This window comes from Siphateles boraxobius, unplaced genomic scaffold (genome assembly GCF_051911475.1).
Source record: "Siphateles boraxobius isolate OS27281-9 unplaced genomic scaffold, OSU_SipBor_1 66, whole genome shotgun sequence".
NCBI classification, from domain to species: Eukaryota; Metazoa; Chordata; class Actinopteri; order Cypriniformes; family Leuciscidae; genus Siphateles; species Siphateles boraxobius.
In genome coordinates this window covers 30,429,726-30,566,298 of record NW_027509193.1, presented here as the reverse complement: position 1 = coordinate 30,566,298, position 136,573 = coordinate 30,429,726, and the positions used below count along the sequence as shown (strand labels likewise).

The window sequence follows — 136,573 nt, the reverse complement described above, 5'->3', positions numbered from 1 at the left end:
AATAGAATACACAGTTCTGTTGACTGTGTATGCATTGTGTTTACCATGTATGATGTCTTGTATAGCTTGTCTGCTTTAAGGAAAAAGACTGAAAATTGTGGATGGAAGGGAGGGGCAATGGATGGCAGACAGAGTATAAGAAAAGAAAGAGAGAGAAAGGAGGACAACAAAGGCATGGAGTGAAAAAACAAGCTTCAATGATGTAAATCAGACACCAGGGATTCATTAGTCAGATTGCAATGCAACTCAAGCCATGAGATAGTGAAACATTTTACACTGGGCTTTTTTTTATTACTCCCCACCTCTCCTTCATTTTTTTCTCCTGCTAGGGTTCTGTTCTTATCAGTGATCCTGTCGAGGGTCAGAGCTTCAATGTGTAACCTCTGTTTTCAGTCAAACAGACAACCAAACCAGCGGCATAGTTTAATTTCAACATTGAGAGGACAGGTCCATCTGGACATTTAACATTATGGCTTAAGGACGAGAGAAGCTTGCCTAGGGGAGAGTGGGGTAATCTTAGGCAATTTTTACAAATGGTGTCTTCTATACAAGAAAAAACAGAGATAAACTGAATAGGTAAAGGTTTCTGTTCATAAAAAATATGACTCAGAGAACTTTTTTATCATAGGAACGTTGTGAGTATACCAGATGTGTCTTATCCAAATTCAGACATAAAGTCAGAACATTTTTCTTCTGAATTCTTCAAGAATGTTGCAATCATGGATCGAGATGATGTATGTGCTGCATGAACTGAATAAGGGCGCCTACACTCTAGAGAAAGCTCTTTGATCGATATGAGTGCGCAAGATTCATTTAGAGAGGTTTGACAGAGCTAATCTGTGTCAGTTTAAAATAATTTGAATGGATTTCTGAAAGCACAACTGGGCCTTGCCCTGTCATGAAAAGTTAATGCAAATTATTTTTAATGCTGATTAAAGAAAAAAAAAAAAAAGGTTGTTAGCGATTTCCGATTCTTATCGATTCCAGTTTCGATTCCAGTAAGGTAAAAATAAAATGACGTCAAACATTTAGATATCAAACATTTATTCTGTGTCTTTCTTAAGGACCTTATGCCTATGGTTTTAACAAAAATACCATAGCAGAAACAACTAGACTAACTAATTTAAATTTCAAACATTATTAAAGACAAGTAAACAGTCAGTAATAAAATAAGAAAAAATAAACAAATTAGCCGTAGCACAAATAAATTAAACCGAAAAAAGTTCAGGTACAGAAATTGAAATTAAATGTAAAATAACACTGCGTAGTTTTCTATTTATAAACAAAATATAGTTTAAACTATTAAAGTTTTGAATGATTTCATTTTTTTTAAATTAACATTAATGACATACAGCAACGGGTTTATTGGGCTGCTGTCACTTTAAGAGCTATTGCATAGTTTAAATAAACTGATACACATGGGTTTTCTTTCACAACTATTCACATTCACTTAAAACAAAACCAACTGTGTTTATATGGATATTTTTACATCATTATGTGTATATTTGTCCATTCAAGTGCAAGAAGACATGAAAGAGAACTCAATTCAGTATTCACTCACTATATGAGGCTCTTTTTGCGAGCTTTGGACGTATGCGCAGCACAGAAAACTGAGTTTTCTTTTGAGTCTTATGTGCTTGAATGGTTTAAAATCAAATTAAAATATGAATTCCGGAATGGTTAAGCGGAATCGAAATGCGCATGTCTTATCGAAACCCTGGTTCTTGGAAATTAAGAAACCGGTTCTTGCAACCCACCCCTACCTATGACCCAAACACAAAAAGAAACAGCAAAAGCAGAGAGCGTGTGTGTATACAGTACATATGTGAAAGATGGCATCTTGAGGTCTTAACAGTAGAGCACATTCTCCCTGAAGAGTACATCTGAAAGCTTCCAAACATACAAAGCTTTCTTGCAGCTCCGACACACTGAAAAGGCTTCACGGCAACAAATAACGCCAGCGCAAATGGTTTATTGGCAATTGTTTGCTTCGAGGCGTATTGTTGTGAGCTACAAAGGCTTGAAAGAAGCTAGAGAAGCAGAAATAAAAATGGGAGGCATCTGTTAGCCACAGATGAGTGAAAGATTGAGGTCGTCCTCCTCCAGATCCTCATTAAGTATTGAGGCTCCAAATCAGAGTCTGCAAACCCTGCCGTTTCGCGCAGTGTCAAATGTCTGATCGCTATCTCCAGCTGCAGGCTGAGGATCCGAGCACAGGGACCTGTGCAGCTCAGAAGCCCAGTGTTTCTGTCAGACTGGAGCACAGACAAATAGTGACTGAACAATCACCGACAACTCCAGCACAGACTTACGTGCAATTTCGTTTCATTTTATACATCGAAATTCACCCCTCAAGGCAGTTCATCCTGGAGGGATTCTGTGGAGGCACTCATGCTTGTTGTGATTTTGACAAACGAATGAAATATTCCTTAAAAGCCGCCAGTACCGATCTTACCGTACGTTACTGCATTATCAAGATCTTCATCATGAGCATTGTGTGGTTTGCCCTTCGAGTTCTGTGGGGCTTGCCATTTTTATGGCATATGGCAGATAATGTATTTCGCAGAAATTGAATGACACTGCTCTGTGCTGCTGCTTTATAGATTAATTAAAATTTCATATTCACAGATTTTATCACCATATTGGTGTGTTAAATAGCAGATATGAATTATCAGTTCAGTTCCATCTAAGCTTTTTATGAGAAGGCTGTTAGGCTGTGTGCTAGTGATGTTCTGGTCATGAATGAATCGTTCTTCTCCCATGGACTCGTAAGTCTTTCAATACAGTGTAACACACTGTCCTTAAAGACTGAATATAGCAAACCTGAGATTGAACAAATAGCCTTGGAAATAGCCAGCTGTGAAGGAGCATATGTATTGGACAAGCTCACTTGAGAACAAGGACCTTTACTGAATGAGTTGGTGATTTAACCCGTAATGAATGATTAAGTGGATTGGCATGTTGTTCATTCAGTTCAACATGTCAGCCTTGTTCACAACAATGGAGTAATGCGTAAGAAGCACTTAAAATAAAATAAATAAAATAAAATAATAAAAAATAAATAAAATAAAAAAGAGCCATGAATCAGATGCATCAGGCTCAATTTGTGAAAGAATGGTTGGGAGGGAGCATGTAGAACCTTTTGATGAAAATAAATGTCGTATTGTTATTTCCATGAAGAGGTGCATACATTTTGGGTCAAGATCTTGTATTGTCAATGCAAGAGTCCAGCTCTCTGTAAAGTCTCCTCAGGCACAGCCCAAAGACTTTAAGTGAATTTAAGTTACGGACTCATGTACCAATTCATGTGTGAAAATTATTCTTCATGTTCCCTCCCAACCATTCTTTCACAATTTGAGCCTGATGAATCATTGTCATCCTGGAATATGGTCATGATGTGTCTTCCTATACATGGTTATTTAACAAATTAAAAGCTACACTCTCCATCAATTAGGCTTAGAAGAACTGATGCCAAACATATAACATGATAGAAACATAATAATCATGCCTTAATGATCCAGTCATAGATTGTCAAGCATTGTCCTATTTAAATCCAAACATTTTTTGGGCCGGGCAGTGTATATACAAAATATTATATAAATATGTCTATACATAAATTATATGTAATTTACATTTATATATATATATATATATATACATATTACACAAAATATATTACACATTTTTTTATAGATAGATAACTTATAGCGACGTGTTATGGCAACAATGCCTCAGACTGTCTGAGAGCAGAAAAAAATAAACAGTTAACAACATTTGAGTGATTCGTTATAAAATTGTGCATTAAATATGTAAACACAGAAGCTCAAACAGACCTCATTGGTTCTTACTTGCATGTTTGAGTTTCTTATTTTCTTTCTTTCTATTTTCTTTCAATGGGGGTTGGCAAACCAACTTGAAGGACCATTTTCCATGACCTACTGCACAACATCTGCATGACAGCTGATGTAAAATAAAGGATCGGGCTTAGGATGATCATTTAAAAAAAAAAAAATTCAGCCCCATATTCCGTTCCTCGAGATTGGCTTTGGACATCGCTAATTCAAAACAAACTTAGTGAAAGACAATTGGTCCATGCTGGCCAGAATGTTTATTTATTCAGCATGGCTTTAAAAAAAAGAATTAAGAAAAAGGAAGCCGGCAAAACTGGAGTCCATCACGAAAAATTCTGTGCATCTTCTCCACAATATCTCAGAGCAACCTTATTCCATCAGCATATTCCATAAAGCACTGTTCTGCCTGTAGCCTTCAGATGGTACAATGCCTCATTCTCTCTATAATGCCTTGTGTCATAGTTCATTGTTGCGCACTCAAACACATGTATTACTGTAATACAAACTGCAGGGAGGACTGAATGCTCTACAGTTCAGAACAATACCAACACCCCCATTTCATTCATTCTGCCTGCTTAGGGTCATTATCGTTCATGCGCATACCGTGCAAATACCACACTCTGACTGTCAATATTTTGACTCCCACGGAAATGAAATCATTTCTTTAATTACATTGGTTTTCAGCAGTAAATGAAACACATAGTCTAACCTCAGAGAAATGCAGCCACTCACTGAGGAGATTTGCTTCCACTCTCACACACACTCGCGCCTCTCATTACATGCCACGCGCAGAGAGAGAACTGGTGCACGCTGGCAGGTGTGCTACGTTCCACTCTGCCTCCAAGGAACTAGCATATTTAATTAACCTCCCAGCTGGCCTTCTACCTCTCCCAACACACACACACACACATACACACACACACACACACACACACACACACAGCAGACATATGCTCCTTAATTACTATGCACATTTCCGTGACTGCTAAGAAAACAGTAGATTGTAGAGTAGATAGCGACAAATACTCAACACGCAGTTCAATATGCATGCATGAATTAATATGCATACCAGCTTCCAAGGTAAGAAACCAAGGTGTGCGCATTATGCCTCCCGTTCTATAAAGTTTGCTATGTAAATGGCACGGTGCTCACTTGCATACTAATAAGATAAATTGAACATAGAACACCGGAAGGCCTAACGTTTTTATATTTTCTATCTGTATCCCAGACCTTTTTTCATCCTCACAAGATGTTATTGATGATCCCCATTTCTATTTGTGAAAAACTAGGTCTTCTGCAGTAGGCTTGCTTCGCCTGCACACAGGTTAGCCTAATTAAATGCTGTTATAAAATATGGATGTTCGCCTTATAGTTATGCTCCTTCTGTTTCATATGGTAATGCGATTAAAGTGAATGAGAAGAGGGGAAAAGTCATCAATAAGAAAACAGGGGGCTTTTACGAGCGGAAATCAGCAGGAGTAGAGGCTGTGTAGAGCTGGAATTTGCCTTTTAAAGCTTCTCCCTGAACCATCATGCACTCGAAGCAGTTAAAGCCAGCAGACAGTGCTGAGTTTTCATGAACGCCTGCAGCATCTGCCCTCACATTTACATTAATATCTGCCACGCTTCCCTCCAACTGACATTTACCTGTTATTCTTCAATCATTTTAGGACAGTTCTTAGTAGTTGGGGCCAAACTAGTTATCATGGGCCATTTGTGATTAAAGATCAAATACCATTCTGTCTAAAAGACAAAAATTAGCACTGAAATGTAGCAAGGAATGGGTTCTTTTTAAATAAAATGCTTCACAAATAAGCCTGAAAAGAACTACTGAGTCTGAATTGAGATGCAATCACACACTGTTACCAGTATTGTTGCAGCCCCAAAAGGCAGTGGCAAAACCAGTGGGTCCCCGTCACCAACCATGAAGCAGGTCCCACTTAAAAGCAGTGACATCATGAATTACAGTTTATTGCTGAATAACAATGACGCTGATTCAATCATCTTTAAATTGGCATGAAAGAATTTGCGATATTCTTTTCTTCCTTATTGATCTGAGTAAAATGGCTTCTTTAACAAGAATTCTTATCGATTGATTTTGTCATTAGGGAATTGATTGGATGGTTGTGGTTTGCTATGGCAGTGATGTCATGCGAGTGACATGTTGCCCCACCCTCACGGCAGTAAACACACGTAGTTGCAAAGTTACTTAGAGTTAGTAGAATGTCTAAAGTGGACCATCGAAATAAAGTGTTACCTAAAGTTTTTGAGGGGTTGCACCACATGATTTTTTGGGCAATGAAATAATCCCCAAAAAATAAATCGTTCTCTCTTTAGCTTTCTGGATGTTTAAAAAATAAATCTGGCAGGCTATAAACGTTGCTGTTGTCAATCAGCATGCATATTGTTGTCTGCCGGTTGGGCACGAGGAGATAAAGATGGATTTAATGGCAAAGCAAAATTGTGTAAGACTTGTTTTCAGTCTTTTTTTAGGTCTGTTTCTCTCACCCCACTGGCAATTTGTTTTCGGTCGGTGCCGTTAAACTATGTAGCCAAAAGGAGGTTTGCCGTATGCCATAGCCTGATCCCACAGGAATAGAAAAACAACAACAGGAGCTTCCTCATTCTGTCCATTTTTCACAGCCTTCTTAAAGCAGCCTTCTTAAAGCCGCTGATTGACCCGGGTTATACATGGATTAATGTATACATTGACATCAGTTATACATGGATTAATGTTGATTAACACAAACACTGGGGGAGAGATCAAACTTATTTAGTTAGACATTAAATACATTCAAAAACTTCTCAAGGGCCAAATTAATAAAAACGAGTAGCAATAATGATGTTCTCTGCAACCGAACGAACAATGCTTAATTTCGGTTTCTCGTCTCGGAAGAGAGCGAATCCAAAACATATTGGCACCAAATTGTTTGTTCTGCTGCCAATAACGCTGATTTGAATTTTAACATTAGTCAGAGGACATGGGCAGAGAGGGAACGGGGCAGCGAGCGAGAAAGAGAGGGACGGTGGAACAGGGGCTGGTGAGTACAATCAGTCACAGACTCTAAAATGAGAGTCATTTGTCTCAGTCTGAGAGGCACTCATTCAATTATTCCCTAACTCTTTACTCTGGTGGGAACAGAGACATGCAGTCAGGAGTATTGATTCATTTATTTTTACACCAGATCATTAAACAGCAATACACAAGCAAAATAAGATTGAATTAAGGCTTCTCACTTCCACTGTATCAGCAGCCAAATTTAAGGTAGTGCTTATCGGCCGGTCACAAACTCCCTCGCTCTCTTTCTCACTCGGCGCACGCCTCCTCACGCTGTGAGGGATAGCAGTAAATCGTTAGTTGTGAGACCACCATAAATTGCTGACTCGCGTAAAGAAATGGTGCCCAATTACACAGCAGGAGTACATGCCACTCCACTTCTAATTGAACTGCTATTTGAGCTTTTTAAAGATTCTTGGTCCATCTTAAAAAGTGTACAAAGCAAGCCGCGCAAACTGAGCCGAGAGGCGAGAAAGGAGCTTACCGACAAGTAGCTTTTACAGCCCAAATTAAGTTCTTGCTCATGTTGGCAGCAGCTCAGGCGCCCCGCAATGTTTGCTTTCTGTTTGTGCCCTTGCTTTACTTACAAAACCTTTCCATCAAAGTCTCCGCAGCTAAGAGCTCCCCAATTGTATATGATATGCGGCCAGTGAGCCGTGTGCTTCAAGTATAATTACTCAGTTCAGCAACGGCATAGGAAACAAACCCAATTTGCCAGAAAATGGAGTTTCTTTATGGAGGATCAAGATGGACGTCCAAATGGAGGGTAATAGAGCAGATGGGCTATGATGGGATTTGAAGTGTAGCAACGACGACAACAACAACAACAACAGGAGGTAGAACACCAGGTTTGTAAAGCAAGTGTAACGGGAACAGACCGATGCAGGAGTGGTTTTCTGTAAGCAACTAAACCAGTTATATTCATATCAAACATTATACATTTTGCTGCTGTAATTTGTTTGTAGAGGGTTTTCTGACAGGTCTGATTTTTAATATAACAGCTAGTGTGTGTTGTTAACAAAAGGTTTTCAAATCTTTTGATTCCAAGGGCCTGCTAAATACACTCAAATTCAAATGTGAACAAATCTTTAGTGGTACAGTGGCTTGATAGTGGGGCAGTACTCTCAAAGGTACATCTATCTACCCCTAAAAGTTGCATATTAGTATATTGCGCTGTTTTCTCCGAGGAGGCAAGGGAGGCAGTGTCTCCTCAAAAAAACTGGGTGAGAAAATAATCGATATTACAAAAAAACAAACATGGGGGGGGTATAATAATAAATAATTTGCAAACTAGCTATAGTTATTCATAGTTTATATATTGTATTCTCTACATTGTTAATATAGCATTAGGCTATTTACAAATAGTGATTTCTTTATTCGTTGTCATTGTAATTAATATAATTATTATTGTTTAATTAGCTCTAGAATTAGATAATGCTTTTATGCTTTAAAAAGATCCATTTATGCTGCAGAAAACATTTCCAAAATTAAATAATTTTCTTTCAAATTGCCATTGTTCTAAATTTCAAGCAAATTATTAAAAAATTATCTATATATTTGTTACTATTACAAAAAAAATCGAGAAAATATATTTTCAGTATTAAGATGAGAGCAAATCTTTTTTTAAACACCGCTAGACATATAAATCTGAATAGAACCATTTTCAGTTCAGCTCAATAGCACTTTTAACAATATATACTGTTCCAAAGCAGGTTTTTGCAGAGCTGCTTACAAAAGCTGCTTACAATATTGCCTTACAATCCTCAGTGAGCAAGATAAAGGCGACAGTGGGTGAGGAAAAACTCAACAAAAGCACAAACCATTCATGTATAAATGTAGATGTGAATTCAAATAATGGACAGAGGAACACTTGCAAATATAGATTTTTTTTTTTCACAAAAGTATATCCAGATGTACTTTTGTGGAAGAACAAAAAACAGTGTTTCAAAAATTAAACAGTGGTTATATCAAATTTGTTGATGCTTTTATAAATTTACAGTTTACACATTTTCAGCAGAAAACTTAATACCTTGTAACCCCCAAAAAACCAATGCATTATAGAAACTAAATTAAATGAGAAAATATAAAAGACGTTCAAATGTTAGAGAATAAGAACAACAATGAAATTATCCATCTTCTCAGCAGGCACAATTTCATCAGTCTTGCTATTTCATGCTACATAATAAATGGGAAAATTTGGGCAGTCTTGTGTAAGTCGACTGGCACACAGAGATACAGAGACATTACTATAATTTAAAATGGATTTTATGTTACAAAACCTTAATATAAAACTCATTTCTGTCTGCAGTCTGGAGTAGTTTGTCTGCAGAGACAATATTTGCCGAAAGATAACACACACTAAAAGCCTGCTGTGGAGAACAGGGTTATAATTCACATCGCAGCAGACATGCTCTCTATTCTTGCCTGCCGAGAGGTTCCACCCGTTGTTACTCCTCTGTTAGAGCTTCATTTATAGGCTCTTCTGCTCAGACCTGCCTGTTCACGCCTACTAACACAGCACCTTCTAAGGAGGTAAACTACAGGAACTTAAAGTACAACGTAAAGTACAGGACACTACAGGTGTCTAATCGATGAGTAGTGAATGTTTTTTTTCAGGGTGGGTAAGAGCATGATAATTGCAGACATGTGGAAAAAATAAACAGCACTACAGAAATTACTGCTCACTGTTGTAAAGGGCACAAACAATCTCACGCCTCCAAAAATCTGGATTCAGTCTGCATTTTTTGTGTGTTTTTGAAATGAGGATTTTCTTTTGTGTGGTGGTGATATAATTGTATCTGCTGGTCAATAACTATGCTAGTCAAATAAAGTCATATTTCTTTATATAGTGCTTTATACAATGTAGATTGGAATATACTGGAATATAACCATATTAATTTAGCTAAATTAATCAATTATGAAATTAGTTTTCAGCTGTAAAGCAGCTCTACAGAAGCCAAGAGTGAAAATTTTGAGCTCAATTTATGTCTGTAAGTTCTTGACTTGACATGATCAAGTTGGTTCATTAAACTGTTCCTATTATGTTTTTTTTCTAATATTCCCTTTCATGTAGTGTATAATATAGGTGTTTGTGAATGTGAATGTAAATATTGTCTCCCAAAAGAAAGAATCGATTGTTCTAATCCCACTGCTTGACGGTTCTGTCTCACAAGAAAATCCATTTGCATAATGCCCACCTATGTTGTACGTTGTCCACCCGCAAACAACTTGACCAGCCCTTAAACATCATTTTACTGACGACTGCTTCTCAAATCTCTGAGTTCAACGCGGAATTCACAAAACAATTGCTCTTGAAAGATGGGTAAGTACCCTGTTTATTTAGACCAGCTTGCTCCTCAGAACCTGCAAGTATGAATAATTATTGATGTATACATTTTCTACAGAGTGTTCAAAATACATAGTTTTGTGTTTTATATTGTGCAAGTTTCCGGCTAACCGGCTAACTCACGTTATTACGGTCTTACTGAAATACTTCTGCTAATCAGCTGTTTACCACAATTACCTAAAACTGTGTCTATTAATGCAGATTGTCTGTTGTTCTAACTACTTTGAGTAACGATAAAGGATGGAGCAAGATTTGTTTTACAAACGTATATTACATCAGTCATTCATGCTAGTGCTGCTGAGCGAACATATGCACCGTTATTGATACAGTTAATACAGTTCCCGCATGTCCACTACAATAAATTAGATATATACACATCGGTTTGTTGATGGACATACTCTTGTTAATGCTGATGGTGAGGAATGACAGTACTTCAAACTGAGAAGTGCATCACTGAGAAGCGTCCTGCTCAATTCGTCCTTGCGATGGATGTTCGGGTTGAATAACTAGGTCTTCCATTGTTTCATCATCAGACTCGTGCTCGGATATGATAATAAAATTGTTACAGTGATGCATTGTTACTGTCTTTACATTTCAATCGCTGAGCTGTCACTCGGACCACGTTGGTTCAACAATATAGTTAATGACGGCACACAGGTGGTGCAGCAATAATCCGATCTAGATTGACTTAATGTCAGATTATTGCTGTAAATAACGAACATGGCATCTTAAGTCTGCTTCGCTATTTTTGTTCTCCATTGTTTTGCTTTATTTCCAGATGTTTTATTCAATCAAGTTCCCTCTTGCATCACCCCAGGGTTCCCTCTGCACTCTGCAAAAGCAGCTTTAATCAAAGACTTTATATACAGAAAGACGGTGCACACGTATTACTATGGCCCTGTCCCAAATGGCACACTTCATATGCACTTTCGAACTTGTGATTCGGACTTGCGCAGGCTGCAGCCATTGTCCATGAGACCATAGGGTGTCTCATTTGTCATTTGAGGTTTAAGAAGGGTATCGTGAGCACCCCCTTTGTGGCCGATATCCGCACTGAAGTGAGCTCCGCAGCAGACTTCTTACCGATAGTCAAAACGACATCGCGTCACAAAAGTGCAGACTCGTAGGAAGACTGCGAATGTTTAGGGTGCCATTTGGGACAGGGCCAATGGGAGAAAGTGCAACATGCAATATAGCGGATTAAGCTGAATGATTCTAAATAAAAGAACCAATCGCCAATAGTAGTCATCACGGTACTTTGGCAAACAATTTTGGAGAATTTGATATTTCCCTATTCAAAGAGAAAGGAGCTGCAATTGCATGACCGAGAGGCATTTCAAAGATGGCCTCCGGGTGAAATTACTTGTGGGACTTTGCTTTAATTCTTTTGGCAAACTAAAAGACATAGATTGGAATTTGTTTATATTTGGAAGGAAAGATATAGTATGTACTGCATGCTGCTTAGGTTTTTTGCTCAAGAGCATGATCTATCTAAGTCTACATACTAACAAGAAAAGCTTCTAACCACAGGTACAGACCTGTAGTTCCAACCCCACAAATTTGCGAACTGTTTGTGACTGCTCGTTGGAGCTTTGGTTTCGGGAAACACTGAATCGTTGAACTATACTGATAATGATGGAACTTGAAACCGTAGTTGGCTAACGATGCTTTTGGAAAACGCACCCCAGAATGACTTCACTGCTCAAGTGTGAAAATTACACTTTTTCCAGTATAAATTCTCTAACCAGAAAATCGAAGTTGGTCTTTCCAAAGGGGGGAAAGCCATGGGAACTTCAGCTGACTGTTTCCCATTCACATAAAATAGTGCAAATTCAGCTACTTTGGAGAGCTCCTTTCACACCTGCAAAACCAGCTTTATTGTTCCATTCAGTGGCCAGAAATTTAATATAGAAGAGAATGAACAGACATTTTCATAAAATAGTTCGTAATTTCCTGACCTCTCTGCAATATTCTTTCCTCTCTCAGTCCCAAGGGTAGGAGAAGAGATTGAACAGCAGATTTCAATCATACTGTGTGTGTGTGTGTGTGTGTGTGTGTGTGTGTGTGTGTGTGTGTGTGTGTGTGTGTGTGTGTGTGTGTGTGTGTGTGTGTGTGTGTGTGTGTGTGTGTGTGTGTGCGTGCGAGCGTGCGTGCGTGCGTGCGTGCGTGTGTGTGTGTGTGTGTGTGTGAAGGCAATGAATGAGATGGGTAAGGAGATAGTGGAAGTGCAGTACAGGGTCCTCGGGGTAACATGCTGTGCTGGCAATACAGACTTTTGATAATAAATGAGGAAATTGATGAAATAAGATTTTAATATAAATGCCAGAGCTGACAGATTGGTGATATGGGTGAATTCAACCACAGCATTTAATCCACAAAAGAAATTTTAAAGAACTGTTTTGTGTATTTATCAATGCAGTGATTATTTACAGCAGATTTCCACAATGACAACCTCAGCAATGATCTTAGTTTGACAAAGACCATTTTGAGGAAAGAGATTTTTCAGAATGGAATGTTGAAGTTTTCAAATAATAAAAAAGGTCCATAAAAGTTTCATGCACTATACAGTATTTTAACTTTAAGATATTTCCTTTGAGTTTGTCCCTATAGATACAGTAAGCAGTTTATTGAAAAAACGCTGAAACCAGATCATTGACTAAGTGAATGCCTTTATATGCGCAACAATGCACCAATATCAAAAACAATACAAATCTGTTTTAAGTGTTTACATGCAAATCAATAAACAAGCATGGGGAAAAATGGTGTTTACATGATTTTTCTCCGGTAGTGAGATCAAAAATGTATAATCATTTTGTGACATTTTCCTGTTATACAGTCAGACATAAACACACTAAATAAGCTAGAAGAACAGCAGTAAATATGCTTTCATTCAGAGCGAAATAGAGGTCATGGGGGAAAATCTGTGTGTTGATCAGTTTTTGCTTAAGCTTAAGCTCAGTTTTTGCTTAAACCCAGCAGCCATATCAAGCTGTAGCCCAAGACTGCTTGCCCACTCAGCGCCGCCGCTCCCACCACGCGTATCACGCGCTGTGTGTAGGGCACCAAGTGCTGAGGGGGCACCAAAACTAGCCTAATGAAAAAATCAATCATATCATCATAGTCATAATAATTATAATGCCGATATTATTTCAGTATAGAAATATTACTAGGCACTTTTTAGGGATGTTCATAACAAAACAGGTGGAACAAGAGTATTTAATTGCTCTAGAAAGTAACGATGGTGCCGCCGCCGCCTCAGTGGTCCGTTGGATTGTACGTTAAAAAGCATTTAAAGTGGCAAAAAAAAAAAAAAAAAAAAAAAAAATCGGGGCGGGGGGCGGTATGGATATCAAAAAGGAATTATGCTTAGGGCACCAAAATGGCTAGCAGCGATACTGTGCCCACTGAAGCTGAGGGCTGAGCCTGGTCAGTACCTGGATGGGAGACCTTCTGAGAAAACCAGGTTGCTGCTGGAAGAGGTGTTATTAAGGCCAGCATGGGGTGCTCACCCTGTGGTCTGTGTGGGTCCTAATGCCCCAATATAGTGCCGGGGACACTATACTGTCAAAGAGCACTGTAACGACTGAGACAAATCAGACACAATTATTTGGTATATTTACCAAACAATCTTTAAAACTCACTCTGGGATCTGTGGTCCAATCCCCCAGTGAGGGCAAGAAGGTCTTAGTAACCATGACTACGATCAGATAAGTTGTTTTTATTGCTGTTAAGAATTTGGTCAGGGCCCCTGCCATTAGAACCTGCAGAAAACATACTTCCCTGCATTTATTTATTGATAAACGGATCTATAAATGAGCAGGCATCCCAGAACATTTTTGTGAATTATTTACTGTCTTGTATTTTATGTATTATGTATTTGATACTACGGTATGTATTTTATTATACAACCAACGGTCATTGTAACATTACCTGTACCATGTTTGGTCTCGATAAATTGGTACTTCGGTCAAAAAGGTCGAAATGACTGTGTACATGATAAGTCGATAACAACAACATATTAGTATTACAAGAATCTTTCATAGTTTCTTCATCAGCAACCAATCCAGCTGCTCATGCAAATGAGCACGCTTGAAACAAAAGATCCAGAAATCAAATTCTCGACCTTGGAAACTCAACCTTTCTTATTGGTTGAGCCAACCCTGAAAGGTGTGACTTTTGTCAAGCTTTAAATGGCGTGTTCACAAGCCCTCCCATCTCTTGCTACTGCTTCTCAACTGCTGGTTGATGTCTGTGGGGACCCCCACCGGGGCCAATGGGTGGGAGGTTGTGACCACAGTACTGTACAGTAAGAAAGACATTTCCCTTCCCCGGAAATGAATATTTCTTAGAATTAATAAAAAATTAACGCTGAGTGTCCACGGGACAAACAGGTGGGTTGAAGTAAAAATTCATTTTACTACATTAAGTTAATTATATTAACTGATCCAAATATTCATAATCAATTATAACCAGTTATTATTGATTATTAATATTTCATAGAGCCGATTTGCTACAGCACCGTCCTTCGGATGAGACGTTAAACCGAGGTCCTCTCTGTGGTCATTAAAAATGTCCTTCGAAAAAGAGTAGGGGTGTAACCCCGGCATCCTGGCCATATTTGCCCCGTGGCCTCTATCCATCATGGCCTCCTAATCATCCCCATATACTGATTGGCTTCATCACTGTCTCCTCTCCACCAGTAAGCTGGTATGTGGTGGGCGTTCTGGCACACTATGGCTGCCGTCACAACAACCAGGTGATGCTGTACATTGGTGGTGGTTGAGGAGATTCCCCCTTCCATGTAAAGTGCTTTTGAGTACCTAGAAAGGCGCTATGTAACAAATTATTATTATTAAAGTTGTTAACATGACCTTGCACATTGTCAAATTATTAAGCATAATCAGTAAGTCTGTGCATGTAATCACACTCTGTGAGAGAATCGAATTCATCTGATTCATTAACGTATCATTCAGAGCAGTTTTGTGAACTGGATCAACCAGAATAACAACATTAAGTGATTCAAATTGGACATTGTTACTTCTTTTTCTTTTCAGTGAATAGTGACTTACAGGGTTAGTTCACACATTTACTCACCGTCATGTCGTTCGAAACCCATAAGACATTCGTTCCTCTTTGAAACACAAATGACATGCAACAAGCATGTATGAGCATCAGTTTACCATGTTTGATTTGCAACATGTGTGTTGATAAAATGTCCATATGTGAATAAAAGCCTAAATGAAATCTGTTCATCATATAAAGCGATCATTTCTCTTCAGAAGACTTGGATTGAACCGATCGATCCATATGGATTACTTTTACAATGTATTTATGAACTTTTAGCAGTCAAAGTTTTAAGGGAAATTGACTTTTTTTAAGATGTTATTAAAAACATTATCATTTGTTTTTCAAAGTTGAACTAAAGTCTTATGAAGTAAATGAAGGTGAGTAAATAACAGAATTGCATTTTTGGTTGAACAGTCCATTTCAAATTTAAATAGTTACTGTTCCTCACAAACAGGTATCCTCTTTGAATTTTAAAACCTCCAGTCCTAATTTATTGTAATTGCATGGAACAGAAAGACCACAGATTCTTCAGACTTTCTTATTTGTGTTCCATGGAAATAAATAAAGTAAATTTTTTGGGGGAATGACAGGAAAGTGAGTAATTGATGACAGAATTGATTGTTCCCTAAATACGGTTACAAGAACCAACACAAAACATCTCTTCTTTGGTGTCACTAAATAGACAGCAGGAATATATAATCTTGACACATTCAGAGAACACATCAATAGATAGTTTCATAAGAAAAAGTAATTTCCTTACTCAGTAAAATTTCAATCTTCTGAAGCACCATCAATACTCCCTATGCTGTAGTGCTGAAACTCTTCAAATGATAGACATTGCGAGCATAAACATGCAGCATGACGAAAGAGAAGGAACATGTGCCAAACAATCATCCACAAACATGAAAATCCAACAGGCATTGAATCTTAAATGAGCCTAAACACACAGTCTGCACTATGCATTTACCACAGACATGTGACGGGAAGCCCAATAGCTTTGATGAGAACAAAACGACTGTATCTCCAGGAGGACGGCAAGCCTTTTCTGCTCATATGAATGGTTTTTGAAACACAACTGCAGGGGAAAAAAGCAAAATACTAACAAAATTAGGCTTACAGTATTTTTCGTACCCTTTGGTAAACTGTTTTCAAGTATAAAGTGTCTGGAGAATCCAAGTTAAAGAATGGTACAGAAGAAACGCCAGTCCTCATATGTGTGAAAGACCTTGATTAATAGCGATAATTTGGATGATTGTTTGTCTGTGTTTGTTGGTTTGTGTGTTTAAGAATGTGGGTGCCTTTCCATCTCGACTCTCTGCCCCCCCTCCGCTCAATATGTGATGGACCTCATTGGAAAGGCAAGCTGACAGCCATGTTTAATTTCCCTGCAATAACAGAAAATTTAACTCTCCAGGAGGACTGCGGAGCGAGAGAGCTTTTCATCACACGCACTATAATGTTATAATACCAACACGCATACAAACACCATACACCTGCGTTTCCGTCTCGTAGTGTGACAAACGCACTCTGAAGCTCGCTAGCAAAAGAAATCGAGACAGAAGAGGACAAAAACAGCATTAGCCTACTGAGCCTGGGAAAACATGGACATAAGGGAGGCGTAATCACTGAAATGTGTCAGAGGTGACCTTCCCCCACCTAAAAGAGCAGCAAAAAAAAAAAAAAGAAGAAGCCGGGAGTGATTATTTTGTGGAACAGAGATAAAACCATTAGGCCATGGAGATGAGCCTGAGCTTTGTGTGTTCAACGTCCAGCATACGTGTGTCGAAAGGGGTCATCGCTGATCCCAGGTCTGTAATGAGGCTAAAAACATCACCTACGAAGTGTAGCTAATGATGCACTCGCACTGATCCGACTTCCGCTGCTAATCGCGTTTCAGGCAGCCGAGCGCAGCGCCTGATCCTCGCTCGCCTCCAAACAACATCAGCAGTAAAGGAGGGAAAAGATTAAAAAAAATACCCCCACCAACTATTTTCTGAAACTCCGAGCCGAGATGAAAGTGTTCAGGCTGTTGATGCAAATGCTAGGATGATGAATATTTATACATATTTAGATGCAACAGAGCATGTAGGGGAACACCGTAGTCGTGCGCCTCCCTCAACCTCCTGAAGCTGAGGGCCATTTCATACGTCAAAAAAACGATGCCGTTTTCAAAAAACACAGTTCAGTCTGCTGTCGGAGAGTCATGGGAGTCGTGTATTTATTTAAACTTGTATCAATAGAGCTTTTCAGGAACAGTCCTAGATGGAGAAACACAGGGTTCCTGAATAAAAAACAAAAATTACTTCCTTTTTTTTTGGTACAAGGAGGACATTTTCCACTAAGAAAAGCTGCTGTAGAACGGGGCAAAATTATAATCAGCTTCCTCCTGAGCACCACAGCAAACACAAAGATACATAATCCTGCTGTTAATTGTGAAATTTGGGAGCTGAGAGGGGAACCCAACACTGACATAATGATAGAGCCATTTCGCACCGGCTGTTTAATAAGATAGGGCAGAGCTGACTCAGACCTCCTGTTTCAGTTCAGAAATGGACTATGAGTAATGGGTGGAATACTTGCTGAGATCTGTAAAAATAGTCAAAGCATAAATGTCACCCAGGCCTGTGTGAGCTTCATCTTTTAGTTCAGTTGCTCTGGTACTCAACCTTGGCTAATTCAGGAACCAAGCTGGCTAATTTCTTTTGTTTGTGAGAGACACGTTTTTGAAACGCTCTCTGAACGTGAACTGAATATTCCCTCTCTGCTCTCAATGTTCTGCACATTTGTAACAACATTTTGCACGACCTACTAAGCCAATTATTTGGCCTTAGCTACTGAATATGCTTACTTCGTAAATATACACACTGCTGGATTATTTTTTTCTAATGAAATGTAGGGTCATTATTGGGGTTATTTTTAAGTGGTTTTTGTGTTTTGAGATTTTGTGTCATAGCAGCGGCGTTACTACAACCCAGTTGATTAGTTACAGAATGCAGATTAATTTTTGAGCAGTAAAATAAAGGTTTGTGTATGTTTTATTTTATCTTTAAAGTCATTACTGTGCTGTAAATCATTTTATTTTATGCAACGCAATAAACAGGGATGAGATGTCATTCAGCTAAACACGTCACAACGGCCCTTTGGTGAGATGGAAACACCTGATGGCTTGCATAAAATATGAAATTAAATCCCTCTCGGTAGAAATCGCCCCTTTTTCACTACTAAAGGGGCAGGGGCAGGATGTGGAGCTGGTGATGGGTAGGAACCCATGCCACTTTTTACCTTTGTCACCATTGGCTTTGGCTTGCTTAGTTGGGGACACTTAATATACAACAATATTATTGATTGTTTTGTATTGTATTGTATTGTATTGTATTGTATTGTATTGTATTGTATTGTATTGTATTGTATTGTATTGTACTGCATTGTATTGTATTGTATTGTATTGTATTGTATTGTACTGCCTGCACTGACAATTATATGAGAACTGAACTGAGCATTATGTAAATAAAGGTGACTTGACTTAACTTTTCTGTGACGTGTAGTTGCTAATAAAAATAATGTGTCCAAACTCAAAGGACACGGAACAATGAGCAAACGCACTCAGAATATTTTAGAGGATTTGAGTTAATCTGGAAGTACTTACACTGGAAATACTTACACATGTACTTATTTGATTTAAACCAAGCATGTTAAAAATAGTATTTCACTACATGGTCCATTAACTTAAAGTTAAAATAATTAAAAATGCAATATGATAATACTTTAAGCATCTAAAATCAATTCAATATATTTTTAAAAGCTATAAAAACCATAAATGTTTTGTCCCAGGCCCAATAAATTTGAACAAATCCCATTCCATTGAACAAAAATAGCTTACAGCACCTTTAATCTATAGTTCTGCTCAGTAAAGTAGATAAGATCTGGGCAGTTTTCCATCTTAAAACACGCACAACTCCCAAGCAGAAGTCCATCCACTAACGTCCCTACTTAGAATCGCTACAGGGCACACAGGCGTTCCCAGACGAGTGTGAGATTGCCTTATCCGGATGAGTGATGGCATCCGAGACTATATGAAGCCTGGTGCATGTCCTTCTTTTTTTGCCCCCACAGCCGGCAGCTACAGTGATGTGAATAAGTTAGGACACCCATGCTAAAGTTGCCTAAAAAGAGGAATAAAAAAATCATCTTTTGGAAATTGATCTGAATGCTTTAATTAAAAAAATGAGGATAAATCCGACCTTTAAAGACACCAATTTTCTTTGTAAATGAATAAAGTATCATAAATAAATAAATGTTCTTCCTTAAAATACAGGGTGCATAAGTCAGGACACCCCTATGTTAAATTCCCATAGAGCCAGGCAGATTTTTATTTTTTAAGGCCAGTTATTTCATGGATCCAGGATAATATGCATTCTGATAAAGTTCCCTTGGCCTTTGGAATTAAAAAAGCCCCACATCATCACACACCCTTCACCATATCTGGAGATTGGCATGGTTTTATTCCAGTTAGCCTAATAGCTAGTTTGATTTGCATTGAAAGATGATCTTATGGAAAGTACCCCATGCCAATCTCTAGGTATGATGAAGGGAATGTGATGATGTGGGGATATTTTAATTCCAAAGGCCATGGGAACTTTATCAGGATGCATATTATCCTGGATCCATGAAATAACTGGCCTTTAAAAATACAAATCGGCCTGGCTCTGGGAATTTAACATAGGGGTGTCCTGACTTATGCACCCTGTATTTTAAGGAAGAACATTTATTTATTTATGATACATATTCATTCACAAAGAAAATTGGTGTCCTTAAAGATTGGATTTTTCCTCATTTTTCTAATTAAAGCATTAAGATCAATTTCCAAAAGATTATTTTTTATTCCTCTTTTTAGGCAACTTTAGCATGGGTGTCCTAACTTATTCACATCACTGTACATCTGCACGTGGCAATTTTATCACTGCTTCAACCTTCATAAAGCTTGTGTGGAAAAAAGACTTGTCTGGTGATAGTAAAAACATGTTTTGGAAAGTTGCGAAATTGTTTGGGGACTGTATGATCTAAAAGATTGATGCCATCCCTTGCTCTTATTTTGGCTGCGCCTGCTCTTGTTGCTTTCCTTGGCAGAGAGGGATATGTTTACTGCTGCAACAAGAGGAACGGCACGTGATCATTCAAGATGAACAAGCTGTGCGTGGACACTTGACACACACACACACACATTAATTTTCCAGGCTTTGTGTTTTTGTGGACCCAGATAGGAGAAGCATTCTTTTCTAAATATTCTAAAATAAATTTAGCCTTTTTGTTGCAACAAAAAACTTGAATGGTTTTAAGGGTCAGAAATGCACGATTTTAAATCCACAGCACTCAAACAGCAGGTCAAGCCAAGGTCACATGATCTAGAGTGGGCCAATTAAAGAGCTGTGAACATCAAATCTCTGCTGCTGAGAGAGAATTTCTCCTGAGACGGACTATAGCCTGCGGTCATAAATACCCAGACTGGATTAGGGCCTCAGAATGACGTCTGATATTTGATTTCTTCACTAGAGAGCTTCGTTTGATTGACCGACACTGTAAGAGTCAGACGCCTGCAGGCATATGAGTGAAAAAAAAAAACTATTCGCACACACATGCACAGGTGAACCTAGAATAAATTCATTCCCACATCATTTCACCCCAAAATCAAACATGTTCTTGACAGATTTTGTGGGATTTACCAGTACCCACATTCTGTTAAGACCGACTCAACAATTTCCAAGCATCGAAAGGCGTTTTAATTTCTTTTTCAATTCATTGCCAAAAAAACTGCCCAACCAATATTCACTGCTTTAATGTAAAACTTGGTGGTGCTCATGAATAGACTATTTCCCGAAGCGCCACCTACTGTCAGACTCAAACCGCATGTGAAAATTGAACCAAATTTCCATGTCGAACATTTGTTGTAAACAGTCTTTTAAAATCATGAAATCAAAATTAACTATGCAGTTTCAATGGAATATAGCAGTGTTTATTTTAAATAAAAAAACATGCGTCATAAACTTAAAGTGGTAACATTCTCTCCTTCTTGCTATGACTGAACTACAGGTAATTCATAATAAGGTCAACGGTTAGGATTTGGTTCAGGGTTAGTTACTTGTAATTCTGCATAATTTACTATTACTACAGCAAGCATGTGTAATAACGTGTAACTACGTCACCTTAAAATAAAGTGTTACCGAGACATTTTCCTCATGCACAGTATGAGTTGTAGTCTAACATGTTTTTTCGCCCTCTTTTGATTGACAGGATATTAGCGACCCTGATCATCGGCTGTTTTTTAACAATTGGACGATAGCCAATTGTTAAAATAATTGCTTTTGTTGGCCGACACCGATACAAAGGTGCATCCCTAGGTAAAACCGCATCACATCAAGTGGTAGATTTACTAAACAGGACAAATAGGCGTAAGAGCGCAATTGTAAAACAGCGCCGATGGGAGTGGAAAGCTTGAACTACTGACGATGCGAAAATGAAAGAACAAGAGACCATCAGATCATTTCCATAATGACCAACACAATCTACCAGGTAGCGTCTGGTTTAAGACGAGTTTTTTTGGGGTGGTAAATAAAGGTGCAAATACCAGTAAATTGACTAGCGCAAACCTTAGTAAATTCATTTAAATACTCTCCTCCCATAAATTTGCGCCTGAAAGGGAAACTCCTACAAATGCATATTCAATAAAGGTCAGCCGCAAAAATAACTGTCCACGCCTTTTCAGCGCTAATTTTTCATTGCGTGTCTTTAGTAAATCCTAACAGTAGATGTTTAACGCCAAAAAAGGGTTTGCGCTGGCGCAAGCTGTTAGTAAATTTGGCCCCAAGTCTATAACCTTTACAAAATGAACATAAAACTGTATGCCTGTGTCTATTATCATTAATATTTTATAAAATATTAATAATATAGGCAGTTGTTATTAGAATTATATTATTATTATTAATACATAAAAGGTGAACATTATTATGTTATGATAATAATAATGTTGTTTTCATCTTCTGTTGTCACTGTTAAAATGTTTCTAAAAATAAGTGTTTATATGTTATTCTATTCACATATTTTATATCTATTTAGTTTTTTCTTCTCATTTAAATTGTTTTGAGAAAGCGCACTGGCTAACACATTCTCACACACAAACCGCCGCCTGATGCACTGTCTTCATTTAGCACTTGCCAGTGAATAAGGAAGGCTCTGGTGCCTAAAAGATGAAATATTCTCTTGTGCAGCCTAAATGTCATTGGTGCAATGCAGGGAGCTCCAGGGCTCTAAAGAGGGGCTGAGAGAGTAAGAAAACAAGTAAACGGCAAGAAAGAGAAGATGGGTAAAGGTGATAAATGATGAAACTCCTGGGTTTATCCCTGACACCACACTGATACACAGACTACAGCTTTCCTGAGACGACACAAATGAGGCTAGATGCATTTAGTCACAAGTAGTTCTATTCTGGTCATCCAATTACGAGTGCATTAGTTTGTGAGTGCGCATGTTATGAATCTACTTTTTGATTTTTCCTGGAACTCCTTGTGCTACAAGGATCTACTCCAACAAATTCTCATTAGCAAAACAACAGAAATCTGTTAACAACTGGCAGAATTAGCACTGGGCTGGAGAGGATCTAACATATGTTTGAGGCGAGCTTTTCCAGAGCTTTTCCGCCTTTGGAGAGCCAGCTGCTGCTGCAAGGGCTTATGGGTAATAGCCGACAAGCCAAAAGAAGAGTTTTTGTGCGCGATGGAGGAAAAAGATTGACATTATCTGAAACCAGGACAGGCATATGAGAAATAACAAGTCCCTCCAGCCCCTCCTGTCTGTGGTCATGATATCAGAGCTGATGATTCCATGCTTGGCTTCCGTCAAGTGCTTCTCCACCAGGTGCTGACATTTCATCTGAATGAATTAGTCTATGCTTTCCACAACACAAATTTAATTCCTAGATAGAGCGAGTATGAAAACAGGTCTTGACCCAAAATGTGTGTGCCTCACTATACTGTATGGTGGCTAACTGACTAAAATAGCTGAACATTTTTCAGTGGAATGACAGTAGCTCAAAACAGTGTATTTTCCCCATAACTAACGAAGTTTTCCAATGAACAACAGAAATACTAAATTACTGTTTGTCACATTGTACTGCGCACACAGCTTTACAATGAGCGAGCAAGGCGACAATAGTTTGACAAGTTTCAAACTGGTTCAAAGAAAGAATCACCAATTCATTGGAGTCCCAGTGCAGCATTTTCTTCATCTTTTTGTATGGAAATATCCAATTAGATGCCGCAGATCATCGCTGTTTGATTCATTTAAATTAGGGCTTTATGTTTGTTTGTTTGTTTGTTTGTTTGTTTTATTAGTTGAAGTTAATGTAAATACCTTTGCAAAAACATTAAATTGTATCTTATATCTAATTAGATATCCCCCATTATTGTAGTTAGCCACTTTTTCTTAGTAGCGTGTAACTACTTCAAAAGGGATCTTGACTGAAGCTGAGCACTATGGAAGATGTTTTTGGTGAAAAGGCAACACAATTCCATTACTATTAAAGGGGTGGTATAATGCCCTTTTCACAAGATGTAAAATAAGTATTTGATGTCCCCAGAGTGTTTATGTGAAGTTTTAGCTCAAAATACCCCCACAGATATATTTGTACAGCATGTTAAAATTTTCACTTTTTGAGGGTGAGCAAAAACGCACCATTTTTGTGTGTGTCCCTTTAAATGCAAATGAGCTACTGCTCCCGGCACAAAGGGCGGAGCTTCAAGAGCTTGTGTCCTTTTACCTCTCACCGACATGCACTGAAAATTTCAAAAACTTTTAGCATTTTATGTTCAAACGGGAGTCAGACAATGATGGAGAGACTCAAGAAGTGACAACATGTAGAATGCAACAGGATATTTCTGAATGATTAGTTAATTTATGTAGCTTATGTGTAGTTATCTTCTAGTCATTGATTAGCATATTCTGTCATGATAATCTATAAATCATGTTCCCGGGGGTGGGGTTTATGTATATTTTAGGGTTAGTGATGTCACTAACCCAGGAAGAATCTTGTGTAGTCCCTACCAGCCGTTTGTCCTTAAAAAGCAATTTCTTTATAAGAAAATATATCCCTTTGCTTTGAACTTTGAGCGCAGTAACTTTGCAGATGTTGTTTATGCTCACACAGCAACATTACACACTAACTAAAGTTAGAAAAGTGAAATCTTAATCAATCACCCCTTTAAGTGAATACATAAAAATCAGCTGTCAAGTGGTTTTTGCTTTACCCAATACACTGGTAAGACTACAATAATAATTTATATTTTGAGCAACCAGGGAAATTTTTATATTTATGTCATGTCCATAAACAATGGGAAATACAAGTCTGGCTACTAGGGCGTCAGATATATTACTTCCTCAGCCTTTCTTCTTACTATCAGTAGCTAGTCAAATCTGCTCTGATATACCATGTGTTTACCTCAAACCATCAGATTTATCCTCATTGAAGAGCAGTGTCGAAGTGGCATTGTCCGAAAATAAACTTAAAGCTGCGTCGTAGTTTTTCTGTGTATATTAGATATATATATATATATATATATATATATATATATATATATATATATATATATATATTCTAAATATATTAGAAATTAAATTTCGTGCTCAGTTACACCTGCTGCAAAGTTTTTTTGGTGTTCAACCATGGGTGATTTAAATTGGGAAAAGGCAAATACTACTATTTATAAATACTGTATTAATAATAAAATAAAAGAAGTATCATTTAAAATTTTACATCAAATTTATCCTGTTAAAGATACGTTAAGAAGATTTAAAATAAAAATAGAAGAGTCTTGTCTTGTGTTTTTTGCCAATCTAATAAGGAGATTATTTTTCATTTATTTTATCACTGTATATACACAAAAAAAAATTTGGTCTGATTTGGAAGAATATATAATCACAAAATTAAATGTAAACATCAGATTCAATATTTTTGATGTCATGTTATACTTTGATTTATGTGGTTTGCCCAAAAAAATAATTTTTGTTATTCAACTGTTTATTATCCTCTGAAAATACCATTCACAAATGTAAATGGTCTAATTCACAACCTTGTTTTAAGGCATTTCATCTGGACTTTAAATCATATTACAAAACAATAGAAAACATGCAAAATATGAAGGCTATAAGAACATTTCATCTCCTGAAGGAACTGCATAATTTTTAATCTTTCCCTTCTATAATTATATTAATTATTATGTTATTATCCTCTGGTCTGTACACTGTACATTTAATTTTTGTTGAGCAGATTACAGTATCTGTAGTGTTCTCTGTACCTATTGTCCTGTGTATTGTTCATAATAAAGTTCTTTAAAAAAAGACAGGGGAATACAAATAAGGAGATTAAAACAAAAACACTGGATGGATTTTTATCATTATATGATGGTTGTGTACAGGTTGTAAAAGTGCATGTACCATTATATGACCCCTTTAAAATATGAACAAACAGCTATCAGGAAGGAGGTTCTTCCAGTCACATTAAAAGAATATTAGTTTAAAGTTATCTGGTCTTTTATAATGTTCTCAAAATGTTAACATAAAAACATTTTGTTCTGAAACGTTGGATGTTCATCTATCATTTTATTTTATATGTTAGGCTACTACTAGTTTCAGAATATTCAACATTCAATGGAAATGTTCCCTTAATGTTCCCCTGTGGTGAAAATCAAGCTTTTAATGTTGTTTATGTTGAATTTGGTATTTTTAATATGCTTTAAGACAAACCATGTACAAATTCATAAGTCAACACCATTGACGGGGGCAGTCATGGCCTAATGGTAACAGAGTTAGACTGGTGACCCAAAGGGTTGCTGGTTGGATTCCAGTACCGGCAGGAATATGACTGAGGTGTCCTTGAGCAAGGCACCTAACCCCCAATCGCTCCCCGGGCGCCACTCAAGGCTGCCCGCTGCTCCGGGTGTGTGTATCCACGTTTGCAGTGTGTGTGTGTTCACTGCTCACTACTCTGCTCCTAATGTGTGTGCACTTACTTGGATGGGTTAAATGCAGAGGTCAAATTCCAAGTATGGGTTACCATACTTGGCCATCACGTGTCACTTTCACTTTCACTTTCACTTTCACTTTCATTGTTGAACTTAGAACTGCAGTGAACTAAAGTCAGTCTCAAAAACGCTGTTTGAAATCAAAATCACGTCAAAAACTACCGTGTAACCAATCAAATCAACGTGTGATCGTCAACGAGTGGATCTCTGAGCTGGTGTGAGTGAGTGGAGGCGGGGCTCATTTACATATTCACAGAACTGCATATACTAAATGAGGCAAGGGTGTAGTTACGGTACATTCAAGCTATTTTAAAGCATGAATAATTTTTTCAAGGAAAAAACATTTAAATATGTCATTTTGGTGATCAAAGATGAGTTTTAAGGGATACAATTATTGACTACAGGGGGACTTTAACATTTGCATAACCATGAAAAACCTCTAAAAAAACAGAGAACATTAATTTTCATAACTTAAAGGGTAGGGTAGGCATTTTTTTATATAAACACTTTTTGTACCAGTTATACTGGTAACAATAAAGACCTTTTTTGTACATTTAAGCTATTCATATCAGATTCATTCATATTCCAAGTTCGAAACAAAGAGGGAAGTCATAGTGTACCCAACAGCAAGGTTAGGCATCTCTCAATTGCTTGCTTTTGGCATAGCTACATGGACTTCTGCAAAACTATCATTAGTATATCCACCGCTGTGCATGAGGGCATCAGAACAGACCATTTGAGCCTTATAAATAGTGCAGTAGGTCAGTGCGGCTCTATCTATTATTTTTATGAAAGAAGCAGCGAGGACTAACGAGGCTGCAGGGTTAGAATAGACTCAGGAGTGAAGCTCCAGCGCTGTCAGGCCTTATTTTTTTATAAAGCTCATCTCAAATCCTGTGAGTAGTTCTACACATCATAAAAACAGGGATTATATTAATTTTCTGTCAGCCTTGGTAAAGTCTTTGCACATCAGAGATTGATTTTTGGTACTTTCACGCACGGTGTAGTCAAATAAGCTTCTGTGAAATTTTTAAAAGAGTAAGATGCATTCGTCAGTTTTCAGCTAGATTCTCTTTCTCTGCTGAGGTAAGTTGAGGAAGAACTGACCAGAATAGAACTGTCAACCATCTTCACAGAAAGAAACATTGATTTAGATGTGTTGGTTTGACAGGCACCGAAAACACAAACAAACAGTACAAATGGGGAGTGAATCACACTGCCTTGACTATACAGGCTAAAAGAAAAACACAAACAGAAACCAGTCTACATGAACCTTCTGCCAGACAAACACACAACAAGAACTATGATGAAAAAAATGTTATGGGAATTTGAAATAATGTTAAGATTTGGATAGGTCTCAATTGTGAGAAATAAACTTACTGTGTAATATAAAGTGGAAATAACAAAAGATTTAAAAAAAAACATATACAGTATAATTATAAGAAATGCACGTGCAACTGTGAAATTGTCACGTGTATGTTCTGTTTTGGTTTATCCTGTTTCCTTTGTTCTCATTTCCCCGACCACTTGTTTGTTTCTATGGTTATTTAGTTCCCATATGGAAGTAAAATAATGCCAAATGTTTTTGCAAAAAAATAGCCTGTTGAATTGCACTACTTGAAAAAAAATATGCATGCATTAACCATGCTTGCATTTTAATGCATTGTATTTTTAGGGCTTGCATTGTTATGGGCTCAAATTCAGCATGGTTGAATATGTAAGCTGTGAATATTTCAATTCAAAACATTTCAAACACATTTTCATTATTAAAAATTCAATAATCCATATTCACCTTTCATATTTCACTTCCAAAATATTCAAACGGGCAATTTTCGGTCCATTTTATTTCACTTTTTAAAATTCGCTTCCACAAATTCAGTGGTTCAAAATCGACAGTAAATTCAACGTGAACGTGGACATCCAGGAACTGCAGGAAAAGCAGTAGATTACCGAGCATAATCTCCATCTGCTGTTAGTCGACCTCACCAGCAGGGGGTGCAAAAGCGTGTGATGTTGACGAAGACCAGAGCAACAGTTAGAGCAAGCCATGCATTTAATTCATAAAAACTAATTTACAGCAATGTAAGTGTATTTGTGATTATTATGACAGCTGTTTTATGTTAAATTCAGTGTCTTTAGGGTTACTTTTCCTGTGTAGCCTACATGCATCTTTCTCTACCGTGAACGAGATTATAATGTTATTCCCCCAATGCGGATGTACTCAATGTTACAATGTTACAAAATTACCCTGTTTGTATTCAGTATTAGCCTTGAGATCTCCTTAGTTCTTTGTCCTGTATCGTTAATGGAAGAGTGGTTGTGTTTCTCCTTGAACTTCTATGTGTTTGTTTTCTTTTATAATAAAGTGTTTCTTTGGATTCTTCTTCGTCATGCGTTTTGTATGCAGCCACTGCGTGACAGAAATATAAAGTCACATTATACAATATAGTCGTAATTGTACTTGCAATTATGCAAGTACTGTGAGAAATCACAAAGTGAGATATAAAGTCCCATTTACAAAAGATGAACATTTGTAATTAAGAAATAATTGTGCAGCTAAAATAAATAAAGTTGAAATTATAAGAGATTAAGTCATGATTATCTTTTTATATCTTTACTCCGAAGAAATGGTGTCCATGTGCATGGTTTTACGATACTGTAATATCTGAAAATGATACAAAAACATGGCTGATTTTGTCCAAGAAATGGGTAAGATTAGTATGACGCTGCTGTATGTTGATGGAAATTAATTTGGACATATTTGTGCTGGTGCCTTCACTCAGTAAGCATCTCTGAAACGCATCAAAGGGGCTTTTGGCTTGGTATCATCATGAAATTGCAATTTCAGAGCTTTATCAGTTGTTGTGACACTATTCAGAAAAAAAACCTCCATGGCTTCAGTAACATTGCCATGCAGCAGTGGGAGAAGCGACCACAATAATGAGCTTATTTCAAGTCACAGCCTGCCACAGATTGATCCGATTAACAGTCATATCAAGGCATATGGTTAAACAGTTTTGTGCATGTCATACCATATGACAAATTAGTCACACTATATAGTATGTCATTGGAACTTATGTCAAATAACTACAATGAAAAAGTAACTACAATCCACATAATTATGTCTTTTCTAGTAAGATTTTCCACCCACCTTGTTTTTTTCCCTCAATATAAAGCATTTCCCTGTAGAATTTCCCTCCTACAAATGTAAAAGGGCATACACATTATCTCTCAGAAGAATCACAGCAATTAAATTTAATATCTTTCTTCATGAGACAAATACACTAAGGCTGTCAAGCGCAAAGAAAACAAGACAGTACAGGGTCAGAATTAACAGACATTCTTATAGGACAAATAAAGCAATTAGTCTGGAACCATTAATACAAGCAACCCACACAACAATTTTCACTCAGAAATTCACTCACTGAAATCATATTTTCAAATGTACTCCAATAATCTTTGTTTTAGTTTCTTCAAAAAAATCATCTTTATAGTGCAGTCACAGAAAATATTAAAGTACTGTATTATATTGTTAGACTTTAAGGTGTCCTCGTCAGTGTAACAATGCATTTAAGTACCAAGTCATATAGGGTTAGTTGCATGTAATTATGCATAATTTACTGTTATTACTACTGTAAGGAAATGGAAGCTTGTTTCCACCACAGAATAAAAGATTTTAAAAGATAATTGCGACTTTTAATCTCACAATTCTGACTTTATAACCTCGACTTTATATCACCCAATTCTTTCCTTGATAAAACGTCAGAATTGTGAGATGTAAACTCGCAACTTTGAGAAAAAAGTCAGACTTGTGAGATAAAAAGTCGCAATTACATGTTGTATTTTGTTGTAGAAGCCAGCTTCCATAGTAACATATGTAACAAAGACACTAAAATAAGTGTTACCGATTATATTATATTACTCAAGCAAACGGTTACTGATGGTTTCTAGGCAAGCGGATTCATTGATAAATGGCATTTGAATAATTCATAACGGTGAAAATGTAAATGTCTTGCAGCTGTTTGCCTCCCTGCTTAACATCAGCTACATACTGCAGTCTTGCAAATTCTAAAGAGACACAATCTGGGGCGTTAGAAACACACCCTCGGACAAGAGTGACTAATCTAACAAGCGGAGTCATACACTGTTGTGCTTATTAAAGCATCTCAACCGTGACGGGGTCAGAATGCATTTTCTTCTGTTTTACTACACTAATGGCAACATCCACAAATACCTAACAGCTGCACACATCAACACAGCACAGATTTTGCATCATGGAGCATGAATAAGGAGGCTGTTCCCTTCTCTTCTCTGAAATACACAGGCCCTTCTGGGTTTGGAGTGGCCCATGACCCATCAGGCCAGCGCTCAGAGGGGCCATCCATCACTGGGCCACGGCTGCAGCCTGGGGATAGATTTGCACTCCCCCTGCTGACTCATCCATCAGCGCTGGCTCCCCTGCATACGCAAGCAACCTGGAGAGGCCCAGCAAGGCCGGCCAATGTCACACGCTTCCAAAACTGCCAAATGCCTTGAGATAAGCTCAATGAAACCAACGACCTAAGGCTGCTTTACTGTTTTACACTAACAGGAGTTAAGAAAATATTCTTATATATTTACTGGATTTATTGTATGGCAGAACAGATGGAATTGACCTGAAAATGACCTGGACAAATCTGTTAGTATTCATTTCTGCACTGCACCAGTTATAGTCGCAATGAAATCCAAATGGACAATTGTAGTTTTTATGGAATATTGCAGTATGTAATATGTGACCATGGATCACAAAACCAGTCGTAAGTCGCACGGGTATATTTTTAGCAATTGCCAACAATAGGCCTACAATGTAGGCTATGGGTCAAAATTATCGATTTTTCTTTTATGCCAAAATCATTAGTATATTCAGTAAAGATCATGTTCCATGAAGATATTTTGTAAATTACCTACCGTAAATATGTATAAAATATATTTTTGTGAATGGATGCAGAAAAATCGCGCCAAAAAAAAGTCAGAAAACACGTCTACAAACTTCACTCGCTGCTTTCCGCTTTTTGGGAATTACCCACTCAAGTTTGGTATCTATGTCAAGCTTAGATTTCCCCCTATCGGGTTCATAACTCTCCACAACGTCATTAGAGCAGTAAGCCAATAGAGAGCGTTAAAACAAACCCTTCTCGTGTAAAAAAAACTGTTTTCTTCTAAGCAACGGTCTGCTACAGCGCCTCTCATTGGCTGGCGACTTCTTCGCGTACATAGTGTACACAATCCGCAATGGTTACGGTGCAAGTCTATGGGTGCAAGGCATGGATTCTGAGATAGCGCGTTTGCTCAATTTCAACTTTAATGACAGCAATAATTTAACGAACATAGTAAATGATTTTTTCGCAAATGATTGGGAAGATGATACAGAATGTCCAGAGACTGGCTTGGCAAAGGAGGATGACCTGAAATACGACGAATTCGATCAATGTGTGGAACAGTTTTGTAACCACACACACACACACGCATACTCATACACACAAACAGACGTACACACACAGACACACGCACACACACACACAGACAAACAAACACATACGGGCATGTACATATTCATACACACAAACAGACACGCGCACACACACACACACACACACACACACACTTGCATTTAGTGGTGGGGAACTCATAATGGTGTAAATTTCATTTATTCCCTTTCATTAGTAATGCGTTGCTAAGGACTTCATTTGGAGAACTTTAAAGGCGATTTTCTCAATATTTAGATTTTTTGCCCCATCAGATTCCAGATTTTCAAAAGGTTGTATCTCGGCCAAATATTGTCATATCCTAACAAACCATAGATCAATGGAAAGCTCATTTATTCAGCTTCCATGTGATGTATAAATCCCAATTTAAAGAAAATGACCCATAAGTCTGGTTTTGTGGTCCAGGGTCACATATAAATTATTTATCCATGCACATCATAGTTTTTTTATAATTCATGTGCCCTCTTCATCTTAAATCAAAATAACGTCCCCTCCCTCTCTTCTCTGATGATGTGTTTACTGGCACGGGGGCAGGACAACCTGTCACTCACATGACATCACTGCAATGGCAAATTACAACCATCCAATCAGTTCCTCATGGAGAAAATTAAGTCTCGCCCAACATGCTTTCTTGTTCGAGAAGCAGATTTAATCAGACATCACAATAGCAAAGAAAAACTATCGCAACTTCCGTTATATGTTCTATTTAAACATGAACCTCATTAAATTTAGTTTGATTTATAGTTTTAAAAGAAGATAAAGATGATTAAAGATAAAATATTTTTTTAAATGAACAGTATACTGGTTATTGGATATTTAATTGCGAATTCTAATTTCTTTTTACAGTTAAATTGCCTTTGCTGCTATCTAACGCTCACTTAAAGTTAATCTTTAAAAACAGTAATAATTTGTATTTGTACAACACTGTTAAATATAATCTTTAACACATATCAAAATGAATATTCATATTTTATACTGTACAATCATAATGTGGTGATGCCTAAATTAGCATATTTCAAATGATTTATGTTAATTTTGAGTGTTATATTCCTAATTTCTTTAGTATCTGTAATATATCTGGCATAACATAATTATCAGCTATTTGGTATCGGCCAGAATGTAATCAGCCTACTTTTTTCCCCTTTTTTGCTTGACCGATGAATTTATCATGTTTTAAGTATGTTTAGATATTTAAACTGACTGTAAAACAAGATAACAAGACGTTCTGATAAAGAGACATATTTTTGCAGACCTCTCTTTAATATGTTACTGTACTGTTTCTGAAGCATGACAGGAACTATCAGTAGCTCCAAGAGGCAACAAGAAGCAATCTCTGATGCAATCGGCCTGAAAGATGATGCCGAGGAAGCAGAGAGCACAATTTGCATGTGGCTTAACTCAAAACTAGCACATAGCAGTTTAATGAAGGAACGGTATCGCAAGGTTAATGACGACGCAAACCCATTATCATAGAGCTGCTCTAAACTGCCTGCCATGGTGACAAAAGGTCTAAGAGTGTGGGTGTGTGTGTGTGTGTGTGTGTGTTCATAATGTTGGCATGACAATGTGTCCTCAAGTGTCAACAGAGCGGATGAGAAAAGTATACAGTTGTCACTGTCGGATGACACCTGTATACACACTTTGACTGACAGCAAGAGGCCAGCACCGCTAGCAATTAAAAACTTTAATTAATCAGAGCTATTTAAAGATGCCCATTCATCCCCCTCGGCAGGCGCACAGACATGAACGAAAGATAAACGGCAAAGCCCCCTTCCCCCTCCCCCCTTCCCCCTTCCCCCTTCCCCTTCTTCCTATTTTCCTCTCTTTCATATCTGCCCCTCTCTCTCTCATGCCTCCATACAGTGAAATAAATCAGGTCTGCATGACCAGCTCGACACAAAAACAGCAGTGTGAGATTTTAACTATAATAATAGTAACTATATTAATCTTTAACAGCTTATCTGGATCACTATCCATTTCCTAAACATTTGTGCTACAGACATGAACTATACATAAAATGGTGCATGTTGTTGAGGAGAGTTATGATGTTAGTTTCACAAGAGCTCCAACATACAATATGATTTTTGCCTGGTGGATGATAAAACCCTATAGATTACTGTAGGGATCTGATATATATATAGAGAGAACAGAATTTCAAAGAAACCGTGGATGGGCTTTTTTGGCCACCTAGCAACCATACAGAACACCCTAGCAACCATACAGCAAGCAGAACTCAAATTTTGAATAACTGGAGTATTGCAGTTATCCATGTATATGTCTTGTAGAGCTGATTTTTAGCAGCCAACATGCACTTGATCTTTTGGAACTGATGTTTTGTCACAAAGCACTGGTTTTGATTGAGAGGTCTCTTTAGATTGAGATTTGATTGAGAATGTCTTGATTGAGAGGGGTTCAGCTTACATGAAAGCACTTCTGGGGTCAAACACAGTATGTGGGTGGTTCATCACTTACTGGCTGTCATGACTCTCAAATGGGACGTATGTGACTGATGCGCTCAAAGGCTGATTTGTGCTGCCCTGTGCGTGGCATGACTCGCAGAGTCGTCTTTTATCTCTGCTCCCTTTAAACGGGGACTTCATGATGAAACTAGTTTTTAATCTTTAATCGGCATTGTTAGGCAGCAAATTAATTGCTTGTTTTGTCGCAACAGTCGGTAATGAAAAGGGGAGTGATATCGACACAAACATGCAAACACTGGCACTGAAGAGACAGATGCATAAAGAACACTGTGAAAGGTCAGACATTAACCCAAACAAATAAACTGATATTAACTAATCCATTAATTATATTTTGCATGCAAGCACGTGATACATAAAAAGCCTCACTGATACTTTCAAACTGACCAAAATGCAAGGTTAAAGCTCAACATTTCTAGATAGATAGATAGATAGATAAACAAAGCATTTACAATAGCTGCTTTGGTTGAACTGCAGTACTGAAGAATAATGTTTGTATAGTGCTTTTCATAAGTGCCTTATACTCTAGTTAGGAGACTAATGTTGTGTGAAAAGAACATTCAAGTGCTCTCTCGGATGTTCAGATGGGCAATTCCATCCCTGAAAATATCCAGACACTGCGATATGAACACAAAGCAGAAATTGGTCCTTTGATAAGCTGTAAACAAATCACTCGCACATATATACAGTCACTGTATGACAATACAAGCAGAAGTGCAGCCACGATTGTGACATCGAATAACATTAAACAGTTACACATAAAGAGCATACATGGACACACACACACACACACACACACTTACACACCTCAACGCCACCAGCAGCTCACTCAGTGATTCACAAATGCTGACAAGGAAATGGACAAAAAATGTAAAGTGCCGAAACAATTTGTCATTCTCCCTTGGGAACGACCTCCGTCATGATCATATTTCTGCTGTTTAGTATATGTCATGTTAAATCAATATTTTGAGAGCTCATGTGCCATGTTTTATTGAAGTTCAAATCATTAGTCGTTTATAGATTATACACCAGAGTAATACATGAAACCTCCAGACTAGACGTATCAAAATTATACAGCAAAAAACATCATTAATCATTCCATTAACAGAATGCAGGTATTGCTTCCAAACAGATTTGGTTGTTATTCAATCTAAGTGTAAGTCATTCCTGCTGCATGAGACATTCAATAAACACAAACCTTGAGGCTATATATAGTTTACAGCACAAAAAAAACGTAGTTGCAAAACTTACAAATATCATTACACTGTGGCATTTTACTCTTCCTGACATGAACAAATTATTTTCTTAATAAGGAACTCAGTTTTGTTCATATTTATTAATTAATTAATTCACTCCTGATATATATTTTGAATTAGGTATTTTTCTTACACCATTTGGTAAAATGCATTTGGAACGCGCAAGTCTTACTTGATGTTTCTGGATTTAAACTTAAAACAAGATAAAAGTACTGATTAAGAAAATTATTTTTTGCAGTGTGTGTGTGAAGTGCCTTGACGAATGATAAGAAAATGAAATCAGTTGTTGTATGTCTATATGCGGAGTACAGAATAATCAAGAATAGTGGAGCTGATGTTTTATGCATTTCCTTTTATAAAGTGCTGGTCTTGCTCTCACCAGTGAAAGAGTGATGGTTCCAGCGATGGGGCGGCTTATCTTTGTGAAGAGCCTGTGCCCCACAAAGCCCTTGCATACCAGGGATCTATCAGTTTCAGCCAGGTTAGCACAGTGTTATGGTAAAACTGACCTTTAATGTGTTTTCGAGAGCAATGTCAAAGCATACAAATGAGGTAGTACACCGCCTGAGAGGCAAACAAAAGAGACACAATAAAAGCACAGCACAACACAATAAAACACAAAGAAATTAAAATATCATGTCGAGCTGTGAAAATTGATGCTTTAAGAGAATTGCAATTAAAAACCACTGCATATATGAAAAACTCAGGCCATTGGTTGACCCAATGTTACGGTGTCGTTTTGTGTGCGTTTGTTTGACTCAGGTGGCATTTACACGACACTATTTTCATATAAAAATACTTTTTCTAATAGGCCTACTTTTTATGCGTTTTGTCAGTTCATTTACATGACAGAGGTGTTTGGGGGGCCTGAAAACGCTAACTTTTTAAAAAATGGGATGCAAAGTGAAAGTTTTTGGAAACGATACCATTATCGTCTCCGTGTTAACTACAAAAATGCGAATTTGTGAAAACTGTGACATCATGCGCATGCGTATTACGTGTTCAGTCAATTGGCGCATAGTTTTTTTCCTTATATTTTATATATTTATATATAGTTATATATATATAGGCCTGTCGCGATAGTCAATAAATCAATTAATCACATGATAAAAAAAATTAGCTTGATCATTTTTTCTGGCCGAAATAGTTCCCATTTGCATGCTTGTTTGTTTTCCTCGTCTCTCTCTCTCTCTCTCTCTCTCTCTCTCTCTACCAAAGAGGCTGGATGACAACTCTCCGTGAACCCTCTTGTCAGTTGCATGAGGCTTGTTCGACTTGAACCGGCGCTGCAAAGACCGATCGGTTGATGACATCAAATACCGCGAGAGCGATTCAAAAGCATAAGGAGCCGTCTGCTCTCTAATCGCTCTCGCGGTACTTTGATGTCATAAACCGATCGGACTTTGCAGCGCCGGTTCAAGTCGAACAAGCCTATTGTCTTTTGTTTGGGGAGGCGGCACTTGTCAGTCACATGTCAGGGTTTCCCATACGTTCATTTATTTGTGTCGGCCCGCCACAATATCAACGCTGATCGCCACACATTGATATTTATTTATTGTTTTTGGTATTTATTCAAGTGCATTTTTTGTTAACAGAGACTGAGAGTCCATTGCTTTTGTTGTTTTTGGTTATTTTGTTCATTTATTGCGGATATTAAATTTTTTTCCGTTTTCAGTGTTAAATAGTCTTTAGAAATAAAAGTTTATTGATTTTTTAAAAGGAGTACCTGCATTATTATGCCATTATAATTTTTTTAGATGATTATCAATATTATCGTTTATCGCAATAATTTCTTGGAAAATTTATCGTTCAGCAAAATTTGTTATCGTGACAGGCCTATATATTGTATATATATATATCCTTAAATATATCAAAATTACGACATATGCTTTCAATGAAAAATGCGGAACAGTTAGTTCATGCGTTCACGACCTCAAGGCTAGATTATTATGATGCTATTAGGGGTGGTTGCCCTGCATGCATAATAAACAAACTACAGCTGGTCCAAAACACAGAAGCTAGAGTTCTGTCCAGAACCAGGAAGTATGACCATATTAGCTTGGTTCTGTCAACACTGCATTGTTGCACTATTAAACATCGTATAAATCCTATTTAAAATATTGCTGATTACTTACAAAGCACTAAATAGTTTAGCTCCCAGTACTTGAACGAGCTCTTAACGCATTATAGTCCTTTGCATCTATAGCGATCTCAAAATTCTGGCCAGTTGATAATACCTAGAATATCAAAACCTTTTCTTATTTAGCACCTAAACTTTGGAACAGTCTTCCCAACATTGTCCGGGAAGCAGACACAGTCGGTCTGTTTAGTTTATCCAGATCAGATGGTGGACTTGCGCCTAGAAACGACCACAACGCATCCCTGAAGTCTCAGCAGAGCTTGTGTCAACTAGACTCTCCCCTCTGAAGGCCTCATCAACATGACAGCCATCGGCACTGATCCTCAACAAACTCGTATCCATACCGACTCCGATCTTCAACAAGATGGAAATGGATAATATTCTTTAATGTTCCAATCCAGTCTGACCTGTAATGCTGCCTGAATCATAATCATACACTGTTCGTTCGTTGGCCAGAGGAGTACTGCCTAAGGAGAACCCTAATCGATCTGCCTGCATTGTCACCATTATATGAGAACTGAACTGAGCTGGACGATGACATCATGGTTTTCTCCAGAGTGGCTATATATATATAAATGAACTAAATTAAAAACTTTTTTATGTGACGCCATTTTCTTCTGGAAACAAACTTTGTTGCATTTTCCTGTTATCTCTGTAAAGTTGCTTTGAAACAATCTGCATTGTAAGAGGTGCTATATAAATAAAGGTGACTTGACTTGACTTACAAAGTGACATCGCCAACTACTGGCCTGGCATGAATAATACAGCTTTTCTAATCATTTTCGTGAATTCGTTTTAATGGGGATCGTTTTGACAATGTTGACTTCTGCACGCGAAAAACGCAAAAGAAAAACTTTTTTACGAATTTAGTACATCATTGTTGTGTAAACGTAGCCTACCATAAAATAGTCAAGAGGTGTGTTCAACTTGAAGTGGCGCTGCGCAGACCGATCAGTTGATCCAAATCCAATTCGTAGTGGACACGTTATTATTCCCCACAATCCAGTTCAGCGCAAACTACACCCAAAGCCGTTTTTAAAAGATTTTATTACTGATGTCAATTACCGTGCTGATTCCCTACACAACGCTCCAACAAATACCCTAATCTTAACATTGTTTGGGAAAACGCATCCACTAGATATTGGATTAAATCCAGTACATCATTGCAAAACAGTGGCTAGTTACATGTTTGACACCAGCAGCAGCTAATGGCAGCCAATAAAATAACTCTCTAATGTGAGTGCTTTAAAAGCCAGTGAAATCTGAATATTTGTTATTATGTAAGCAGTAAGGTACTAGAGGCCATGCTGTAAGCAATTGTGTATACAGTCAAGGCTGAAAGGCAACCCCTTTAGCCACGACACGCCTCAAGTAGCTTATTGGTTTTATTAAACAGTTACCATACAATACAAATATTAAAGCCGAAAATATGTGTATTCATATAGTGCTGGGTAGATTACTCATAAATTGTAGTCAGTGACTGATTCCAAATTACATGACACAATTGTAGTTAGTATTGCCCTAACTTATTAACTGAAAATCTCAGGAGGTACTTCAAGTAAATACATTAGGTTAAAGAGGTTGAGCTGACGAAAAAAATTGGGAATCGGTGCATTACATGTAAATATGAAATGATGAGAATTTATACAATTTAATGTGTATGAAAGACAAAAGCCTTCAAAAGTTATAGTAATAGGCCTACATGGTTAAATGACTCACTCTGTGATAATTCAAATAATAATTAATGTGTTAGTCAGGAGCTGATTAGATATGTTGCAATGTTAACACTTGTTAAAAGTGAAATGATTTCTGTAAATCCAGTGATCAAATGCCATGTGGGTCTCAGTTTTCATTGATAGTCACGTGACTAGTGGTTGGTCGTAGTGTGCACTTCCACAAAACTGGAAGACCTTCTGAACATAAGCTGTAGGCTTTTTTATAAAGGAAATTTTAAAATATAACAAACAAGTAGAATCAACAAACGATTTATGATGTATTGCCATTGTGAGAATAACATGTAGGCTAATCATGAAATCAATAGAAAAGTAACTGTAGTCTGATTAAAAGTAGGCTATTTTAAAATGAAATATAATCTAATTATGAGTAGGCCTACTTAATTTTTGGAATCTACCAGCACTGTTACTTTGCCCCCTCACAAACCAGGGCCACACGGTGCACAAGCTCTGTTTCTACAATTTATTAAATTAACCAATTAAACTAAAGTAGCCACAGATACACCGTCTCTAACATAAAAGTTAAAATCCAATTTTTAGAACAACATTAATTAATATTAATCCGGTAATTAATTAACGAATTTACCGCACCAAAAACCGAGACCATTACTGAAGATTCGCCGGCGCCACCATTGACCATTGGTTGCTGTCACTTGACTTCCAGTTACATGTGATTGGTTGCTGCTACGTTGGACAATACTGATTGGCTGGCACGAGGTGGCAGGTCCCTCCTAATTTGGCAGGGCTTCCGGCTGTCAATGGCAGCTACTTCCTGCTGCAAGCTGACGATTTTTTCGCTGAACCCCTGGGAAGCTAAGCTATTTCATAGACAGTAAAATAAATTTATTTCACTTCAGCTGTGGTAAAGTATGCAAACACAGCACGAGCGTCACTACGGGAAGCAAAAAGTGTCTGACTTCATGTCTACCTTTTCAGCTCCTCCACGCCTGTTTATGTTGCTAGGATGAGATCTATTTGCTGAAACGGAATTGACCAATCAGCATCAAGGACTAGAATCCGTTGCTATTTTGTATAAAACTTTACAAAATGTATATAACCATCATAGGCCAATTGTAATTCATTACATATTTCTTTAATAAAAGATCTGATTCTGCTGATTAGTTTGCTTAGTAGCAAACTTGAAGCTTGTTCTTGTTGCAACTCACAGAAAAGAAGAATTTTTTTGGGTCAGTATTTGTCCCTCATCAGCACAGCAATCTATTTCATTAATAAATGCGTGAAATGTCAATAAAAATACTACTGCATAATTACAGATCAGTTTAATGCTTCATTATGAAATCCATGCATGTAAAGTACATTTGTTAAGCAGTAAGCATGTGTCTGTTTATAGCAATGAAAGGGAAAATACTATGGTAGTCAGCCAACCTATTAATTAAGTTGTACCAAACAATTTTTTATATGTCAGAAAAGTAACAAAAGCGTATTTATTGAATAGGGCAGCCATTATCTTCCTTCTCAATACTTCAAAGTGGAGACAAATTCCACTTAAGTATGTGTTCTGACATAACGCAAGAGGAACGGCCCAGATAATTGGGTTAATTGCAAAAAGCATGCAATTAGCTGTAATTGAAGTAACCACTGTTGTATTCGAGTACTGACACACTGCTGAGAAATAGCTATCGTTGATCTATAACAATGTCTTCTAAAAACTGGAAGCAAGCAAGTTTTTGGTGCACATAAGGATAAAAAAGTACCTCATTTGTAAAATGAAATACTCTGCTGTATCTTTAATGCCGTGGGCCTAATTTCAATCATAAAGTGATTTCCCCTCCCCCAATTTCAATTATTTTACTTTAATAAAAGGTTAGATTTTTTTTTAAATATATATATATCATCATATTTATTTAAATATCAAAAGGATAAACAATGCAGATTTGTGTTTTTTTTACAGCCATCTTTGATCATATTTACCAAGGGAGCAAATAATTCTGACTAGCACTGTATAAAGGTTAAACAAATGTCATGTTTTAGGCAGGCAATGAGATGTAATTTCTAAAAAAACATCCTCAGGGCTATGGACATGAGGAAATAAAGAAATGGAGAAACAGGTATGTTCCCTGGTTTGTGTATCTGTCCCAAATAGCACACAAAAACAGAATGTTTCTGTCTCAAACAGCAGACTATGTTCAAAATAGTATTCCAAAGGTGCTCGGATATTTCAGGTGGATTTTTGAAGTCTGCATCCAGGTATGCTTTTTTTAGGTATTACCCACAATCCCCTGTGCAACAGAAGTGTTGGTAAGGTGATGATGACTGCAAAGCAAAGGCTGCCACACAAAATGTTTCAACCTAAAATAAATAATTAATTTAATTCAAGTAGTTCGCTTATATGCTAACATAAACAGTGTATTACATTGAAAGTTCCAAATACTGGGCACTTCTTCTGAGTTCCATTGAAGTCAGAATTTGTTACTTCTTGGAATAGTGCACAGGGGCCGGTTGCATAAACCGCTAAGAATTTTTTTTTCCCTTTTAGACAGTTCAAAACTTTTTTTGAGTCAGTTACGTAAAAACGTCTAATTTGATACCGAAAAGAAAGAAATTCTGTCACCATTTACTCACCCTCAAGTTGTTCCAAACCTATATGAGTTTCTTTCTTCTGCTGAACACAAAAGAAGATATTTAGAAAAATTCTTGGTAACCAGACAGTTGATGGACCCTTTGACTTCTATAATAGGAAAAATAATACGATGGAAGTCAACGGTTACCGTCAACTGTCTGGTTTCCAACGATTTTTCAAAAAATATATTTTTGGGTGAACTATCACTTTAAGACACTGTATATGTTTATATAACCATACAACCAATGTTTATATAACTGGGCCAGAGCACCACTTAGCCTAAAGTTTTAGGCTGCACAGTAAATTACAAACACCCTATTTTAAACAAATAAAATACCTAAATTAGGTAATGGTCTTACATTAGCTACATGATTACATAACCTAGAGACAGATGTAGAAGCTGTTGTTTTTTCCTCTTGATAATTGCCTACACCTACAAAACAAACACTAGATTTTCCTGTCAGATGTCAAAGATATCAGTATCCCACATCTGCCCTGAATGGGCTCAACTGTAGTTTTGGGGTAAAACCATAAATTTTCATATCAGAGATGGCTATTTTTAACAATATAACGCTGATACAGCCATATGCGAAAAACACACCTAATCCATAAATTCAAATAAAATGTATATTTAAATAACTGAGGTTAAGATCACAGCATTTTGGGGAATTCGGAGCTAGCTCGTTGTAGGGTAGACTGTGTACAGTTAGACACCTTAAAAGAGAAGTCCGGTCAATTTTAACATTGAGCTCATTTTTTGGAAATTTGGAGTGCTGTCAGTAGGCTACAGAGAACAACGACAAAAGTCGGTGTTGCCTACACCGTGTTATCCTCTTTATAAAAGTTGCACCCTGTTGACTTAAATGGAGCACGTTTTAAACCTGCTTTTAGCCTCTTAACATCATTGATGTGTCATTACAAGTGCACAGCCATGTGAGTGATTTTATTCAGAGTGAACACGGTGAATCTGACTGCAGTAGATGTGAAAGATATGAATAAAAGTGATGTTAATTCAGCCAGCTCGCATACCTGTATTTACTTCCTGTTTTCGGTCAAGTCCACAGTAGTCGAGTGTTGAGTGCGCGCATGCGATCATTGGTAACTAAGCAATGGTAATTTACCAATGATCGCGCGCGCGCGCGTTTGACATTCGACAATTATTATTCTGTCATAATTAGCTCAATGTTATTTTTTTACGAGTTTAATTTCGCATTATAATTACTTTAATCTCGAGAATGTTTTATTTTTTTATTATTGCATGGCCCTATAATCCTCTTACCTTATAATTATTTCGATAGATATCGAAAAAAAATAAATTCTAAGGTAAGACGTTCACTTCACCATGCACACTCCACAATGAATAGCTTATTATCCTTATGTGTTGTGACTGTTAAACGTAACTGGTATCATCACAAATTCATTCTGTGCCCTAAAAACTTGCATATTTCATTGTGTCATGCAAGGTCATTGCAAAATCTAGAGAAATGTGCCAGGTGGCCACCGGGGTAAGTTGAGACACACGTGTATAACTGTACCCCGCGATACAGTTCTATAACGAAACACGCTGTTTAGTTGTTCAGTGTTACGATAACAGGTTAAACGTCGTAATTAGCCAGCATATAGGACGCAAATGAAAATACAATTTGATGTGATATTTAAACTGTGTATTATTATGAATATAATAAATATATTTTTCATGTTTTATACATTTTAACCAGTGCTAATTAATTTAAATGGATGAATAAACAAACACATTGCCCAATTGTTATTTTCTTTATTTGTCTTTATTTATTATATTTGCAATGAACGGTTAGTTACCTTCACATCATTAGAAATGGGTGTCTCAACTGCACCACATATGGGCACATCTGAGACAAGGTTGAGACAAAAAGCACCTTATTTTTATTAGATAATATATATTGGAAAATATAAACTATGGGTATTATTGATTGATAATATCTTCGTCTACAAGCTAATGAAATGTCATGTGGAAATTCACTTCTTTTCAGTATCTATTTTTGTGTGAAAAATCAAAACGCAAAAAGTGCCTCAACTGTAGGCCTACTTGAGTAGCCTACTCAGTCTACCCTACATTTGTTTAGATTTGGCGCCATCTAGACCAGCACTGATACTGAACAAGATGAAGAAGCAGCAGGGATTCTTATATGATTCCGAAATCATTTTTATGAAACGCAAAATTCCCTCTCAATTCAGTAAATACATATACGAACACATCCAGGCCTTTTATATGCTGCTTCATCAAAGGCATTTTGGGCATTTGCATTGTTTTTGTTGATGCATTGTTTTTGTTAATGCAAGTATATTTTCTTTAATGTTTTGTGATTATATTCATAAAACGTTTAAGATTTTTAGTAATTTAATTGGAAGTAGCCTATTGCAAGTCGTTTACGTATGTGTTGCAAACCTACAGTTTGCGAAAAGGAGCTGGAGAAAGCATGATGAGTCCTTTAGCCACAGCTTATAATAATCAAAGCCGAGTCCGTGACTACTAACAGACACTGAATGCTTATAACGGTCTCAATGTAGGCTACAGCGAGTTGTCAAATAGCCTCTATAGATATCTGAGCACGGTTTGCTATCATATTTGGCAGCTATTCAGATTTGCACGTCTATCAAAAGATCCCTCTTGGCGTTTGTCAGTCATTTCCAACTACCTTAACTAATTTTAGTTGGACTTAAAGACGTGCCTGTTGTTGGGGGGGTTGTTTTGTTTTTTGGTATGTACATGGACAACAGTAGGCCTATTTCAAATCTGCAAACGTATGAGCGAAACTACGGTCCAGTTTCGATTTATTGTGCAACACTGCCACCAGTTGGAAACCTTCAATAAAACAATGAGCCACGAGAGGTCGTGATTATTTTACCAGTTAAAGATTTATTCTTTTGCACGACGTGAAATGGCTTTGTTAAATAATTACGTTTAATAATAAAGGCTAATTATCAATAAATAGATACAGTATGTATTAATTGTTATGATCAGAATAGAACAGGCCTAACCCTAGCCGCAAAATGCATAACTTTGTTGTTTACGGTTGCCACAATTGTGCGTAGCCTATAGGCCCTATTACCGGTTTTATGACTTGATTTATAAGTCAAATAAATAATACTGAGGGACATTTGATTATAATAATAAAAATTTCCAAAAAATAATTCACGACTCGAAGATAATTTTCTCCGTGTTTTACGACTAAAAACTGATCTGCTCTTTTTTCAATAGAAAATGTAAAACTTGTCTAAAGTTTTTATTTTTTTTATTTTTAGTATTTGTGTTTTTGTAATGATTTACTTTATGTAATATGATAATATAACTATTATCTTTAGGCACTTTATCCCAGTCTTGTTGGATTATTAATGTGATCATTAAGGACTCAGATCATCTAATTTGATTTCAGAAATTACCCATGTCAGCTCAAAGATTGTCACTCTCATCATTTACTCACCATCATGTTGTTTCAAACCTGTAGGGGTTTGGAACAAAAAAGTCTGTTGAACAAAAAATAAGAGATTTTGAAGAATGTCAATAACCAAATAGTTGATGGACCCCATTGACTTCCATAGTATTTAAGTCAATGGGGTTTACACAACTGGTTACCCATGTTCTTCAAAATTCTTGAAAAAAATCTTTTATTTATGTTCAGCAGAAGAGATAAACTCATACAGGTTTGGAACAACTTGAGGGTGAGTAGGCCTAAATGATGTTTATGTGAACTATCCCTTTAACAGGCTGCAATCTCCTATTACCAGCAGGCGGCACTTGTAAGCTATGAAAAACAATGGTATTATGATCATGTGGCCTCAATATGTGAAATCAATTTTTACTAATTGCAGCTAAAATCAAGAACTCATCTCAAAAGCAATATGGCTTGCTTAAAAATCCCTTTCAATTGAGAATTGCACCCAAAAACAAAACAAAACATCATGTCAATTGGGAAATGTGCTTGACATTTATAAAGACAATAAAATAAGTGTATTTTGAGTATGGTACACACACAAAGTTGAAGGCACCTTGACTTAGACAAACACTAACAGTTCTGCCTTGGATTCAATCAAAGACAAACAAAACAAATATTGAAATGAGACTTTAACCCTTGAATTTAGAACTCTATTCTTGACAATACAATCTTTATTCATCAAGAATAAAAAAAAACTAATAAGACAATAGTGGTGTTGTGATGCCTAAAATATATAAATAAACTAAATTTGCTTTTGATGCCTAAAATAGCTAGTACACTGTGCGTTGTTGATGATCATTGTCTGATCTATCTAATAGCAAATGTGTGCAGTTACCTCTTATATAAATGTGATTTACTGTTTATTTAATATACAAACACTTATTTATATACTCAATAAATTATATTATTTTATTGCAACAAACTATTTATTGTACTACATATCTTTAGATTTGAGAACTGTGGCTTTTCTCTGCAGATTATGAGACTTTGATTGTCATAATTTTGTACTGCTGCTGAGTACATCAACTGTTTGTTTATGGAGAGAGAAAAAAATGAGCCACTTTATATTACTTGGGCGCTCAGTATTTTCTATACACAGAAACGTTAGGTCTTATCGACTCGTAGATGTGACATTCATGTTACTGCACACTTACTGAAGCATATGCAACACTCACTGCTGTAAAATATCATTTTTGGACACTCAGATCTTTAAAGCAAATACTTCAAGTTAAAAACGTTGCATTTGAGCTGGACTTCTGCCTGCAGAGATAGTTACGCTTTCCGCTCCAGGTGCCAAATCACATCATCAAGGTGCAGATGGAAGATCTTCATGGAGGACAAGTTGAGTGGATCATGGCCAGACAAAATATCTCAGCACTGCTGATAGACTGCTTTTAAAAGTCACCATCAGACAGAGTCACCACAGGAACTGATGTGTCTGTTGAGCAATAGCTGCGAGTACATGGCACACTCCTGCATTGTTGTCCATGCAAAAAAAGGAGAAAAATCATTCCAACCTTCTCTACCTCATTCACTCACATAATACAAGCCGTGTTGGGACATAATGAGTGTTAATCTGAAGCTACTCATAGTGTTTGTTATAGTGCATCTCTGCTGCAGCGGGTGGAAAGGGGACGAGGTCATTTGTTAAGCGTGATGGTAGCATAAGAAGTCGGGATGTAGCCCTCGTCCCCGTTGTTCCGGCGCACCCGCGTCCACCCATCGCCCTTGTCCTCCTCCACTACGGACAGCACCTCTCCTTCCTGCATGGATATAGTTCCATCGCTGGAGCCTGTTGACAGATGGATGATGGTGGAGGTGAGTGTCAGAGGACAAGTGGTGGATATGATATTCACCAATGCTTGTGCGAAGCCATTTAATCCTACCTGGGAAATTGTAGAGCGCTGTGCATTGTCCAATAGGTGCGGCGAGTTCCTCTTCCTCAAAGTCGTCATCAAACTCGGTGTAGATGGCATGAGAAGGGTCCGTGTCATCTGAGAGAGCTCCAGGACTAAAAAGAGCACAGATTCAAATAATTGTTTAAATAAAAGACTGCTGGCATATTCCCATTTATTGATATCTCTGTGTATCCACATTACTAAGTAATTTGAGTAAAACAAGAGAAGTGAAGCTACAAGAACTCAATGCCTTATTACAAACATTTAAGAGGATATAATTATGAGGAATAAAATGCTCCTTAATAATTTGGGAAGAGCTTGCTCTACTATGAAAACATACTATTACTGTCAAAACACATCATTTCTTTCTTAGTGCCCAGATGACTGGGGTGTAAAAACGACTCACTCTGTAATAAAGCAAAATTATGACTTCAACATCACAAAGTAATAATAATAATAATAATAATAATAATAATAATAATAACAACAAGAGAGCGAGAAAGAAACTAAAGAAAAAAAAGTACTAACATTTCATTTTTTTAATGTAATATCAAAAGAATAACCCAATTAATCATGCCCCTGATGCATAAAATTACATCATAATACCAAAATATAAAAATTATTGCAGACTGGATACAAGATCCACTATACAATATATTGACTTCTAAAGCTTGTCTTTTCCAATTGTGTTATATCTTTATTATTTAGGGAATTTTTCTTTAGTTAATTTTTTTTTTTTTAATTAATACAGTGAAATCATGTCCAACATATTGCTACCACATTGCACTCTTGTGTGCTGTTGTCAAGTCAAGGACACAAATGATAATGAGTTGATTAAACATATAATGGAAGAAAGCAGAAGGATAACAACAGGAATTTATAGGAAACATGTTGATAACACTGGTCAGTGTTTTAACAAATTGTCTGCTTTAGAGACAAAAATGTGCTATTTATTATATAATTTGATGTGCTAAATTAAAATATGACAATTAAAACAACTGGCTACTGTTTTTTTTTTTTTTTACACCTCTGTGTATTTTGTAGATAGTACCCGTCACCTGTCCTGTTTATGTAACCCTTTAAAAATCCCCAAAGGGTTATATAAATCAAATTTATTATGAAACAAAATGTAAAAAAAAAAAAGATGAACACAGATTAGTCCTAATCAGTGTCTACTCTGCTCTTCTTGGCTTGCCTCTTGTATTCATTAAATAGAGCATCTCTTTGTCACTGTCCAGCAATTGTCTGCCAGCATTGATGGGCTCCATTACAAGTTATCTGCCATGTTCACACAGATACGAGGCATCTCTGCTCACTTTGGCTAACAGAAATGTGCACCTTTGCAAAATCAAACACTGACACATAAGCGAGCAAGGCACTGTATGACAGGGGTGCAGCCTTGCATAGAGTTTAGCTTCAATTGTAATAAAACAGGTGTGTTTTATCCAGCTCATAGTCCTTCAGGCTTATTTGAACTACAGAATTGCGTATTGAAACTAAACTCTGTAGGGATGTGGACCTTCAGGAATTGAGTTCTGTACGTCTGCTGTATGATTGCAAGAGCTGACATAGGGCAATTTGTTCAGCGGAGTGATCTTTATGATTTCATCATCCATGAATTCTAGGAATAACAGCTGTGTCTGAAATCGGGGCCTTAAATGGGGCACTATTTGAGGGGAAAGCCATATGTATTGGTGTACACACATACACACCGCAATGACGAGTACACAACCGATGTACACTCAATGGCTAGAGAATACCCATAATGCACTGTGAGAGATTCGTGCGCCGAATGAATTACATCTTCTGATCAGAAGATGGCACCTGCAGATAAATCATCCATCCATTTTCCAAAACGCTAGTCCAATGTGGCTACAGCGTAATATCACACAGGTGTAAATTAATGTTTAATTGATTACCAAATTGTTTAATTATGGTTTATAAATAGTTGTTTCCATGACAGAGTTGACGTTTCATCTTACTATTGGAGCTGCCAGTTTGCTAAGTTTTAAATAATTATTAAACAGCAATCACAAACTATTCAAAAGCGACAGCCTTTCCGGCGCACTAAGTGTCCGAATTTACAAACTCATTTTCATTCACTCCTTCAAGTAAATTATATTAGTGGACTAATGTAGGGAATAGTGAATGAGAGTTTAGGGGGCGATTTCATATCATGTATGACACAATACCAGCTTCAGGTGGCGTCATTTATTGTTTTGCCTATAAAGCAAGTACTGTCCGAACTCAGTCATATTCATAGATCCAGTCAAAGATGTATTTTAGTCATTTCTGGTTTAAAATGAGATCCCTTCCCTTTATTACTCACTTACCCTCTGCCATTCCCAAGTCAAGGTCGTATATACTAACCCAATAGCATATCTTGAAAACTAGAGCCAATCAACAATTTTAAGCATTGTTTTCGTTCTCAGTGACCCAGAATTAATTAAGTTTGACTACATTAATTTCAAGAGCATTTTGGTTGTAGACCATTTTAATATTCCAATAGCTGTTAAGCAAAAGAAAGAAAAAAAAACTTTTCAGAAGCATTAAAGTGATACTTTACCCAAAACTGAAAACTCTGTCATCACTTATTCACCCTCAAGTTGTTCCAACCTGCATGGGTTTCTTTCTTCTGTTCAACACAAAAGAAGATAATTTAAAGAATGTATTTAACCTGACAGTTGATGGCCCCATTGACTTCCATAGTAGGAAAAAATTATACTATGGAAGTCAATGGGGTCCATCAACTGTTTGATTACCAACATTCTTCAAAATATCTTCTTTTGTGTTGAGCAGAAGAAACAAACCCATACCGGTTGGAACAACTTGAGGGTGAATAAGTGATGATAGAGTTTTCATTTTTGGGTGAAGTATCACTTTAAAGGGTCATCGGATGCCCATTTTCCACAATTTGGTATGATTCTTTTCTTTCATGTAAAGTTTGTAACATACTCAGGTTAAAATTCCTCAATGGTTGTGCAAAACAACACCCATTTCGGTGCATGTCCCTTTAAATGGTAATGAGCAACTGCTCACCCCACCCCTCTCCTACATGGGGGGTGTCGACACAGACACTTAAAGTGCTGCCTTGGTGGACGGTGGACAGCATACAAATGGCTGAGGGCGGAAATATGCTAATACGGGACAGTCCATCAGAGGTCGTGGGTGGAGCATGACCAATATGACATCATATTGCTCAGAAAATCCAAACGGCTTGATTATTGAGAGTGTTTAGGCTTTTTGAGTATTTAAAAAAAAAAAAAAAAAAAAAGGGAGTGAATGGATTTTTTTTATTGTATGGTGATTGTGTCCAATGACACATTTATATGCAAACACCATATAAAAGTGCATTTTGCATCCGATGACCTCTTTAATCCGAATACACACCATAATCAGAAATAAAATAATCTTGTTGAAATAAAACTGACCTGCTGGGGTTGTGAGCACCATTGTTGTTCAGAGAGTGAGTGGAGTATCGTATCGAGTCTCCCCGGCCCCCTGCTTCTGCAAGCCAGGACTACAACAAACCAAGACGTGAGTGTGCTGAGAGAGTCTTTATGCGGATAAAGATTTACAGACAGCATTAAAACTGAAACCTCATATTTGTTGAGATCTCCTCGCAGTCTTTCCATGTTTTGTGCCGTCTGAGTGATCTGAGGTGCCAAACTGGCAGGATCTCCCATCTGAGGGTTTTTTTCATATACATCTTTCATTTTACCCAGAGCCTCACTGCAGAGAGATATAAATATATTTATTTAAGATAGAAAGAGACTGATCGTAAAAGACAAAAAACAAACAGACACGGTTACTCGTGGCACTCAACACCACTGATTCCTCAGAGACCTGAAGAGCTTAGTAAACAAAGCCCAGACCCCGGTAACCCTGAGGATTCAGCTGTGGCCGGTTGCCATAGAGATGGTTGTCGGAGAGGCGACTCACGTCTGATCCATTTCCTTCTGCAGCTCCTTGCTGATGTCATCGATCTTCTGCTGCAAGCGTTTCCTGCGCTGCTCAGGAGGAAGATGGGTGAAGCCCTCCGTGTCCACAGGCTGAGGAGAGATGGATCGGGGGAGATAGTGTCACTCACAGAGATTCACGTCAACACACAACCCCACCAACACCACAAGATAAGCCGTGAAAGACGTGAACCAGAGACCCAACAGTAAGAGTTCAGGTTTGCAGTAGCAAAAGATGTAATGTAGCAATTCATCACAAGGGTAATTACACCGCCTGTTACAATTGTTCCACTACATGCTGTATGCTTTGACGAGATTTTGGCAACACATTTTTCATTTATGTCAAGAAAGACATGCTTAAATGGGTGTTAAGCAGTTTTACTCAAAAGAATGTTCTGGGTTAAATAAAACTAGCTTTTTGAACAGAATGTGTGACATGCTGTCGACTATTCTGTAAAGGAATAGTGACCGGAGGGGTTTAAAGGCAGAGTTGTGAAGCTAATATTTATTTTAACACAGTTACATGAAATATATTTAGCAGGGCTGTCAAGCGATTACATTTTTTTAAACGAATGAATCACACAATGTGGCATTAATTAATCGCTAATTAATCGTACGTCAAATTTGGCTGAGAAATTACCCCCATAAGATAATTTAAAGTCAGAATTGTGTTAAATAGCACAATATCAAATAGACATTACAAAAAGTAGCTTTAGAAAAATTATTTTATTTGATTGAACAGAATTTATTAGACAAACGTTTAGGCTTCAACGGCCACGAGCGTGAGTAAATGATAACAGGATTTTAATTTTCAGGTGAACTATACCTTTGATGGGGTTTTTATTAAAATGTTAACTGAAATATTTTTTTAATGAAATGATACCCTATGTAAGAAACTAAAACTGCCTGTAGCTGGCAGTAAATGTCTAAATGAGCAAGTCATTGATTCATTCAAACAGCTGATTCATTCAGGAATTAAGCAAGTGGCTTAATGCACTTGAAAGTTTGGGCTTTTTACGCATACACTATATGCATACAGTGCATGACGTAGATTTTATCATCAGTATATATACACACACACACGTGTATGTGCAAAGCTAGATTTTTCTAACCTGCACATACGTGCATCTTGACTTTTTGGGGGATTAATTAGGCTTGCTGTTTCACGGTCAAAAAAGAAACAGATGAGACAGAATACAATAACAGCAACTTTAGTTTTAACAAGTACACAAGACGGTCATAGCCTTTGGAGATAGAAGTTACAGTCAAATAGCACAGACACTGGACAAGGACGAAACTTTCTGTTGTGCATGTGTAGAGCGCCTGTGCTAGACATATTTTAAAGTTGGATATTACTTAGAGCAGACGGGTTTAATAGCAGCACTAGTCTAATGTTAGTTGAATGAAGTTGAATGTAATGGCTACACTATCAAAAAACACGACAGTATCATATTTTTAGATTTTATTCACAGTGCAGTAGACTTGCCCCATAGACCTCCTCCAAAAGTGTATTGCCGTTTTCAATTGTTTTTACAAACCCGAGGGAGAGATGATGTCAATAGGGTATAGATCTAATTTAACCAGGAATATTCCTTTGAGCAACCCCTCTATGCATTTAAACCACGTGCATAGATTTATCAATGCAACTTTAAAACATGTCCAATATATTACACCATAACAGCCTGGCTTAAGCATCAATGCATAGATTATGTGTTTATATGTATTTGTGTTGCAGTGTCTCACCCTGGAATGGCTTGTCACGGTTTAAGAGCCATGATATAGAGTGTACTGTGATTAAGCCCAGGGGCTTCTGTGCCTTTTACTGAGAATGGCCATCTCTACAATAGTGAATGATAAAAAAATCTGTAGATGTAGAGGTGGTCATATGTGAAAATCCTCAGAAGCAGAAAAAAAATCCAATAAAGACAGAGGAAGTGAAATATACATGTATACGGTAAGTACGGCCCATACCATTTTAAGCTTCTCTGGAGCAAACTAAGAAAGAGAGAAATAAACAGACAGTGCTTTATAAGCTGGCATCACACTAGTCATTTTTTTTCTTCTGATTCTTAGTCTCTCATGCTGGTCACTTCACTTTTGTCTAGTTCTGCATCTTACAAAAAAGCAGCTCTGAACGCAGTGAGAAACGCTGATTTCAGATCTTAAGCTTTTGCGTGACCTGCTTCTTGTAGGAACCCTGAAGTATCATGCAATATCATGAAACATGATTGTATTAGCACAGCCCTAATAAATGTGCATAACCAATAAGCTCTGATTCAACAACTGACATGCTTCTGCACTGCTCAAATCTCATCCAAACAGCATAAAATTGCTGACCATTGTCGACCGTGATAGTGTAAACATGCATTTTTGGCATTCGCCCTGAACTTACATGGGCAACAAAATAGGAAAGAAAAGGCATTTTATTTAAATTTACATTTATTCATTTAGCTGACGCTTTTATCCAAAGCGACTTACAATTGCTATATTTCAGAGGTCGCACGCCTCTGGAGCAACTAGGGGTTAAGTGTCTTACTAAGGGACACATTGGTGTCTCGCAGTGGATTCGAACCCGGGTCTCTCACACCAAAGGCATGTGTCTTATCCACTGGGCCATCACCACCCAATAACTTTTATTTAAATTAAGTCACGTTTTCACATAAGCTGACAAGTTATGCTGGAAAAAAAGCTCCAGAGGGACAAACACACAATCACACTCACTCAAAGGACAAAGTTACTCTGTGAAGTGCATTCTAATTCAGTCTTTGCACTGTTCTTATTTCAGCAAGCTTCATGTTGATTTGATGCCAATATGGGATGTTGAAAATGGGAATGAGAAAGAAATATCCGAGGCAGTCGTATTATTTGCCACCAAACTTTCATTCTTAAATCACTGAGCGTGAAAGTCTCACTGCCAGAAGAGGTGAGATTACAGCCACAGCATTCGGTAGGTGACATCTCCTACTGTTATCAGTTCTTTCGAGTTGGCTAGTTGTGATGTCAGCCTTATCTACAACTCAGTAGGTGTTATAAGAGGAGTTATACTAGAAGAGTGTGGTAGGAATAGGTGAAAAGTTGGTGCTGTTGTGGTTGAAGATGAGTGGTGAAAGAGCTGTGATTTCTACTTCAATTCATGTGCATGTGACCACTACTCAGACCCAGATCAATCTAGTGCTGCTGAACGCCTTAAAAAGAAGTGGCAAAAACAGCAGCACACAGGTGTAGCAAAGTTGCTTGATCCCTGACCGGTCACACTCACCGTTCTCTTGAGGGTCCGGAAGGAAGAGATTCGGGGTTTGACTGTCTTATTGATTTCCTTCAAACAGTACGACAGGGGGTCCCGGCCAAACTTTGGGGAAGGGGGTCCGTTAGCGGGCGAGGGGGTGGGGGGTGTGGAGAAAGGACTGAGCGAGGACGAGGGAAGCTGGGACAGACACCAGGCACAAACCCAGAGGACAGGACGGCAGGAGAGGGACAGGGAGAAGGGTAAAAACAAACAAAAAACACATATGACAAGGGAAAATAAAGAGACACCATCAAACACCTCAAAGCAACATCAAAACAGCAACGAGGACAACACTGGACCAACCTTAGCAAGAGCCAAGAGAAGCAAGACAAAGAAAACCCAAACCCACAACAGCCCCAAATCCAAAAGCCCCAGCAAAGCAATCAGCCAGATGAAGAAGCAAACAATGGCTCCACCAGAAAACAATCAAGTCTTGGCTTGTTCAATGAATAATGTGGACTTCAAGAGATGCAGAAATAATTGTAAGGACATGCATGAATGGCACCACAATTTAAGGTCATGTTGTAGATTACACAACTATGGTCTATACAAATTTTGCTTAATGTTGATGAAAAACAGTTATGAAGCTTTCTAAAAAATTGAGGTGACTGGACTACCCATCATTATCCAAACATCGTTTTTTTATGTGGCAGCACGAAAACAGACAAAAAAAACCAAGGCGTAAATTACACGCCTACAGTGAATCCACTGCTTTTTGTTTTTTCATTTGTTAAAAAGGTTCTGGTCATTGTCAGAAAAAAAATGCAGAAATTACGCCAAAATGTCCAATTCATTCCAACCAAAATCCCTTGAGAGCACATCACATTGAATTCATGACAGCCAAATGTATACGTTTTCCAGAAGAATTTGCACTGTAGGCAGCATAAAAATAGTCAATGTAAATAATCTACAAAGCTATTACCGTTTTACATCCCACTATGGATGTAATGAGTGGAGCCACTTTTTGCCCAATCAACATTCAGAGGTTTATGTTGGATTCCATAGCAACAAAATGGCCTAAAAATGAAAGGAGCCCTGATAATTCAGTGAATAAGCTGTGCACACTTGCTCTTTTCAAAAGTGAGCTGCCTACAAAGACAACCTCACAGTTAAATCTACAGCTCAGAGTTGATTCCAAAAGAAGCTGACAATAGCTAAAATACTAATTACTCTAATAAGCACAAAAAGTATTTGAAGCGCACAAGAAGCTCAATTAATGCTCATCAAAAAAAATTAAAAATACACAAATATTGGATAAAATCATGCATTAATTAGATGGAACTATTTTGAAAAAAATATATACATTGCAATCTGGGATTATTGTTGTAAGATAAATGTGATGCTAGTAAGACATCGTATATTGCGGCATAATTATAAATATCTTTCCCATTAGGAGGGCCTATAATCCTTTTCTAAGTTTTATAGATGAGCAGGTCACAAAGTGGAGCAGAGCAAATAAGTTTCACCCTGATACAAGAATCTTTTTAAAGTTTTAAAACCTACAATTGCATCAAACAATCCTCTATAAGTTATATGGCTAAACGAATGACAGCTTGGTGCTAAAAATAAGTAATTCCCCTTAAATTGGTTTTAGCTTCTCGACATTGCGACTGTCTCAGCCGGAAAGCAAACATGCACGGCGAGCAAAAAGTAAAGCGTCGAGGGTAAAAACGACTAAGGGTAAAGGAAGAGGGAAGTAGATTTGAGGTGCAACTTTTGTAGAACACGACGAAAACTCCATGGTATTTGCTTACACGCAAGGAAAAGAATGTATCTGCACAATGATTAGGACTAAAATTAAACAAGAAGCTCAGAAAGGGTGGCAGAGGAAGCGCCGAGGGTCATGTGAAGAACGCCAAGCATTGAACAAGCAGGAAATTAGATTATTGGAGGAGCAGGAAATTATATTATTAATGTGGTGAAAAAGTGTTCTTAGAAAACACTTCAGACCTATATAGGCCACAGGGACAAACAAAAAGATCCATTGAATCCTATGCAGAGCTCTGAATCATCACATGACTGAAAAGGGAATGTTTTTAATGCTTCGCCTCCAACCCTCATTTTAAGACGATTTTTCTCCTTAACAACTTAACCAGATGCAACCAAGCATCTTTCCTGATGGTAAACGGTGCACAAAGGTGTCATTGTGATGGGACTGAAGGATATTTTATACAGCATATAATAGCAGTAGTGTGTGTGTGTGTTGAGGCCCATAGCAAAGACAGCAGTGTCCCAAAGAAAAGCACAGACACAGCAGAATGAGCGCTAGGTCACACGCTGACCTAAACAACAGAGCTGGGGGCTTTTCAATCCCCATTTACAGCCAGACAGCCATGCAAAGGGTGTTTACTGGAAAACCGTCTGTGTTGGGTGCATCAGAGAGATTGAGAGCTGGGGTAAGGAAGGGTGACGGATGATTTAAACATCATGCATCTTACAGCTGTGGCAGGGAGACGAAGGGTGCAAGAGACCACAGCTTTGGCTCAAACACCTTTTCTAGTCTGACCTTCCAAAGAACTGAAACAATGTTTTTTCCACAAATCATCTCAAGCTAACCCTTTGTTACTTTTCAGACTTTGATTCTCCTCTGTCATATCAAGGGCAGGAGTGTCCAATTCTCCTCCTGGAAGGCCACCTTCCTGTAGATTTGAGCTCTAACCTTAATGAGACTTGAATCAAGGTCTTATGCTTGTGGTCCTACAGGAGTGGGATTGGACTTCTCTTCAGGAATTGGTACTGTAGAAACCTGCTGGAAAACCTAGCAAAAAATAGATCTACGGTACTGGTGGCTGGGTTCAAAGTTGCCTCTAGCTGGTCAAATTTGGTCAAGCTTCATTTAGATCAGGAGTGTCCAATTCTGCTCCTGAAGGGGCCACCTTCCGGCAGAGTTTAGCTCCAACCCAAATTAAACACATCTGAACCAGCAAATCAAGCTCTTCAGTAACACAAGGAACTTCCAGGCAGCTTCTTGTGCAAGATTATGGCCCTCCAGGAGCAGGATTGGACACCAATCCTGGGAAGATGGTTCCCAGGTTAGATGGTTGATCAGTAGACTATCAGCAGTTGGAGCTGTTAGACCAGTATGGACAAGCTGGTGGGATCTGGTTGAGATGGTTAACTAAGCTTTGGACATTTTTGGCTGGTATGACTAGGTTTTTCCAGCAGTGAACTTTCCATCTCAACAAAGAACACAGAAATTTCATCAGAAGGAACTCTGGTTTCATGGAGTGGTGAAGCCTACCTTGCTCTTCTTATTAAACAACCGGAACGTTTTATTCTTGTTCTTGCCCAACAGCTCTAGGGGACCTTTAGGAGTGCCAAGGCTGCTGTCCGAGGAGGCCCGGTTGATGCCCTGACTGTAGTCCTCAAACTCCAGATCTCCTGGTCTCTCGAAGCCAGACTTATGTTGCTCTATAAGAACCACAGAGTCCTGAATAACACAGAGACGTGTTAGCTACCCTATGTGTCGGTTTGCAGAGTGTTGACTTCTTAAATTGTTTGGCTTATTTGTGTCAAATCCCTCTCCTGGAGGGCTAATGTCCTGCTGAGTTTAGCTCCAACCTGACCAATCACACTAGTAATCCTGAAGACTTTGATTAGCTAGTTCAGGTATGTTTAATTAGAACTGGAGCTAAACTCTGCAGGATTGTGGCCCTCCAGGAGTAGGATTGGACACCCTTGGTTTAATGAAAGAAAATGAAACTGTTTTTCTCAGAAACGCAACTCGACTTACGTTCCTCTCATTTACATTCGTGCCAGCTCTGGTAATACCCTCCAGACACTTTGCTATAATGGGCATGACTTGACGCTCTGTGTCTGAAAACTGGATGTAGCCCTGCGCCATCTTTTTGATTCTCCGTTCATCCATGTCCTGCAGATTCTATATAGAAAAAAACATGCATATAGACATCCGTATAAACTCTGCAAGACTGCTTGGGATCATTCCCATTGTAAGTTGACAGGAACAGATGCGTCTCTACATGTTAGGACCGAGGCGGGTGCTTCTTACATTGAAAATAAGGGGCATGTCCGTGAAGTAGAACTGATTCTGTTCTTTGTTGTACTTTTGTAGTTGTGCAGCATAGTCGTTTTTACACTCTTCTGCTATGTGTGTTCGCATGTGTGCCTGCTGTTTGGCCTATGGTTAGATAAAAAAAGTGCAATCAGACACCTGTACATAAAGAGGAACAAGGAAACAACAATAATGCATTTGGATATAATGGAAATGAGATGGCAGGATGTGAAGATGTGCATACAAAGGTGTGGCAACACCTGTGAAACCTTTTGGGGAAACGAATACCTTCTCCACGTCAGCTTTGGTAGCATTTAGGTCTTGATCAGTTTTCTCTGCATTATGAGTAGCCTTTTCTGCTTCTCTCCACTCCCTTTCAAATCGTTTTTTACTCTACCAAAAAAAAGGAGAAAGAATCAAAGCTACTGTATCCCTGTTGGTTACTACTTACACAATGCTCTTATTTTCAGCCATTAAAGGGATAATTTACCCAAAAGTTAACATTGTGTCATCACCAAACCTATATATCTTTCTTTGTTCCTCTGACATTTTACTACAGGCTATTACACACAAAAAAACAAGGCATTTAGCATCACCAAAAGCAACCCTTCTATGAGTATTCATGCGGCATATTTGAATATACATTTAAAAGTCCCTGTGAAGGGGCTTGAGTGTGGTTTTATCGAAATATCCTTATGGTAAGCATATTTACACTGCCAGAATAGCTGTTTAATTCCTATATAGAGCACTATGTGCCATTCACCATGTGCCGAGTAAGTGTGTGAACAAGTGATTGATTTCAGGCAGTTGTATCATCCTTTTATCATGTAGGGGGTGGGAAGCTTCAGATTTTAGACAGCATTTGATTGGACAGACAATATGGTAAGTTCCTGAAGTGCATTGTTGAATTTTGAATGCATACATCTTCTAAATGTGAATTTTGCCATAGTTTTGGAGCACCCTCTCTTATTGATAACCTGTTATTGAAATCATTTTTGGTATATTTGTAGCTTGACAGCATCTATCCCGACTCACTTTTACTTCATGGATAATATCAGCATTAATATTCTATCGAACATCTCCCTTTGTTTTCCAATGCGGAAAGAAAGTCATACTGGTTTGGAACAAGATGATTTCTATGTGTAAGAAGGCGGAGCCTCAGTGCCACACCCACCTAGTACGTAATCGCCATGAACCAACGGCAGCACGAAGGTGTTTACCAGCTGGAGTGAACTTTTCTGGAAAGATCGCTTTGGCAAGTCGTTTCGAACTCCCAAAACGAACTCCAAACGAACTTCGTTTTGGAGTGATTTTGATCGAAATGACGTCACATCAGGGCTGCTTTTCCCAAAAGCATCGTAAGCCTAAGTTGATCCTAGAGACCATTTGTGGCAATTGTTCTACGATCAACTTAGGATGCTTTTGGGAAACGCACCCCTGTTCGTTCTTGGATTTCGTATATTGGGACCTTAACAGTTTTTCCCGACCACCCCTGTGTAAACGATTACAACATTGAAAAACAATAATAGTTTTAGAGAGATAAAAATTTTTATAAAAACATCTAAAACAACTTTTTTTCTTTAAAATAATGTGCACGGAAGAATAGTGTGTAACTATGCACATTTATTAATTAATAGTCAATTGTGAATTTATGTTATCATTAATGAAGTCTGAAATAGCTGCCCGTTGTTAGCTAAATGAAATAGCTAAATTACCCTGCATATCAAAATACTTGAATGTGTTTCTGTTTACATTCCTTACCCTTACCTGAACAAACACAATGGCCACAGAAACAAACAGTAAACAATCACTTTCCGTCCCCCTACAAAAGAGCTCTCTCCACACAGTCAGTGCTTACGTCACAAAGAGACATGACGCAAGCCTCTGACAGGGCGCAAGAGCCAGTCAGATCTGACTGTTCAATGCTACGCTCAAAGACACCGGCCACCACAACTGGGTCTCCATCATAACCTGTCACAGAGAGAAACTTACATTGTCGAGCTGCTTGTAGGTGCCCTCCAGAGACTGTTGTGCTTTCTTGGCATCTGACAGATGCTGTTCATTATAGACAGAAAGAGAGAGATAGAGAGAGATAGAGAGAGAGAGAGAAAGAGATAGAGAGAGAGAGAGAAAGAGATAGAGAGATAGAGAGAGAAAGAGAGAGAGAGAGAGAGAGAGAGAGAGAGAGAGAGAGAGAGAGAGAGAAAACATGGTCATTGTTCTTTGGGCTTTCTGGCATAACATCAAACTTTAAAGAAAAACTTCTGAAGAACAATTTGAGTGCTTGCTTGTACAAAACTGAAATCCATGATTTATATATGGATATTTTTCTTACACGAACGCTTCGCTTCAGAAGGCCTTTATTGTTGTTTTAAGCTTTTAATGTTGTTTATATGTCTATGTGCTGTTTTTAATATACTTTAACAAAAAACATAAGCAAATTCACAAGTCAACATCATTGTTGAGTATTTTCTCCTTAAAACTCCAGTGAACTAAAGTCAGTCTCAAAAATGCAGTTTGAAATCACTGGTGTTTCTGATGTCACAAACTACCTTGTAACCAATCACGTCAATGTGTGTTCATCAATGAGCGGATCTCTGAGCTGGTGTGAGTGAGTGGAGGCGGGGCTAATTTCACATATTCATAGAATCGCTTATACTAAATGAGGCAAGATAGTTACATTCAAGCTATATTTTAAGGCATGAAGAACTTTTTTTCTAGGAAAAAACTTTTATATGTGTCAATTTAGCGATCAAAACCGACTTTTAAGGGATAAGCTAATTGACTTCAGGCCAGGGGGACTATAAAACATTACTCCACCAGAGTTCAGCTTCACTTGAGAGAAGATGATGTATGCCGGAGTTCACTAATCATTCGGTCCGCTTAAACCCCACCCCTTTCTTACTATTCAAATCAGACTCCATCCAATCAACAGCTGATGAACCTCCTTCTACAGGCGTCAATGTGATTTTTTTACCACCCGTTATATTGTCTGCCAGGCAAAAATATGATCGCTTAGGGGCCGTTTTTTCCACTGCGCTACTTTTCCATTGTTTTTCAATGTAAACACACGCTAGACGAACGCCTTTAACCGCTTCGCTCGCATCTTTTACAGCAACTCCAGCATGACACGGTATTCTAAAAATGCAGCGCTCAAGTTAAAATGTTCAACTTCTTAAAAAAAAATGTTTTTTAACGGCAAAAACGCATTCTGTGTGAACCTGCCCTTAGAAAGGAAATAGCACACCTCTCTCAAGCAAAGAATATTTACCTCACATATCTGAGGTATCATTCTTGTCTATATCAACAACATGTTGGGTTGAGTTAAATACTCATGTTTAGTCATTTGTTTAAATGTCTGACCAAGCATGAGCAATGGTAGTGATTTGTGCCTTAGGAAGCACAAACAATAAAACAGTGTCCCGACAAAATTCCAAGCGACAAACAAGAGGAGACAGCTGAGGTTATATGGTGAGCATCAACTGTTGTTTATGAAGATCATCAAAAGTGTGGCACAAATCAAAAAGAGCCTTCCTCCCCAATAGACTATGTTTCTAAACAAGTTCTCCACTGCCTCTTCTTTCTACCCACAATCCCCCTCTCTGTGTCCTTCCCAGCCCTCTGTCCCACAGCATGCTTTATTTTAAGCATGGCCCAGTTTCTCCGACTGCCTCTCATGCTCTCTCACCATCTTGCGTTCCTGTTTGAGATCCTGGAGGTACTTTGTGAGTTCGATGCATATATTGATCATCATGTTCTCAGCGATCAGCTCCCTCTGGCCCGCATAGTCATTCATCTCATTCAGGACGTCCAGAAAGGCCTGGTGATTGGAGAACCTAACGAAAAGTGATACGAATGAGATACAATGCAAGAGATCTCCATGGCCTTCTTTTGCTCAAATCAAACCTCATTAGGGGTTGCAAGCAAGTTTTACTCTATGCGTACAAAATCTGTATAAAAAAATAACCAATAATTTAATAGCCCACTTTCACAATCCAATCAAACCCGGGTGTTTTACTTGTAAATGCGCAACATTGCAGAGGTTCAATGTGTTGCGAATGTTGTTTCATCACCTGTGGCTGATTCAAATAGTGCCTGATTTCCATGAGTGACTTCATTAGTTTAGCTTTCCAGAGGGAGCAAACGTAAAGTCATTTACACGTGTATGCGCTTGTTTGTTGAACTCATGTGCTTTTGTTTGGAGTCGGCAACGGCCCCACAGGTCCTGTTGCTCAGTCACCGTGGCAACATCAGACATAGCTCAGCGTACCACAGTGAACTGATTATCGTGACTGGGGATTTGTCAGCTTTATTCTCTGATTGCACATTGTTCAGGTTGGATAGTTTAATTGTCATCACAATTGTGAGGGAAATAAGCTTTTGAAACTTGCAAAATTACCTGCATTCCTGCTCTTCTTTGCTGCCTCGTTTAGGACTGTATTTCTTGGTTAAATTCCTAGAAACCAGAAAAAAATTCACTGGATCAACAACATCTTAATAATGTCATTTGCAAGTGCTCAAGTTTCAAATAGCAAAAGATTGCATAACATGCCACGCTGGAGATCGAAAACTGCAGAGGTGCTGCGGGAGCAGGTGGCCGTGAAGCATTTGCATGGGACATTGTGTGCAGAACATTTGTCCTTTCCAAAACACAGACATCAGAGTATTTTGAGGTATGTCATAGGGAACTTTCTTTACTCATTTTCTTACCATAACAATAATCAGGCAGAAAGGGAATTTCCAGATCTATATCTGCTGTCTATATCAGGGGTTTTCAAACTTTTAAATGGAAAGGAGCCCAAACAATCCCCTTGTGATAATAATATAAGTGAGTGATATGATATGATAATATATGGTGATATATGATAATATATGGTATGATATGTGATAATATATGATATGATATATTATATGATATATACTTTATGATATATGATATGAATTATAAATATATGATATAATATACAGTATCATGATATGATATAATGTAATATCAAAACAAACTGAAGCATTTAAAGATTATATCAGTTTAAATATTCAATTAGTTTTTATTATATTATATTGTATTATGCATGCGATTTTTTTTTTTTTAATATAATTTTTTGGTAAATGTCCTTCATTTAGTGACTTCTGAATTAACTGCTTGTTTTCAAACATATCATTTAATATCCCCAAGTTACAACAAGGGTCAAATCAAATAGAAATACCACATTAAAGTTAAAAAGTACCAGCTGCATGATGTAACCACTTTTTGTTGGCACGTACACTGTACAGGTCTGGTATAAAGAATAGTTTTGTTTAGGTGGCCAAAATGTTCGCCAATAGAAAATTTTTTTGCTCAGCAAGAAACAAAAATGAGAGGGAACATTGCAGATAACTAGAACTATATTTGCGTCCACACAACAGCGGACAATATTGTTCTGTTTATTATAAGCATGTTCTGCACTTTAATTGTCTGCCGCTTTAAATGCTTGTGCTCATTACAGCAGGATGGATTGTGATTGGCTCCATGTTTTTGTCAATGTTTTTACCATACATCAGCTGGAAAAAATGATGTAAAATTATTGTTATAGTTGTGGTGTGTACCGCTATTCTTTTAAATTTAGAATGATTTGAAAAAAAAACATCTTTATCGTTAACATTATAATTTTTTGTCTTTGGTGTGAATGGGCTATTATGCTGGAGCAGGATTTTGGACCAATGAAATTTCACTGTGGACGGGACAACGGAAAAACGTTTGCAGATATATAATGGTCAATGACACTACTTTTTGTCTGTCTCTATTAATTTATCCAAAAATTTATTGAAAACAGCATTCATACATACAATGTCTTGACTACACCTCTTCTATGGTATTTATTAGACTATGAATCAACATGCACCAAATGCTAAGTTTTCTATATATTGTAATCATTATGTAATTATGCAATAATGCATTACTTGTAATAATTACTCTGTAATTATTACTGTAAACAGATCACTCTAAATCGTAATGTAGACAATTAGACTGATTTAAAACAATACATATTGTGAAAAGTGTGCTATACAAATAAATGTGACTTGAAAATGTAATTTTTTGGGGGGTGTTAAAATGTCATTGTGATGCAACTGTTTGATTGAAGAGAAAAGCTTATGAAGTAATTTTAATTTAAAAAATAATAAAAAATAAAAATAAAATGAAAATCATGTGGTCCGATAGACAAAGTAAAGTGATGCATGTAAAGTGTACGTGATGTGTGAGCATGTGTCAAGATCGATAAAATAAGCAATTTTGTAATGTGAAGGTTATTTCAGATTGTAGACTGTTGTAGACTGTATTCTTTCTGAACTAACGTTGTTACTTAGGATATATGTACTTTAAGGTCACCTCACATTACAGTCCTTAAAGTTTTACTTTCATTTGAAAATGTTTTTTTTGAAATCTTTAAAAAAAGCCAGCATAAATGCAAATAACAAATCTTTAAAGGATTTTTCAATTTCTTTTAAGTCATTGGCCCCTTGGTCCTGCCATTTGTCACGGTCAGTAAGGACAGAAGCCCAGACGTACATCAAACACTGTGGCGTGTTTCAGTTTCGATTGACCGAGCAGAGCACGATTGTTTAATCCCAAAGAGCTGGACTACAAACTGAAAGCAATGAAATGTGTCAAATAAGGAAGGCCATCGTAATCAAAACCAGGGTGCATTTGTTTCCTTCCTTTGCATACGAGAAGCCGAGACAGGAACGCTGCTAAGCAGCGTTCCACACTTTCACTCTATCCCTCCATATCCCCTCGGTCACATGCTTGTCTGCTCCCACTTCCCCTCTTCTCTCAGAGCGGGAGGGAGGTAGGACAACAGTCTGGCAGAGAGCAAGGAAGTGTCAAGGCATAGTCATGAATGAGAAGGGGAGCAGGCGCGGATATGCTTATCCTCTGGGCCGAGGCCAACGCTACAGCTCAGAGGTGCCAACAAGTTCAGCTCTGCCCTGTTCAGTCATGGGGCCCTGAATATTTCACAATCAGCCCCAGGTCTGGATAAACATTCACAAGCATGCATACACATGTACACACTCAAACAGGCTAACAGGATAGCCTAGATATTAAGATCTCTTACCGTAGTTGCTTGGCATAATTCTGTTCAATCTCTGTTCGCTCCTTCACAAACTTCACGTATTTCTCCACCAAGTCCAACCCAGATTGTGTATGCTTATCAAGGATGTCATATTGGTCCTGTAATACAAAATAAAGACCAGGCTCTTAAATAAACATGTCAAAAAAAATGTTACTTATTTTGATTTGTCAGAAACTGGTCCAGATCAGATTTGATTGTGGTGGTCTGACATCATTCCTTATTCAGGTAGCTGTTGCACCTCCCACAATGGCTACAATTTATGATATTATTAAAGGGAAGCATAACACTTTCTTCATACTGATTATTTTCACCATGCCATACAATGTGTATATATGTATATATATATATATACTGTATATATATAAAGTGTCTGACAGAAACTTACAGATAAAAATGGTGTTAAAAAAATCCACAATTAACCTTTTTTTCCCTAACATTACAATTAACAGATGCTATCTTCATCTTCTATGATAAACAAAGCAAGTATCACTTTCTTGTGTCAGCCAAACACAATCGGAGTTATATTAAATAATATCCTGGCTCTTCCCAGCATTATAATGGGAGTGAATGGTCCCTGAGATTTTGAAGCCCAAAAAAGCACATCCATCCATAATAAAAGTAATCCATACGTCTCCAGGGGGTTAATAAAGGGCTCCGAGGAGGGCCGTTACCGGAGGCCAGTGAATATAGTTTATAAAGTTATGTATATAGATATTTTTCTTATAAAAAGACAAGGTCTTTATTAACCCCCTGGATATGGATTACTTTTATGATGGATGGATACACTTTTTTGGGCTTAAAAATCTCAGGGACCATTCACTCCCATAATAATGCTTGGATGAGCCGGGATATTATTTAATGTAACTCCGATTGGGTTTAGCTGAAAGAAGAAGGTCATATACACCTAGGATGGCTTGAGGGCAAGTATATTTTTGGGTGAACTACCCCTTTAAGGATGAATCAGAAATTGTAGCTTTTGGGTTCATAACGTCTCGCTGAACTTTTTTAAAGCAACATGATTTTAGGTTTAACTTTTTATGAAATTTATAAGGGGAAGTTTCTCATCATTTGTAATGTTTTTCCTTCTCTGGTTATTATAAATCCTGTGAAATGATTTTTTTAAAGTACAAATGATTATTTCATGCATAGTCTCTCATCTAATATGAGCCAGTAAGAGCTGCATGCATAATAATTGTCAGATTATATAATATATGCTGCAGCTTTATGCAAACTTGTCCAAATGGATACAATCATGAAGATGGAAAGGTATTCATAAGTTCATAATTCCAAACATCAGCTGAAAACCAGCATCAGATTGTGTAAAGTCACTTGACTTTACGTTCAAACTAATGCGAGAGCAAGTAAAAATGCAAGTGAAAAGAGGAAGAGCAGACAGTTTGCCAGCCTCGTTTCTGCAGAAACTTTATGTCCAATTGCATTCTCTATAGAGAGCTATTTTTGTAGGCCAACCCGGAAGTTAGCAATCACCCTGGTTCCCTCGACAAAATCCCAATTGGTTTTTGGCTTATTGCAGAAAATAAGGTTTGTGACTAACAAAAGCTTATGATACTTACATTTTTTGTTCATCGTGATAATCTTCACAAATGAACACAAGTTTAACAACTATGAATTTTGAAGCGTAAATACAATCGGCAGAAGTCCAAAGCTAAACATAGGCTATAACCGAACTATAAATGTGCCTGCCCACAAAGAGGACATCCCAACCCTTGACCCTATAATGTTATCTGTGCGGGGCAGAGGGTTCCTCGGGGCTTTAAACGTATCCTGACACAAATGACTGAGCAGACAGAACACAGGAAGTGTAAGTCTTCCCCACTTCCTGCTGTCCTCAACGAAAATATGAATATAACATTCTATTTCCTACATGCCCGAAGCAAAACCAAAACAGACCTAGGGACTAATTTGTCAAACATTTGTCAGCATTTTCCCCCCCAAAAAAACCATCTGAAACTGCCTGGTTTGGCTGTATTTTTCCCTTTTCTTAGTTCCTTATTTGGTGGGGCTCTCTGTTACATTTCAAGTATGGGCCTGACCACTTGAGAGTGATGATATCTTGAAACGTCCCCCACCCCCTCAGTGCTACCTCCATAGGCCTGGATGTAGATATGCGTTTTTGAAGTGGGAAGGAGGGAGGTGCCTTTGGGATGACATTCCTAACAAGCCAGGCCATGTCCTGACTCCACCTCCTCCTCCTCTCTCCTTAAAATGGAGTCCATTAATATAATACAAGAGAAGAATTCCCTACCCCCTCACAACCCACTCACTCACAAAAATAGAGCGCTTTTCAACTTCAAAACAAAGCCTCGTGAGGCAGTTGTTTACGTCCAAAGATAAGCTTCTGTTAGTTTGAAATATAAAAAGAAAAGTATGTCAAAAATATTTTTTTTTTTTTGCATAGTGACATTACAAAATTCTCATTATTATGAAGTGAAAAATAATCTCATTGCCATTACTGTAAATAATAGTACTTTTTTTTTTTTTAACTGTGATGCATAGCCTATTTAAAATAGTATTTCCCCTTTCATAAAACAAGTAATGCAAAAAAGTGCTACGTGGGGTGTTTTTTTTTTTTTTTTTAAACATATCAAGCCAAGGCACTTGACAGTTTAAGGAAAAAAATATAAAAAGCCTTCATTGAGTCTTGGCTTAAGCATTTAAGCATATTTTTCCTTAAACTCTCGATTGCCTTGGCTTATGTTTTATAGTATTGGACCTTTTTTGCATTACAGCAGGCTACTGAGAATTTGGGGGTTAAATAAAAATTATATAATCTTTTAAAATATCGTAATTTTCTTAAAAATGGGCTACGATTTTATGTAATTTATTATATATTTTTTTTCTTTTTGGGTGAAATATAATGGGCATTTCTTGATAGTTTCAATGAAATTCACAGAAGAAAATTAAAATGCTAAAGGATTTGTTTGCACCAAACATTTTATTCTGTCATCATTTACTCACCCTCGTGTCATTTCCAGATCCATAAGACTCTCGGTAATCATTGGAAACAAAGATATTTAAATATTTCCTCATAAATTTTGTCTGCCTATTGAAAATCTAAGTATACAGTAATCAACAATTTTTAACTTCAAAAAGTACATCGATTTTTGGATCCATGGACAGAAATAATGAAAAGTATTTTTTAGTATTTTCAACTAAACCTTGGCACAGTGCCATAAACTTTGTTTCGCAAAGTTTCCTGCTTCAGTATTTGTAGATTTTTAGACGTTACTATGGTATACAGAAAAACAATGATAAGGCCTGCATAAGCTTTAAAGGTTCTTATTGGCAAAAACATTCAACGTTATGCAAAGAGTCCATATTTACATTGTTCTTCATAACCGCTGCAATTCGCTCTGACATGCTGGAAATCAACTTCTGGGCCAAATCCTGATGATGGCGGTCCAACCTGGCCTTATTAGTGCTCGGAGTTGATCACAATTTGTGGACTTCTGCTTGTCCACTCACCTTTTGAGGACTGACCACAGGTTAAAATCTCAATGTAATGATCTCTGATCCACTTCATTATTAATCTTGCCTTGTGACACAGTGCTTAACATATTCACTATGGTGCTTAATCACACCAAAATTGCACCTGTGTGGTTGGCAGAAGTATAGTAGCTCTTGCAGGATGTTTTGATACTGTGGCGAGCAGGACGAGGACGAGGGCCGTGGCAGGACGGCGCGAGGCGGTGCCGTGATTACTGATGAGCGACACCTGCGTGACGCACCGGTCTCGTATCTCTCACGGAGGAGCAGAAGCGTAAAAGGAGGAGCGACGACAGTGGAGATCAAGAGGGGAACAGGCCTGGTCTTATGTTGTGTTTTGTTTGTTTTATTATATGTGACAGCAGTTGTCCGTGAGGTATACATGATACATATATCATTCTTTATTCCTGGCAGTGTTTTGGGCAAAATTTTGTAAGATCCCACTCCGTTGGGTAAAAAGCAACCCCACACATGGATGTTCTCAGGATGTTTCACTATTGACTCGACACAGGACGCGTTCACCTTCTGCACACAGTTGATTTTCAGATGTCCCAAACAGTTGGAAGAAAGTTCAGAGAAAATAACCCTGCTGTCCAGCCCTTGTACTTCCTGCAGAATTTCAGTCTGTCATTGACGTTTTCCTTGGAGGGAAGTGGCTTCTTTGCTGCTCTTCTCGACGCCAGGCCGTTGCCCAAAGTCTTGGCCTCACTGTTTGTGCAGATGCACTCACTCATGCCCATATTGAGCAGCTCTGCACCGGTGGTGACAGGATTCCATACCGAATCCTCAGGAGGAGACGGTCCCGGCGCTTGCTGGACACTCTGGGACGTCCTGAAGCCGAATTCACTGCAGTTGAACCTCTCTCCTTGAAGTTTTTAACTCTTTCCCCGGCCGCCATTGATGGAATTTTCCAGTTTTCCGTGTTTTCACTGTTAATCGGTAGGGGGCGCTGTTACACATCTTCTGAGAGAGTACTGAATATCCTGATCAAAACACGTGCAAGGAAGATGCAGAAACAAGCGATATCATATGTAATCATATGCATATGTAAAATAACATGATCATCAACATTAAACAGCATATAAATCAAAACTGCCTAATGTTACTGAATGAAATGTCGACCCAGGACGGACTTTAGGACTGTGTAAGCATTAGGGGTGTTGATGGACTCGATATTCCATCTATGTTTTGATCATCATTCTGAATCAGATCTGGATGTAGTCTTTGACAAAAACATGATTTAATAAATTTTTGCTCAAAATTTAGCTTTTTTATGAAACTTTCAACACACATTCAAGTGTTGCTAAAAAATAATTCATGAAGCTATAATGAAAATTACAGAGGCTCTGTTCTTTCTTTTGATATATGGAATGTTCAGATATTCATACAACAAAATATTCTGAAATTGTTGTGAAAATGATTAAAAACGCTGGCGGTGGCTGGCAACTTTTTTTATTAAAACGCTATGTGGAAAGAGTTATTGATTCAGTCAATGGTTCTTTCAAATGCAATATTCTTCGCAGCAATTTCCTCGCATGTGAGGCCATTTTCATGCAAAGCGATGATGGGATGGCTACACATCTTTCTTTGAAAGTAACCATTGTTTGCTAACTTGAACACCATGATTGGAAGCATTTATTCCTTCCGTTTATAACCATCAGTCTGCTCTTATAATCCAAACAGAATGATAGAGTGAGTTGGCCTGACTATTGCTCGTTCACACTCTCCTATGAGCTGATGATACTCTGGTCATTTTGTGCCAGAAAACATTTTTTTGGGGGGGTCAATTAAGCTTTTTGCAAATATTTAGAGAGCAATTCTATTCTATTCTAATGATTATACTATTCTGTTCTTTTCTGTTCTAATGCACTGAAACAACTCCCCTGGATTTGAATCAGCGGAGGCTTCAAAACTTCACACCAACTGCTATCATCACAATCTTTAAACCAACAGAGATTCCCTCTGCAAACATCGTCAATCTATAAAAACAGTCCTGAGCACAATTTACAGCAGGGTTCCTTTCATCTGTAGCACTGTATTCGGCCCATTCTTGACCCCTCCCCTTGTACTTTACTGCAATCATTAACTCCCCCTCCCCACAGTGCAAACTAAAGCTATTCTCCCAGCCTGAGCAGAGAGTAACAGTCTACAGCCTCCACGAGACGAGAGTACACAGCGAAATACCACTGTCCTTCCATATACTCTGACTCAATAAGGAGCCTGTTGAGCGGCATTTCTCAAGACATGCAGAAAGAATTCAAACAAATACTAAAAATCAACAAAAATCAGCCACACTCCCATCGGTACACATCTGAAATCTTGAGCTGCCAAAAATAGCAAGTGGTTTAACAGCAAAGGAGTGGAGAGATGCCACAGTGAGTGTAGCCATGGGAATGGCACTGAATGAGTAACCCAACCAAAACCAATTACGTTAGACATTGCTAAGAGTGACGGTAAACCAAAGCCAGACTTATGAGAACCAACGCATGCCCTTCCCCACTTGGACCGCCTTAAGTGTCTAAAGCTGAGAAACAAGTCCACACGAACACCAACTTTCACTTCTGTTTACTACAAAGATGAAACTTCTGTAACTTCCCTGGTTGTAGCATCCCTCAAAAAGCACGCAAAAGGGAAACTTTCTAGTGAAGCGGACCACAAAATAAACAGCAACGTGAAGTGAAATTTTTATGAAATTAGGGCAAAACTAATTAGGCTGGTGCAGTAGAAGATGGAAAGGGGACAGCGGACAGAGGCCTAAGGGGAGCAACAACAGCAATGAGGTCAAACAATCTCCACCCACTTCAGAGCAACGCTCCATTTGCACACTGCAGGCATGTGGAAGGGTCTGTGTAAAATCGGTCTCTTGTCGAAAGAGGTGGGAACCTCTGTGCAGATGGGACATAATGCGATGGCAATGCAAGAACTAAAACAGGCGGGATGAAACACAGCTGATGATGATGCAATCAGAAACAAGCTCTGACTATTTCTCTAAACTAATTCCACCTTTGTGAAAGTGCAACTTTCGGGTGACAAGACTGATGTGGAGCCGATCATCGTGAACATAAACAAATGCAATTAATGTAACTATAGAAAGATCATCAATCAGGGACTGTTTATTAAACTAATCTCAAAATCTACAGAAAACATTCAAATCGAGCAACAGAAATGATGAATTATCAGCTAGCAATTCCCATTAGCAGGAGACTATTAAGTCTGTCTGAGCAGATAAACGAAGCCAAAACATCTTTACAAAACAGACAAAGACTAAGAAAATAAAAGAGAGTAGGCCACTAAACACAAAATTGTGACATTTATGGTTAAAGTTGTTGTTGGTTATAGTTCACTCATGTCATGTTGAATAAACATATCTCCCAAAATAAAAAATGGATGGATGGATGGATACATACATACATACATACATACAGATCTATCTATGTACACATGCATGTATGCATACAGTACCGGACAAAAGTTTTGAAACATTCATATTTTAAATGTTTTTGAAAGAAGTCTCTTTATTTGGTCAGAAATACAGTAAAAACAGAAATATTGTGAAATATAATAACAATTTAAAATAATGGTTTTCCATTTTAATATACTTTAAAATATAATTTATTTCTGTGATGCAAAGCTGATTTTTCATCAGCCGTTACTCCAGTCTTCAGAGTCACATGGTCCTTCAGAAATCATTCTTATACGCTGATTTATTATAAATGTTGGAAACAGTTGTGCTGCTTAATCATTTCTATAACCTGTGAAACTTTTTTCAGGATTCATTGATGAATAAAAAGTTTTTTAAAAAAAACAGCATTCATTTCAAATATAAATCTTTTGTAACAGTTTGGGGACAGTATTTTTTAATTTTTTTTCTAAAGAAATGAATAATTTTGTTCAGCAAGGATGTGTTAAATTGATAAAGTGATAGTAAAGATTTATATTGTTAGAAAAGATTTCTATGTTGAAAAAAATGCTGTTCTTGCGAACTTTGTCTTCATCAATGAATCCTGAAAAAAGTATCAGAGGTTCCAAGAAAAAATATTAAGCAGCACAACTGTTTCCAACATAGATAGCCTAGTAACATATAATTAAATCAGCTTATAAGAATGATTTCTGAAGGATCATGTGACACTGAAGACTAGAGAAATGGCTGATGAAAATTCAGTTCTGCATCACAGAAATAAATTAAATTTTAAAGTATACTAAAATAGAATAACATTATTTTAAATTGTAATAATATTGCACAATATTGGTGTTTCTTGGGTATTTTTAATCAAATAAATGCAGGATTGATGAGCATAAGAGACTTCTTTCAAAAACATGACAAATAGTAATGTTTCCAAACTTTTGACCGATACTGTTTGTATGCATGCATGCATGTATACATACATAGCCTACTTACATCAATGTTAAAAAGAGATTGTAGACGGTGACTGGGCCGACTCTGATAATAAGAAGTTAACGGCGATACTGTTGTTGTTGTTGCTATGATTCTGCTCAACTTTGTGTTAGAGCGGATGTTCACATTAAACGTGGCAATTAAACAAATTAAACGATGACAACCGTGTGGTTCGACAAATTAGGTCATAAATCGGTTTCACAATTTACCAGATAGTCTTTTCGTGCATTTATCTTCTTCCAGTTTGCAAAAAAACAATTGTTATAAATCACGTTTACGCCCATGTATTTAATCGAGAAGTTCACTGGTGCCATTGAATCGGACTCTGACTTTCTGAAACATAAAAATTAAACATAAAACAGAGTTTATCCTCCGAACTTACCCAAAGCTCAGTGCCCCAGTCCATGTTCAGCTCTCCTACCACTTTCTTTCCCTCCTCTATTAGCCTGAAAAGTTATCCCTATTTACAAGAGTAACATATGTTTAAAATAGGATCAAAGAAAGCGACTCATATCTTTTTGCCACGTTCACGCGCAACAGCACATATAACTAATCGGTATGGTTCTCCAGCGCGAGCTACTTTGTGGCGGCACAAATACTTTTCGTTGCAGAGCAAGAAAAGGATCAACTGGATTTCATTGCCGCGTCACTCCCAGATCCCTAATTCTTAAAGGAGCCGCCGGATCCAGTTTCCAGCTTTGAGACTGCATGATATCAACAGACGGAGTGAGATAACTTCAACACAGAGAACATGGCGTTTATGAACATGACCTTTATTAAAATAGCAATAAAATAGTACCACCACAGGTCAACGATCAATCAATACATACATCCTGAAACCATTTTCCATTCATTTTATTAATCAGTAAAAACAATTTCTTTTTGCTGTTTTATACTGTAGCCTATCTATCATACCTATCATATCTTATAACTATACTGTAATCTGATATCATACAATGGTCAGCTAACTAGTTTGAATATATGAAGCCATGCAAAAATACATTAAAAAAGTCACACAATAATATAACTTGAATATTTTTCTAATATTTATGTTTTTACTGAGAGTAACGTTTTGCATGTTTTGTTGGGCTTTAAGTTAAAATGATGTAGTAAGTAGTTTGATCTTTCATTATTATTATTTTTACAAATCTGCAAATTAATTTTGTCTAAAAATTCTATTTCAAAACGATTTGTACAGTGCTTTTATCCTTTATTGCATCATTATTAAAGAACAAAATAGGCATGTTACTATCTGCCAATACAGAATTTAACTACAGATCTGTATTTATGCATACACATTTCTAACAACTGTAATAAGTTATGTAACACACAAGATCTTTTTTTCTTTTCACACAGGCTATTAACAAAACTTTAAACCCACAATCTCACAACATGGGTACCACTTTTGTACAGCAAATAAAAGTCAGTGGCATAGGCTAACCAACATACAGGAAAACATTTTGTTGTCATGTGATAAGGTAGCTTGATACGCTTCAAACGTTTCTTTTTGTATCATCTAAGACATTCTTCTTTGACACTGACACATAGACATACATGTGACAGTGCATACTGCTATGAGCTTTCTCTCATTGAAAGACCAGTTTCACAGACAGGGCTAAGATTAAGCCAGGATTAAGCCTTAGTTCAATTAGGGCATTTAAGTAGCTTTTGTAAACGTGCCTCATAATACAAACACATTACTGGTGTTAATCTTGAGACAAAACAATGGCACTGACTTATATTAAGATGTGCCAGTGCAAGTTGCTTTCAGTTAAAACAGCTCAAACATGCATTTTAGTCTGGGACTATCTTAAGTCTTGTCTGTGAAACGGGGGGGTAGATAGCCCACCCGTTTTTATCGAACGTATCTGTAATCTGAATGATGTTCAATAGGCAATATCCTCTTTGTTCAATGTTAGCATTTGCCTCCATTGTTTAACGGAAGCATTTCACGCTGATTCGCTGGCTGTACTTGATAACTTCCAGTTGATTTATTATTTATCCACAGATAGATAAGTAATGCGATGAATATAAGCGGTGCAACAACCGCTATAACAATTAGAATGTAGTTTGGAGATTTGCCTAGAAAGGAAAAAGCAAAATGTAGGTTCAGTTAATATAATCTCATATAAAACTTAACATATTTAGCATAACATTAATTTTGTGGTTAAATGACTCAACAGTAAAATATCACATAACCAAAATCTGTTGATATCTCATGGCATGGGGAATAAATATCAGATTATTATCACAGTAGTAGCCCTAACCTCTTATCTCCACTTTGAAGGTCTTGTCCCCATGTCCAAATTGATTCATGGCATGGCATGTATAAACTCCAGCAGTAGACGTGGCTGCCTTGATGTTTAAGATGTTGTGGCGCCTCCCAGTGGGGATGATCTCATTTTTAAAACTCCACGATATTTGAGGCTCTGGGATACCAGTCGAATTGCACTCTAAGGTTATATCGCTGTCTTCATCCACAACAAACTTGTCTTGGCTGGCATGAAACACTGGGGCATCTGTGGTGGAAGTAGAACGTTATCTTTTTTATTTCAGTGTTGGTTGTTAAAGAAATATATAAAGTAGTCAAGAACATTTTTTCCGTACGCAGGATAGTTAGATTGAATGTAGAATTCACAGTTCCGTGTTTGTTAATTGCAGTAAATTGATACAAGCCACTATCATTCCATTTGGGATAATAGGGAAGCTCGATAAGTTTTCCATCTTTGTAGAAGGAGACATCAGGCTTTGGTAATCCATTATCTTCACAACGGTGTTGGAAGAGTGTTTTCTCTTTTACTTCGTAGCTCCCACTGCAGTTCAGCTTTGGAGGGTCTATTTTTGTGAAAAAATGTTTAAAAATGTGATAACAGAAAGACAATCAGACACAAAACATCAGGTTTTAACGCAGAAGAACTCTCACACTTACACTCCACTGTGATGTTTATGATGCACGTGGATTTGCCATGTTCATTACTGGCAGTGATTTCATATTGGTCAGAATCATATGTGTTAAAAAGTATGGAAACATTGAGTTGGACTAGTGATGATTTGCGTCTCCAAGAGATGTCTGGATGAGGGTTACCCACTAGAGAATATGAATTTGGATATGAATCCAAGGAGGTCCCTGTCGTTGGAGACCAGTCCGGACAATTTGTAATTTCTGGCTCATCTGAAAAAGAAGAACATTGAAAAAATAAAACATACTTATCGGTGTATATTTTAAGAGCATTTCTAGCTTTTTTACATGTGTGAAGAATCGAGATAAAAACTATATTTTGTTTACTAACAATATACAGTAATGCGGAGAGGATCTGATGTGACTTTAGGAGGAGGTTGAGCTCCTTCTTCTCCCAGTTCCAGCTTTGCTTCACACCAGTACTGAGCTCCATCATCAGCTCTGTCTGGACGGATCTGGAGTTTAGATGTTTTACTGACTGGAGTTATGATGGTGTCAGTGAAGAAGGTTTGATTCACCAGAGTCTGTCCTTTGTACCAGTTGACAGTGAGATTCTGAACAGGAGCCACTTTGAGAACGTCACACTGGAGCTCATACTGGTTTCTCTCCATCATCGGTCCGTTGTGATTCACAGTGCTGATGGACACACTGTCTGGAGTCTCTGTGGAGGAATATTTACACACTGATATCTGCAGTCATGAATGTATAGTAGACATTTCTGAGAATGAATATATAAAAATATCAATAGCAGAGAAACTCACTGTAAATAGTCACTGGGAGAGTCACTGTACACTGTTTCTTATTATAGTTTATGTAGCAGTATGGCTCTATGTCCCATTCTGTCAGGTTTGACACTCTCCATGTGATCAGACTGTCTTTGCTCATGGGCACTGCTCCCTCACTGGCTTCCCATCCCATTCCTGTATGCGGGACATAAGTTTTGCAGTCGGCTGAAACAGGACCGTCGTACTTCACAACAACTCTCTGTGGGTTGAGCTGAATTGGACAGTCGTCTATAGAATTGGATGTGATTGAAAACAAATGAATCTCCATCACAGAATAACAGCATCATTTATAATCAGTTTATCTAGTAATAAAAAAAAACCCTTTCCTTAGCAAAGTGTGAGCAATAAAATAGTCTTGCTTTAGGAGCCAATTACATTGAACACATTTAAAAACACGAGATGCAGGGCAGTGGAATGAAAAAACGTTTATTTTAACTATGTGGCATTCCTCTCTTAGGGGACACTCTTAAGATCCTCTGTGGTCAAAATCGACGAAATTTAGTTTTTTAATTAAACGGATGTACAATTTGTTTCAAAAACACTTTTTAAAATAAAAACATGTATTTATGAGGGGATTTCATTTTACTAGACAATATTCACCTGCACATTTATTCCTATATAAAATAATACAAATATTAAAAATAAATGATTATTATTTTCAGTTAATACAGTGATAAAGTTAAATACAGAGCAAATGTATTCAATATCCAGTGACACCGAATGCAGATTTGTTCCATCTGATGTGAGAACCAAAGAAAATCAAATGGAATACCATGTTGCAAGATGCCTGTATAGCCCTATATATGTATCCGGTCTATCCCTATTGCTTAAAAGCGTAGTTTCGGACAATATCAGACAAACACACAAAAAAATGTGTAAGCCTACAATAAAAAAACATAGTTCCTTTCTGTAGTATTACTGTCAGTATTTCTAAATAAAACTGAAACAGCTGTCGGAAATGATCAATTAAATTAACTCACTTAGAATGGAAAATAATAGAAATAGTTACCTTGTATGGACACTTTTACACGTCTGGTGGTGCTGTCTACAGAATTGTTTGCAATGCAGTGCAGATCCTCAGGTGTTGAATCTGTTATAGTAAGATTTTCTCCATAAACTATATCAGTTGTGCTGAGATTCCAGCTGATTGTTGGTTTTGGGTTTCCCTCGGCTTCACAAACAATCACCAATGGATATTCTCGAAACACAGTCACTATGGAGGGCAGTTTGGTCTCATTGATGATCGGTTTAACTGCAGGAAGGAGCAAAAAATAGTTTAAGAGGTTTTGAATCTGCACTGCATCTTACTGCTTTTGCCAACTTTATTGTAGGGAAGTAGGCAATTTCGGATACAGCCACTGTGTTACATGGTAAGTGCTGCAACCAAAAGTCTGATTTGGACAACAGAAGTTCTTAAAAGATTAATCATAGAAACTGATGGATCTTACTTACAATATACAGTAATGCTGAGAGGATCTGATGTGACTTTAGGAGGAGCTCGAGCTCCTTCTTCTCCCAGTTCCAGCTTTGCTTCACACCAGTACTGAGCTCCATCATCAGCTCTGTCTGGACGGATCTGGAGTTTAGATGTTTTACTGACTGGAGTTATGATGGTGTCAGTGAAGATAGTTTTATTCACCAGAGTCTGTCCTTTGTACCAGTTGACAGTGAGATTCTGAACAGGAGCCACATTGAGAACGTCACACTGGAGCTCATACTGGTTTCCCTCCATCATTGGTCCGTTGTGATTCACAGTGCTGATGGACACACTGTCTGGAGTCTCTGTGGAACAGATTTGAGAGGTATTGATTTCCACAGTCCTGAGTGAATTCCGGAAAATAATTAGTTTTGCATGATTTGAAATAAAACTCTGAAAAAAAAACTCACTGTAAACAATAAATGAGAGATTCTGTGAACACTGTGATTCATTAGAGATAATGTGACAAGTTAGCTGCATCTCCCAGTTTGTCGCATTACCACTTTTGGAGATTTCTCCAGTGTTTTCCAGCGTGTCATTTGATCCCTCCCAATTCAAGACAAAATCATCTGTCATGTTAGCGTAGCAGTTCACTGAGAATGAAGCTTCATATTGAACCACCACCTCAGTAGGGATGAAGGAAATGGGGCAGTCTGTCAAAAGAGAACAAATACAATCTGATAAAACTGATTTATGTGAAAAGTAGTATTAGAGTTCATTAAAAGATTTAGTAAAGCTGTAAACAAACATTACTTAAACTGAACGCCTACTTGACTTTGCTACAGACTTTTTTATGCTTGATGTGACAAAATCTGATAAACATCCAGAATTTAGCATTCACATTTGTGACCCTGGATCACAAAACCAGTCTTAAGTAGCACGGGTACATTTGTGGGAATAGCCAATAATACATTGTATGGGTCAAAATGATACATTTTTCTTTTTTGCCAAAAATCATTAGGATATTAAGTAAAGATCATGTTCCATGCAGATATTTTGTAAATTTCCTGCCGTTAATGTGTAAAACATTTATTTTTGTGAGTGAATGCAGCACAATCGCGAACATAAATGGACTACTTTAAAGGCGATTTTCTCAATGTTTAGATTTTTCTGCACCCTCAGATTCTAGATTTTCAAATAGTTGTATCTCGGCCAAATATTGTCCTATCCTAACAAACCATACATGAGTGGAAATCTTATTTATTCAGCTTTCATGTGATGTATAAATCTCAATTTCCAAAAAAATGACCCATAAGACTGGGTTTGTCATCCAGGGTCACATTTCATGAATTGTGTGGCTTGTATTTACCCAAAGAGAAGAATAGCATATACAGTGACAGCATATACACCTCATGTCATTCTAAATCAGTATGACTTTATTTTAGCCTGTGATGAGATGAGTCATTTTGACTTCAGTGGTTTGGTGTGTTTATAGTGGTTGTTAAGGTATAAGCATTAGCTTTCTTTTTTTTTTTTTGTTGCTCATACTTATGGCTAGGAAAAGCCACCCATTACTCTGAACTGCAGGGTCAGTTACATACAAAGGAGTAAGATTTAGAGATATTAATATCCATCGAACATAATTGACAAATCGTGTGGCTTGTTGGGCAGAGGTGTGCTATTTTTTGTAATAAGCTTGGAAACAACCACCTACCAACCTTTTGAATGCTTTTAAAAGATGCCATTTACATCATTCAAAAGACCATAGTTACTATATCAATCTAAAAAAAAATTATCTACTCACTAATTAAAATCAATATTCAGTTTCTATAAAAGTTCATGAAATTATCTGATTTCCATTACAAGATAGTAGAAGTAAAACTTCATGCTGATTTGTACTCGGCTTTCGCCAAGATAAGCACCAACTAAGACGTAGCTTTACAGTAACCTATGCTTCTCCATCCATTTACGCTTCTTTCCAAATGGTGATGTGAATCTCCTTCTGTCTGATGTTAATAGCTGCAGTGTATTTGCACACACAACGGCTGTAACCACAGTGTTCCCACGTTGAGTACAGAAGAAAAAAAAGGTCAAAATGTGTTAATCTTTTGGGCGTTAGAAGTGTGAAACCTACTTGAAGGACTGTAGGTATGTGCTTTAGTTTCTGTTCAGAGACTTAACAACTGGCACACCCTTCAAAATCATTCAAAAGTTACAAAGCTTTTGGATAGTGGAAAAAAAGGTAGACTACTTGTGTCCGGCTTTAGAAATTAATATCATATATCAGATGGAACACTTTGCCAAGTTCCATAGCTTTAAAACATTATATGTAAAAGAACATGCAGATCTACCAGCATCATCTATGAGACCATCTCAAGAAAAAACTGATTTGGGTTTAGAAGAAATTGGGCTACAAAGACATGAAAGAAACAGGGTTACAAACATTATGAACTATATCCAAGGAAGACTTTTTGGCCCTTTAGCCATGACAATTACTTAAAGACATGACTGAAACCACGGAAAGACAAAATGGTGAGAACTTACCGCTGTGAACAAAGGAGATCATCAGCAAGAGACCTATCAACCGTTGAAGCAGAAGCATTGTCGACACAAACAAATTACTGGCAGTGATGAAGCGGTAATGCTAGAGATGGTTGATAGATGATTGATTGCTGTTGAAAAGGATTATTTTCTTCTAACTGTCAAACGCATGGTGTGATGCATGTAAGCTGGCAATTGAACAGGAAATCCTGCTCAGACTCACATTTTAAAAGAGGAAACGCACAAGTGTGAGGCAATGGTTTTTTCTTAAAAATTTGTCACAAAAAGAAATTAAAAATGTATAAACGTTTTAGAAATAAATACTGTTATATTGTCTTACTTTTATTTCGAGGAATAAAGAAACAAAATATAAGTTTGCATGATACTCTGGTAGTGACTAAAAATATGTACATTTTATATGCAATTATACAAAAATAAGACATTATATATTTAACAGTTTAAACACAATTCAGTCTAATGCAAATATAACCTGAAGCTCATTTAGTGTCACATCTTTGTGAAAAGGTACAGTAGCACTCTTTCTGTCTGCTGAGTTTCAGTTCAGCTTAGGCGGGTTTGATCATCATGGTCACTTTCTTTAGGGCGTACGAGCCTCCGTGGAATTCCGCCCAGTAAACGCCATCCTGGTATCGACTTCTGTAATGGCCGCCTCTGTACCACACACCGTTCAGGTTTGAGTGGGCACACATGTGGTACCACCAACCGCCCTTCTGGTAATGAGCGCAGTTACCTATGGAGGACACAGAATGTGGCTTTTAAAATAGTTTTAAGGACAGAAAAGAGGGAGGGGGAAAAAAAAATCGACTGATCACCTGAGTAAGCATCATTATCGCGGTCCAGAGTAGTGAACGCTTTATTGTTGTGCCATGAGAGAGAGTCTCCTGCACTGCCTTGGTAACTGCCTAATCGTAGACGATACCAGTCGCTCTCCGCTTCCACCTGAAAGCTGTCGTACTCCGCAAACACCTGTCGTCCTTGCCAGTCTTCCATAGCTACTCGCAGCTTGTACTTGGCCTGAGAGGTGAGCCAGTACAGGTGCTCCAAACCCAGCCAGTATTCTCCATCCAGATTCCCAAAGCCTTGCTGTGTATAGGCAATAGATAGTATTTAATTTTGCATTAAAAACAACATTGTGTGCATCAACAATTCAAATTATGTGCATATTTGTCCATGGACCCTGTTTTGCGGCTTATGTGGCATTATGGCAACAAAGTGTGGAACGCAAGGGTTGAGATGATCAGTTGTGAAGGGCCATTGACCAAGGGGCTGTTTACACGAAACTGTTTTCAAGTTAAAATGGAAAACCTTTTATACGTTTTGGCTATTCTTCTACACCTGAAAACTCAAACTTTTGAAAATGGGTTTCAAAGTGCACGTTTTTTGATAACCATACCGTTATCATCTGTGTAAACTACACAAAATGTGAATTTATGAAAATTATGATGTCATGTGCATGCATATTACACGTTCAGTCTATAGCTATGCAGTGTTTCTTTACAAAGTGACATCGCCAACTACTGGCCTGGCATGAATAATACAGTGTTTTTAGTCGTTTTCGAAAATCCGTGTTAACGGGATCGTTTTGACGTCTGTACGCGAAAAACGCAAAGGAAAACCCTTTCTGTTTTTAGTACCTCGTTGTTGTGTAAATAAAACAGTAAAGACCCTTGTTACCCATGGCTCATAGGAAATACACTACACAACTTGTAACTTAAAATGTGAAGGGATTTTAAAACATCATACACTTGCCGTCTTTATAAACAGTTACAGAGAAAAAAAATTACATCATACACTTGCCGACTTTGTAAATAGTTATAAAAATGGGAAAAAATGGACATCATACACTTGATGACTGAGAATCACACACTACCAAAATTAAAGTCAGTCTGAACCAAAGTCCCTTTAAGACAAGTCATTTCACTTGGTGGCCATCTTTGAAACTCCTCTCGGTCATGCAAGTGCAGCTCCTATCTCTTTAAATGGGGAAACATCAAATTCTCCAAAGCTGTTCACCAAGCTTAAGATTAAATTTCATTTTTGAAATCACCAATGAAATCTCACAAAAACTCTCTCATAAATTTTGTTTCTAAACGCTCGAATCATAACAGAAAATGTCATTTTTCAGGCTGGATCAAGCTAATGCGCATACGAAAAGGAACGCGATGACTCTACCAATCGGCGATTGGCTGGAAGGCGGGACTTATTCCGCCATATTGAGCTTTGCACTTTTCCCCATTCAAAACAATGCGAGTGACGCGTCTTGAGTTATTCTATAGTCTTTGTTCTGTCTGAACACAACAAACTCATGCAGAAACAAGTGGCTTGTTGCTAGGAGACACATGACAAATGAAAACAATATGTGTTCTAAAATCAACTCAAAACATCAAACATGACTGATCTCCTCAAAATGGATGGAATCACAGTACGTACGATGTAGATTAAAAAATAATATCTGTCAACTCTCAAATCTGCAGACTGGCTCTGACATTCGTCAACTAGCATCAAGTAGATGGCGACAAATAGCTGTCTTTATGAGTGAGTCATTAATTTGTTCATTTAAAAACACTGATTAATTCGGGAACCAAACAATTACGTGAGTCACTGTGTTATTCACTCAAACGATTTGTTCAAACACACTGATTCATTCAGAAGCACAACACTGATACTGTGGCTGCATCTGAATATGTATTCTTTCCTACTATATATCAGACAACAAAAAAAAACAGTATTTGAAAAGAGTAATGTCCAAATTTACAGTTCTCATAAAACAGTAGGCAAAAAGTACATGGATGACCAACTACTTCCAGCGAGATTCTGAAGTGTGCATCCTATTTACTATCCCATGAGTAAACAAAAGAGGATTTGTGAATGGCAGTGAAGCAAGACAACACCTATAATAGCAAGTGTTTTGTTTCATGCACCTTGTACTGCTCCCAGGTTCTGAAGAAGTTGACTGAGCCATCCTGTCTCCTCTGGATGACGGTCCAGCCGCCTTGAGCTCTGCTCTGGTCACACCAGGCCTGCAGCAGACGGTTAGTGTTGCGTGGTCGCAGCAGGTAGATGCCGCTGCTCTTCTCTCCTGACTCCAGCACATGATGACAGTCATGCCACGGCCCTTTAAAGGAGACACTGGGCTGCTCATTCATATTTACTACATTTTCACATCACAATCAACTATACTACTGGTCAAAAGTTTGGAATAATTAAAGGTATAGCGGAGGATTTTCTTTTTCCGGGTGGGTAGCCTATACTATTGGTCCACCTAAGTGTCAATCATTCTGGTGATATGTTTACGTAAGGCCGTCGTAAGTGCTCGTCCCTTCTGCGCATGCGCACTTTCAGGTGTATTATGTGTGATGAGTTACGGTTTCAGCCATTCCTTTGAAAATGGCTGAGGGTCGAAAAAAAAAATGTATACGAAGTGTATGATAAGAAGAGAAAGGCCGCAGACTATAGAAACAAGACCAGAGTGATTTTGGGTGAATATTTCACACGCTGGCATGCGCTAAAAGCACAGGTTGGGCTGCCCACTGATGCCGCAGTCGCGAAGATTCTACTAGACAGGTAAAGTTTGTCATGCTATTTGGAGAAATCCATTTAAAATCACAGCTAGTAAAAGTTAATGTAAGCTATGATTAGCGATGCTAGCCCTGGCACAAGTCATGCACTGCGTAGACACGTTAAACATCTCAATTTGTCTAAAGTAGCCTTGTGACCAAATGGTAAATGGTATCACGCTGAAATATTCCAAAACCTTGTGTGTTCATTTTCGATAATTACAATGTGTTCACCATAGTATTTATTACACAAATGCAACAAGCTACTTCTCCATTGCATATCATGTCTTGAGTCCTCGGTCACTCTACACGTTTAATAGGCGTTTCCTCTCGGGAGAAAATAGAGTGTTGCGCATGTGCATTTTTAAAAAATTTGGAGAGGGCGGGTCTTCTCTAAAATTCGGAAAGATCCTCCGCTATACCTTTAAGATGTTTTAACGTTTTCAGAAAAAAAAAAAATCTTATGCTTACCAAGACTGCATTTATTTGATCGAAAATATAGTAAAAACAAATGTTGTGCAATAATATTACAATTTAAAATAACTGTTTTCTTATATATTTTACAATGTAATTTATTCCTGAGCATCATTACTGCAGTCTCACATGATTCTTCAGAAATCATACTAATATGATGATTTGCTGCTGGGTTATTATTGGTATTGGTAATCAATTACTATTAATAGTTCTTGCTATTAACAATTTTGGATGATTTAATCAATCCTTGCTGAATACATCAATTAATTCTATCTCTAAATCTTACTTACCTCAAACTTTTGAATGGTATGGATCATGACTTCCACAAAAATATGAAGCAGCACAACAGTTTTCAACATTGATTACAATAAGAAATGTTTCTTGAGCGAATAAGAATGATTTCTATAGGATCCATTTAATTTGCTGTGCATTTCTAAGAAATATTCCTGGTGTTTCTTCATTGATTTTATTTGTGAATCAAAATTTAAAACAAAATATGTTTTCATGGGAATATTGTTTTCTATCTTCTTTGTCTTTTGTATAAACTATAACAATAAATAAATGGCATTATCCTTCCATGAAGTGGCATCATTTGGTGGGAAAACAACCAAAAATATCACCATGTATTAGCAATGGATCGGATGAATTCTGTGACGATTTGTGTTATTAGTTGGTTTGTCTCAATTCAAAAAAAAAATCGCAGTAATCGATCAATCGGTCAAACAATCGGCATGATTCAAATTGTAACACTTTACAATAAGGTCAGTATTAGTTACCTATATTACTTAAAATGAACAAACAATTAACAGTGCTTCTACTGCATTTATTAATCTTAGTCTATGGTCATTTCAACGTTTACTAATACATTTTTTTTTAAATCCAAAGTTGAATTTGTTAACATTTGTTAATGCAAACTAACAATGAACAATTAGATTTATACTTAATGTTAAGAAAAATTAATAAATGCTTTAAAAATATATATATTGGTCATTGTTAGTTCATTTTAGCGTGTTTTATTGTAAAGTCTTAACACGAACGTGAAGTTGCCTCTCAATCACACTCTGAGCAACTTTAGCTCTACACCCCTGACCTTGTGACCCTTCTCTTTTTGTCTTAACTTTTAGAGCACTAGAGAACTTTTAGAGAAGCTAGGATATGGGTGGATTCTATGGTTGTAAAATTAGATTCCGCATTTGTTTTGAGCACATGAGATGTGTTGCAGAACAGACAGTGTGGAGGAGCTGGACGAATGGTAAGGAAGGGCTACTCTGTTGGTTCAGAAAGCAGCAAGGTCAGCAAGGTCATGATCTGTATACTGTATACAGGCTTCTCTCCGACTTATCAGCTCACCATAGAGGAATTCCCACTCCCACAAGCCAAAGAATTTCACCTACCCAGCCCATCACTGCCATCTTCTAGATACGGAATAAAATCTAAAAGAACTCGTTTGCATTGTGAGATTTATTTATAAAATATATATATCTAAGTCTTTCATTTTTAAGACTTTTTTAATTGGCTTTACATGGTGCTATCTGTAAACAATTCAAACTAAAAATTATAAAATAGGGGGAGGGGAATTTTTATCATTACATTTTTTAATTATGTTATAAAATGATTTTACAGTGTTATAAACTTATTCAGCATTGCCTTTCACCGTCTCCAAAGAGTTCAGTCTTCTATAATGTATGTCTACATATGCTCTAACACCAACACCTACCCCATCCTTTAAAAACTTTTCGTAAGTTACAAAGTAGCTTTTGGCTGTTTTAGCATGAAATTGTTATTTAAAGTTACAAAGCACAAAGTCACTCCAAAGGGAGTTTTTTTTCTCTATATCAATAAGCATTGTTTCTGAACTTTCCGAAACACCTCCATTGTAGTCTTGAGTTTTCTTCCGAGAACGTACACATCCCTATATTCCTCACTTGAATCATTTTCATCCCAGGCATGCAAACAAAAAAAATATAAAAATTGGCAAGGCCTAGTTAAGTTAGTAGTGTACGGAGCCCCTAAAGGGACATGGTATTGGATGGGGGGGGGGGGGGGTTTCATTGTATTCTCTCACAGAAGTTTTGCGTTCCCCAAGAGACTTTGCGTTCGCTCAAAAGCATTGACATATACTTTTTCCTCCCATGTTGTCTTTCCACCAACTTGTCCCTTTTAGGGGCTTTTTGAAGTAGTGTGTTAAACCTCGTGGTTATGATAAGGGCCGTGGCATTTCTAAAAACAGCTGTTGACCAATCACAACACACTTGTCCAGACGACCAATCAGACCACACTACGCTTTTTGGAAGGAGGGGCTTCATTGACACAGGAACTAAACAGAGCGTTATTGACAGACTGAGAAGAGAGGTGCTGCAACAATAGCCGCGTTTTCACTGAAATTACCCAGAACAATTTGTCCCAGAAACTTTTTTTTACCCCAGACCTGTTGCTGTATGAGTTTCCACCATAGTCTAAAGTACCGTGAAGATTAGCCAAATTAGTCCGGTGACATAAGACTGTGCGCTACTTTACAGTTCCCGCTGGAACTTTCATCCTCTGAATTTAAGCTTAATAAAACTTGAACCTCGTCGTCAGTCCATCTGTCGTATTTTTAAAACTCCATTGTTGATTCTAATAGCAAACAACTGTTACTGCATGCACCGCAACAGATTTGAAAAAAATGGCGGTTGAAATAAAATGCTGTGTGGCGTCAACCAATCAAAATGTGGCATTAACTCAACCAATTAGAATGTTCAGCGCCCAAGTCCCACCCCTGAAAGTCCCTGAACTTTGAAAAGGTACTACTTCGCAACCCGGGACTTTCGGAAGGGGAAATATTTATCCGGAACTTCATCTAGACCCTGGATCCTGCGGTGGAATCACGCCGAGAACCACCCCAAAGTCCCTAGTTCCTGGGGAAAGTTCCAGCGGTGGAAAAACGGCTAATGTTAAATATGTGGGGACATTTTTTTAATACATTCAAGTACGAAAAGCTATTCTTCTAGTAGTATATGAGTCGCCTGTAATTTATGAGTCAGCTGTAATCGACGGCTGTAATTTGGGTCTGTTAAATGGAGACCAAGTTTCCTGTAATCTCACACCCGAGTTGGTGAAGGCAAAAGCATTGCATTGTAATTCAAGGGTTGTGTCACAAAGCTTTTATAAAGGTGGTGATTACCATGCATGTGTTTTGTGCATGTGTGTGTGTGTGTGTGTGTGTGTGTGTGTGTGTGTGTGTGTGTGTGTGTGTGTGTGTGTGTGTGTGTGTGTGTGTGTGTGTGTGTGTGTGTGTGTGTGTGTGTTTGTGCTAATACATCGCTTTCAGCCTGAGCGCAGCTCTCACAGTCCGTACGTCGTGTGAAGACTAATGAGGGTCACCACCTCTGATAAGACACTGTTTGGAATTCTCTGAGATAAAGCTTCCTGACTACAGGTCACTAACACTCAAGGCTATTGAACTCCTACATGATGAAGCACAGATAGTTTCATATAACCCATATCTGAGATTCTCTCTCTTCTGCTGAGGCAGTTGTCACCAATTGCTTATACTTTATGTTATAATTTAGAACAAACACCTAACCTTAAATATTAAATGAATGCTATTGCTTTTCTAAGCATTTCCTAAGATTTTCCCTTGGTGGTGGATGATAAAACGGGCAAAAAAATCAATCGAAGGAGGGACCACATTGGGAGGGCTCTTTCGACTTTATTTAGTAAGCCCTGGCAACCACCCTGAACACCCTATAAACAGCATAGCAACACAGTAAGGGCCAGATTTACTAACAGCTTGCTCCAGCACAAACCCTTTTGCCGTTAAAAAACTACTTTTAGGATTTACAAAAGACACGTAGTGAAGAAATAGTGCTAAAAAGGTGTGGACAGAGTTATTTTTGTGGCTGACCTTATTGAATATGTATTTGAAGGAGTTTCGCTTTGAGACACAAAATTTATGGGAGGAGAGTATTTAAATGAATCACGCTAGGTGATTTACTAAAGTTTGCACTAGTCATTTTACTGTTGTTTTCACCATTACAGATCTCACACAGAACTTTCCACTCCCATCTGCGCTTTTTTGGAATGCGCTCTCACGCTAATTTGAACTTTTAACATCTATGGAATCTTTCCATTGAACAAAAGTTTCTTTATACTAGAAAAAATGTTCTTTAGATTATTAAAACGTTCTTCACACTACGAAAAAAATGAAACATTGAAAGGTTCCTTGGGGAACCAAAAACTGTTCTTCTATGGTATTTCTGTAAAACCGCCTTTTGGAACCTTTATTTTTAAGAGTGAAGCCTTTAGGGGTTTTTATGCTACCTGGAGATTTAGTCACAGGGTAACTGATGAAAGGTGTGTCAGTTGGTGGACTGGGAGAGTCGTCGAACGTCTCCAGCAGGTCATGAGGACTCTGTTCCTGGTGCAAATGGACACTTTGGTCTCTTTGGACATTGCTGGCAACTTCTTTAGTCTCGGTGTTCTCGCTCAACAAACTATTTGTCTGTTGAACCAGAAGTGGTGCGGCTTCCTGTAAAGAGATTCATAAGAAATTTCACTTTCAGTTTTTTGAACCTCTGCATGCTTGTGGGTCATTGTGGAAGAGAAAACTGAAAGCTCAGATGGCTCTTACCTGCGGTGTTTTAGCGGGATTCTTGAGCTGGCACTGTTTCTCCAGATGTGTGATCAGCTGGCTCTGGTTGCGCACTAGAGAAGTGAGTGTGTCATACTTCTTTTCCAGGTCTCTGTAACTGCTGGACACCTGAAGCACCTGTCAGGATTTGTCATCAAAGAGTGATCAAAATATTACAAAAGTATAAAACTTCATAAGTGGTCCAATTATAAAATACCGTTCCATAAAAATAACCTTTTCAATACATCCCTTGAGAGAAAGAAATGCATTAAATTGTATTGAATGTGCACTTGTAGTGTACTTCAAATCTTAAAGTGATGGTTCACCCAAAAATGAAAATTCTGACCTCACTTTTTTCCCTCCATACTAGTCAATAGTCAATGGGGCCCATCAACTGTTTGGTTACCAACATTCTTCAAAATATCATATTTTGTGTTCTGCAGAAAAAAGAAACTTATACAGGTTTGGAACAACTTGAGGGTAAGTAAATGATGACTGAATTTCCCTTTTTGAACTATCCCTTTAATAATAATTTAAAGGTATAATATGTGACTGCATGCATTTTTCATGCATCTCCAAAAGCCAGAACATTGTTGATTCTTGTTTTATTACAAGTTCTCTTTTTGCCAGCTGTCTATCTATCTAATTGCCCACAGAACACAAAGGTGAATAAACCATAAGCCAAGAGGAAAAGCCAGGAGCTCACATTTGTCACTCATGCTGCGTTCCAGGCGAGGTTAGACGTGGGACTATTCTAAATTAAATACCCCACTTCAGACTTCAGTGAGTTCCATCAGATATTTTTGATTCGACTCACATTTTGACCACATGATGTCACTACACACAAGGAGAGCATATCTTTTTTTGAGTCAATTATGAAAAAAAAACACAACATGAAATCGCTTTTATAACAGCTGACGAGAAGCAAAAACGTAGGTATTATTTTATAAACTTAATGTCTAATGTTAACGTTTGTTTTTACGTTATATTCTCATTGGGAGCAGAACTTGCCGATGGAAGACGTCAAATGCCGCGTCTTGCTGAGGTAGGGGTTGGTCGATCTACCGACGAGTTCACAGGTATAATGTCCAATTTGAGTGCACGTTCCAATCATTATTTCCAAGAACGAGGAGGAAAAATCCAAATTCCGAGCCTGTCTAGAACGCACACGCACGGGCGAGTGACGTATGTACGCAATTTCCCGCGAAAACCATCCAGACAGGTAACACAGCTTTCCATAGTAAATCCGTGTTAGACAAAAACATGTTTTTATAAAGCTACCTGGGATGTTGCGTTAAGCACCAAACTCTCGAGCCGCCGTTGCTCCAAAGCATGATCCTTCTTCTGGATGATCTCGTTCAGCAGTTGTGCGTAGAGTTCGGTGATGCGGCCGTTCATGCTGACGCTCTCCCGGCGCAGGACTCTCATCTCATTGGCCAGTACGCCTTCCTTCTCCAGTTGCCCACGCATTATATCCAGCTGTTCCTGCTGCCGGTCCAGCAGTGCGCGCAAGGAGGTCATCTCAGAGCGGTTGACACGGGCAGTCTCGGTGCTCACGCAAAGTGCCCCTGTTAACTTCTGCTGAGGTACGATGAAGGTGTAGGAACAGCGGCTCGGCTTATTCTCTGATGCTCGAGACGGCCTTTTGTGACTGGCATCACCCTTGGAGGTGTCTGCATTAGAGGGTTCCGTGAGGGCCTTTACAAAGCACGCCCCAGCAAAAAACAGCAGGAGAACCCAGGCACGAGTCACTGGAATCTCCATGAGTGTGCTGCTGTTCCAATGAACTGTCCAAACAAATAATACAAAGTCTTAGAAATTTACACAATAGCATAAATCTCAAATGAACTCTGTTAATACAGTTTAACTTAATTTTAAACGCACTATATTAGCTATTCCTAGCATATTTTCTTTAGTAACTCAACGTTTAGATCAAAACTGACTTAAATTGTGAAGTGTTGTGACTTAGCTTTAGCTACACTATGATACATACATCAGATGACTGTTTAAGTTTATCTATGTTTTTGTATCTGTCCCTATCTAAAAAAATATTTTTAAAAAATTGTAATAAACAGTTACTGTAGGTCAGATGTGTTTAATTTTCGACTGAGCTTAAACCTGATAGACAGTATAACCCTTTTAACATTGTAGCATCCACGAGTCGGTCAGTTATGAACGGAACTGAAGAGACCTGCTGTTTTTGATGCATGCCAGATGTTTCTGTTTAACGATTGGGGGGTAAAACACAGTTTTGCCTTTTCTTGGGTTAATTAGCATGTCAACAGAAACAGAGCCGGGGGTCAAGCCATCGTTTCATCTGATCGTCAATATCAATTGCTAAAGTCAATATACTGATGAAAATGACAGCTTTGGCACACATCATAAACGTCATAAGAAATTAACAGTCTAAACACTGACTGAGACAACTAGGCCTACTTAAAAACAACTAAAAAGACCATTGATGTCTATGATGTCTAAAAAATTGATGTCTAAAAAAATTACCAAAACTAATAGCAAAAGTATGTTGAAATGTTAATGTAATGTAAATGGAAATTATCATAATATATATTTTGAACAAGTTTCACTCATTAAAAAACTGCATTGTTCAGAACATACACTGTAAAAAAAAATTGATGATCAATAAGTTGACCACATGTTTTTACATTGCTTTAACTCATCATAATAAGTCAAGCAATTTTCAACTTTCTTATGTTAAACAAGATTCAACTAATGTCTAAGTCAGTTTAATGTGATTTAAGTTGAATTTGACTTAAACATCCAAGTTGATTGTACTTAAAAATTTAAGGCAGCAACTATATATATATATAATTAGTGCTAATCGTGCTTAATCACATCTAACATAAAAGTCTTTGTTTACATTATATATGTGTCTATCACACACATATTTATACATACATATATACATTTGTGTGTGTGTGACAGACACATGCACACTCACACACATATATATTATATATATAAACATAAAAATATACACACACAAACTTTTATGTTAGATGCTATTAATCACAATTAATCGATTTAACAGCACATATATACTGTATATATATATGGAATTCCAACACAAGCACACATCATTTATGTAAATTAAAAAAAAACCTGGGAAAAAATAACAAATATTTCTCTTACCTCCTCAGTTATATCACCAGATGATCTTCTATTTTATTTTTGGTTTTAACTGATTACCTCGTCCTCCCGACTGATGCAAACAAAATCTTCTGATCTGTGCGTTATATAACTAAAATATTATAATATCACTGAAAAAGCACTATCATAATGAGAAACACAGTTTAACCATGGCCTTTGCCGTTAATAATTGAACAGGAGGACTGAAGCAGTGGATGTCTGGTCGGTGCTCTGGCTGGTCTTCAGTGGTGATCTTCAAAGGCAGTGGGAGACACCCAGACTGACAGTAAACTTTTAAAGCAGGATAATCAGCTCCTGTCAGAGGATCTCTAAACAAAGAAGAGTGTAATTACAAACCATCCTAATGAGACCAGCCCCCCTCCTCTCTGGTCCTGTCCCACACACACCACTCTCCTTCACTCCTGTGACCCCGTCCATCGCTCAGACTGACCATGACTGGACAATGTGTCGAAATACAGCTTGTAGGAGCCTATCAATTTTATTTTTTACGGGTTTTTTTTCATAACAAGGCAGCATTTTTACAGTATATGTGTGGGAAATTGCTAAAATTCATATGATTGACATTAATTGAAATTAAAATAATGTTATGTTAATTGTGGACTTTCTTTTAGTGTCTTAATACTGAGCTGATGACTTCTAAACCTTATTAAGTATTATGTTTATAAGAAAAGGTGAGAGATGAAAACGAGGAATAAAAAAGAAACACTAACAAAAAAAGAGAGAGAGAAAGGACGATACTGCAACTTTTTAGAACGTTTGTAACTCATATTTGAGTAATCTGGGATTAGCAGTGGATGTTTCCTTAATAATCAAGCATGGATAGTTCACCCAAAAATGAAAATGCTGTCATCATTTACTCACCCTTAAGTTTGCTCTAAACCTGTTTGAGTTTCTATCTTTCTATCTTATGAGTTCAACTATCTCTTTAAACCTACCAATGCAGATGTGTGTAGTAATTCATCCCGTCCAAGAGACGGCGCATGATAAACAAACCTGCATCGTGCGCACAGTGTGCACTACACTGTTTCTGCGCATGCGCAACCACGCCACATGGTTAACAGCAGAGTTCCAGGATGTTCAATTTCAAGATGGACTCCAGTCAACAAGACATGTGAGATATTTTAGCTAAGATTTTCGCGTTAAAGTCAGGTTCAGTTTTCCACTCTAAGTTTGGAAAAGTTGTACTGTTCTATAAAAAATGGGGAAAACAAAGGTATGTGTTTAAGTTCCTTCCAGAGGTAACAGTAGACTATGAGACATGGCTATCAGCCTGTCTTTCTGTGGAGTGTCTCTAAAATACGATGCAAATTGACGCTAAAATAAAGAGAAGAGTTATTTGTTACATTTCTGTTTTTTATCTCATAGACTAAGAACCAGAAGAAAGCCCGCGAGGCTGCCAGCGTTCTGGCGGAGGAGTCTTACTCCACTGTGCCGCACACCTTCGTGTTTCAACGGGGTCAGATCGGCAAGAATGTCGGTCAGCTGGTGTTGGACATGAGACGAGTCATGGAGCCTTTCACTGCCAGATCTTTGAAGGTAAACCTCGCGATTACTGATGTTCAACTCTGCGCTAATTCAAAGTCTCATGATCATACACTGAAACCGCTGACATGTTTCATGTCACATGCTGTGGAAGCGCTTTGAGTAACGTTACCCAGTAAAAAAGGGCTATATAAATGTAATGAATTATTATTATTATTATTATTTGCAGGTGCGGAAGAAAAACATCTTGAAAGATTTCGTTGCTGTGGCCGGACCGTTAGGAATCACGCACTTCTCAATATTTACCAAAACAGATAATTGTGTAAACATGGTGAGTATATTTGCATTATGAGGCCAACATTCACTCATCTATTTTCTAAATGCATATTTTTACTCTTGTTGTGAACAATACTTCTGTCTTTATATTTTATTTTATTTTGTTCTTTTTTTCTTTTTTTTTTACAAAAATGTGAACTCAGTCTTCCAGTGAAATGACAGAATTCTCTCTGATGACGTTTGTCAGTCTTCTCCAATAATTTAGTCTGCTTAAACTCCGCCCCTATCTTACACTTGACTACAAGCTTGTATTAAAGGGATACCCAAAAATGAATCTTCTGTCATCATTGACTCACTCTCATGTTGTTCCAAACCTGTATGCACACAAAAGAAGATATTTTTAAGATTATGCGTAAGTAAACAGTTGATGGTCCCCACTGATGTCCATAGTATGCAGAAAAAAAATACTATGAAAACCAGTGGGGTCCATCTGTTTGGTTACGACATTCTTCAATATATCATCTTTTGTGTTCAGCAGAAGAGAGAAGTTCATACAGGTTTGGAACAATTTGAGGGTGAATAAATGATGACAGAATTTTCATTTTTGGGTGAACTATCCCTTTAAGATATTCCACCATCCAATCAACAACTACTAACACACAGAACCATGCCCTAAAGCTTTTTCTGATAATTTGTTTCACTCGAATGTATGTCACAAAACAGAAGAAAAGATATGTCGATACTTCGGTAACATTGTGACTTTAATGAATTTACATTTATGCATTCACCAGATGGTTTTATCCTAAGCAAATTACGTTGAATTCTTTTTTTTTTTTTTGCTTTTCCTCGTAATCAAACCGATGACCTTGGCGTTGCTAATGCCATGCTCTAATTTTTGAGCTTCAGGAATGTTTTTAAAAATATTAATAAAAGCAATGAGGTACTGGAGGCTATGACTATATAGTAAGGCTTTCTACATAAGGTAAATGTCTTTTTTGCTGTATGGATGGATCATCTTCTCAGTCTTTTTGAGATAAAGTATGTTAACAAACTGAAATGGCTCTCTCTTTCTTCACAGAGGCTTGCTCGGCTTCCCAAAGGTCCAACGTTATATTTCCGTGTTGCAAAGGTATATAAATGCACTATCTTTGGTTTGATTTATCATATTCGAGGGCACAGATGATGACATTTTAGCATTTTGACTGTTGAGTGATGTCTCTGCAAAGTAAACGTACTGATGTGTCCAGTCTCACTTTGAACGCATTATGAATGCTCTTCTAAATTAATTTGTTCTAAAGGCAAATTGTCTCTTTGTTCCAGTACACACTCATCAAAGATGTAGTTTCATCTTTAAAGAGGCACAGGATGCATGACCAGCAGTTTACGCATCATCCTTTGCTAGTGCTGAATAATTTTGGCATAGAGGGCATGCATGTCAAGCTGATGGCCACCATGTTCCAGAACATGTTCCCCTCGATCAACGTACACAAGGTATCTCTCTCGCTCACAGCTGTAAAACGTTTCTTAACTCATGATGAAAGTATAGTCTTCTGAGATCTGTGAAGTGTACAACCAGCTGATATTTTTATCTTCTTAGTTGTGACATAATATAAAGGTTTCGTGCTTGTTTTAATCATCAACCTCTTATCTCTCAGCTCAACCTCAACTGCATAAAAAGATGTGTGCTGTTAAATTATGATCCGGTGTCTCAGGAGGTGGAGTTTCGTCATTAGTAAGTAGCCTGGATTTGTTAGGTTTTTTTTGTAACAAAGTAAATGTGCACATGATGAAAATTTGAAACATGACTTTCCTGTGATTGTTTTCAAAGTAAACGCACTGACGCACCCTAAAACGAACGCTGTCTTGTGAGGTTTGTTACGATGTCTCCTTACCCATTTCCATGTCCTTCTGCAGTAGCTTGAAGGTGGTGCCCGTGGGCATGAGTCGAGGGGTGAAGAAGCTTATGCAGGAGAAGTTCCCCAACATGAGCAAGCTGGAGGACATCAGTGAGCTCCTCATGAAGTTAGTCTTCCTTGAGCTGGAGAGCATTGGCACAATTTGATGCATATGATGAAATGTATTATAATTGATGGAACAGTGATGTTTCAAAGTAAACGTTCTGATGCACCAGCTTCATACTTATATTTGTAATTTAAGTAGGTGGTTTTCTAAAATCACACTTTCAGTGTCCATTGCACTTTTCAGAGGCGTCAACCTTTCTGAGAGCGAGGCCGAGCAGGACGGGGATCACAACATCACGGAGCTTCCTCAGGTGTACTCGGGTCGTGGGAACATGGCTTCTCAGCAGAGTGCAGTTCGGTTAACTGAGGTGAGGAAACTCCTTCCAAGCCACTAGTCAAGTCGCTTGTGATACCTTAAGGGGTAGTTCACCTGAAAATGATCCCATAATTTACTCCCCCCTCAAGCCATCCTAGGTGTATATGAATTTCTTCTTTCAGACGAACACAATCGGAGACAAATTAAATTTCTTGGCTCTTCCGAGCATTATAATGGGAGTGAATGGTACCTGAGATTCTGAAGCCTAAAGTGTATCCGTCCATCATAAAGTAATCCATATGACTCCAGGGGCTTAATAAAGGCCTTCTGAAGCGATGTGTTTTTGTAAGTATAACAGTATAACAGCAACAGTATAAGTCTACCCGGTCAGTGGGTGGATGGATAGGGGGATTGGGTTACATGGGTTACACTTTAATATGTTGTTTTTTTTTTTTTTATATTTTATACTGCTTAATAAAAACAATTGTTCACAAAAGAAAGAATCCCAGGTACCATTAACTCCCATTTTAAAGCTTGGAAGAGCCATGATGTTATTTAAGATAACTGATTGTTTCGCTGAATGAAGAAAATCATATACACCTAGGATGCCTTGGGGGTGAGTAAATTATGGGATAATTTTCATTTTTGGGTGAACTAACCCTTTAAAACGCTGCCTGATTTGGCCGTTCACCTGGGTTTGGAACATGATGGGTGTCTGTTCTGATACAGATTGGCCCCAGAATGACTCTACAGCTGGTGAAGATATTAGAAGGCATGGGAGAAGGAAATGTGCTTTATCATTCTACAAGTAAGTATTGCTTTGTGTAAGAGACCGTCTAGAAACAAAACGTAGTCATTGCTGAGCGTAATCCTGAGCTAGTCCAAATTGTGCTCTGTCTACAGTCTCAAAAACAGAGGAAGAGCTTCAGGAGATGCTGAACAGGAAGGAGGCACGTCTGAAAGAGAAAGCAGAGCGGAAGAGAAAACAAGAACAGAACGTTGCTCTAAAAAAAGAAAAACGTGATCAGAACAAGTAAGTAGACCATCATATCTGGTGGTGATAAAATGCTAGATGTGGTGCAGTATTATGGTTAAAGAGCAGTGATGTTAACCAGGGGGCTGTTTGTGGGTAATTTGCCCCTGTTATGCTCATTTAATTTTTACGGTATACTAGAATGCATTTACATGATTAAAAGTAAAAAAAAAAAATCTTTGTTGCAGCACCTCTTTTCACACTCTGCCTGAAAAGCTCTATTTTAGTTCCTGTTTCTTTAAAGCCGCTGCCTTCAGGTCCTGTTTACACCTGGTATTAACCCTCTCAGGTCTAAGGGTTTTTTGGGGTCCTTGAGGTGTTCTGACATGCTCTGACATTTGTGCTTTTTTCAGTTATTTATAAACATGTTAATGGCAAAGGTGTAAATTCACTCTATATAGCACAAACGGGGCTACCGTAATATGTGAGCAACATGTATGTACATGTTTGTATTTTTGAGAGAATATTGCTTATGCATGGATATTGAAAAAACTAAAACTTAAAGTGTCTGAAATAAGGCCACAAAAGACATACTAATTATGTGTCCACAAGACTTTTGACTAATGAGTGTTGTTGCCTAGAATTTTTGCTTCAAAATGATCTGAAAATCATCCTGCCTAATCATTTACACAAAATAATATATTATTTAAATTTTATAAGACACCTTTTGTTTGGAAAGCCAATATGCGTGGAGGCGTGTTCACACCTGAGAAGACAAAGGCCGGATAATGTGCCGCATAATGAGCTGCATATTAATTAGCCCTTTCACACATGGTGTGTCACAGGGTCCCAAAGAATGCGAGGACAAAAGAAATGATCTATATATACATATTTTACAATTAGAAATTGTAACCAATTACAAATAGGTTACAATTACAACAACAATTACAATTTTAACAATATTTCAAGTGTATTGCTTTGTAAAAAGTATACATTTTATCATGCGTATTAAAAAAGGTAAGGATTCATTAGTTTGAATATTGGAACAAACACTATAATAACATCTTAGTTGATAATTCAATATACCTACTTTATTTTTGACAAAACATCATATAGTATATTTAACTATGAGCAGAAATTGGTGAACAAAAGCTTACCTATTTAATGTGACAGTAGTCTTTTTTTACAGTCAAAACTTTATAATCTATCCAAAACTAATCACAAAATCTTGTCTAACCATTCATATTTAGTCTGTAACATACTGTGTATGATATATTAGTATATACATGTGAATTTGCAGCTTGTTGCTTATACAGACATTTTATTTCAACATATTTCAGTATATTTTTACTCATCTTAGGCTATAGCAATATAGTTTGGATGTGTTCATGTAAACATAACGTTTACTAATGTAGGTGTGAGAGTGAATGAACGGCACAGACACACGCTGTATAACTAGTAAACAACAGTGCGCGCGCCTGTGCCGTTCATTCATCATTTAGCCTACACACAGACACGCAATTCATATTTAAACAGTCTTTTTGCGGTTTACAGTCAGACACTATTCAATATCGCGATTAGAACAAAGCACTTAAGAATAAATGACTTACTACGTCAGCTGGATCCGTTGCTCCTCGAAATGAAACTACCACTTCTGGTACATTTTCCAGGGTTATTAGATAGTATTATTCCTCACACCGAAAGGATACGCTGTGTACACAGCTGTACAAGATACTTACTAAACACGATGTGTTTTATAATCCAGCTGATGTGGGCGTTTACATGTTTGAATGGCTTGCCTTAGATCATTTGCGTTTCAATACCGCGCGCTCTCCGTGGGCGTGGCACATTAACGCGTAATGAGGTATAATGAGCTGGAAAGAAAAATACTGACATCTCTCTCTTTTCATACAGATTACATAAACTGAGAATATTTGTTTTTTATATAAATTAATTCATTTAAAAGAAGAGAGTTCAAGCTTCATTATGGAAAAACACTCGTGCCTGTATGACAAGTATTCGCGGAATTACAGTTAATTTTCAGACGCGTTTCAGAATGGACTTAACTGACAGAGAGAAGGTAAAACGCGCATCATGTTTGTTTTTCTTTATTTGGCAAAAAGCTGTAAACAGTATTATATCTATGGTAAATTTGCTGTCTTTATGTGAATTATATAGTATTTGGTCCTAAAAGTATTTAATTTCTTAAAGGAAAAGGAGCTTGGAGGGAATCAAGAGAAAGGGGCAGCAGGAAGGACAGGTGTCTGATGATGAAGTGGAGGATCCTGGGAACCAGGAGGACAAGCCTCCAGCCGAGGAGTCTGAGGACGAAGCAGATTATTACAGACAGGCTGTAGGGGAGGAACCAGACGAAGGTATCATTTCATACCCAATTATTTGCAAAGTTTTACTCTTATTGTTTGCAGTGGTGGTAATTTTGTTCTTTGACTCTATCTCAGACATGTTTCCTGGTGCTAAAAGGAAGCGCGGCCCCGGAAAGTCGCCGAAACCCTTCAAAAAGAGGAAGCTGTCACCGGGGAAGGGCCCTCCCCAAGACAGGAAGAGTTTTAAGTCGCCTGATCGGGGAAAGAAAGCTGGTGGACAGCGGTTTGGGGATAGAAAAGCGGTGGAGGGGAGAAACAGGTTTAGGAAGAGTGAAGGAGGCAAGAGGTTTGGTACAAAAGGGGGAAAGGGCAATAGATTTGCAGGGCAGAAAAAAGGAGAAACTGGAAAGAAGTACGGCGGACAGAAAACATTTAAAGGACGTGATGCTTTGAAACGGCAGAAAGGCGCTGGAGGAAAAAAGGACTTCAGGCACAAAAAAGGAAAAAGCTAAAGGAAACGAAATGAACCACAAGGTGGGACTGTTGCTTCACTGATGCGTCAAGTCTGATGTATAATTTCCATGCAAACATCAGCAATAATTCTGCGTAATGTCAGATTGTGCCTTGTATAAATGTTCATAGAGTTGAGAGCAATTGCCAATAAATTTTAAAACCACCATGCAGCTTTTGTTGGGGGTCGTTCATATTCTTTACAGTGTCACTCAAGCACTCTAGTGTGCTTGTCTGTGCTTGTCTGAGTGATTTCACACTTTGTTCTCTAAAAAAAAAGGGGGCACCCTTTGCATGAGACAGGAAGTTTGACACGTTTCAAGAGTGATTGTCGGAGTATTTAGTAAAGCAGAGATACTTGGTAAGTTTGATCAGCTTGTTTGATTTTTATTAGAATTTTTAGATTTTTTTAAATAATGTAACTATATAACTCTTCCATACAATTTAAAAAAAAAACGTTTCTGTTGAGTTCCTCGTGTATATGTGCTCAGAAGTAGCCTACATTACTTTGTATTAACATGTTATCACACGTGTCGGTTGAATAAAGGGTAATTGATATATAACTGTACTTGATGTGGATTTATTGGTTTGAATACTTTAAGGTATTTTGTGCTTGAATCTTATTTGGTGAAATTATTTAAACCCATTAAGAGTTCTTAGCCTTGTGTTTCCAAATATGGTGAAATGTTAATGAATTTCATAATTTGCAGCAAATTCAAAAACTTGTATATTAAAACAAATAACATTAGAAACAAAGCAATGCAGATACATTCTCCATCTCATATCATAAACACCATTTACAAGTGCTGAAAAGACATGTTTCGTAGTGCACATCGAGCTGTTTTTTAGTCATTACACTTTGCTAACTGCAGTGCAGATGTGACTAAGCAGGTGGTTATTTGTCTTTTTTTAATAATTACATCTTTTATAAACTAAGCTAAATTTCAAATTGTAAAATGTGTATTATGTAAAAGTGTATTTGTTGGCTTTAACAAAATGCATGGTACAAAAAAACTAACAATAGAAAACAATTTATGTTCATTTATACAACTTGAAATCTTAAATGTATATGTAAAATAAACATTAACCAAGTTAAATACGGTAAAAGTATTACTGTTAGTTCATTTTAGAGCCTCAGTTAAATCTTGTATAACTTTATAAAAAATTAAATTGCTTGACTTATTTTGATTTTGAGTTAAAGCAATGCAAAAAAACTTGTTTTAACGTATAATCTTTGCAGTGTAGACATACTGCTCGGATTTCTGTCAACCAAATAACTGGTCAAGTCACCTTTATTTATATAGCTCTTTATGCAATACAGATAGTTTCAAATCAGCTTTACAGTGATAATAGGAAATTAACCCTTTCTGCGACCTTGTGGGCACGTTTGTCTTTTTCAGTTTTTCTTTGTGAATCATTTTGTCTGTGTTTTGGCACTGGTGTGTATTTTTGGAATTTTACTCCTATTTCCTATTTTTAATCCTAGTGCCATTTAAAATGATGCAGTCTTGGTTAATAGGCTTTCATTCTGTTGGCAGATTTAAAGCAAATTTAAAGCAAATACTCGCTTTATTCCTGTTTTTTGCTTCTGCATGTTATAGAGCCAATTGGATAAATAATGCAGCTTTAATTGTGTGCGTGTGTTGGTAAATCATTTTCATAAGCTTAAACCTCTATAACTTTTTTGTTTTGTTTTTTATTTCAACAATAATCTCCCAAGGGTCTTCTTTAAAATGAGACCAAACTTAACACTGTGCTCCCAAGCTTAACATTTGTATGACGGTTTTTGACACAGACATTTTTCTCCTCTATAGACCAATGTGTAACTTTTTTTCATTGACGCACAAGGGTTCATGCAACAAAGATTGTTTTGGCTGTAGGCCTACAGCAACTCTAGAAGAAAGTCAAAATATCCCAAAACCACTAGAACAAATATATTTTGTTGATTTGTGTACTTACATTATCCCATATGTTTCTAAGAATGTTTAAATCCAGAGAAATAAGCAGTTTTAACCAGGACATGGACCGTTTTTAATTGGATTAAAATTAGAGTGCTCTCTAATTCAATTCTTACTAGTAACAATTCAGTTGTAGAGCTCTGTAATTAAAAATGAATGGAAGTCAATGGAGACATATGACTAGTAAAAATTAATTTGTAGAGCTCTCTAATTGGAATTGTTACTAGTAAATATGAATTAGAGAGCTCTGCAATTGTTATTCTTAATAGTAATAATTGAATTCGAGAGCTCTCTAATTGGAATTGCTACTAGTAAGAATTGAATTGTAGAACTCTCTAATGAATTCTTTCTACAATGCAATTACGACGAGTAACGCTGAGTACAATTTAAACTAAAGCGGCTTCCATACATAATAACCCCATCAAAGTGCCCACTCTGAGCCCAAGCTCACATGACACCCATATAACCCTGAGAAAACCCATGTGGGGCCCACATGGACATGTTGGCTGGGTAGTGGCGAAAAATTATAGTGTGCCTTCAAGTAAGTTTTTGATTTATTCATTTACGTTGTAAAAAAGAATGAATTATTAAGTGACTACTACTAACTCTGTTTGTATTTTTTAGGGGTCAAAGAACACCAGAGACAATGAGCAACATTTCTATGTATAATTTTCAAACCGGCCTCCTCCCCCCCATGTATGGCATTGAGATGTGTGTGGCTCTGTTGGGGAATGTTTTTGCCCTGTGGCTCCTGGCGACCAAAGAGAGGCAGAACTGGCACACTGGAGTAGTGTTCTCCTGTAACCTGGCCATCTCTGACGTTCTTTACGTCCTCACCTTGCCTTTGCTCATCATTTACTATGCCAAAAATAAGAACTGGACTTTTGGAGATGCTGCATGCAAAATCGAACGCTTCCTCTTCAACTGCAACCTCTACGTCAGCATATTCTTCATCATGTGCATCAGCGTCAACAGATTTGTCGCCATAGTTTACCCATTCTTCACCCATAGCTACGTGCGCCCTAAACATGCAAAGATCGCAAGCGTGCTTACGTGGTCCATCGTGATCATCGCTTTATCGCCGGTCTTCAAATTTGCTGGAACCGAATCGAAAGGAAACTACACTCTTTGTGTCTCATGCCATGATGAAAAACTGCTAAATTCCCATTTTAAGTACAAGCTATTTCTTATGGTTGTGGGCTTCATGATTCCTTTGGTTGTTACCTTTGGGTCTTATTTGGGTGTGATTTGGACTATTCTGAAAAATAAAAACATAACCACTCTAGAGAAGAGGAAAGTAGCTCTGTTGGTCGCTCTGGTCTGCATCCTTTACGCCACGTCATTTGTGCCCTATCACGTCCTGCAGACTTACCACGAGTATCTGAAGCTGGTGAAACATACCAAACCCTGGGTGTATAATTCATATCAAGTGTCAAAAGGCCTGACCACACTGAACATGTGCATTCATCCGCTTTTGTACATGGCGGTGTTTGACAGCATACGGACAGCTTGTTGTGGAAGGAGCTCGGATGAATAACCTTTACACACGTTTATCTTATGCCAAAATCTCATCTCTGTCAATCTGACATCATGGGTGACGATTTTCTGCTAAAGCTTGTACTCTGTTCTTGAACGTCTGAAAACCACATAGACAAACCACATTTTCCTTGTGTTATTTTTGTGTTCAAAAATTTGTATTTGTATGCAAATAAGAACATTTCTGACTGTGACTTATAAAAATGCTTGATATGTGTTTGAAGCTGCAAAAAAAATGCAATTAAAGATATTTAAGGGAAGACTGAATTGAAGACTGTGTGTGCATAACAGATGGGGATCAGATGAAGCAAAAATTGTGATAAAGCAAATGTATTTAGATCCAAAATGTTGGCGATTTGTCAATGTGTGTGTGTGTGTATGTGTGTGTGTGTGTGTGTGTGTATATATATATATATATATATATATATTATTATTTTATTTTTTTTAAGTATCATAAATAAATATTAGCCAGAAAAGCACTTCTTTTTAAAAACTGTGGATTTGGGGTATATTGAGCCCCAATAATATTCCAGTACATTGAAATTTAAAATATTACTTTCATTGGACTTCGCAACTAATATTGTTTAATGCATAACTGATGTGAAGGAGTATGCTGTATATTTAATATGCAAATTTAACTTTGCTGAAAAACCTGTTGGACATAATCTACTGCATGACTTTTGTCGTCTGATATAAATCTAAAAACGTCCCCCTTCAGATTGTGTTACACATACAATAATTTTAATGATTTTTATAATGTAAACATAGGAATAACTTTTATATTATTAGTAATGTTTCAAGATGAACACTTACTGGAATGAAGCAAATGATGCTTACTTGATTTTCCATTTAAAAAATAAATAAAACACATGTTAAAATGAGGGTGTCAAAGATGATGAGGAACAAGTATTTGTTAATCGCTCAACCATGTTGCATTGCATTATGTTTGTCAAAGCTACAAAGCTTTGCCCATAAAAATAGGCATTTAAATATCATCTAAGATTAGTTTGTGTATGCAAACTGATGAAATATGATGCACAACAAAATAAAATGCGTTGCATACTGCCTCCCTTTTTTTATAGTTTGATATAGGATCAATAAGTTTCATTTCAAATAATAACATTTTTCTGACTATTATTTCATATTGCAGGGTATATTTCATATTGCATCTTTTGCAGGATTAAGTCAAGTTTTTTATAGCCAATTTCCCAATAGGCTACATATCGATTTAAAGCATCTTTAGAGAAAATATTTCCTTCTGCTGTTCAGCAAGACATTTGAAGCTCATAACCTTCAAATAATGTTATGCATTTCATAGGAAAAGTTGGTAACACTTTACAATAAAGTTCATTAGTTAACATTAGTTATTAACTAACATGAACTATAACCATGAGCAACTTGTTACTGTATTTGTTAATCTTTGTTAATGTTAGTTAATAAAAATAAAGCTGTTCATTGTTAATGTTATGGGGCATGTTCTAATGTTAACAATATTTTATTAAAGTATTAGTAAATGTTGAAATTAACATTAACAAAGATTAATTATAATATAAGTTCATTATTAGTTCATGCTAACTAATGTAGTTAACTTGAGTGTTGCCGAAAAGTTGTGTTGCTATTACATTTTTGAGGTAACTTTTTGTAAACGCATTTTCTTATGTCCCTAGTACGTAGATAGATGAAATATAATTAGGAGACGTCGTTTATCTCATCTTTACCAAGAGAGGAGGGGAAAAAACACCGAATTTTAGCACACTACTGTATCTCCCTCGTGCTTGCAGTCGTCCTCCGCGCGCACGGGGGTCGCTATAGCGCAGCGCGTGCTCTCTTCGAGCGCAGACTGTGCCGGGAAACGCTTCCTCTCGAGGCTCGAGACTACCCGTAAAGATGCCGTCGATCGAATTTGACGAGTAAGTTTTTCATATCGTTTTTACTGACTCTTACTGCTGTTTAATAGGCATCTAATGATTTGTGTTTTTCGACAGCTCAAAGCCGAGCTGGGCTGATCAGGTGGAGGAGGAGGGAGATGAAGGTACGAGGCCGCAGCGCAGTCTGCGCTTAAATATTATCACACACACGTGTTTAACACACACTCCTTCATTATTTCATGAAGCCATATGAGAACATGCTTTACAGATATGTAAAAACTCTGATTATTGTGAAAAGTACAGGAAGTGAGTAGGATGCCTAACTGAAGAAGTCAGCTGGTGCTTTGTACTGGGGCTGGCTACTATATATATATATATATATATATATATATATATATATATATATATATATATATATATATTTAATGCTATACTACACCCAGCTATAATATTATATAATGTACTGTACTTCTTTGCCATATTAAACAGTACTGTTCAATGTACTGTGCTATACTATTTACTTGTCAGTAGTGACAGTTAGGCAAATTGAGTAAAAAAAATAGATGTGCAAAGAAGGTTGCAGTTTTTTTCCACTATTTAAATAATCTTTCGATTTTTTACAGTTCACTTGGATATGTGACAGCACTAAACATACTATTATTCCATGCAGTCAATGAATTTGAGGTCTTAAAACTGTAAAAAAAATTCTACAAGAATGAGAATTAAAAAAAAATAGTATTAGTTGACACATGTGCATACTGTTCTGTTTGACCTGCCATGTGAACTAACCATAGTAATGCATCTATGAGGGATCAGTTTACATAAAATATTTCTCAACAGGTTCACTTCCTTCGCCAAAAGAGACTGTCAAAGGAAACATCAAGACTAACACAGAATACAAGATAGATGAAGATGGCCAGAAGTGCAAGGTCAGTACAGTTTTATATTCTTTATATTATAAAGTACTTGTGAAAGGGTTTCAGAAAATTCAGGTTTCATATTTATTCGTTGCTCCTCTGGTCAGATTATCAGGACGTTTAAAATTGAGACTCGGAAGGCCTCCAAAGCAGTTGCCAGGAGGAAGGTATGTCTTCATTTGACTTTAATATATTCATATCTAGGCCTGTCACAATCATGACATTTTGTGCTGATGATTAATTGTCAAACAAATAATTGCGATTAACAATTTAATGTTACTTAGTGTAAGCTGAATATATTCATATATTTTACTTAAATGCTATGAAATTAATATTTATATAAGACTTAGAGTTTCTTTTGTGTACATTACAACTAGGGATGCACCGATATGAACATTTTGGCCGATACCGATAACCGATAATTCTTTACATTTGAAAGCCGATAACCGATATATTGGCCGATAAATCTAAATTAAAATTTTTATATACTTTGATAGCCTGTATACATAAACAAAAGGCTCACCATTAAAAGCCTTGTCTCAAACACTTTTAACATAAATCAAACATATACAATACAGTATAGCCTAGTTTGAACCAGTGTAAGATTCCTTAACTTTTAAAATTAATTTTACACTCCTATGGGCAACTTTCTTTATTAAAAAAATGGTAACACTTTATAATAAGGTTTAATTTTGTTAGCATTAGTTAGCATGAACCAACAATTTTATAAGACATTTTTAAGAAAGTTGTTCCTGTTAACATTAGTCAATGCACTGTGAACTAACATGAACACACATATTTTATTAACTACTATAACAAAGGCTATTGCTCTCTGTTAGTTAATGCATTAACAAATGAGACCTTATTGTAAAGTGTTATCAAAAAATCTATTGCCTAACAAAAAATAAAATGCCTAAATAATGCAAACAAGTCATTGGATAACATTGGGCTGCATATAAAGAAACAAAATGGATCAATAAAATGGAATCGCCTCTGCACGGACAATAAGGAAATTATTTTTATCAAACCATATCATTGATGAAAATAATACGAGAACAAAATAATGGTAGTTATTAATTATAACACAATGTTTTTGAAAAAAAATAGACATTTTTAATATTACAGCGATAGTAAACATCTTTAATAGCTTAATTACTGTTTCAAATGACATTGCTGTGTGAGCTGCACGCGCTGAAGCTGAAGAGAACGAACGTTAAACCGAATCGCTTTGCTAGAAGGTTAATCAACTCAACGGTTGCTGAAGAATGCAAACCCAAAGAATTTACAAATTTATTACAATAGTGAATACAATTATAATTATATGACAGTCCCAATCATAGCTTTTAATGTTTTGCATTGTTGTTTAATCTGATGCTGAAGAGAACGAGCACCGGGAAACTGAAGAACTTTTCTAGCAGGTTGTTTAAATCCACGAAACGCATCATATGTGAGATTAATCAGATATTTATTTTACATCAACTTTATATTACGACTTATCTGCACAAAATGACGTGAATGCCTAATCGAACTTGTGCTGGTCATAATGTTGTAGTAGGCTAATCCCTGTTCTGGACGCGCTATTCCCACAACAACGCGCTGAAACGGCAACTAAACCCAGAGAATTCACAACGTTTTATTACAATAGTGTTCTCATTATAATGGCATGTATATGACAGTCCCAATTATAGTTATAAATGTGCATTGCTGTTTGAGCTGCGCGCACGCTAAATAGGCTATAAAGATGATCACCGGTAGCCTACAATGAAGCGCTACTGCATCGTTCATTAACTCAACCAAACGCATCCTATATTAGATTAATCAGATATATATACACAAAATAAACATATTACAACTTACAATGGCACAGAATGCTGCGAATGCTCAAGAGAACTCGACTGTGCTTGTCATGAAGGCTTAACTCCATAGATGCGCTCTTTCCACAACAACGCGCTCGTCGCGCTGAAACACTGGCGAACAAGAATTCACAACATTCTTTTACAGGCGTGTTTTTATTATAATGTTATGAGGCCTATGTGACAGATTTGTGCTGCACATGTTGCACGGAACTGTATCTTCCTTTTCGAAGTGAATCCAATCATTCAGAACCATCATGGCGAACAGCGGCATCTCTCAACTGAAGTAAATAATCTATTATCTATCGGCTTTGATATATCGGCCCAATTTTCTTATCGGATCGATAACGATAACATCAAAAAAGACCATTTATCGGCCGATATCGATATGTGGTCGATATATCGTGCATCCCTAATTACAACAGTTAATTTCATAAATTCTTTATTGAAATTTAAACTGCACAATTAGACGATTAATCAATAATCGTGACAGGCCTATTCATATCTCCATTAAGCATATTGTTCTAGATTTTTTGAGAGATTGATTGTCTTTTCCCAACAGAACTGGAAGAAATTTGGCAACTCTGAATTTGATCAACCAGGTCCGAATGTTGCCACCACTACAGTGAGCGATGACGTCTTCATGACCTTCATCTCCAGTAAAGAGGTATGATAGTGATCAACTCCCAGTTTTTACACTGATCCATACCAAGGAACTGAAAAGTGTTTTGTAAGTCAGTTCTGCATGTTCTGGTGCAAGCTGATACATTTCAGTCGTTTGACGCGTTTCACTTCCCTGTTGTACCGATGCCAACTTGAAGTGATTCTCTCTGCTGTTTTACAGGACTTGAATGCTCAAGACCAAGATGAGGACCCAATGAACAAGCTGAAAGGTCAGAAGATCGTGTCTTGCCGTATCTGTAAGGGGGATCACTGGACCACTCGCTGTCCGTACAAGGACACGCTCGGTCCAATGCAGAAGGAACTGGCCGAGCAGTTGGGTCTGTCCACGGGAGAGAAGGAGAAGGCAGCGGGTACAGGTACGCAAGCATGTTTTTGGAGTAGATTATTATTTATTTTTTTACATAAATAATTATATACATAAATCATTTTTGTTTTGATATCTAGAGCCCGAGCCTGCCCAACCGGTCCAAAGCAAGACTGGGAAGTATGTTCCCCCCAGCCTGCGGGACGGTGGCACTCGCAGAGGAGAGTCCATGCAGCCTAACCGCAGAGGTGCCTGTTTGAGATTCAGATCTCCAACACTGATGTTCTCAGTCATGAAGGCTAATGCTAATGTGTTGGTATTTTCTCTGCAGCGGATGATAATGCTACAATCCGCGTGACCAACCTCTCCGAGGACACCAGGGAGACGGATCTGCAGGAGCTTTTCAGGCCTTTCGGCTCCATTTCCAGGATCTATCTGGCCAAGGACAAGAACACAGGCCAGTCTAAGGTGAGAGATGTGATTCATTTAACGATTCATTTACTCATGAACAAAAACAGGAACATGATCTTAGTAGTTCACCTAAAAATAAACCGATTTGCTCAGACTTGTTTTTATCAAATGACTGTTACACTGCAAGAAAGTTATTTTTCTGGAGAAATTCATATGACTTCTTTCGCCATCACTCCAGGGCTTTGCCTTCATCAGCTTCCACCGCCGTGAGGACGCAGCCAGAGCCATCGCTGGTGTGTCGGGCTTTGGATACGATCATCTCATTCTCAATGTGGAATGGGCCAAGTGAGTCCTCCAGAAACTCTACATTTAAAGGGATAGGGATTAATTGTCATCATTTACTCACACTCATGTTGTTCCAAACCTGTATGAGTTTCTTTCTTCTGTTGAACACAAAAGTATAATTTTGAAGAATGTTGTTAACCAGTTGACGTCCATAGTATATATATTTTTTCCTACTATTGAAAACAGTGGCTACCGTCAATTGTCTGGTTACCGACATTGTTCAAAATATCTTCTTTTGAAGAGATTTCCATGTCAAAGAAGTCAAGAAAAACCTACCTAGTATGTAATCGCCATGGACCAATGGTAGTTTGTAGGTGTTTACCAGTCGGTGCGAACTTTTACGGGAAGTTTGCTTTGGCAATCTGTTTCAAACTCTCCAGACAAACTTTTTTTTCTTCGATAAATGTTTAGAAGTATTTCAGGGCCTTTAGAGTCTAAATCCAGCAGCCAGCATGTTTTCTCTGATCTGATCATGTTTTTCTTTGTCTTTCCAGACCCTCCAACAACTGAGAGAGTTCCATAAATATTCCAGGAGGTCTACAGCTGTTCTCCCAATTGTAAGGCAGTGATTCAAATAAATGCAAATTATAAAACATCCAGTTGTCTGATGTGTTGTCTATGTTCCTTAATTTGTCTTTGATCAGCTTGTTTTCTGAGTACTTGCAATGATTCTCTTATACAAATAATAGGGAACTAATGAAGAAATCTTAGGGAAATGTAGATCTGCCTTTGTTAAATGTTCTTAATGTTCAATCCTATAGAGGAAGTCTGAAGGTGGATATCGCTAAAGACAGGGCTGAAACCACCATAGATATATCATCATACATTTGATATTCTTGATGCTGCACTTAACGTGCTGCTCTCATTAGGATGACAAAGTTTTAAGTGATTTTTGAGGTGGTCTTCCTCAGCAGTCCATAATTAACAATCAAATCAAAGAAGGTAGGCTTCCGTTCACAGATCCAGAACATTCCAGCGCGATGCGTCGGTTTTAACGGTGAAGGAGTATGAGGTAAGATGCAAGTAGCTTAACATTTAATATTTGTGTTTTTAACATTTATTACATGTTTTACGATATAAATGTTAAAAGACCGACAGCATTATCCAGTTACTTTTTGACCTTTTAAGCAATTCATAATTGATAAGACAAGAAATATTAACGTAACCGTCCCTTATAAAAAAAAAAACAGCGTAGGCTGTCTAAGCTGGGAGACCAGCAAAAAGACAAGCTGAACACCAGCTAAAACCAGAAAAAAGGGTTTTTTTTCCAGCAGGGCGTAGACAAAAAAGAGCTGTCACACTGCATAGGCCACAGTTTAGCTAGCAAGCAAGCAGAAATAAACTGTTCATAAAAAAAAAAATCTTAAGGTTGAGTAGTGAGTACAGTGAGTACATTGTATAATGGTTTGTTTTGACCAGCATTAACCCTTTAACTGTAATTGTCCCGCTAGCTAGCGGGACAAATAACTTTACTTCAAAATATTACTATTAAATCCTAATTTAATCATGACAAACTATATATCGTTGGAAAGGTCTAAGACTCCTAAATGGATATTTTAGCGCTGTTTTTTTCTAACAAGTTATGTATGAAGAGTAATATATGAATTTATGACAAGAGTGCGCCTCAACGTCATTACAGGAGTTTCTCACATTTGTCACAAGAAGTCAACACACACTTTTAATAATTGAAACTTTGGTTTTTAATGCTAAAAGTTCATAATAAAACATAATCTAGTATTTGTCAATAAAAAAAGATAAAATTATATTTTAAAGTAAAAAGTCCTCTAAAAAGTATAATATATATATATTTATTTTTTATTATATAACATATTTTAGTAGTTATCAGAAATTAGGTATCATTTGAAAGCTTACGAACTCAGAATTCATCCTGTGAACACCGTTTTGAAATTGTACGTTGCGTTACCATAGAAACTATTTTTTTTATGAGGCCCCTCCCCTTTTGGGTATCATCTTTCATAATTTATTATCAAAAAATTTCTAATCTTGACAAAACACATATTGTCAGAAAGGTCTGAATCTCAAGGTTCCATATTTAGTGACAGAAGTGATATTTGGATATAAAATTTTTAATTTGTTATGGCAGAATGCATACAATTAAATTCAATGGCACCCGGTGGCTATTTTTGGTACTACGCCTAAAATCTCATGGGAACTTCAATTTTTGTGATATCAACTTTAAATTTGGAACACAACTTGGTTAGATATATAGCTGTCATTTTATAGTAAAAAATATTTTGTAAAATATTTATTTTATATAAAATAAAATATTAATATAGTATATTTGATTTACTGTAAATTTTTACTTCCATAACTGTTTCAACTTTTTCACACAGTTAAGGGGTTAATCATAATTTTCATGTAGGCCTATAATAGAAATTTGCAGTGCATGTTTTACTACATACTGCAGAATGAGTATTGCCTGTTACACAGAAGGGTGAACAGACGTTCCTGTTTTGCAGTGACAGTCTCAGTTTTTGGTTCATCCTGGCTCTTCTCATCTGGGGTGCTATTGAACTCTCCTGGAGATTTTTCCCTTGGCAGGGTCACGCGTCTCATAATAATAAACAACCCCTGCAAGCAAAATTGGATAAAACATAGGCAATATATTTTCCATTCAAGGCTGTTTTGTCAGGACCTCATTGGAATTGAACATGAAAACTCCATCCACACAGAGCGATTCACGGCAATGGTCACAGCCATTGGTTTAATGCTTAAAGGGACCAATGGTGTTATAAATAGGGTGACCACCTGCTAATAAGCCCAAGGGGGGACAAGGGGTATGTTTCTGAGGGACAATGTGGGACACTGCCTGGCGCGGCGGCGCCCCCACCCCACGGACAGACTCACTGATAGTGGTTTACCCATTTCTAGCACATACCACCTTACATGGTATATTAACAATGCCCTATTCCCCTAAACATGTGTAATTGCTGATGTATGCTCATGAATAGGCCAACCAATGTGTATTTTTTTCTAAATAAAGATTCATAATATTTTGAACATTCAATGAATTGACAGATGCACTTCCACTTACGATTTACTTTAGCTATTTAATTTTATTTATTTTTCATTACAATTTATTCACCTTAAATAAATAATAATATAAAATTATAGGATTAACAGGAATAGCTTGTTTTCACATGACGTCACGTCACTGCGTTGCCATAGCGATACATACAGATGGAGGGCAGGAAGTGATTTTCTATATTTAGGACTCACTATAACAAACTCAAAATGCCTATGTTTTGCGTCGTTTATGGTTGCTCAAATCGATCAAACCTCGAGGAGTTTTTATCGTGTGCCAAAATTTGTTGTTCATAAGGGGGGAAAATACAAGAAATTGACAGAAAAACATCGGAAAAATTGCCGGTCGGGAGGAGCCGAATGGGAAAATGGCCGTGTGTGTCAGTGATCACTTCGTCAAAGCTGAGTTAATACAGCGTATGTGTCTGTTTGTGTAACGTACCAGTTTTTGAACTTTGTAAAGTCAAAGTATGTCTGTGAGACGAGGTAGTTGCTGATATCTACCGCCTCAATGGCAGGCAAATCTTTCAATTCAGTTGAAAATCGGTCCTCTTCATAACGTATGGATCACGTCCAACATATGTTTAGATTTTTTGTTTATATATTTCTCTTGTAATAGCGTCTAAAGTAGTACAGTACGGACTTTCCTCCATCACGTCCATTGCGTTCTTCACTTCCTGCCCTCCATCTGAATTTCGCGCGTCAACACAGTCACGTGACTGCAAACAACCTATTGTAGTTGCTCAACACCACAGGAACAGTTTAAAAAAAATTCTTAACTCACAACTCCAGAGGTTCACGGAACGAGAAGTCACTGCGCTGTCATGACAACAATGAAAAAGTTGACAACAACCTAGTCAGCAATTCAACTGAGGTCACGTGGGTGTGGCAACAGTAGCGTGCTGAACTGTCAAGTAATGTTCGTTTGGGTGCCTGGGGCTCGAGGATATAGAGCGACCGACTTTTTTTTTGAGCAAGCATTGATTATGCGTGACACGGTCTCAATTTGCTACGCGGGACGGGTGGTCACCCTAGTTATAAATTGTTTTTTTTTTTGTTACACCTGCTAAGTATGCATGTGTGTTAGTGGATACATGTAATATTTGGTGACCTTAGCTGTATGAGACATGTAAAGACAACTGTGTCTATCACAAAAACAGCAGAATAAAATGAATACTATCTAGAGCTGTATGTCATTTTAGAGTCAAGCCTAGACCTCATGAAAGCAATTGTTGAATTGAGATGGATGCCATCTGGTGGACAAACTTGAGCATTTTAAAAATGCAAAACACATATGAAATCTGAATTTTTTAGTTTGTATAAAAGTGTGTTTGTGTGTGTGGATGTGTCTGTTTTGCACTCTTGATGTTTTATAGATTCATCCCTTCACTGTTGTGTGCTTTTTTTCTGGATCGTGGCTGATTTGTAGATTGTACGCACAAAAAAACTCTGCATTTTCACATTTTTGCCAATTTCCCATTCATTTCCTATGCCGGGTCCATTTGGGCCAAAGGTCCTGAGTGTGACCATTTTTTTTACAACCACTTAGATTATTCAAATCCTGTCCCCATTTTTTTTTTGTATGTTCATATACCAAGTACCAAAAAAGTCACCAAATTTCAGACCATTCCGATGAAGCTATGATTAAAAAAAATATATATATTTAAATGTGTCCGGTCAATTTGGATCGAAGCACCCCAGAGGGTTAAACATTAATTTTCTGGAAGCTGGGCTAACGGAGTAAACACTTAATTTCTGCATTCCTTTGTCAGACCCTCAGAGAGCAAATGCAGATATTGCCTCTAACATAAAGTGTATATATTCTGGTATTTAAGGAAACTACGATTTTTCAATTCATTAATACAAGAGGGAACGTAAATCCACCCCTCCACACAAAACATAATTGTTACAAAAATGTATTATCCCAGTTTTAAAATGTATAGATAAGTGAGATTTCAATGGTATTTTGACAACTGAACTAGGAAATGTCTTTTCAATTCCAAAAATCCTAACTCACAAAATTAAAGCCTGATTATTTTTTTTAAATGAATTAGACATACCCCATTTATTAGATTTCAGAAAAAATAAAAAACATTTGACAAAGAAACCATTGAATAAGAGCTTTATTTGAAATATTACAACATATAAAAAAACTACATAGAATTTATGCCACTGTCTCAGAGTGGATAATTGCAAATACAAGGTTAAAACCACATTTAGAAATTGATAAAACGCCACATAACGGCACTGCACAGACGGTCCATAGAAATGCCACTGAAGAGGCCAGGTTCCAGACCAGCTTATGAATATATGGAATGAGTTTAATGGGCTGATGCATCACACACTCCCAAACACAATGCAAATGGCCTGCTGTTTAATGAGATGGCTTTAGTTTCAAACCTCCATCTTCTCCTTTTTTACAGGCTCTGAGAGAGAGAAAACGTTAAACAAGAGATTAAAATTTGTTATAGTGAGAAGTACCTGAAAAAAAAACACACACAAAAAAAAAAGACACCTGTAGCATTCTCCTTTATTCTCTGCTGCACACATCTCTTGATCTCCAGGCCAATGGCTTTGGAGAGGGGTGGAGGCACAGCATTACCAACCTGAGATATACAAGGACAGATAAGCATTACTTTTAATTGACACTTCACAAGATGAGAAGTGAAAGGCTTTAGCTGAAGCATCATACCTGTCTGTGTTTGTCTAGGACGTTGCCAAAGAAGCGATAGGTGTCTGGGAAGCCCTGGGAGCGTGCACATTCCCTGACACTGACCACACGGTGCTGCTCAGGGTGCAGGACGCGTCCCTGGGGAAAATGACACCATTAACATTACTGCCATAACTTAGTATTTAACAGGGAAAGTCAGCTTGTGAACTCAAACTGCTGTAAACTGATGTTTGTAGCCGTTCAATTCAATGCAACCATGGTGAGAAGACCACAGAACCGTAATATTGTGAAATATTTCCAATAATGTTTTCTTTGCGATAATTTATTTTGTGATGGATAGGCTAAATTTTCTGCATCATTACTCCAGTATTCAGTGTCACATGATCCTTCAGAAATTATTCTAATGATCTAATAAGAAACATTTATCAATGTTGAAAATGGTTGTGGTGTTTTTTTGGGGACTCTTTAAATTGAAAAACACCACTTTAAAAAAAAATCCAATTCTCCAACATTGTCACTTTTGATCAATCGCATGAATCCTTGCCGAATAAGTATTATTAAAATGCACACCACAGTACAAAAGTGTAGGGTCAGAAAGATCAGTTCATGTTTATTTACTATATATATAAAAAAAAAAACTTTATGCTTCATGTCAAGACTGTTTAGCATATGGCCTATGAAGGCAATACCTGCTTTCCCATAGGCTCAGGATTGGTCACCGTAGTGCTGAAGAAACCGTCCCATTCCAGACGGCCGTACAGACCAGCCCAGTGATTGTGTCGATTACCCGTGTGTGGCAGACACCAGGGAACCAATGTGTTGAACTGCCTGTCTGCAGGGTCACATGGTTTTCCTAGTGCAATGAGACAGTAACTGGCAAGTCAGGATTTTGATTAATTGAAAGAAAAACAAAAGCTCCAACTGATTGAATTACACACCCTCAGCACAGGAACACACTCCTCTTAAAGCACCGGTGCCACTGCGGCCATTCTTTTTGTCGGAGTGGCTGTAGCGAAGCTTTTTTGTGCTGGTGCCGTCCCGCAGCCGCACCTCAATATTAGGCAGATCCCTCCAGTCAGAACCAGGAGCCAAAGGAATGTGGCGCATACGGGCCGCGACCAGGGCGCTCATGTCCTACAACACCACAAAATCAATAATTAACCCTGCTCAGCTTGTGGTTTGAACTATGGTGCCTTCTCTCTTGCTAAACCTAATTTAGCACATATTGAGAAGACTTAAGTGAGCGCTTCTGGTATCTAACCCTTAACTTCCTGTATGTCTGACAGGAAATTTCTCTACAGCTGCAATTTTAGTCCAAGTTAATTGTATTGCATGAGTGAAAAGCAAAAAGTAACATTTAATTCAAAGTAACATTTAACCCAAAGCAGTCTCATTTGACAATTTCCAAGTGTCAAAAGACACCAAGTCAATGCCGACAGCACTGGAGAGGGACTGACCTTACAGATGTGGTCCCGGAGGATGGGCTGGTACTGAGAGCCACGAATGTGTCTCTGGAACCAGGACTGCGGCTCACCATTGTAGGAGATCTCCAGAGCGGCGGCTCCGTTACGGATCTCAGGGAGGTCAGACATGGTGTCCCGCACTGTGATGGTGCGATAAATGCCCCCATTTCCACTGGAGAAGAAATGAGTGTAAGATTAGTGTAGAAAACTGCAGAATTTACTGAAGTGGCTCCAGCATTACTGTTCACAAATGCGTACCGAGTCACATTGCTGACGTATTTCTTTTCGTCAACCGCCACACTAAGAGAACACGCTCGTGGGGCAAACACATGCAGGGGTTCAGGGTAACGGGGCAGCTTTTCACCCGGGGCTGCAGCCAGGATGATCGCCCTGCGTCGGGTTTGGGCCACCCCATACTGCCCAGCCTGCGGAAGATAAGACATTAATGAAGCATAATAAAATCACATGTGCACTCAGTAATCATTTAGAATTAAAAAAAAAATAAAAATTCAGCCTAAAATATCAGATGAGGGGGAAAAGTGGGCTACCATGTTGACATCAAATTAGCACTTTTATAATAGATTAACATTTATTTTTTGATACAACTTGCCTGTAGCACACCAAAGGTGCACTGGTATCCCATGCGAACCAGACAGCGCAGCGTGAGTTTCAGGACCATGGAGCGCTTGAATGACACAAAGTTCCTCACATTCTCCAGCAGGAAGAACTTTGGTCTGTAATAGTCACAGTAACTGCAAGGAAATAATAAGGCGCACAAATGGTGAATATCCAGCATTTCCAAATATGCAAAGCCTCATTTTACATTATGACTCATTGTGCTGACCTCAGATAAGAGACAACCAGAGAGTTCTTGAACTTCGAGTATGTGCGCGAGTTGAAGCGGTTCATTCCACTGAACCCTTGGCAGGGCGGCCCACCACAGAGCATCTCCACGTCACCCTTCTGAGGCAGCTTCTGTCCAAGAGAGTTGGTCTTCTCTCCAGACATCACCAGCTTCAAAAGGACATTACAGTCCTCGGTGAAAACTGTGGTGCCAGGATTGTTCAACCTGAAGGCCTGGGCTGCAGGATCCCACATCTCTATGGCCCAATTAGTCTCTGAGATTCCTGGTGTTTGGGAAAAGAAATGTTAAAGCTGATAGAATGTCATGCCCTGCTTATGCATTTAAATCTGCAGTGCATACGTGCAATTTACCCGAAGGGCAATTTTTTTTACCTTTATAAAGTGCTTTTCTAATCCGCTTAATCTAATTAAATATGCTTTTGCTTTAAGTTTGATCAATAAGTTCAACTGGAATAAAGACTATTAGGGCTGTTATCAAATCATTTACACTTAAAATTACAAATGCATTATGCTATTAGATATTTTTTAAAAAGATAGTTAACATGAAACTGAACGGCAATTGGTGGCAATTGACCATCTTAATCAGAGTGATTCATTCAACAGGCAAATTCTCAAGTATGAGGCAGTGGTTTATAAATGGGTCATTAAATCTTAGAATGATTCAGCTTGCAAAGAGACGCTCTATGATTCTGCCCTGATCTTGGTTTTATTTCAGAAGCAAAATTAGTTCCAAACAGTCAATATTGACTACTCATAACAATTATGATATTAATAACTACTTGATTATTGAACAGATGTATGAAATAAGTCATTTTCAGTCGTGATGCTATTCAGAAAAACAGCACTCTTGGTTGTGTGTTGCTTTACTGTATCATACGTTATATACAAAAAGTCCACATTTTGAATTACCACAGAATGTAAACAGTTTCTTGTGTGCTCTGTGCGACGCTCATGTTTTGAATTCTCGTCGAGGCTGCGCGGTCCTTACGCGAGTAAATTACTACATTTATTGTGAGTAGAGATTGATCGTGAATGTATAAAGTCAGGATCACTCTCCTTCTGGTGATTTTTTAATTATTAATCAGGCTACTTGTCTGGCCATGCAAGTAAAACTTTCACTTGCCCCTTAAAAAGGATAACCCAATTGTGCCCGATAAGCATTAATGTAAAGCCCTGAATATAAGATACATATAATACAACGTCTCATAAAGAGGTTTTGAATAGAAGCCCAACCTGCTTGATGGAAACCCTCAGACAGACCACCACAGCCACAGAACACATCCAGTGTGCGCAGTTTGGGGACCGTCGGCTCTTGCGGCTCCTGATCTGGTGATTCCTGTGAGGCTGCTTTACCTTTCCCTTTCCCTGCAAACAATCACAATGCACAAATTATTTGGCTGTAATTAGGCCTGTCACAATAACAAATTTTCTCATATATGTGTGCATGAATGAAGTTTGATTTAAGCCCAAGATGGCGCCTCATGAGGGTGTCAGCGCGCGAGAGAGACGCGCAATTTTTAAACAAAATTGCATCAATGATGGAATTTGTTCTAGTTATCCAGTTTCATTGGCCAAGGATTCCATGAATTGTCATCCCAAATTTAAGGCCCATTCTCACCAAAAACGACAGCTGTAATAAACCATATTAGTGTCCACACCCACACACAATAACGTTTATAAGCTTGTGCTGCAGTTATGTCCTGTCACTTAATGCTCAGACTCTTATGAGCAGGATGAAGAGATTGGCGGTCTGTAATAGTTCATTAGCTGGAAAAAAAAAATATATATATATATTCATGGCTTGAATTTCAGCACAGGATTGCACATAATTTTACTACTTCCCGCAGGTTATGCTTTTATAAGGAGGGAAATTCCCAAAAACATTTATAACATTAGCTTGTTGTCTGAATGAGCAAATTAATCCACACAGATTACAAGATAAAATCAATAATTAGATAATTCTGTGAGAATTTCACAAACAGCAAGAGAGATGTGGTAGAGCTGAATCACCTTCAAAACACACGTGGCTTCAAATCACATGTATGTACAAACAAGCTGCTGATGACTTTACTCGCGTTTCGGGACAGAATTGTCACTTGCCCAATCGGCCTATTGTTGCACCGTTACTAAATGCATGACTTGCCCATTAAAACATTCAAGAGTACTTGCATGCTCTGAGATGCACACAAAGCTGCCTCTCAAACAGTCGACTAAAACCAAACAGAGCTTTTTTGCAGCTTATTGTGCTTCAACTGTCAGAAACAAATTTAACATCTTGGCAAGTATTCATAGACCAGGGGTGTCCAAACTCAGTCCAGGAGGGCCACTGTCCTGCAGAGTTTAGCTCTAGCCAGACTCAACACACCTGCCTGGAAGTTTCTAGCCTATAAGACCTTGATTAGCTGGTGGTCCAGGTGTGTTTAATTGGGGTTGGAGCTAAACTCTGCAGGACAGTGGCCCTCCAGGACTGAGTTTGGACATCCCTGATATAGACAGTCGGTGAAGTTTTATTTCTCAACTGTTTACGTTCACTTAAGACATGTATCAGTATATTGGATCCATGCATTAGCTGTGACAGCAGCCTAATATACCTGCTGCTGTCAGTCATTAATGCTGATCAAAGAACAAGCCAGCAAGAAATCAATCTGCATTTAATTTATTCAATTACTGTAGTATTCAGTACCTGAATACTGTTAGACCAACCTGAAAACCAATCTCATTTGTATTTTATTGTATTTATTTGTGCTTCGGCTTGTAATTTGTTTTCATTTATTTTGTGAATTCAATTCAAGGTTGAAATCAAGTTTCCTTGTGCTTTGCAAACAAAGCAAAAATTACCTAATTTTAAGAACACAAATACATAGAGCGAGCACATTTAGGTGAGATAGAAATGTAACAGATGAAATATAACTATTGTTTGTTGTCCTTGGTGTGAATAGGAATTTACACTGTTACCTTTCCCCTTTCCTTTCCCCTTGCCCTTATGGACGGCTGATCGGGCATGATTGGGAGGATCCTCAAAGCTCTTAGTCCTGGCATTATAAGCCTAAAGAAAACAAAAACCTTCAAACAACAGAAAAACCAAGTGGCTAACCATCTCAAATCTGCTTTATTGAGAAGTCAGTGCAGCTGAAAAAAAGGTTGCCAACTCACTCATAAGCATCATGACTCCACCACAATACAACTAATTTGCTCTTTAAAACTCATTATTACCTCTAGGAAATAAAAGCGATCAGATCCTCTACTTGAATAGTCCTGCACACTTTCCACAAGATCCTCTGCATACTCCACACGACAGCGGCCCAGCACATCCGCCATGTTCACGGTCACCTCTTCATCACTCCAGTAGAGCTGGTTTATGTCAGAGTGGTAGGCACCCTTTGGTCCTTTATGAGTGTTTTCAGGCCTGAAAGCAATGGTCATCATGGGGGGGAAAAAATCATTTAAAAAACAGTTCAGTTTAATGTACAACCTTAATGGAAACTGAAAGGAAATCCATTTCCTGAAGTACAACATTTAAAAGCAGATCTAGTGGTTAACATGCAAAAGGATGAAAATGCATCACCTATAGAATTTATAGAGGCGCAGTTTGATCTCGGATGTGTCTGGCTTTCCATTGCTGCGCTTGCTGCAAAAGATTTCTTTGATGCGGCCAATGCGGAAGGGCTCTGGAGCATCCAGGTTTGAGCCCTTAATGTAATCGGAGGACTTCCTATAGTATTCTGGGTAAAGATCCTCATCAACATCCTCCTTTCTGTGAGAACGCTTCACTGGGCTTGCAACCTTTACCCTGAGAGAGAGAAAAGACATTTAATAAAACTCCTTTCAAACTTAAAACATCTTAAGGCTTAAAAAAAAAAACCTACACAAAATTAAAAGCCTCGGGGGGTAGATAGACGCTGTCTCCTACTCTGTACTGCTCTCCCTTCAGCCTAGCCAACCCATAGAAGGCTTTAGAGTCACTCTCCTCATCTTCCAGGGGCTCATAGGCATGAGGCGCATCCTGAGCCATTCGTTCCTTAATCCTGGTGCAGCTGGCACAGAACCTGCCATAAAACTTGCATTAAAGTGCATGTAAAGAAAGAAACAAACCACTGAGCCCAAAGAGGGGCTCAAAAGCAGTACTTACTTATACTTGCTGTCCTCCGATGGTATGACATCGGGAGGCGTCTCAAAGCGAGCACATTCCCCTTCATACCAGAGTTGATAAAAGAAGCTTTTGCCATCATCCTCGATGACTTTGATTTCATCATCCATGCCACCCTAAAAGCATGCAAATATTAACTTCTGCCCAGTTCGTTAGCAAACACAAATGTAGCTCAGACTTCGGCATCTGTACCTCCATGAACCAGTTCTCAGATGGAGCCTTGTAGAGGACATTGACCTTGCCATGGACAAAACTCAGCTGCATGTCTTCACACTCATCCACAAGAAAGAGCTCAAGAGGGTCTGATGACTCTCCTAGCACAGAATCAGTGCCACGGCAGAACCAGTGAGCATGAAACATCTTCTCACCGTCATCCCACAATGCTGTAATCCTACAAACAAAAGGAAACCAATGGCTTATCGATTCAAGACAAAAATGTTGCAGATGAAGGTCTGTTTGGTTTAACCTTGCAAAAACCCAAGTGTGCTTAAAAAAAAGGAAGAAATAAAGTTACCTTGCCAAGTAGAGAGGGTTTGATGGGTCATCAGGGCTGACAGACACACAATCTCCAACCTCAACCACCTCATTCTCAACACGCACTTTCATGTAGTATTCCTTCTTTCCCTCAGTCTGAAAGGACAAGATCAATACTTTTGAGTCCTAGAAGTGGACATCCAGGTTCTCAATGCAAGTGAAACCACATACCTTGATGGGCTCTCCCACCCAGCTGATCTTATTCTTTGTCTGTTTCTTTTTCTTGGCTTGAGACATTTTCTTTCTCTCTTTAAGAACCGGCAACACATCCTCCTCTTCCATATTCTCATCATCCTCCGCTTCTTTCACTGCCAGGTTCGGACATCTGGAAAAAAAAAACACCCATTTCACTTTAACCTGGCAAACAAAACCAAGGTCAAATAGCTGGATAAACTGGAAGGAAATAAAGAGCCTCCTAAAAAGGTTATCCTATTCACTCTCAGTACGACATGCTAATAAAGAGCAGACTCTTGCTTTAGTCAATCAGCACTGAACAGATCTGGAACAAAAGACACTGCTAATCTTTCTAGATGTGAAAATCTGTTTGTTCAATGGCTCAAAGACAGCAGGAGAGACCAAGGCAAGATCATAAGCACTAGTCATGTAAAAGACAGAATTCAAAACTAGCTTTGACATTTCACATCAAATGGAAACAATATTATATTTCTGCCAAGCAGAATTACAGAAGTATGAAGACTGCCCAGCAAAAGCATACCTCCTCTTCTGACAGGCCTGTTTACTTCTGCCACTGCCGCCAAACTTGATCATATCCTTACAGGCTGAACACTTGCCACAATCTGGTGCCTGACACACCTGAAAGATAATAACGGAATTATACCAGTCTTGCCACGTGGACATTTGCAGACTTAATTCGGTTGCAATAAAGGCAATATCTGGAGAACCTACCTCACAGACACCACATCGATGTCTCTTCACTCCCCCATCCTTATTGTTCTGGTCAATCTGATCAGAGAAAAAGGTGTCAAAGATTAGGTAGACCAGTTTAGTGGTGGTAGCTTTAGTCGGGCCCTTGTTGTCCTTCTCAATCTTGGTGGGATGACGAATGGCTTGTCTTCTGGCTGCTCTCCTAAAGGGGGGAAACCAGAATGCAATAAGAAACAAATACACATTCAATTTTTTTTTTTTACAGAAGCCACAAACAGCCAAGCGAAAATAGAGCCATGCCAGTAATATGTATGGACGTCACAATATACAGGATGGATTAACAGTTTGTCAAGACTGGTGATTAAAATAGACTTTGAAATGATACATTTGTAAGATCTCGTTTTTTTGTTTTGTTTTTTACAGAACAAGGACATTCAGTTCCTTCAGAGGCATAGTTTCTCCAAATGGGAAACTTGTTAACTCAAACAATGGGAGCACAAAATAACATCTGTTATGCAGAGCCATGCTAGTTGGGGTGGAAAGAGCTATAAATACTCTTGTTCTCGTCACCCACTAGGGTTGGGCGGTATTACGGTAATATCGTATACCGCGGGGTCTTAAAATAGCAAAGGCATTAGTTTATATTTGTTAAAATATTATAATGTAATTTTTTTTTTTACGTTGATAATGAAAACTGAACAGCACGAGTAGGATGGGATGCATCGGGAGTCAGACATTGACCACTTAATTAAGTTTGATTTTGTAAAAGGCCTTTCTTTAAAGTGAATTTCGTTTTGTATAAATTGTATCTTAATTTTAATAATTTTTTTACCAAACAATTGCTTGGATTTAATAAATAAGAATCAAATATAGCAGACAAAATCATGACATGATCGTGCGCTGGCGCACCGCGGTCACTTGCATTGAAATGTCATTATAAATGCATTGAAATCTCATTATAAATTAACCGAAACTCAGTGTATGTCTCACAGACATGACAGATAGGCCTATATCTAAATAAAGCTTGAAATTACATTAAAAGAAACAATTCAAAACGAAAAGAAATAGGCCACTCGCTGATTATTTAATCCATGATGTGCATTTCTCTCTATGCGCGTTCATACGGAAATGGCGATCATCAAATTCATTAAACGAAACTATTCAAAACGAAAAGAAATCGGCTAGCCTACTCTCTGATTATGTAATCCATGATGTGCATTTCTCTCTATCGTTCAGTATGGAGATTCGTCAATTTCTCTAAACGAAACAATTCAAAAGGAAAAGAAATATAGGCAGCCTACTCTCTGATTAATCCATGATGTGTATTTCTCTCTATAGGCGCGTTCACTACGGAGATATCAATCGTCAATTTCTTTAAACGAAACAATTCAAAACGAAAAGGATAGCCTATACCTTCTGATTATGTAATCCATGATTTGCATTTCTCTATATATGCACGTTCACTAGGAGTTGGTGATCGTCAACTTAATCTTTCCAGCACTGACAGAAAAGTTGTATTAATAAAAATCAATGGACGCGTGTCACCGGATTTACAAATGCACTTCTTGCTTGTTAATTTAAATTAATTAATAAAATGAATACTTTAATTGTCATAATTAAATATTATTAAGTGTCCCATTTTTGCTCATTTATAAATCGTATTTATATCTACCACCCCCTCAGCACCTGGGTTAAATTATTTGGCGCCACCATATTATAACGGCCCACGTATTAAAAATAGTCGAGTCTAAATAGGGCTCCGGCTCATAATTACATTTAATGCCGTCAGCCGGGATCAGACACAACGTGCACGGGTTGGCCTTGATTTTTTTTTGCCCGATCTGGTATTCAGTTTCTGAACGGTGTAGGCACAAGCCAACAGTTTGGTGACACTGTCTGAGCTTTGTCATAATTTTTAATTAGTCACTGTAATACCGTATACCCCGGTAAAATAGGGAGGAGGTCTGACGGTATCAAAATTTGGATACCGCCCAAGCCTATCACCCACCGCTTTCAGCTAGTGAAGTAGCTTGCCACCAACACAGACTATTGAAGTTGAGCGTATGGGAAAATGGATAAAAACCCAAGCAACACTCAGGTTTTACATACCAGTACAGCTGCCTGCTGCGTTAGGGAAGGTTAGAGGATCATTAGAAACAGGAGATCATGGAACAAGCACTAGTGAATCCCAACAAAACACTGACTGTTCAGAGCCTACCATAGCTTCAAAGTTCAGCCAAAACGTCAAGTTAAAACTTAAGTACATAGTCACTGAAAGCAAACATCGTTAAATTGACTCCATTAAGACACTAGAAGTACTTCATAGTTTGTGCATCTAAAGCCAATTAAGGTTTTCAATCTCTGCCTGACAATTAAGAAACCTTTGCACCCCCTAGCACCTATTAGAGTAACAAACAGGATCCAGTGCTTGGACAAATTTGCTAAAATATTGTGAAAACATAGACAATAAAATACAATAGGCAGGCCCTTTGCAACGTTGTGAATGATGGGCATTGTGATTCTTAATATGCAGATATTAAGAATCACAACCACCTCTTTCAGGATGGAATATCAGCTCATTATCTAAGAGCATCAAGTTTCAGGCTAATTTAATAGGTTTAAATGGTGTAAACCAGGGGTCTCCAACAGGTCGCTCGCGAGCTACCAGTAGCTCGTGGCCTGATTGGAGGTAGCTCACCAAGGGGCGTTCACATATCGCATCTTTTGCGCGCTCAAGTTCGTTATTTCAAATGTAGGAAGCTCACAATTGAAGCGACGCACTCATTTTTTCCATGCGCATTAAGATGAAAAATCCATTAGCTACTAAAACTTCTTTGCAACCATGCACTGCGCTCTCCACAATGACATAGCAATGACAGACGCCACGGGAAAATCGGACCGAATTTTACTATTAATAATGAAAGATAAGCTAATGTGCATTGTGAACGTCAGTAATTTATCTTTTTTGACTCATTCTTTTTATAAAAATGATTTAAAGGCTGAAATATGCGAGCTTTTTATAAATCTTTTTTTGTCAAAACTTTATTTGAACTTGTAGGCTACATGTTAGTAGATAACATGTCGCAAGACACTCCTTTAAAATCTGACCATTATTTTTAATGTTATTTTGTTTATGTAAACAAAAAGTGCAAATGAATTCTAATTATATTTGTTATTTGCTGGTTTTCGACATAAACCTTGGTGAATGGATTTTATTGTGTAGTATTAGTACTTTTTGAACAGGATTCTGTGATAACTGATCATTTTGGTCACTATAATCATGAAATTTTCAGGCCATTTCATCTCTAGTTAAGATGCACTATAAAATCAACTATAATTATGTGTTTTTATAATATAATATGCAAAGTACAATTCTCTTTTAAAAAATTATTCTCTGATTCGGTTCTTTTCTCTGACATTTAAGGGTGAAATATATAGGCCTACAAAAACTCTTATATCTAAAACAGTTTAGATAGTTGTTAATATGAGAGTTATGAGACATTATTTAAGAGATTTAAGTATTGTATTAGCCTACATGAGTAGCTCTCGGCCACTATATTTTTTAAAAAGTAGCTCTCAAATGAAAAAAGGTTGGAGACCCCTGGTGTAAACCTTGCCACACTGATCTCTGGGTATAAGTTTGGCTATTACATCAGTCAAACATTACTCAATGATCACACTGAAACATCCAAAAGACCTTCACTCTATAAACACACCTCTTTCCCAAAGTAACACCAGCCAGCTTGATCAAGTCTCGCATACAGGGAGTGACGATGATGGGCTGCTCGTCTGAGTCTCCAGCCTCATCATAGCTCTCCACCTGCTCCACCACAAACTGGGCATGGCGCAGCAGTGTGTCCTCAGTGAAACGGTTGAAGTTGAGCCCAGCAGGCGGAACAGTAGTCTAAAAGACATGGATGAACACATCAACACTGCTTCTGTGGGACAAGAGACATGTACTGTGCTTCAACATTTCAATCAGCTTACCTCAATTTTGTTAAGCAGATCCTCATATGTGGCGTCCTGGTTCTTCTGGAGAAATTCAACCACAATCTTGCTCATGTAGATCTTCTCCTGCATCAGAGCAAAAATGAGAGAGTACTCCTCGCTGGGGTCCATTAGGATGTAGTCAGCAAAGGCTGTGGAGGAAAATATATAAATAAATACACTGTTGGATCTAAATTTGCATGGGGAAATGTGAAGAAGTTACTTTATGAAACATTTACCAGTTGTGAAGCCAATTAAAGCTTTCTCTCCACCATCAAAACCAGTGATCCACCAAGCATTGACAGGACCAAGCTTCTTGGCAGGAACCCCACCTGAAGAGAACAATTGGAATCAATTTTTCAATCTACACTGATCAATTTTATTTAGCTGATTTTAGGATTTAATGTCTTTATTGTAAAGAATAGGGCTGCCCACATCTTCATTTACTAATACTAAACCATAATCTTTAATATATTTGTAATTTAGCCTATTCCACACTCAACCACACACTTAAAGCAGCAAGTACACATAGTTTTTCAGTCGAATGCACAGCCTTGCAAAGTATCCTTTTTTGCGTGTACACTGGTGTTCGACGCATGCAGTTGAGTAATTTTTAGCCGATACAACCCATATAAATATCTTCGTATTCGTTCATGCTCAAGTTGTACAAATGAGGGTACTTTTAACCTCTTTGCACAACTTCTCATCCATATATTCCTCCATTGTCGCTGCAGCTTGCACGCATTCTGGTCTGTTCTGTTTATGCAGTTTTCTTCGACTACCTTGCGATTAGACGCCCCAGGGCACGGTTGCCAGCTTGTGGATAAACCAGTTACAACAACAACAAAGCACATGTGCGACCTCTGGCGTTGCGCATACTCTTCTGATGAAGAACTTTGCTTCACGCGCAGTACGCTAACCCTGTAAGGAAAGTACATGACGAGTTTCAGTTTAGTTTTGTGATTCTCTCCATGTCACAGACCGAGACAGCAGAAAGCACACCCTGTTGGTTTTTTTATTTTACAAAAGCAAACATTCTCTTGTTATTGAGAGTTTACACAAATAAACTTATATTTTGAAGGATGCATTAACTATCTGTAGGACCAAAATTGCAGTATTTTAAGTTGTTTCCACTTGTCAGGAAAAAAAAAAAAATGCTAGTGATCGTGCCGGCACCTCCATTTCATGTAGTAAGAGTGCTAATACTTCAGCTTCCACACAAACACTTGGATAAGTGCCTAATAATAGCGCACATTTAAGATGGTTAACGTTAGAGCGAATGGCCAAGTTACTTACACGTTTCAAATAAGCTATCAAAGGGTGATGGATAGAGGTGAATGTTTGGATTTCCTGACCAACACCAATTACCACAAGTACCTGACATTAACAATCTGTCCCTCACGGATTGGGTGATTCCAACACTTTGTGGAGTTTTATCAGAGACTGACTAAAATCTTGGGTTGACTAAGCCTTCTCATTAACAAACATTTAGTCGACTATTAGGTGGCAGCACTAGTAAACAAACTTGGGACATACCATCCATGCATGGGTTGTCATCATAGATTGGCTTCACAGCACAACTGAAGTACAGTTCCACGTTTTTCTCAATGAGGCCAGAGTCAAACGGACACAGGTGCCCATGCTTGTCATACACACTGTGAATGAGGATTACCACATCAGTCAAATCATTGGGGAAATAAATATGAATAACGTTCAGATTGATGCATCCCTCTTCATCACCTGAAGTTAGTAATCTTGTGCTGTGGCAGATCTTCATAGCTTTCAAAACCATCCTCATTTGCATCAAAGAGGGAAAGACGCTCATCGGTCAACATCTCTGGTTCATCCAACTACAATATACACAATTTTAAAGTGTGGCAAAGACATTAAAATATCAACTTTAAATTTGAGATCTAGATGTGAAACATTACTTATTTTTTTAACATCCAATTAAAAGTGATCCTGCAGTTGTCATGGCATCTAAACAGCTCCAAGTAAAAAAAAAAAAAGCTCACAGCATTATCAGGATCTCCCTGGAAGAACTTGAGGTCGGTATCATCCAGAAATTGCTTGCAGTCGGGACATTTCGGCGGAGGAGACTAAAATGCAAATTAATGGGATTAATTTGGTGCATTAAATCTAGTAGCAGCACAAAAGCGGAAAGAAAGTGAATCACCTTGGCTGTGGACACAGGTTTGATGTTGCCATTAGTGGCGTTCTCAGTGTCAGGCCTGATAGAGGATAAGAATTAAACACATGTGCATTAACTATGGAGAACAACAGTTTTATTAAATGACATCAACAGGGAACTCACTTCTCAGCTTCCGTTTTAATGCGTTTCTCTTCGTGGACCTTGAAGGGAAAATTTAAATGATTGTTAAAATATTACTTTCATGGACTTAATAAAATGGCATTAACTTGCAAAACTATTTTACCTCCTCTGTAATATCTTCCTCAGGCTTAACTTCTGCATCACCGTTTGCTGCTTCTCCATTCAACTCATCAGACTTGCGTTTTGGGCTATTGGAGAAGGGTACAACACCTTTCATTTAAAGACGAAAGTGACAAACACATTTTTTTATTTCAACTGTTCAAGCACAATGCATTTCACAAGCCCCAAATTAAAATCAGACTTGCACAAAAGGACACCAATTAGAGGTGGGCGATATCATTTAGACATAATGCGTCTGGATGATATGCAAAATTGGGATCGAATATTTCATTTGTACAATCCTACGCCCCAAACATGAAGAGCTGAAGGAAGTTAAAGAGAAAACAAACAACGCACACTATAACCTTCTAAACAATTATATGTAGCGATTTTAATACTGTAGGGGTTTGTTTGACACTTATTTTACGTACAAAATCAGATCGTTCCTCAATTGCACGAGATCATTTGCAATATACAACTACACAGTTCTTACGCGTGTTATGACGTTTCTTAGGTTGAAGCAACAATCCAAAATCGTAAAGGGTAAAGCAGATATACGATTAATAAAATAGCTGCTAGAAAAGGCAAATAAGTTTCTTAAATGTCTGTGGCGTCCTCAAGTGGGGAGCTTCGTGATTGCATCATTAGAAAATTGCGTTGTATAATGAGTCCAAAAGATGGAATACATTTTCCCAAGAGATCGGTTCGGTACGCATTACAAACCGAACCATTCCTGCCGACCAAAATCAGCGCTGGCGCGAACACCACGACCTTGCGAAACATCAAATGGCAAATGTAATGAAGGCGGAACGAAACTCATTTTGTGCGTCAGACCGTTTATCAGTTCGGACGAATGCCAGTACAGTACAAGCCAATCTTGATTAATTCGCCACTTAAGTAATAACATCCCTGCGAGATCTAGTGAGAAGCGTTACAATTCTCCGTTATTAACTGATCAAACAGCGCTGACGTGGAAACCAGGAGAAACATTGTTCCATGAATGAACTAGCTATAGGTTTTACGTCCACAGATCATTCACCATGGATTTAATGTAGTAACACTAACTTGTAACCATGGAAGTTTGGCAGAAATATTAAAATGCTTTCAAGTACGTCACATCTTTTTCCAGCACTTCAAAACTCAAATGTTATGTTATTTAAATGTAATTTTTCAATGTGATGCCCAAAACATTATTTTTTCATCCTTCAAAGATTACCCCCATTTATAAAACTAAAAGTTTCAAGATGTAGGAAAACACTTATTTAAAAATATTTTTTCTTTTAATAAATAGGAAATTTCTGGGGCATTTCTTTATTTTTGCTGTATCGAAAACGTACCGAACCGTGACACCACTGTATCGTATCAAACCAAACCGTGAATTTTGCCAACCGTTAAACCCCCATTTTATAATGTAAAATAACAAAGACTATTGAATAATATTTTAAAAAGTTTAGGAGTCTTTAAATCAATAACGTCTCATCTTTATGTACTAGTAATTCTATACAATAATAGGTCAAATGCAGCAAGTCAAAAGACCAACTGGACCTTCTTTGCCAGTTTGCACACATTTCTTTGAAGGATTGCAAAAAATATCATCTGAATATCAAAAAAAAAAAAAAGAGAGATATTCATTTGTCAATGTCTCCCACCCCTAACACCAATTGGATATTAAATTTCAACTTACACTCTAGAGAACATTGACAGGATAGTTGGCTGCTTCCCGGAGTTGCGTGTAACCCTGCTACTGGCTGGAGATTCTGTGTGGGGAAAGAGTGTCATTAATAAAAACACTAAACATTCAAAATCCAGCACACAATATAGAGATACAGTTCTAAAAACTATAAAGCCATGCAACTCACTTTTGGTCTCAGAGTCTGCTTTACTGCGACGGCCACCCCTTCCCTTTGGGGCGCTGGGAGACTTTATTTCATCTCCTTCCTCCCGAGTATCCATGGCTCCTTCCTGCTCGCCATCGTCTTTGTGAGATCCGTTTTCAGAGAAGCCGTTTGAATGTCCATTCTGCTCCACTCCATCATCCACCCTGACAACTCCCAAAGCTTTCTTCAGTATGGCCTTCACCTCCGATGTGTAAACCTCCTAAACAGAAAGACACGAGTTAGAGCTCAAGTGCTCATAACTAACTTCTCTAGATGAGAGTTGAAAGGGCAGAGCAAACTCACAGTGGAAAGCTCAGAGCGCTTTAACTTGTCCTCAAGGATTTTGAGCTGGCACTGAGTATCAGCGAGCAGGAACTCCTGCAGTAACCTGAGCTTTTCCTTTACACACTCCTGGACAATGAAGAAATAAAGAGTGCTGTCAGGCTACATAAATGTTCAGTGGAGTTTGCGGCGTTTCTTTAACTTAAGTAGGACTGGGATAAAAAAAAAATTAAATCACAATAAGCTTTGTTACTTTTGATATTAAAACTCAGAATTTCATTTAAAAAAAAGGGACAAATTAAGAGATAGTGACATCAGCACATCAGTTCAAGTGGCACATGATCTGATAATCTCTTCCTCTAAACTGCAAGTTTTACAACAAAAAAATCAAGTAACATTACAATTGCCTCTATAGCCAGCTAGAAAAATAAACTTTTGCCAAATATGCTCTTCATTTCTGAAATTTAGTTACTTCTGATGTAATTCCTTCAGATATAAAATCTAAACTCTTAAATCTATAATGGATTTAACGGTTTTCAAATGTCTCTTTTAATGTAACCTCCCTTTATATATTTTGGTCAGCTCAAATAATTTATGCAGTTATAGTTTATATTTGAGTTGTTTCATGTCTATCCTTGTATTGTTTAACTGGTTGAGATTGATATGGTATTTGGAAAGTAATGAGTACCAATACTTGCGTAATCAGTACAGAAATCTAATTACACTGTTGAAGAATGGGTTCCATCCACATATAGTTTACAGCATTAGTTCAAAGGGAATTCTTTTGATTTGTGTGTGTGTACACTCCTGATAAAACCATTCTTTGAATACACTTCCGAAAGATGCAATGAAAACCCCTCACCTCATCTGACAAACTGTCACCACCTTCATCCAGCACCTGAAGCCTGGGAACATGAAGGTAAACATCTCATTAACATTGCCCCACAGATCTCTCCACCCACTATGCGTGATCAAAATGACGAGAAACACATTTAACACTATAAATCGGATTTTAATTGTTAATATTTAGTCCTAACTCTACGGTAATAACAGCAGCTAATATGTTCTTCTCAACAAACGCTAACATGTGATTGCCCAAGTAAACAATCACGCGCGCATGCAGAGACAGCTTGCATTTATTTGCTTACTAACACCACTTCAGATGAGCTTCCTTGAGTAAACTACACGAAATGCAGCCGAATTCAGTAGGAATGGGTCTAATAACTTATGCAGTGATTGAGTAGAGGGAGACAGGAAGCGGGCAGGGCTTCATTCGGACGGACACATGTTTATTATTTGGCGCCAAATGCAGTCAGGCTGACACCTGCAAGTCAAATCGCATCAAAACAACCAGCCGCCTCCTGTTTTTCCAACTAAACCAGAGCTAAAGGCAGGTTCAGCATTTGTATCACGGCTAAATGCTAACTAGAGTAAAAAATAAAACGTCACGTTTTTAAATCTTCAAACAGCACTTCATACAGCTACCGTTGTGACGTGATCAATCGCAAGCAAAGCCCGCGAACTAGCAAGCTATCAAACCCAGTAGTTGCTTTAAACAAACACAGCACCGTACCGTTCCTTGACATCCTCTGGCAGAGACAGTGAGGTCCTGGTAGGCATTTCAAGTTCGAGTTTGATCAAAGAAAATACTATTTAAAAACACGATTTAAAACAACAACGACAGATAAAAGCAGTTATTAAAATCTGACAGTGCCAAAAGCAGCGCGCGCTAAAGGGGCTCAACGGGCTTTATGAATTGACGCTAGCAGCTGGGAAATACGCGCGGGCCGCTTTTTCGCGCGGAAACGCGCGTTGGACGCTACCACTCTAATTCCAAGCACGGGAGTCAACGGTGTCAAATAAGTTGTGCGTTTCTATTTTGGTTTTAAATAATTCAGGTACGTTCTTGTGAGTATATGAAAAGTAAATTAGGGGTATGAAATATATACTTTAAGAGTGAAAGAATATCAAATCGTACGTTGTTTTCAAGGATTATTTTTATGTGCACCCCTTGTACGGCTTCAGAAGACTCAACCGATATAGGATGTACCACGTTTTGCCTTGCTCAGGGGTGCAAATTCGCTCCAAGAGACCAACTCTTCCAATGTAAATATTTAACTGCCAGTGACGAATAGAAATCTGATACCGAGCCGATTCGATTCGATTCGATTGATCTATTTCAATCAAGTTTATATATGTAGCATTCATTTGTCACAATGTTCAAATATTTAATAAAGAAAACAAAGGATCTGAAAACAAACAGATACACGTATAAATAAACATAAATAAATGCAGAGTCCTGTGAAATTAAAGCACCCCAAAATCAACATGAAACTAATGTTAAAGAAATTCAAAAGCAGCATTTCCTGCATGTTGCATTTTCAGTGTTCAGATTTGTTTAAACCTATATTAATATTCATGTTTATATTGAACTATTCAAAAGAAAAGATAATCACACAGATGCACTGATTTTTTACTTATTCATATTTTTTTTAGGTTATATATATATATATATATATATATATATATATATATATATATATATATATATATATATATATATATATATCATAACATCTAAATGTAGTAATAAAGAAATAAAAATGGAAAACTTAGTTATTTTGATAGTCGTATTTATTTTTAAGATTATTTTATTTTAGATTAGTCTGAGTGGTAACCTACTACTGTCACCACACTGCAAATACAGAATCATTTATATTATCACACATAATCATGCAATCTTCGTTTATCCTACAGATGGCGCAATAGGCCAGTACAATTACATATGAGTTAGACTCGTTTCTTTGGCTGACCACAAGGTGGCACTGTTGTACAGCGGTGGGTCTGGATGTATGTATTGTCAAAATAAACGTGTTCTCGCATATGCGGCATGGAGTGGGAGTAGATAATGACCATGAATCACACAGAATTTACTGAGACAACTCTATATGTTTGCAGCTGTTTAACCATGACTGACGTAACTTCCTGCTAACTTTTGGCCATATTCCCAGCTGTGTTGTCTCCCAGGTTGCTGTTCCCACTCAGGAATTCTGGATGTTTGACAACAACCAGGCCAGACCATCTTTAAACCCACTCAGTCAGGGTTCACAATCTTTTTTTTCTTTTAGCTAAGAGTGGCCCCAGCTTATGGTCATGCCGTCCCAGCAACCCGTCCCATAATGCCATTCCCATTGATCTAGTCATGCTCCCCTTTTCCTACAAAACCCTTCGGCTAAACATCTGCACTCCCACAAAACCTTGGAACTGGCACTTATTGAACAATCAGAAATCAAGGCCAGGAGTTGGGCAATGTTGTTAGCAAATAGATTCATGTCATAGCGAGTCTGCCCTTAACCATGTTCGTGCATGCTAACATTTAGTTTCCCTAT

General features: G+C 37.7%; 7 protein-coding genes across 11 annotated transcripts; 3 read left to right on the top strand and 4 right to left on the bottom strand.

The window, feature by feature from the left end:
* Positions 1–46,045: 46,045 nt before the first annotated feature.
* Positions 46,046–74,465, bottom strand: trip10a (thyroid hormone receptor interactor 10a). 4 transcript variants are annotated; one of them, XM_077213468.1, is made up of 16 exons: positions 74,129–74,386; positions 65,826–65,941; positions 63,131–63,187; positions 62,420–62,567; positions 60,724–60,786; positions 59,020–59,124; positions 58,729–58,857; positions 58,453–58,599; positions 57,961–58,149; positions 54,693–54,857; positions 53,405–53,428; positions 51,417–51,526; positions 51,074–51,206; positions 50,906–50,994; positions 47,463–47,587; positions 46,046–47,368 (listed from the first exon to the last, which is right to left on the bottom strand). In XM_077213468.1, exons 1-16 carry the CDS (start codon positions 74,150–74,152, stop codon positions 47,217–47,219), a joined length of 1,776 nt encoding a protein of 591 aa, XP_077069583.1. In that variant the 5' UTR covers positions 74,153–74,386; the 3' UTR covers positions 46,046–47,216. The 4 variants fall into 4 exon arrangements, with proteins under 4 accessions (XP_077069583.1, XP_077069585.1, XP_077069584.1 ...); XM_077213470.1 differs by lacking the exon at positions 54,693–54,857 and having other exon boundaries at positions 74,129–74,408; XM_077213469.1 differs by lacking the exon at positions 53,405–53,428 and having other exon boundaries at positions 74,129–74,391.
* A 33-nt stretch (positions 74,466–74,498) lies between these two features.
* LOC143722193 (vascular cell adhesion protein 1) lies at positions 74,499–81,684 on the bottom strand. Of its 2 annotated transcripts, XM_077213454.1 has the most exons (10): positions 81,452–81,684; positions 79,378–79,620; positions 78,943–79,272; positions 78,500–78,742; positions 77,467–77,718; positions 77,037–77,366; positions 76,676–76,918; positions 76,354–76,581; positions 76,014–76,265; positions 74,499–75,828 (listed from the first exon to the last, which is right to left on the bottom strand). In XM_077213454.1, the coding sequence occupies exons 1-10, from the start codon at positions 81,507–81,509 to the stop codon at positions 75,662–75,664; spliced, it is 2,346 nt and encodes a 781-aa protein (XP_077069569.1). In that variant the 5' UTR covers positions 81,510–81,684; the 3' UTR covers positions 74,499–75,661. The 2 variants fall into 2 exon arrangements, with proteins under 2 accessions (XP_077069569.1, XP_077069570.1); XM_077213455.1 differs by lacking the exon at positions 78,500–78,742 and having other exon boundaries at positions 81,452–81,646.
* Positions 81,685–81,938: 254 nt separating this feature from the next.
* angptl6 (angiopoietin-like 6) lies at positions 81,939–93,370 on the bottom strand. Its single transcript, XM_077213484.1, has 7 exons — positions 93,263–93,370; positions 91,394–91,899; positions 90,113–90,250; positions 89,803–90,010; positions 84,391–84,584; positions 82,282–82,552; positions 81,939–82,199 (listed from the first exon to the last, which is right to left on the bottom strand). Exons 2-7 carry the CDS (start codon positions 91,874–91,876, stop codon positions 82,015–82,017), a joined length of 1,479 nt encoding a protein of 492 aa, XP_077069599.1. The 5' UTR covers positions 91,877–91,899; positions 93,263–93,370; the 3' UTR covers positions 81,939–82,014.
* A 961-nt stretch (positions 93,371–94,331) lies between these two features.
* Positions 94,332–101,690, top strand: ppan (peter pan homolog). The gene is made up of 12 exons (XM_077213483.1): positions 94,332–94,493; positions 94,646–94,816; positions 94,992–95,093; positions 96,117–96,167; positions 96,359–96,529; positions 96,694–96,770; positions 96,953–97,060; positions 97,244–97,367; positions 98,045–98,123; positions 98,219–98,348; positions 100,500–100,663; positions 100,748–101,690. The coding sequence occupies exons 1-12, from the start codon at positions 94,479–94,481 to the stop codon at positions 101,122–101,124; spliced, it is 1,569 nt and encodes a 522-aa protein (XP_077069598.1). The 5' UTR covers positions 94,332–94,478; the 3' UTR covers positions 101,125–101,690.
* On the top strand, positions 101,405–104,883 carry p2ry11 (purinergic receptor P2Y11). Its single transcript, XM_077213501.1, has 2 exons — positions 101,405–101,483; positions 103,705–104,883. Exon 2 carries the CDS (start codon positions 103,727–103,729, stop codon positions 104,615–104,617), a length of 891 nt encoding a protein of 296 aa, XP_077069616.1. The 5' UTR covers positions 101,405–101,483; positions 103,705–103,726; the 3' UTR covers positions 104,618–104,883.
* Positions 104,884–106,395: 1,512 nt separating this feature from the next.
* eif3g (eukaryotic translation initiation factor 3, subunit G) lies at positions 106,396–111,593 on the top strand. The gene is made up of 10 exons (XM_077213503.1): positions 106,396–106,526; positions 106,602–106,648; positions 107,325–107,413; positions 107,509–107,568; positions 109,817–109,921; positions 110,099–110,294; positions 110,383–110,490; positions 110,574–110,710; positions 110,892–110,998; positions 111,493–111,593. Exons 1-10 carry the CDS (start codon positions 106,504–106,506, stop codon positions 111,506–111,508), a joined length of 888 nt encoding a protein of 295 aa, XP_077069618.1. The 5' UTR covers positions 106,396–106,503; the 3' UTR covers positions 111,509–111,593.
* A 4,556-nt stretch (positions 111,594–116,149) lies between these two features.
* dnmt1 (DNA (cytosine-5-)-methyltransferase 1) lies at positions 116,150–135,013 on the bottom strand. The gene is made up of 34 exons (XM_077213435.1): positions 134,758–135,013; positions 134,047–134,089; positions 133,206–133,313; positions 132,885–133,122; positions 132,710–132,782; positions 131,030–131,114; positions 130,909–130,946; positions 130,771–130,825; positions 130,610–130,693; positions 130,335–130,444; positions 130,131–130,249; positions 128,834–128,926; positions 128,595–128,746; positions 128,324–128,511; positions 124,629–124,809; positions 124,438–124,535; positions 123,894–124,047; positions 123,703–123,818; positions 123,381–123,579; positions 123,171–123,304; positions 122,908–123,087; positions 122,607–122,831; positions 122,255–122,447; positions 121,997–122,087; positions 120,275–120,406; positions 119,022–119,304; positions 118,788–118,929; positions 118,436–118,602; positions 118,172–118,349; positions 117,653–117,848; positions 117,404–117,567; positions 116,736–116,852; positions 116,559–116,649; positions 116,150–116,469 (listed from the first exon to the last, which is right to left on the bottom strand). Exons 1-34 carry the CDS (start codon positions 134,802–134,804, stop codon positions 116,438–116,440), a joined length of 4,506 nt encoding a protein of 1,501 aa, XP_077069550.1. The 5' UTR covers positions 134,805–135,013; the 3' UTR covers positions 116,150–116,437.
* Between the last annotated feature and the right edge of the window lie 1,560 nt (positions 135,014–136,573).

Excerpts from the sequence above, each read along its gene's own strand:
- angptl6 (XM_077213484.1), bottom strand. The coding sequence starts at position 91,876 with ATGGAGATTCCAGTGACTCGTGCCTGGGTTCTCCTGCTGTTTTTTGCT. Across the intron at positions 82,553-84,390 it reads GAACCTGGGAGCAGTACAAG|CAAGGCTTTGGGAATCTGGA; the intron begins GTGCATGAAACA and ends GCCTATACACAG. Across the intron at positions 82,200-82,281 it reads CGATAATGATGCTTACTCAG|GTAACTGCGCTCATTACCAG; the intron begins GTGATCAGTCGA and ends TGTCCTCCATAG.
- p2ry11 (XM_077213501.1), top strand. The coding sequence starts at position 103,727 with ATGAGCAACATTTCTATGTATAATTTTCAAACCGGCCTCCTCCCCCCC.
- eif3g (XM_077213503.1), top strand. The coding sequence starts at position 106,504 with ATGCCGTCGATCGAATTTGACGA. Across the intron at positions 107,569-109,816 it reads AAGCAGTTGCCAGGAGGAAG|AACTGGAAGAAATTTGGCAA; the intron begins GTATGTCTTCAT and ends TTTTCCCAACAG. Across the intron at positions 110,295-110,382 it reads GGAGAAGGCAGCGGGTACAG|AGCCCGAGCCTGCCCAACCG; the intron begins GTACGCAAGCAT and ends TTTGATATCTAG.
- LOC143722193 (XM_077213454.1), bottom strand. The coding sequence starts at position 81,509 with ATGCTTCTGCTTCAACGGTTGATAGGTCTCTTGCTGATGATCTCCTTT. Across the intron at positions 79,621-81,451 it reads GATCTCCTTTGTTCACAGCG|ACTGCCCCATTTCCTTCATC; the intron begins GTAAGTTCTCAC and ends CTCTTTTGACAG. Across the intron at positions 77,719-78,499 it reads TGTAAAAGTGTCCATACAAG|ACGACTGTCCAATTCAGCTC; the intron begins GTAACTATTTCT and ends CCAATTCTATAG.
- trip10a (XM_077213468.1), bottom strand. The coding sequence starts at position 74,152 with ATGGACTGGGGCACTGAGCTTTGG. Across the intron at positions 63,188-65,825 it reads AATTATGCCAAGCAACTACG|GAATTTAACCAAGAAATACA; the intron begins GTAAGAGATCTT and ends TCTGGTTTCTAG. Across the intron at positions 50,995-51,073 it reads GAGATCTCAACAAATATGAG|TCCTGGCTTGCAGAAGCAGG; the intron begins GTTTCAGTTTTA and ends GGTTTGTTGTAG.
- dnmt1 (XM_077213435.1), bottom strand. The coding sequence starts at position 134,804 with ATGCCTACCAGGACCTCACTGTCTCTGCCAGAGGATGTCAAGGAACG. Across the intron at positions 134,090-134,757 it reads CCAGAGGATGTCAAGGAACG|GCTTCAGGTGCTGGATGAAG; the intron begins GTACGGTGCTGT and ends TCATGTTCCCAG. Across the intron at positions 118,930-119,021 it reads CTGGTTGTCTCTTATCTGAG|TTACTGTGACTATTACAGAC; the intron begins GTCAGCACAATG and ends ATTTCCTTGCAG.
- ppan (XM_077213483.1), top strand. Across the intron at positions 96,168-96,358 it reads TATATTTCCGTGTTGCAAAG|TACACACTCATCAAAGATGT; the intron begins GTATATAAATGC and ends TCTTTGTTCCAG. Across the intron at positions 96,530-96,693 it reads CCTCGATCAACGTACACAAG|CTCAACCTCAACTGCATAAA; the intron begins GTATCTCTCTCG and ends CTTATCTCTCAG.